Source organism: Vespa mandarinia, chromosome 6 (assembly GCF_050613455.1).
Source record: "Vespa mandarinia isolate Hongniang chromosome 6, ASM5061345v1, whole genome shotgun sequence".
Lineage (NCBI taxonomy): Eukaryota > Metazoa > Arthropoda > Insecta > Hymenoptera > Vespidae > Vespa > Vespa mandarinia.
The window spans coordinates 7,674,991-7,802,500 of NC_140815.1; the positions used below are offsets into that span (position 1 = coordinate 7,674,991).

At 29.7% G+C, this 127,510-nt stretch overlaps 16 protein-coding genes and 1 pseudogene across 38 annotated transcripts in view; 9 read left to right on the forward strand and 8 right to left on the reverse strand.

Annotated features, from left to right (window-relative positions):
* Positions 1-2,243, reverse strand: part of wapl (cohesin release factor wings apart-like) — a 6,200-nt gene extending 3,957 nt beyond the window's left edge. The window contains exons 1-3 of one of the 2 annotated variants that reach the window (XM_035864690.2): positions 2,149-2,243; positions 1,476-2,069; positions 1-904 (exon numbers count right to left, since the gene is read on the reverse strand). The exon at positions 1-904 is cut by the window's left edge and continues 742 nt beyond it. In XM_035864690.2, coding sequence (XP_035720583.1) covers positions 1-904; positions 1,476-1,659 — 1,088 coding nt within the window. In that variant the 5' untranslated portion in view covers positions 1,660-2,069; positions 2,149-2,243. The other variant, XM_035864691.2, reaches the window with a different exon arrangement.
* Positions 2,244-3,552: 1,309 nt separating this feature from the next.
* On the forward strand, positions 3,553-8,152 carry Rox8 (TIA1 cytotoxic granule associated RNA binding protein Rox8). Its single transcript, XM_035864698.2, has 4 exons — positions 3,553-4,566; positions 4,934-5,230; positions 5,698-5,949; positions 7,888-8,152. Exons 1-4 carry the CDS (start codon positions 3,979-3,981, stop codon positions 7,933-7,935), a joined length of 1,185 nt encoding a protein of 394 aa, XP_035720591.1. The 5' UTR covers positions 3,553-3,978; the 3' UTR covers positions 7,936-8,152.
* Positions 8,153-8,693: 541 nt separating this feature from the next.
* Positions 8,694-16,454, reverse strand: spas (spastin). Of its 4 annotated transcripts, none has more exons than XM_035864971.2 (8): positions 16,369-16,454; positions 15,203-15,476; positions 14,947-15,117; positions 14,087-14,353; positions 12,961-13,316; positions 12,548-12,879; positions 12,153-12,463; positions 8,694-11,978 (listed from the first exon to the last, which is right to left on the reverse strand). In XM_035864971.2, the coding sequence occupies exons 2-8, from the start codon at positions 15,330-15,332 to the stop codon at positions 11,815-11,817; spliced, it is 1,731 nt and encodes a 576-aa protein (XP_035720864.1). In that variant the 5' UTR covers positions 15,333-15,476; positions 16,369-16,454; the 3' UTR covers positions 8,694-11,814. The 4 variants fall into 4 exon arrangements, with proteins under 4 accessions (XP_035720864.1, XP_035720865.1, XP_035720863.1 ...); XM_035864972.2 differs by lacking the exon at positions 16,369-16,454 and adding an exon at positions 15,556-15,698; XM_035864968.2 differs by lacking the exon at positions 16,369-16,454 and having other exon boundaries at positions 8,696-11,978; positions 15,203-16,322.
* Positions 16,455-16,637: 183 nt separating this feature from the next.
* Prp39 (pre-mRNA processing factor 39) lies at positions 16,638-22,792 on the forward strand. Its single transcript, XM_035864966.2, has 13 exons — positions 16,638-16,775; positions 17,009-17,133; positions 17,227-17,508; positions 17,610-18,107; positions 18,199-18,376; positions 18,461-18,711; positions 18,870-18,995; positions 19,755-19,903; positions 20,006-20,411; positions 20,490-20,654; positions 20,765-21,151; positions 21,239-21,525; positions 21,690-22,792. The coding sequence occupies exons 1-13, from the start codon at positions 16,727-16,729 to the stop codon at positions 21,982-21,984; spliced, it is 3,198 nt and encodes a 1,065-aa protein (XP_035720859.2). The 5' UTR covers positions 16,638-16,726; the 3' UTR covers positions 21,985-22,792.
* An 826-nt stretch (positions 22,793-23,618) lies between these two features.
* LOC118441060 (uncharacterized) lies at positions 23,619-27,218 on the reverse strand. Its single transcript, XM_035864967.2, has 3 exons — positions 26,850-27,218; positions 24,235-26,608; positions 23,619-24,124 (listed from the first exon to the last, which is right to left on the reverse strand). Exons 1-3 carry the CDS (start codon positions 27,045-27,047, stop codon positions 23,976-23,978), a joined length of 2,721 nt encoding a protein of 906 aa, XP_035720860.2. The 5' UTR covers positions 27,048-27,218; the 3' UTR covers positions 23,619-23,975.
* A 714-nt stretch (positions 27,219-27,932) lies between these two features.
* On the forward strand, positions 27,933-29,501 carry Rpn8 (regulatory particle non-ATPase 8). Its single transcript, XM_035864973.2, has 5 exons — positions 27,933-28,207; positions 28,358-28,450; positions 28,532-28,710; positions 28,789-28,992; positions 29,067-29,501. The coding sequence occupies exons 1-5, from the start codon at positions 28,033-28,035 to the stop codon at positions 29,376-29,378; spliced, it is 963 nt and encodes a 320-aa protein (XP_035720866.1). The 5' UTR covers positions 27,933-28,032; the 3' UTR covers positions 29,379-29,501.
* A 28,887-nt stretch (positions 29,502-58,388) lies between these two features.
* atk (artichoke) lies at positions 58,389-70,805 on the reverse strand. 3 transcript variants are annotated; one of them, XM_085657877.1, is made up of 12 exons: positions 70,665-70,762; positions 66,152-66,209; positions 64,469-64,691; positions 63,195-64,365; positions 62,416-63,122; positions 61,470-61,794; positions 61,079-61,345; positions 60,663-60,816; positions 60,384-60,587; positions 59,555-60,299; positions 59,077-59,471; positions 58,389-58,971 (listed from the first exon to the last, which is right to left on the reverse strand). In XM_085657877.1, exons 1-12 carry the CDS (start codon positions 70,680-70,682, stop codon positions 58,412-58,414), a joined length of 4,827 nt encoding a protein of 1,608 aa, XP_085514003.1. In that variant the 5' UTR covers positions 70,683-70,762; the 3' UTR covers positions 58,389-58,411. The 3 variants fall into 3 exon arrangements, with proteins under 3 accessions (XP_085514003.1, XP_085514004.1, XP_085514005.1); XM_085657878.1 differs by lacking the exon at positions 66,152-66,209 and having other exon boundaries at positions 70,665-70,805; XM_085657879.1 differs by lacking the exon at positions 58,389-58,971 and having other exon boundaries at positions 59,217-59,373.
* Positions 69,289-71,859, forward strand: Tdh (L-threonine dehydrogenase). Its single transcript, XM_035865055.2, has 5 exons — positions 69,289-69,593; positions 69,797-70,060; positions 70,611-70,871; positions 71,316-71,582; positions 71,699-71,859. Exons 1-5 carry the CDS (start codon positions 69,461-69,463, stop codon positions 71,857-71,859), a joined length of 1,086 nt encoding a protein of 361 aa, XP_035720948.1. The 5' UTR covers positions 69,289-69,460.
* On the reverse strand, positions 71,770-74,539 carry LOC118441086 (DNA primase large subunit). Of its 3 annotated transcripts, XM_035865054.2 has the most exons (8): positions 74,099-74,536; positions 73,692-74,029; positions 73,323-73,550; positions 73,093-73,230; positions 72,626-73,004; positions 72,378-72,542; positions 72,039-72,290; positions 71,933-71,972 (listed from the first exon to the last, which is right to left on the reverse strand). In XM_035865054.2, exons 1-7 carry the CDS (start codon positions 74,247-74,249, stop codon positions 72,049-72,051), a joined length of 1,641 nt encoding a protein of 546 aa, XP_035720947.1. In that variant the 5' UTR covers positions 74,250-74,536; the 3' UTR covers positions 71,933-71,972; positions 72,039-72,048. The 3 variants fall into 3 exon arrangements, with proteins under 3 accessions (XP_085514007.1, XP_035720946.1, XP_035720947.1); XM_035865053.2 differs by having other exon boundaries at positions 71,931-72,290; XM_085657881.1 differs by lacking the exons at positions 71,933-71,972; positions 72,039-72,290; positions 72,378-72,542 and adding an exon at positions 71,770-71,898 and having other exon boundaries at positions 72,597-73,004; positions 74,099-74,539.
* Positions 74,540-74,635: 96 nt separating this feature from the next.
* LOC118441085 (acylamino-acid-releasing enzyme) lies at positions 74,636-78,591 on the forward strand. 2 transcript variants are annotated; one of them, XM_035865051.2, is made up of 14 exons: positions 74,636-74,915; positions 75,118-75,335; positions 75,432-75,595; positions 75,684-75,832; positions 75,915-76,179; positions 76,260-76,408; positions 76,483-76,651; positions 76,726-76,980; positions 77,092-77,229; positions 77,305-77,525; positions 77,651-77,730; positions 77,791-77,838; positions 77,985-78,212; positions 78,406-78,591. In XM_035865051.2, exons 1-14 carry the CDS (start codon positions 74,901-74,903, stop codon positions 78,539-78,541), a joined length of 2,235 nt encoding a protein of 744 aa, XP_035720944.1. In that variant the 5' UTR covers positions 74,636-74,900; the 3' UTR covers positions 78,542-78,591. The 2 variants fall into 2 exon arrangements, with proteins under 2 accessions (XP_035720944.1, XP_035720945.1); XM_035865052.2 differs by lacking the exon at positions 77,791-77,838 and having other exon boundaries at positions 74,638-74,915; positions 78,406-78,589.
* Positions 77,655-84,852, reverse strand: LOC118441088 (uncharacterized). Of its 3 annotated transcripts, none has more exons than XM_035865059.2 (5): positions 80,897-81,007; positions 80,605-80,819; positions 80,272-80,518; positions 79,744-80,200; positions 77,655-77,804 (listed from the first exon to the last, which is right to left on the reverse strand). In XM_035865059.2, the coding sequence occupies exons 1-5, from the start codon at positions 80,991-80,993 to the stop codon at positions 77,801-77,803; spliced, it is 1,020 nt and encodes a 339-aa protein (XP_035720952.1). In that variant the 5' UTR covers positions 80,994-81,007; the 3' UTR covers positions 77,655-77,800. The 3 variants fall into 3 exon arrangements, with proteins under 3 accessions (XP_035720952.1, XP_085514009.1, XP_035720951.1); XM_085657883.1 differs by lacking the exon at positions 77,655-77,804 and adding an exon at positions 78,696-79,683; XM_035865058.2 differs by lacking the exon at positions 77,655-77,804 and adding an exon at positions 84,727-84,852 and having other exon boundaries at positions 78,697-80,200; positions 80,897-81,013.
* Positions 80,945-83,872, forward strand: Ugalt (UDP-galactose transporter). 3 transcript variants are annotated; one of them, XM_085657884.1, is made up of 5 exons: positions 80,945-81,043; positions 81,861-81,948; positions 82,057-82,176; positions 82,266-82,480; positions 82,552-83,872. In XM_085657884.1, exons 2-5 carry the CDS (start codon positions 81,930-81,932, stop codon positions 83,203-83,205), a joined length of 1,008 nt encoding a protein of 335 aa, XP_085514010.1. In that variant the 5' UTR covers positions 80,945-81,043; positions 81,861-81,929; the 3' UTR covers positions 83,206-83,872. The 3 variants fall into 3 exon arrangements, with proteins under 3 accessions (XP_085514010.1, XP_035720953.2, XP_035720954.2); XM_035865060.2 differs by lacking the exon at positions 80,945-81,043 and adding an exon at positions 81,362-81,515 and having other exon boundaries at positions 82,552-83,871; XM_035865061.2 differs by lacking the exon at positions 80,945-81,043 and adding an exon at positions 81,370-81,502.
* On the forward strand, positions 82,077-90,303 carry Cul1 (cullin 1). Of its 7 annotated transcripts, none has more exons than XM_085657880.1 (14): positions 82,077-82,176; positions 86,053-86,274; positions 86,361-86,523; positions 86,663-86,881; positions 87,011-87,265; positions 87,361-87,654; positions 87,738-88,001; positions 88,133-88,312; positions 88,381-88,530; positions 88,677-88,795; positions 88,936-89,056; positions 89,120-89,223; positions 89,425-89,644; positions 90,012-90,303. In XM_085657880.1, exons 2-14 carry the CDS (start codon positions 86,111-86,113, stop codon positions 90,090-90,092), a joined length of 2,334 nt encoding a protein of 777 aa, XP_085514006.1. In that variant the 5' UTR covers positions 82,077-82,176; positions 86,053-86,110; the 3' UTR covers positions 90,093-90,303. The 7 variants fall into 7 exon arrangements, with proteins under 7 accessions (XP_085514006.1, XP_035720934.1, XP_035720935.1 ...); XM_035865041.2 differs by lacking the exon at positions 82,077-82,176 and adding an exon at positions 84,876-85,016; XM_035865042.2 differs by lacking the exon at positions 82,077-82,176 and adding an exon at positions 84,943-85,083.
* Positions 90,304-92,581: 2,278 nt separating this feature from the next.
* Ctr9 (RNA polymerase-associated protein Ctr9) lies at positions 92,582-99,706 on the reverse strand. 2 transcript variants are annotated; one of them, XM_035865007.2, is made up of 15 exons: positions 99,568-99,706; positions 98,704-98,807; positions 98,479-98,562; positions 97,798-97,896; positions 97,477-97,716; positions 96,785-97,357; positions 96,561-96,680; positions 96,167-96,477; positions 95,554-96,079; positions 95,260-95,454; positions 95,050-95,166; positions 94,675-94,985; positions 94,238-94,575; positions 93,970-94,141; positions 92,582-93,885 (listed from the first exon to the last, which is right to left on the reverse strand). In XM_035865007.2, exons 3-15 carry the CDS (start codon positions 98,518-98,520, stop codon positions 92,970-92,972), a joined length of 3,960 nt encoding a protein of 1,319 aa, XP_035720900.2. In that variant the 5' UTR covers positions 98,521-98,562; positions 98,704-98,807; positions 99,568-99,706; the 3' UTR covers positions 92,582-92,969. The 2 variants fall into 2 exon arrangements, with proteins under 2 accessions (XP_035720900.2, XP_035720899.2); XM_035865006.2 differs by having other exon boundaries at positions 98,479-98,566.
* LOC118441079 (histone-lysine N-methyltransferase SETMAR pseudogene) lies at positions 99,449-99,904 on the forward strand (annotated as a pseudogene).
* On the forward strand, positions 99,895-106,167 carry LOC118441076 (rho guanine nucleotide exchange factor 38). 3 transcript variants are annotated; one of them, XM_085657909.1, is made up of 10 exons: positions 99,895-100,018; positions 101,574-101,611; positions 101,713-101,890; positions 101,997-102,115; positions 102,222-103,646; positions 103,771-103,920; positions 103,989-104,609; positions 104,686-104,868; positions 104,968-105,573; positions 105,666-106,167. In XM_085657909.1, exons 1-10 carry the CDS (start codon positions 100,006-100,008, stop codon positions 105,858-105,860), a joined length of 3,528 nt encoding a protein of 1,175 aa, XP_085514035.1. In that variant the 5' UTR covers positions 99,895-100,005; the 3' UTR covers positions 105,861-106,167. The 3 variants fall into 3 exon arrangements, with proteins under 3 accessions (XP_085514035.1, XP_085514034.1, XP_035720902.2); XM_085657908.1 differs by having other exon boundaries at positions 99,958-100,049; XM_035865009.2 differs by lacking the exon at positions 99,895-100,018 and having other exon boundaries at positions 101,221-101,611; positions 105,666-106,166.
* On the reverse strand, positions 106,139-112,546 carry Drat (Death resistor Adh domain containing target). Its single transcript, XM_035865012.2, has 3 exons — positions 112,103-112,546; positions 110,719-111,444; positions 106,139-109,963 (listed from the first exon to the last, which is right to left on the reverse strand). Exons 1-3 carry the CDS (start codon positions 112,165-112,167, stop codon positions 109,546-109,548), a joined length of 1,209 nt encoding a protein of 402 aa, XP_035720905.1. The 5' UTR covers positions 112,168-112,546; the 3' UTR covers positions 106,139-109,545.
* Positions 112,547-127,510: the final 14,964 nt, after the last annotated feature.

The window sequence follows — 127,510 nt, forward strand, 5'->3', positions numbered from 1 at the left end:
AGAATATCAATAAGTTCTTGAGTTGTGGTAGGCAGTGGTTGGTCTCGTCCAATTAAAGGTTCTATCGTTGGTTTACATGGATACGTTGAACTACAATCAGTCTTAACAATATCATAATGAGATATAAGAGTGTTATTGGAATCCGTAACGGATTTTCTGAGAGTTAAGGAGAGTCCAGAACTATGCGTATTTGAAGTAGTTGACGCTGTAGTAACACCAGAAGAACCTGTTATGTCTAGATGTAAATTTTTTGCACGACTACGAGTTGTTCGTCGCATATCAGAATTTTCTAATGGTATTGATACTGTCGATACAATTGGTTGCTGAGAACGAGTTGTCTTAAGATCTGTTTTGATTGATGATTCTGTATTACTTTTACGTTCAATATCTATTTTAGAGGGACTAGTAAGAGGTGTAGAAATTCTGTAAGTTTCAGGTTCTTGATCTTGATTATTTTGCACATCTCCGCATACTAATCTTGCAGTACCCTTACATATTCTTAAAACAATTGGAGGTTTTCCTTCTTCTCTATTTGATGTTTCATTACCGGTATTATCTACACTTTCTGATACTTTCTTTGTAGGAGTATGAATTGCTTTTGGTAAGGGCTGTTTTGGCAGGGGTTGTTGAGGCTGCTTTGGAGCGCGTGCTCTACCATATTGTGAATCAGGTACTTGTCTGTATATTGCCACATCCTGGCGAGATTCTTCTACTACTGGTGGTACATTTCTACTCTTAAAAAATTTCTTCGGCTTTACAACGGCCGGTGTGGTGTCTGTCTTACTAGTTGGATCAATTTCAAATGAAAAAGGATCTTTTCCAGAATTCACACGTGTATTCTGGTTACTGTAATCAATTTTCATCCTTTTTGCACCAAATGAATTGTGAATATTATCTCTCCTTCCTATATATAATTAAAAAAAATAATATATATATACATATACATATATACATATACATATATACATATATATATACTCTTTGAAAAACTTAAAAGATAAATTATTCTTTGAATAATTTAAAAGTTACTCAAAATATATATGTTATATATATAAAATGAATAAATTTTTAAACTACATATATTATGCATATAAATGCTATACTTTTTGGATACAATAATATGTAATATGCAGTATTAATACCTTGCATATATGTGGACACAATTACGTCATATTAAATAACTTACTTATGTAGATGAAAAAGTACAATAAAGATAGACTTAAGAGGAAAAAGAAAAAAAAAAGAAGTAGAAGGAAGAAGAAAATAGAAAAGAAAACTATATTATGAATGAGTCATAACGAAAGAATGAGAGAAACTATGCAATTAATAATTTCATAACAAGCTTTACCGACATGAAAATGTATTGATGAGAATATTTTCAATATAATTCAATACGATTTTTTCTTGAAATATTTAATATTTCTATAATACAGAAAGATGTAAATAAAAATAATATGAAAGTAATAAATACATACCATTGATATTCGTGCTTCTGATAGATGTAAATGATGTTATACCCCATTTTCCAACAGTACCTGCTGACTTGGCAGCAGAAGGTCTATTACTATTTTCTCGAAAAAGCTTATCAAATTGAATGCTCCCAGGTGTCACACTATTGACCTTGCGACTGTAAGATTTAGTATAACTGCGAGACGTCATTTTGGATATTCCGATATTTCAAATACAGTCCGCATCCCATAAGACACAAATAACAATATATCTCTTCATTCTTTAAAATTTTCGTATGATCTATACTACATAATTATCGATTCGAATAATAATGACAATATTTCGGGATAACATTCGGAAATATAAAAAAATACGTCGTACTCCGTATAACAGTCGAAGTTACGAAAGTACTACGACCTTAAGAAATGTAATTTCGAAGCTCACTAAAGAAACAAACGCCATGTTTCGATTGCTATTTCCCTCGATGCACAAATATATTTCCTCCCAAAAATTTCAATTTCGAATTAATAATTTCGTAATTATAACCTTTGCATTAATACGGCATACGTTCTTACAACACTTCCTATTATTTCCTTTTCCATATATTTCAACGAATTTAACTGGAATTTATTAAATCATAACATGATCTTAAGCCATCTGTCGATATGTTTTTCGTTTAAGATTTAGATGCATACATACCACATGCAAAAAAACGAATAATATACTGTGCACCAGATAATAATACTTATCATCTTATCCAGTAGATAGAGCCAGATAGGACGAAACGTAACTATCTACATTATCGGTTGAATGGACGTATATAATATTGTCCAATTAAAATACGATTTATTACATAAAGCAATTACGTAATACAGTATAACTTTCGTTTGCAACAAAAATCAACGTATTGTTTATTAATAACAAATTGAAGTCGATCTATATATATACATATTATATATATATATATAATATGTATATATATATATATGTATATCGGATAAATATATTCATATATATATATGTATTTTTTTTTTTTTTTTTTTTTTTTTTTTTTTTTTTTTTTCTAATAAAAATCTTCAAGAATGAACAAATATGTACAGAGATTTTAGATATAGATAAGATATGTACATTATACATATGTTTTGTCAATAGACACACAATATTAAATACATCCCCTCTTTTGGCTATGAGCATGCACAAATTTTATTGTCAAATAACCAATCGCATTAAAAAAGTTAACTTTATTTTTCCTGCTTGTTTCTTTTTTTTTTTCTTTTCTTTTCTTTTTTTCCTTTTTTTTCATTTCCTTTACGTTAATAAATACATGAGAATTTGTAATAATTGAATAACCAATCGGCGTATTTAAATAACCAATCTACTAGCCTGACTTAGGGGTGCCACCTTTAAAAAGTATTTCTTCCCTAAGCGTCTTAAGGTAAAATAAATATAAGAAACTGTAGAGACTTATTTGTTCGTTAATATCTTTTATATACACTATCTTTGAAAAAAATGACTCATCGAAATCGTAATAATAAACTAAATAATATCATATAAATATAATTATTTATATATATGTATATATATATATATATATACATATATAAACATAATTCGCTTTAAAACGAAAAAAAATGATCTACTCGAATCAGCTAGCGGGAAATGTTTAAAGTTTGAAATTAGATCGTTTGATAAAAGCTTCCAATAGATTTTAATTTAGATTTCGTTTGAAATTTAATAATTAAAAAAGTATTAATTTGTCCAATTATGAACAATATACATGTATATTCGTTAAACTCTATCGTATATATATAGATATATATAATACATATCTTATAGGTGGATTTTTTAAATCGTTAGTAATTATTGTTTCGTGCGAATTGAAGAAAAAGAAAAGAAAAGAAAAGAAAATTAAAAGATAAAAAATAAATCAATAAATGTAGATAAATATGTAGAAAAATTTAATATACTCAATTAGATATAATTATAAAAAATGTTATTGGTATTAATCGTGCGAACGAATACCGATGCACAATGAAAAGCAAGCTTTTGTAAAGCGTTGCGCTAGTAATTTCTATATGCCAATGGATAATAAGCATTTTCGCGCTACCTGTTATGAAATCCGACGGGTGATACAAAAACACGTGTTCTTTACTACTTTGTCAAAAAAAGTTGCACATTAGAAGCAGTGATTTAATGTCATAAAGCTTTCCCGTGTTATATTTAAAAACGTAAAAATTCGTTATCGTATATTAAGAGAATTATTTGGAAAAATATGTACATTTATGCCGATGAATAAAGGGAAAGTGATTGTGCAGCAGAGCGGCCATTTTATGTTAGTATGACGTAGAGGCTGGGTGTAGCTTCGCGTTCAACCGTCCGTTCCTTGGAAAACGCGAGAAAACGAACATTCTGATGCTGGGGTCGAGATAGATGCACTTCGAGCCCACTGGAGGTGTAAATTGTATATTAAGTCGACACAACGTAAGAAAAGTAGTAATATAAGAAAGTAAGTTCCCCAATAGAGCGAGCATGAGCGAGGAAAGTAATCCACGAACGCTGTACGTGGGAAATCTAGACGCTTCGGTGTCGGAGGACCTTTTGTGTGCACTTTTTTCTCAAATTGGTGCGGTTAAGGGATGTAAAATAATACGGGAGCCAGGAAACGATCCTTATGCTTTTGTTGAATTCACGAACCATCAATGCGCGGCTACGGCACTAGCCGCCATGAACAAGCGATCATTTCTGGATAAGGAGATGAAGGTTAACTGGGCGACAAGCCCTGGAAATCAACCAAAGTTGGACACAAGTAATCATCACCACATATTCGTGGGTGATCTCTCTCCGGAAATCGAAACGGAAACATTAAAAGAAGCGTTCGCCCCGTTTGGTGAAATCAGCAACTGCAGGATCGTACGTGATCCGACTACAATGAAGAGTAAAGGATACGCATTTGTATCCTTCGTGAAAAAGTCTGAAGCAGAGGCAGCGATAGCAGCTATGAATGGCCAGTGGCTTGGCTCACGATGCATTAGGACAAATTGGTCTACTAGAAAGCCTCCACCTCCAAGATCAGAAAGGCCACGACACTCAAACAATAGTAAACCTAATTATGAAGAGGTATGTTAGATTTTCAATATTCTGTTTTTTAAATCATCTTCACACAATCAGAAGATTATACAAAGTATCAGCAGCAGCGTCTGGAATAGGATAGAGTAAACATTAGTATAACTAAATTAGACGGGTTTCGATAAACGCTATCTCCCATATAGTTTCGTTCAATTTTTGAGTTTAGATTTACTTTTGTTTAAGATGATTTGAAAGAAACGAATGTCAATCGAGAGTGTTCGATGCTTTTGTTAATGGAATCATAGGTAACATATATTACATGCATTTAATTGTTGTGTGATAAGATTATTATAGTAATGCTTTCTCCAAATTTCTAACAATTATTTTATTATTTACGTAATTATAATCTGATTGACAGGTATATAACCAAAGTAGTCCGACCAATTGTACGGTATATTGTGGAGGTTTTACAAATGGAGTTACAGACGAGCTAATAACAAAAACGTTTTCACCATTTGGTACCATTCAAGACATAAGAGTATTCAAGGATAAAGGTTATGCTTTTATCAAGTTTACAACTAAGGAAGCAGCAACACATGCCATAGAATCTACACATAATACAGAAATCAGTGGTAGCATTGTCAAATGCTTTTGGGGAAAAGAAAATGGTGATCCTAATAGTGTGGGTCCTAATGCGAATCATCAAGCTCAACAGGTTATTGTTATAAATTAATTGGAAAAGTTTAATTTCTCTCTCTCTCTCTCTCTCTCTCTCTCTCTCTCTCTCTCTCTCTCTCTCTCTCTCTCTCTCTCTCTCTCTCTCTCTCTCTCTCTCTCTCTCTCTCTCTCTTTCTCTTTCTTTTTCTCTCTCTCCCTTTCTCCCTCCTCTCTCTCTCTCACTCTTTATTTTATTATAAATTTTTACATAAACTTCGATATATTTTTTGATCAAAACTTATATATGCTGGTCACTAACAAACTGATGAAAAGGTCCTTTTTTCCTTTTTCATTTCAATTTCATTGACTTTGTACTTCTTTGTTAATTATAATTTATAAAAATATCTTTAATAGTCTTTAAATAGATAGGATCTAGGAAGTGTGTGTTTCTAAGGTATTATTAAACATTTAATAAGAAATAAAATATAAAAGCGTGCTTAAACATTTGGTATATTTATATTATAGGTTACTACTGGAGCTGGTCAATATGCATATGGATATGGACAACAAATGGGCTATTGGTACCCACAGGGTTATCCACAAATGCAAGGACAATTTCTCCAACCAGCTCAATATTATAGCCAATATTACGGACAACAGTATATGAACAGTATGAGAATGCCTGCCCCTGGTGCTGGTACATGGCAGCCTGCACAAGCAACTGCTGCACCACCGACTGCAACTGCCCCATTGCCACCTGGTCAACAACCGACAATGGTAACATATACCATGCCACAATATCCTACACAATGAAACTGATGATTGATATCAGTTAATTGTTACGTGCAAAATATTTGCCCTGGGGGCTTTTATGTATTTGTTCTAGCATATACCTGTTCTAACAATTATGTTGATATTTTGAATTATAATTATTGATTATAAAAATATAAACGAATGATTATACATATATTTTTGCAGAATATGTATCTATACTAAAAAGTCATGTATACTTATTTGTGTATACAAAAGAGAAGAACAATTTTATTTACTTTTTACATGATATTAATGATTTCTTAGAAAATTTCAAGATTAAATTGTGAAGATATTCAAAGATTAATATTATTTTGTTATTATTTTAGTAAACAAAGATAATTTATCATATCGAAAAGACTATTAATAATAAAATATGTTTTTTCTATAGAAATTGAATTTTCTTTGACAATATAGAAAAGACAAACTCAGTGAAGTATAATAATTTAATGATAATTTTAATATATCCAATATATAATTATGATTAATGGATATAATGTTGGACAAGGTATATTTTTGAACTCTTCTTTAAAGCCCCTGATTTGAGCCCTGCATTCGTTGTGCTGCATAAGGTGTTCGTATGTATGCGGTCATTATGTTGTTATATTTTTTAATATTTTTGCCACAATTACCAATCCTTAGTTTATCTCGAATCATTGATGAACGGTATGACAACATGTTCATTTATGATAAACACGGAGTATGACGTTAACGATAGATTAAGATAGAAAGAGTATAACTAAACACACGGCGCCTGTGATGTAGCTAGATTTTGTGCATGTTCCGACGTATGCAGGGCCCTTCAAATAAATAGTGCGCGTCAAAAAAACAAAAAACAAAAAAAAACAAAAAAAAAACAAAAAAAAGGAAAAAACGAGTTAAAAACTTTCCTCGTTATGTGATATTTACCGTCGGTGGTGTAATGTATATATAATTTTGCTACAGTAACAGAATAAATAACTTTGTCTTGAAAAAAATATCATCGGGCATATACAATTTAATCTAACTAAAAATTTAGCCAAGAGAGAGAGAAAGAGATTCTTGATAAGTTGTAAGTTATATTAGTGACTCTTCTCTATTTGTACAAAAAATAGTAAGCTGTGAGGTGTAATAAAGCCTATAATTTAAGTCTAATAATAATGAGAAACTGTAGTAAACATTCATATACTTCCATTATAAGGAGCTACTTTTGAGGAAGGCGTTGGTAATAATTACAAGCACACAGGGGTCGCTAATATAGCATTGAAATAACTCCACATATTAAAAATATCCAAAAGTGAAAGATATATATTAGATCTTTCGCTATTTTAATATATCAACAATATTCATGATTTACAATAAAAGAACAATTTGAAATCAATTGACAATCAGTCGAAATAATAACAAGATATTTTCTGTGCTTTTAGTACATGGCACGATATGTTAATCTCGTGTCTTCCAAGCAATACTTTTGAGCTAAATTACAAGAGCACTAGTAATCTAGTAATTTTTGATCGTTATCTTATATCAGACAATAAATTTTCATTTCCTTAACATATATTCTATTTGAAAATTGATTTAATACATAACATTCGTATACACCAAAGATAAAATAAAAATGATGTCATATTATTATGTGGTAATGACAATGATAAAGATTCAAAAAAACAAAAAAAAAAACAAAAAAAAAAGACAAAAAAAACAGAAAAAAGGGCAGTATACAGTGTAAAACTACTTTGGCATAGCAAAATGATTTTTTTTTTTTTTATCATTTTCTTGTTAATAATAAACAGAAATTCAATGAGCCTAGATGGTAATCAAGACATTGTGGAAAATTTACTATCCCTTTACTTCGCCACCGACGGTAAAAAGCCATACAACTTTGAAAACAAATTTGTATAAAGTCAGTACTGAATGTAATAACAGCAGAAACAGAAGAAGGACATAGTATGGCACCTTGACTGCGATAAGTGATATCGAACGAAAAGAAGCCAATTTCAAGAACTTCTCTATGAATAAAATAATAATAATCAGTGGAATCGAAGGAAGACGTAAAAAAAGTGTTATATAAAAAGTAATTTAGGTACAGCAGGGTGATTAACCCTCGGAGATGCTTAGGATAATGTTATCTTATAATAAAAACAAATTGTCCTTTGAATGAAAAAAAGGAATAAATATTTAAAATACACGACATTCTGTATTCTTTTGTAACCTACATTATTAAAACATATTTTAATCGTATTTTAATACTTCTTTTTCCATCCGTGTTACATACAAAAAGATAAGAGAGATGATGAACGATTTTATAATTTGTAACATATATAATTTTATTTTACACTCAGTACGCTTTTACAATACTTATTTATATATCAATTTAAAAAAAAAACTATTTTTTTCTATATCGGGTTATATTTAAATATTGGAAATATTTTCAAACGCATAATAAAATCTACAAAAAAAAAAAAAAACAAAAAAAAAACAAAAAAAAACAAAAAAACAAAAAAAAAGCAATCTCTTCTAATATATTTCGAAAATGGAATTTAATATTCTACGTAATAGAAAGAAAAAAAAAGAAAAAAATATGTTGGTAGCAAATAAATCATTTACAATCGGTAGTGTCGGAAACTTCATATTACTAGATATTGACATTTTTAACGCATTTATAATATATATATATATTCCTTTAATAATTTATATATATATATATATGCAAAATGCTATACAAAATATGTCGTGTGTATAATAAATAAAGCGTAAAGAACTCATCTACGAGAATAGTAAATAATTATATTTAAGTGGGAGTATTGCATTTTTCATGGATAAGTATAGATTATTTAAATTAGAAATTTATTTTGATATACACTACAAGAGAATTTAGAAAACCCTCCAAAAAATTGATTTTAGTAAGACTAACGTTATTAATATTCTTGATGGCTCTTCGGGGTATATGTATAAGAAGGATACACTTTGTACTATCCATTCCATCGTGATTTTACTGCATATATAGTTCGTACATTGTGGTAGCAATAAAGTAATAATCAAAGTATTACAATTTTGTACAGAGTATGGGCTATTAAAGTATGACTGCTAATTAAAAGTTATTTTATCTAATTAAATAACGGTAAGGAACATTAACATTAACTATTTGTCATTAACAATATTTGTTCTCAACGCGAACTTAAATATGTAACATCATATACGTAAAGGTCAACATATTCTACTCGTAATACAATATATAATACTGAGATGAAAACGTACACACGTGTTTTTACTGGAATATCTAGGCAACAAGACGAACTTATAAATATGCGATGCAAGGGCTATGTTTTTTTTTTTAATACAATATTATGCACATAGATCTGACGGAAATGTTCAACCGGTTGTTTTATTTTCTTTTTTTTTTTTTTTCTTTTTTATATATATATATTGTTTTTAATTTTTTTTTCTTCTTTTTCTGTTCAAAAACTGCTACTGATATTGCAAATTATAACTTTCAATGCCTAAGACCTAAGTTATTTATAGCATCCAAGAGAATATGAATTATCAAAGGTATTATCGTGTAAGACTTAGAATAATATATTTTTAAATACATAATTAAATACGCGATTGAATTATCATCACAGTGTGCACATTTGTTCAAAGATTTAAAAAATGCATGTGCATACATTTTTTTTAGCATTCCAATCATTAACTAGATACAGCTTAGATAGCGTTAATTACTATTATAACAAGTAGTCAAATGTTACTTTATAAATTTATCATTATATGATATAAAAGTAGCAAAATAACTTAATCAAGGCTGAGCATGTGTAGAATGGAAGGCCTGTTTTTTTTTTTTAACGTATTTTTATGTAATATCATTTTGTTACGTAAGGCTGACAATTTGGAGTTACATCGAAGAAGATCTTTATACATACAATGCATACAATGATGCACACGAAGTGAGCATAACTTAAACTTAGGCAGTGAAAAAGTACAAAATTTTATGATAAGCAAATATCACAATGCAATCGAAAACAGAGCAAGTTGGATTAATATAATTGCATTGGCACTTTTACTTTGTTAATGTGCTAAGAAAATTTATACAAAACATCATCTTATATTATTTCTAACACATTAATTATATTTTAGACCAGCGTAAGAATTTCCATCATGCCCTAGTTTAACGAATGCACATGTAATAATTTAAATATTTTAAAAAGCTATTAACATTTTCACAAATACAGATTACATCATAACACAATGGTGTTGTTCCATTTTACAGTTACATATAATTACAAAATGTTAAGATGAAAAAGCTATAATTTTTAAATGACAAATCATTAAGTTTTCAATGAGTTCTATATATTACTATTCCGTTATGATACATTTAATATGAAATATTTACGGTAACAAATGATCAGTTCTCTACTAAAATAATATGCATATTTAAGTGATTAATATAAATCTACTATTTAAATTTACTGATATTATAGAGTACAATAATTTATGATGACTATAAAAGACTTAATATATAAGCAAGGACACACAATTAAATGATAAAAGCTCGTAATAGAATTTGTATTGGAATTAGCTTATCAACTATATACATGCATTCAACGCACTTTTAAGTCACAGATTGTTTCGATCACATGAACAATGATTATTCTATATTTGAGCACTGGAAGCAATGGACGAATATTATATACCCATACGTATACATAGCAGGGTATTACTTTTTTTACATTTTTCGTAATGATATTGTTTTTCGATTATTTTCTTATTAACCATAAATCACTGTAATTTTTCATACCCATTACATTCATTTCGTTGTTTTGTGTAATATGTATTAAAGTAAAATACCATCACCTTTGGCAGATAGTATTAGTCAAACAAGTTATAATACATTGTTCTTAATAACGATCAAATAAATTTTTGAGCTGTACTTTAATATAACAATACTTATAATACCTGGATGTGTATAATAATTTGCTGCATGCGCGTGCGCGCGTTGTGTGAGTGTGTGTGTAGTGTGTGTATGTGTATTATCTTGCATTGCATTATATTGCATTGCAATATACACCTACTACTTGATTTTTAATTGTAATAATGTTATAACCATTATTAGTTATAACAATTAAACTTTATTCTTACTATTTAAGTAGATGCATGCTGCTTCTTTTTATAGATACAGCTGTTCCTGCAGTGCCATATCTCATCACTCATATCAATATATGTATATCAACAATAACTTATTTACAATATATCTGATACAAAGTACTTTTCTACAACTTTGCTGTAATACATAGCAATATTCATTAGAATATTCAAAATTATGCATTCTTCACGTAAGCAATAAAGTAAAACTTAATAAAAATATTATGAATTGGCTTGTTGTAAATAACAAAAATTTAAAGAAAAGAGAATCAAATTATTAGGACTCCATGGTATTAAATATAATAAAAACTATTACAATATTATAACAAAATAATGACTAAGATACAAATTCAGTTTTAGTCATATTCATATATATAATTCATACTAAATATAGTGAATGTTATATTTTATATGATATTATATTGCATTATCAAAAAAATATCATTGGTTATATGGCTACATTATTTATTCGTTTTCGTTAATATTTTCTGTTTCGTTAATTGTAAATTAATTTAAATATTAAAAAAAAAAAAAAAAAAAAAAAAAAAACATTACATATTTACATTTTACTCAATATGTCTCAATAAATCATTTTATGATGTTATAAGCATCCTCTTTCTTTCTTCAAAATTTCAAATATATATCATACCGCAAATATGAACTCATATCGAAAAATAATTAATTTGGAAGCCTCTTCCCAGAGACATTTAACTTAAATCAAAGACTTACGTCACCATACGCAAAGTTCCATTTTTCATATGCAGCCAAACTAGCAGGTGATACTGACCTACGAATTCTCTTTAGAGAATCACGAAAATCTTGCATTGTAATATTGCGTACAGAATTAAGATCAAGTTCTTTAACCTGATCTGGATTCAACTCTGTCAAATGATAATATAATTTATACCATCATTTCTAATTAAATTATTATTATGTTCTATTATTATTATACAGGTCGAATGGTCAAATCATCAATTTCCATTCGTTTCTTTTTATATAATGATACATTTATTATCACACACATGCTTATATAATAAAACAAAATTGTACATTACCTCTGATAGGACCAAGGGCTGCATCCTTAGCTAAACCAGTTAAATCACTTCCAGAATATCCTTCTGTTAAAAACGCCATTTCTTTAAGTTCTTCCTTTGTTAATGGATCATTATGTTTTGCTAAAAGTCTTTGAAGTAACATAATTCTTGTTGCAATATCTGGTAGCGTAACATATACTCGTTTCGTAAATCTTCTCAATGCTGCCTCATCTAATTCTTGTGGTCTATTCGTAGCAGCCATTACGAGCACTCTCTCCTCAGGGTTACATGGCAAACCATCAAATTCAACAAGAAATTCTGTTTTCAATCGTCTGTTAAGAAAAAATTCATACAGAATCGAACAAGTATTATTATAATAATCTAAATTTATAAAATTATATTTTTAAGTAGTATACCTTGAAGCTTCGTGTTCATTATCTCTACGTTCACTCAATAATGAATCTACTTCATCAATAAAAATAACAGATGGTTGTAATTCTCTTGCTATTGCAAAAAGTGCCCTTACTAACTTTTCACCTTCCCCTACATATTTGGAAGTTAGGCTAGCAGCAGATATTGAAAAAAATGTTGCATTGCATTGCGTAGCTACGGCACGTGCTAGAAGAGTTTTTCCGTTTCCAGGAGGACCAAACAATAACAATCCTCTTGCAGGAGTTCGTAATCCTGTGAACAATTCTGGTCGCAATGAGGGTAATATCACCATTTCTTGCAAAGCCTGTTTAGCAGTCTATAAATTTAAATATTATATATATAAAATCAATTCAATACATATATTTATTTTCATCTATTAAAATTGTCATTTACAAACCTCTTGACCAGCAATATCTTCCCATTGAATGGCTGTTCCACCTTCTAAGATTTCATCTAATATAACTTGAGCAAGCTTTGGATCTACACCTTTTAAAAGAGGTACTTTTCGTGTTGGTGTACTTCTGTTACTGTTTGATGTAGTTGGTGTCGCAGGTCTTCTTAAAGGTGAACCGTTACCAGGTACAGATAATTGTCTTTTTACAGAAGGCGGTGTTGATGATGGTTTCATGGGTGTCACTCTGTGAGTAGGTTGAATATTTGTTGTGCGACCCATACTGCGTGGCAATGTCTGACTCTTACTCATATTTGTACCCATTAATCGTTTCCCAGGAACAGATAGTTTTCTTCCAGATGCTGTAATAATAAACCATCACATTGATAATTCAAAATATGTTAAAGTATATATATATATATATATATATATGAAAAGATAAACATCACAATTAACAAGATAAGGTAGGAATATTTATAGGCACACATAGTATTATTGATATTAGTGAAAAAAAATTTTTTATGCTAAAATAAAATATTGCATATGTATTTACAAATATTGAAAGAAAATTTATATATCAAAGAAGGATATATTTATTTCCTGGTATTTAAACAAATTATTTCATCTAAAGTAAGAAAATTGCATGAACAAATTGTTAAATATCCATATACAGGTGAAATTAAGATTAATATTAATGGCATTAATTATTCATATTGCTAATAATGTTAATAATTGGTATCAATACTTTAAAATAAATTAAAGTTTATGAAAAAAAATATCATTTTGATATTACAAGTAATACACACATTTATCAGTAAAATTAAATACATTTGAGGAATTCACACAGAAGTCCATTTCCAATCTTATCATATGCAGAAAAGAATATATTTGCTGGGTATCTATTTATCTAATCTTATATCTATATAAGCAGGGATTATTAATAATAATATTTCTATTTGATTACATACTTATATTTATCTATTACATCCACACTATATGGCCATAATTTAAATGCATTTTATATAGAAACATGAAATGCATGGAATTAAAAAAAGCAAAACTACAAAATAGACATAATCTACCTACTTTCTAATTACAATTATTTAAGCCCAGAATATCAGACAAACAATACCTTCAGAAGGATGCACGCAACAGTTTTTTGGAGATCGTGGCCTTAATTTGGGAATCTGAGTGCATGTGTTCTGTCCTGTATTTACTGTTTGTGAATTATTCATATTTTTATTATGACTTATATTTAAAGAAGCTGTACGAGTAGTTTGTAATGTGTGTACACTGCGACGAGCCCTCAGAAGTTTTCCTGGATGTTCGTTGTCCAATTTATTTCCAGAAGTACGATATTCATTGGCGATATCCAGTTTTTTCAGCTCACACACACTCACTACAAAAAGGAAAAACACTCTCTGCCATGCTGCAGTAGGCTAAGTAGCTAAAGAGGAAATAAGACTAAACATAAACCCATTAAAAAAATAGGCTATGTTAGGATATTATTGAAACTGCGTCAATTTTTATCGCAATTAGATATGCTGCTATTTATAAGTTGGCCACTAATTTTCCAAATGCATTAAGTTGTCTTAATGACATAGTTCTGATGGTTGTGAAACAGAATTAATAATAGATAGTGCCAAAGGTAAATTTTGTAATAAAAAATTATGCGAACTGGTGTCACTCGTCATACACTCACGCACGCACGCACACGCACACAAACATTAAGAAATAATTAGCACATAAGCATGCTAAATACATCGATCTTTTTTGTGCTATTGCTATCACTTTACATGTGCCGTAAGATCCAATTTTTCCATATAAAGAACAATTGTGATCAATGATGTTTCATATAATACATAGAATTACATAAAAAAAAAAAAAAAAGAAAAAGAAAAAAAATTATACTTTATAATATTTGATTCTTGACAGAATAATGCAATAGCGCAAAAAGCATAGAACGATTAATAAATATAGAGATGTACAAACCTAAGAAGTCAAGTCTATCCTTAGCCATTGCTAAATTTGTACACATTTTATCATGCAATCTTTGTGCATGTTCCCATACTTCGCCACGTCCACCAGTGCACTCAACGGCTATTCCTTTTTCTAATTCGCCAATTCCTTTTTTATAAAGTTCTATGGCCATTTCTTTTTTTCCTAATAAGAAATAGAATCAACGAATATTTAAAATTGGAATAGTTTTCATAAGATATAATCAGGAATCATTTGTGTTTTATGTTACCTTCATTATCTTCATCAATTTTGAGTGCCTTACTAATAAACTCAAAGGCTCTACGATGGTGATGCTTTTGTTTAGCAAGCAATGGATCGCCAGGACCAGGCCCAATCGTTCTCTTAGGTACTTGAGACATCTCTTCACTTTCAATTTGTGCAGTATTAATCGAATCACGAGTCAAATTATTTTCAGACTTTTGACCAACAACTATTTCAAGCTGGCAACTATGTTTTGTAGCTTGTCTTCGTTGAATCAGTTGTGAGGTAGATGTATACAAGTACTTAAACACCACAAAAAGTTGATAAAGCAAAGTTCTCAAAACGTTAAACAATAATATAAGGGGAAAAGAAACAATATACAAATTGCGTTTGTGCACCGACGGTTGTGGATTATCGAGAAACCGATGGCTATGATGATGATGATGATGATTGTGATGATGATTGTTACAATTAATAGTTGTCGTAGTTTTATCACTGTTTTCACTCTTAGTCACGCAAAGCTTTTTAGGTGACTTTGTACCGAATTTTCGTGCCGGTCGCCCACCATCACTGTAAGACATTTCCTACTGCGATCTTCAGATTCAGATAAATTGAATTACACTTTTCGATGTCAAAAAAAGTGATTAGAATAAACCGTTCCGACATCCCCGATGTGAAACATCGAGGAGCAAATAATAAATAAGAAAATTATGTCGATATTATGATGTTTTTATAAGTACGATCAACGTGAAATGAGTGATCAGTACTGATATGCAGTACGTCAATAAAAATTGATTTAAGAGAATGAGAATTTTGAGTCGTTCGTATGATGAACTGAGAAATAACAAAAGAATTGAAATGTTTCAGAATCTTTTGTAGCATAGCTTATGATTCTCGTCGAATTTTAAATAAATATGCATTAATATGACAGCGAAATATTTTGTAGAAAAAGATAGAAAAACATGTCACAACATTGATTTGTTGTATGTGTTATCTTTCAGCTAATCACAGCCAACACTGTCGGGCGACCTTGACAATCTTATCACGCGGTTCAATATACGTTGCATGTATACTTCTGGATCGTTTTCATTGTTTCTTTACTATTGCATTAAAGTTTTATAAATTTTTTTAATATATTCTTCTCCTTAAATATAATTTCTATTTTATATTATTTTCATTACATATAATACGTACCTATTATTATAATATATTTGATATTATTTAAAAGCACGACACCTTATTGAAATGGAATGCTTCTAATCAGTATCAACCAATCAACGTCACCGTAAAATATTTTGGTAACTTTTCAATGTTGATTGGTTATTTTGTCCAATAAAATTTCGCTTAATGGATCACGTGATACGTGTTATTAGCAAGCGTCATTTCTATTTGCTGAATCTGAGCGAATATACAGACTTGAAAATCTATCTTTCGTCTTTCAATTTCTATGATCTGTATGTATTATATACTTCTTGTAAAAGTGATCTCATGTCGCCATTTTGTGTTTCAATTTTGCGCTTTACATTTTAGAGATTTGGTTAAAGTAAAAAAGATGTCCTCCGCGAGCGGTGATGAGAGCGAAGTTACTTTAGCTGAACCAGGTAAATATACGGAATATCCATTTATATAAATTTGATTAAGATAGCATTAATAATTTTACATATAAAATAGGTAATTCGTTTGTAGTATAATTTATTCAGATAACCAAACTGGATTGCACACCCGGTAGTAATCACCGTTTACGTACCGCCATTGAGCAAATGGCGTCACATATATAGAATGTTTTATTTTTCGTTTGCATTACTTATATTTAATTTTTTCTCCTTTTTTTTAGTACGCCGCACAAGGACTGGTCGTGCTCGTAAAACACCTGTAGTGGCAAAAAAATCACCGGTGAAAAAGCTTCTAGCGAGAGCTACTCGTTCCCCTAAAAAAATTCAAGAAATTGAGGGGATAGAGGTATGCAATAAAGTTTATTTTACAATGATAAATACATTGTTCATTCATCTATCCGATATAAAATTTATTTAGTACAATGGAAACTTATTTTAGGAGGAATCTCATATGTTAGAAGTGGTGGAAAGCCTATCTGAAAATGGTGTACAAAGATTGAATGACATTATAATTGAGCGACACAATGACAGTGCTCCTATGTTACATTTAGAATTAGAAGATTCAGGAGATACTAATGTTCATGAAGTAACAATAGATCAAAGTATACAGTCGGAGATAGGTGTACCAGAATTAGAAGCTCCTCCTCCACCAAATGTGAATAACATGCCTAATACACCTATTTTATCTTCGCTTAAAGTAAAAGAAGCTACACATTTAATGGTATGTAATAAATCATCTTGATATATATATATACATACATACATACATATATATATATCTCGATCATATAACATTTCAAATTAAATATGATTATTTTACAGCAAGAACATTCTGGTACAGAATGTGATACAATAATTATAGAAGAGAGTAGTATAGACAAGGAGGATATGCTTTGTGAAACTGCACAAATTGAAATGGAAGGACAAAGCATAAGTAATGATGAAATAAGTAATCAACGTGTGTTGATTGATTTCGAAGAAGTTGTAACAGAAGATGGTGATACCATAACACAAGTGACCAAAATTTTGGATACGGATGGAATTCATTCAGATAATGTAATCAGTCATGTCGATACAGGTATTGAAGTTATGGAGGTTGATGATTCACAACAAGAAATATCAGAAGTTGTAGAAAATATTGTGGATAAAGTGGAACCGGATGCAGAAGCAATGGAAACTGAAAACATAGAATTTTCGACTATTGAAATTACTGAAGGAAATAATGAGTCTAGCTTTCAAATTGATAACGGTATAAAAAAAACAGAACCAGATACAGAAGCAGTTTCTGAAGATGAATTACCTACTGAAGCAGCTACTAAGGTAAATCAGAAATTTGTAATGAATTTTTAACATTAAATTTAATATATAATTAATGTTAATTAAGTAATGTTTATTTTTTTTACATTATTAGGAACCAGAAACTGAAGCTGTTTCTGATGAAGAATTACCAGCAGCAGCTCCTGCTGATTTAGGTGAAACAGAATCTGTGTCGGAAGATGAATTACCACCGGATAGTGAAAAGAAAAGAAAAAGTGGTATTAAGTCTATAAATAAAACGCCAGAAAAAAAAGCTAAAACGGAAGGAGGAAGTCAGTAAATCGTATTAAAAAATAATTATTTAATTTATATTTATCGGCCATATGGATTTTAATTCATATTCTTTATTACCATAGATAAAAGAAAATTAAATGCTGAAGGAGAATACGATCCTAGTTCTCCAACTTCTGAAAATAATGATGAGACACCAGCGAAGAAAGTCGCTCTATCCAGTGAAACAGAGCTTGGAGATAATAAATTGGATATAAAGCCAGCGTCACCAAAAAAGAAAACTCTACCTGAATTAGAAAAGTATTGGAAAGCTGTCAATGAGGATCCATCAGATTTTACAGGGTGGACATATCTTCTGCAATATGTTGATCAAGAGGTATTGAGAATAATATTGAGAATATAAATTACATTATTCTAACCCTCGCCTCGGCTGCCTCTCCTTTTTTCTTTCAATTCTTCTTTAGTTTATTTGGTAATAAGTTTACAATATATACAAATGAATATCCACATAGTAGATACACGGAAATGTTTTAGAACGACGCAGAGGCAGCGCGTGAAGCATACACCAAATTTTTGGAGCGGTACCCTTACTGCTATGGTTACTGGCGGAAGTTCGCTGATTACGAGAAGAAGAAGGGCAACCCCGAAAATGTCCAAATGGTGAGTTAATTCGTTTTTTTCTTCATTAGGTTTATATTTCTTATTATGATATCATTTAATTAACGCAATCTAATGAAAATAGCTCGAGTTAGGAAGACGCGTGGGCAGTGTGCACGCACGTAAATATGGTTTTCCCTTCCAACAGCCTAGCACGTCTTGCGGCACCTATACGACTCTCTCCGTTTACCAAATAGCTACTTATTTAATTATTCTGTGATATCTATAATGCTATATTACGTATTATTGTTTTATCAATATCGATATAACGATACTCTACATATGATACGTAAGTCACATGAAGGCTAGTTATTTCCATTTGCGATATATTATCGTTCAAGAAATTGTGTGTAATATTTACTTGTAAGCATTTGTACACATAGCTTACTACAGAAAGTATTGTAACTTAAGCATAAGATGTGGTACCTTACTTAATGTAAGTAAGATTGGGTTGGGTGTTAAGTCAAAGTCAGAAACAAAGACTTAGGACGTGCACGTGCCAGAGAGGGAACAAGAATGAGTGATGGAAGACACTGAGGCACCCAGATTGGAACACTCCCTGACTTTAAGGTGAATGCACAATGCTCTGCAATCTCAGTGTTAATTATATCAATCTTTATTTACAGTACGCGTACGGTATGTGAGTATACGTTACTAAAAACCGTAATGCTTAACAAAAGCTAAAAATAGGTATAAGACTACCCGGCGTCAGTCCAATTATTTGTAAACTCTTCTAAGTGTGATTACGAATCGTTACTACAGGTATTCGACCAAGGTTCGAAAGCTATTTCGCTCAGCGTCGACCTCTGGCTGCATTACATCAACCACTGCAAAACTGTCTACGAAAAGGACGAAGAAAAACTTCGTGAACAATATGAAAGGGCTATTCAAGCATGTGGATTGGAATTTAGGTAAGTAAATTCCAATCCACGTAAAGATGAAAAGTAATGTTATATTACTGCTTTTTTTTTTCTTTTTTTTTTCTCTCTCTTTCTTTTTCATTCTTATCTTAGATCTGATCGTCTTTGGGAGAGTTATATTAAATGGGAATTGGAAGGGAAACGTTTGAGCAGAGTAACGGCATTGTACGATCGATTATTATGTACTCCTACCCTTGGATATATTTCTCATTTTGAAGCCTTTCAAGAGTTTGTTTCTTCAAATTTACCAAATCGAATTTTAAGCGTCGATGATTTTCTTGCTCTCCGAGCCGAAGTTAAAGCTCTCCTAAAAGCAGATGATGCTACGTCAGCATCAGCTGCGGACGATGCGCCACCAGGAGAAGAACCACCTCCTCACGAAATGCCACCTACGGACGAAGAGACACGTGCTATCAGAGAAAAGATAATCAGTAGTAGACGTAAAATGCATAAAGCAAATGTTAATGCAGTGGCTGCTAGATGGTCATACGAAGAAGGGGTAAGAAGTTCTGTTGTAACATTAAACATTTTAACACACAAAAGAGACGTAAATCGTAATGTTGTCTTTGAATAACAGATTAAGAGGCCATACTTTCACGTTAAACCTTTAGAACGATGTCAGTTAAAGAATTGGAAGGAATATTTGGACTTTGAAATTGAACAAAAGGATCAAAATAGAATCATCATTCTTTTTGAAAGATGTCTCATAGCGTGTGCACTTTATGATGAATTTTGGATGCGGGTACGTTAATTATAATGAATAAAAATAAATATTTTTTTCTTTTCTTTTTTTTTTTCTTTTTTTTTTTCTTTCTTTTTCTTTTTTTACACTTTGTGTTTTTTTCTTTACAGTTTGTACGTTATCTGGAATCATTGAAAGGTGATAATGTAGAAAAAATAAGAGATGTTTATTCGAGAGCATGCATGGTGCATCATCCAAAGAAACCTAATCTACATCTGCAGTGGGCGACCTTTGAGGAAGGTCAGGGTAATTTTGAAAAAGCTGCTGCTATATTGGAAAATATCGATAATGTATTACCCAATATGTTACAAATAGCCTATCGAAGAATAAATTTAGAACGCAGACGTAATGATTTAGAGAAAGCTTGTACATTGTACGAAAACTATATAAGCAACAGCAAAAATAGGACAATTGCTAATAACATTGCAGTAAAATACGCACGTTTTCTTTGCAAAGTTAAGAACGATGTGGATAAAGCTATTAAAGTATTATTGAAGGTATATATTTATACATCTTTTTCGACTATTAAATTTAATGTCTAAAATTTATGTCATTATATAAATTATTTCTTTTTTTTTTATCAGGCCACAGAGAAAGATAAGGATAATCCAAGATTGTACTTGCAATTAATAGATCTGGGGTTACAGAGAAATCCAGTTGATACGCAAGAAATTGTCGGATACATGGATATGTTTATAGAAAGAGAACATGCTGATTTGGAACAAAGAGTTTTATTTGCACAACGCAAAGTAGAATTCCTCGAAGACTTCAGTCCTGATATTCGGCAAGTTTTAAAAGCACACGAACAGTTCCAAAAGTGTATAAAACAAGCAAAAGAACGGAAAAAGACAAAGAGTGATGATAACAAAACGTACGAATTATCGTTTTTCATTGTTGTGTATACATATAAGTATTTAAAATAATATAGTTCTTAAACTTATCAAGTACAATTATATATTTGTTAATTTTTATATTTTCTTGATATTAAAAATTTGATACAAGATAGTATTTTTTTTTTGTTATCTTCTATTACAGTGATTCTTCTCCTCCGAAGAAAGTGAAAACTGGAGAACAGTCTAATATACCTCCACCACCATCTGTAGGTTCTCAATCTTATCAGTATAGCAGTGGACCAAGCGGACCTTATCAGTCACAACAACAGTTTCAAGGTGGCCAATATGGAGGTCAAGGTGGCTATCAACAAGGTTATCAACAATATCCACCTCCGTCAGATCCTAATTATGCAAATTATCAAAATTGGCAGTATGGACAAGGTGGTCCGCAAGCATATGGACCTTATAATCAATGGGGTTCTTACAATTATTATTAAAGGATTATTCTTAATTTCTTGTGTAAGCAGTTATTATGCGTTATCATATTTGTTGTATATTTTATGACCCTTTTTCATTCACTTTCAATTTATCAAAAACGAATAATTTTATCAATTTTACCGCTAAATTACGGAACAGGCTTTCCAAAAGTGCTATTTCCCTTTTAACATTTCTATAAATGCTTTTCGAAATGATAAATATGCACTTAAGCTTCTAAACGATATGTAATGAGAGTTAATGTATTGAAAAATACGTCTATTAATTGAGTTTGCTATTACGTCAAGTTGTAAAAAAGTTCTTTCAATGTCAATGTCATCTTTCATACAAATTCATATTAGATACAAATTACTTTACGTATATTTAACAAATTCACGTATGACACGGCAATAAGCTATGATCGTTTTCTATTCTTCTTGACATAAGTCGAATAGTTGAAAATCGAACAGCTTACCCAAATGACATGAAATAAAAACATAGGATAGTTTCTAATGCATTTTTTCCCCATTTTTGATACATAGCACAAAGATTGTGTTTGCTTATATGTTCAATATAAAAATCTCATTTTTAGTTATTAATAATGTAACATATTGTTGAGTGCATTTGCACAAATCAAATATGTTACATCAGTAAAATTGAAATGTATGAAAATTGTAACCGTACAAATTCATTATCATTTTTATTTTGACATACTTGAACGAAATTATATTCTACTTGAAAAATGAAACTTACAGACTTAGACTAACATATGCGAAATGCATTTATTATAAATCGTATATGTTATGAACAAATCCGATTTTAATTTAATCTTATTAATTTGCTTTCATTCAATTATTATATTACTTTAATTAATATCTCGTGTGTATATATATATATATATACATATATATATACATATATATATACATATATATATACATATATATATATATACATATATATATACATATATATATATACATATATATACATATACATATATATACATATATATATTATATGTGATATATTATAATTGGTAAATTAAAAATATTTTTATCAATATCTTTGTCATTAGCAAACTTTTATGATTACATTTAATTTCTATATATAAAATATTTTCATGTGCATATATCATGGTTCATAATAGATGAAATAAGATTTTGAAAAAGTTAATCCAAAATAATTAACTACAAGTTTAGTTACTTTTCTGGAATTTAAATTTAGATAAAACCAATAATATAAAACTTGTGTAGTGAATTTACCTTCGATTAAATACTTTTTAAAATTTTACTTTGGTTACTTATAATTTTTAAATATTGAACAAAGGTGCGAATTTCAGTATGTTTGCTGTTGACTCAATGTGACATAGTTATATATCTTTTGACATTACCTCTAATAATGCTGAAATGTTCACAAAATATCACTTATCCAATAACAGAATTAAGATTTAGAATATGTAATGTATGTGAAATTGTTCACAAACTAATGTAAATAAAGAGATGGATGTCATCTTGATTCAAATGCATTCATAAAAACTAATACAATAGTTTGTTGTTTTAATGTCACTATTTTGATGTAATTTAATCATTTCTATTAGAAACTATTGTTTTCAGTCTACATCTTGTTAGGAAGTATAATAAACATTTTAAATATAAAAATTTTAATATTTTTATTAAATCTGTTATAACAAGTGCGTAAATATTTGTTAAAAATATTTTTATTTTTATAACTTTAATCTCATATTTAAATTGAAAGTTAAACTTTCAATTTTATAATTTCATACTTAGATACTACTAAAACATAATAATTATAAATACTTATTTATAACAGCTGATGATAGAAATCTATAAATTTTAAGAAAAATAAGTTTTTGTAATAAAAGCATAGTAAAGTAAGTTTAGTTTCAAGTGGAATAATATTAAAATATGAAGAAGATTAGTAAGCAAGAACTTTTTTTTACTTATTAGAAGTAGTTAACTGTTTTTAAAGAAATTATTTAAATCGGTATGTATTATTCAACAATAGCACTTGTAGCCATTTGATTCAATCCACAAGTTCCATCTCCTCTGTAAACTCTATAATATCCTTGTTCACCCCATTGAGGACCCCAACTATTTTTTATTATCCAATATGGTAGTTCTTTCTTGAATAGTGGATATTCTGAAAAATGCCCATTGATTTAAGTACACATCAACTTTATTTGATGTTAAAGATAATTTAGTATTCTGAGTTCATTATAAAAAATTAAATAAATAATGAGTAATACTTACTACGTATTCCATAACCTACGATAAGAACACCATGATCCAAATTGAAAGGATTGCATAAGAATTTAAAAGGATGAGAAATTCCACCCATATAAAACTGCATCGCATTAGCATTGATACCAATAGATATAGGACCTTTTTCAATTAGCCACTGTGCCATTTTTGTTTCATTGGATGAAATATTAACAGCAGAAGCAATTTCTACTTTAATTTTATATTTATTAAAGTAGCATTTTTCATCTTTGGCTACATATGGATAATCCGATTCTAATTCAAATCCTCCTAAATTTTCTATTGCTCTATAAGCATTTTCTGGTAATCCACCATTGCAAGCGTCATCTAATTTATCACAATCTACTAATTCTTGTTCAGATAACGAGAGTAATTTTCCATGCTTTATAGCATATTGCCCCTCTACATTACCTGTTACAGAAAATGCCCAACATGACCCACATTGTCCTTGATCTTTCACAGGTGTCACAGCATTGTAATGACGCCAATCAAATTCAATGGGCAATTCAATATCAGGTATTTTTGCTTCTGGGATTGGTATTTGATTTTCTGTACGCAAATCAGGACGCAATCCTAAATGTTGCTTTTTAAATTCTTCAGATGTTAAATCCGCAAACATAGTCACTCCATATTCTCCAGTACCTTGTTCATGCGTTTGCAATCTTTCTATCGTTCTAAGATTTTTTTGAAATATCTTAAAGCGATATTTTTTTTCTTTATCAGATGAATAATTTTTATTAAAATTTACAATAAAATTTTGGAACATTCTTTCATTTCTCATACTATCTGCTTGAATTAACATATTTCGAATATAATTGGCACCTTTAAGAGATCGTTTCCTCTTCGTATTCTGTTCGCAATTTATTTTAATATCTGGAGAACCTTTATCTAACCAAGGTTGTGACCATATAGTGAATAAACATTCTTTAAGATCACTTCCCTCTTTCAATTGACAATTTTCTTTTGTTCCTTTAGGACAATTACTTACACCTAATTTCACTTTTATTTTATATAATAAACCTGAAACAACTTGAGTAGATGCTTCTATAATTTCTACTAAGATTGGTTCATTTGTACTTTCCAAATTTTGAGAAAATTTAGTTACACCAAGATTTGCAAATTTTACAATTTCCGGATCATTTATGTCTTTCCTAGAAGGTTCTCCAACTAATGATCTTTTTCTTCTTCTTATAGCGATATCATAAAGAGCAGGCGATCTTTTTTTTTTATTAAAGGATAGATTTGAATCAATAATATTGTTTTGAGAATTGAATTTTTCATCTTTGTTATGCACTGATGCTTCTTCCAATACAATTTCTCTTTCATTAACTAATGCTTGTTGACTATTGTCATTCTCATTAGTCTTAATTGGTAAATCAAAATCTTCTAAAAATTCTTCAAATTCTTTAATTTTATTTGTAAACCCTTGAGATTCTTCTTCATCGTTACTTTTATTTATAAGTAATTTTATAAATGGATGTTCTGTGACAAGCGGTTTTTCATTTTCTTGAGTATTAACATTTGAAGTACGTGTAAAATCGTTTATCAAAACACTCTTTAAGCCATCAAAAGCATTGTCTTTCTGTTGCTGATTGTTATCTTTAGCTATTATATATGACTCATTTATTAAATTTTGAGCTATATTAAATTCATTATTACTAATTGACACTGCTGTACAATTATTCTTTGTTATTTTACGAGTATCGTGTTGCCAAGGTTGCTCTTCAAATGTCACCAAACATGTTTTGATTGGAACATTAGATTGCAATGTACAATCTGAAGAACTTGTCAATACATTTTTTAAACAAGAGGATTCGCCTACTTCAACTAAAAGTTGATACTGTATTATGTTAGAAGAAGGTGGAACTGCACGAGTTACTTTAACAATATCAATTATTGTATGTTTAAAATTATTCGGTAGAACCTCATCCATTTGTTTTTCAATCTGTCTGTTGAAAGTAACAAATCCAGGTAGATGAGGATTCAAGTCATACGGGCATCCAGGACAATAATTAGAATCAGATGTTTTCACGGCTATGATTTGAGGATCATTTTCATCTCTTGTCGATTTAATTTCATGATCTGATGCAGTAGTTCCATTTTGTATAATCTGTTTGTTTAAATTTTCTATAAACTCATGATTTTCATAATTAATCTCTTTGTTTTGTTCTGGCACTCCATTACTTTGAGAAGACTGAGGATACAAATACGTACATTGAATAGAATCGCTTTGTACGTGTATATTGCTAAACTCATCTTGTTTAAGGTTAATTGTGCATGCTTCTGTAGGACAGGATATTAAAATTTCTTTACAAACAGGATTCAAATTAAACGTTAATCTATATATCACGTATGACAGTTCTTCCTGGAAAATAAAAAGTTAAAAGTGTTTTTATAATTATAAATACGTAGATTAATACATTTAAATTAAATACAAATAAATTCCAAATTAATTGATTTAAGCAAAAATAATAAAAGATAAATCTTGTTTTTAGTTAGAAATTTCTATTTTGTTAAATAGATAAAAATAATTATATTACTTTTAAATAATTTCGAATAATTATATATTTCCCAAAACATAATGTGAAATAATTGATATGACTTACTAATTTTTCAGCATTAATCAATTGTCCACCTGTATATGTGTGATGCGTTGGTGAATTTTCATTTAAGAAATGTAACGCAGTTTGTATCAACGAATCGTTTACACTTTGTAATGATATATTTGTAGGATTAGAGAGTGTTAGAAAAAACAAATTACAACAAAATATGAACTTCGTTATAGAAAAACGTAAGTTTGCCATTACTTTTAATAATTCTTAACTGCGTTGCAAAAATCTTCACATTAACTTCTAAGTGCTTTCAACTGTCTCTGATGAATGATGACTAGCATGTAGTGACAACTGATGTAGTTAATTTCATTATCATGTAGTGCTGCAAGTTACAAAGAAGAATAATGCATTTGTTTGAAAGAATCAATATATTAAGAAACGTTTGTATTATTTGCGTCATCATTATTATTGTTATTATTATTATTATTGTTGTTATTATCATTATTATTATTATTATTATTATTATTATTATTATTATTGTGTTTTATAATCACCTTCACCTCTAAGATTATAAGTGGCAGAAAACAAAAATGAAAAAATATCGTTTTACGTCGTTTGTTTATTCCTCTACCAATGAAATTAATATTTTTTTCAAAACAATTAATAAATTTTACAATCATTTGGTATACTGTGATATATATTACGATATATAATAGTATATACTGATGGAAAAAACTTTACTTTCCTCAGAATTTATCTACTTTCCTGAATATTTGAATAAACAAAATATTCTTTGACATATTTATTAACGATTGGTTTTAAATTATGCTACGATTGATCTTATAAATATTATTGGTTCATATGAAAACACCAATGGTGTAATCACCAATAAAAACAATACTATTTATTAGATACTGTATTTTTGATATTCTTTTGTTATTATATTTAAGTTATTGAAATGTATGATGAAGAAACAATAAGACAATAATCCGTATATAATAGAACGATTAATTTGAACTAATATTAAACAAATTTAATGTTAAATCATTTTGTACAGATTAAACCTTTGAATTTGCCGCCTAAAATACAGCGCCTCCTTCGAATTACTAGTGCGCCATTTAGGTACATTGTTAGTATGAGGTTGATAACAGTAGTAGCCAGTGATCGTCAGTAATTACAATTGGTCATCGTCGTTTAAATTAGAGAAGTTATTTGAACTGATCAGAACAGCTAAAAAATGCCGAGTCAAGAAGTTGTTACTACGAAAGTAGTAGTCCATCCTTTAGTTTTATTAAGTGTAGTGGATCATTTTAATCGTATGGGAAAAATTGGAAATCAAAAAAGAGTGGTTGGCGTTCTTCTTGGTTGTTGGAGAGCCAAAGGTGTCTTAGATGTGTCAAACAGTTTTGCAGGTTAGGATTTTAGATTTCTATAAATATACATTCAGATTTTCCTTGTCCTATATTTAATATAAAGCTTTCATTTTGACAAAGTATATTAAAAAAAACAAAAAAACAAAAAATAATAAATAAATAATCAATAACATTCCAACATTTTTTCAGTACCTTTCGATGAAGATGACAAAGATAAAAGTGTATGGTTCCTTGACCATGATTATCTTGAAAATATGTATGGAATGTTCAAAAAAGTAAATGGTAATAGGTGATATGATGTATTAATGTAATATAGTATTTAATTGTTTGTAAAAATATATTGTAAAAAATATATACTTATAGCTCGAGAGAAAGTAGTAGGTTGGTATCACACAGGACCTAAACTACATCAAAATGACGTCGCCATCAATGAACTAATTAGAAGATACTGCCCAAATTCTGTATTAGTTATTATAGATGCTAAGCCAAAGGATTTAGGTCTTCCTACTGAGGCATATCAAGCAATAGAAGAAGTACATGATGTAAGCTTATTTACATATGATATGATAAGATGAAATTTTGAACTATCATTATTGTAAAATCTTGTATTATTTTAATAGGATGGTTCCCCAACATCTAAAACATTTGAGCATATACCTAGTGAAATAGGCGCTGAAGAAGCCGAAGAAGTAGGAGTAGAGCATTTATTACGTGATATTAAGGATACAACAGTTGGTACACTTAGTCAACGTATCACAAATCAACTTCTTGGATTGAAGGGTCTTCATGAGCAGATAAGAGAAATTAGGGATTATTTATTACAAGTATATAATTTTTTTTTTTTGGTACACGTTAATCTCTTACCTTTCAAGTTGCAAAAAACATTTCTTATTTCCAGGTTGGTAATGGTAAATTACCAATAAATCATCAAATTGTATACCAATTACAAGATATATTTAATTTACTACCAGATATGACACAGAGCAGTTTTGTGGATTCATTGTATGTTAAAACAAACGATCAAATGCTGGTAGTATATTTAGCAGCACTCGTGAGATCTATAGTCGCTCTTCATAACTTGATAAACAATAAATTGACCAATCGTGATGCAGAAAAAAAAGAAATGGACAAGAAAGATGCTAAAAAAGATGAGAAAAAAGAAGAAGATAAGAAAGATGAAAAAGAGAAAGGAAAAACTAAAAGTCAATGAGTAAGAAATATTATATCTCCATAAAGAGCAAAATCCATTATTAAGACCATCAAAGTTAAGAATAATTATTAACTTCGCATATGTAAATAGCGATGCTTGTTTATAATCTATACATAATGAATTTGTATTTTGCAAAAAATTAACAGAAATGAACTATTAGATTATTACAGAATGACTTAGTTAACCATTTTCATGCTTTCAGAATTATCATAATTGCATATTAATTCTATCAAATAAAAATAATGTAAATCTTGTAAATGCCACATATACGTTGTTATTACAATTTCTAATGTACTACATGACGATATAAAATGTGGAAATGAAGACTAATTTTAGTTGATACATAATTCATTCATACATAATTATATGTTGTTTTCTTCTAGTTGGTAATTTTAGAAAATCAATCATTCGAATTATCTGATTATACAGAAACAGAATTTTTCTATGAAATAAATTGCAATGGATTTATCAAATGATTATAAATATTTTATAAATATCATAGAGACACTCTATTTTGTAGGAAATGCAGTTTTTTACCTAAAATATTGGAGTCTTAATAAAAAAAAAAAAAAAAAATATCTTACATATGCTATTATTGTTCCATATACTGTCATATATTTATTACCTTTTAATGCTCATTTATTAGCATTAAATGATCTTTGAAAATCTAAATTAAATTTATGTGAAATTTTTTTAGTTGAAAAATGAAATCATGGAATTTTATCTACATGGATTCCAGTCGAGATTCATGTGACGAACATAAGTGCGATAGGAAAGTTTCTTGTCCATTTCTTTAACAAATTATTTTAGAATTTTACTATGTCCAATCTATTTACCAGTAAAAATATTATTGGAAAGATACAGTGTTAATGCTTTAGTCTTAAATCAGAATTAGATTAAAGGGATTTTGAAAATACATTGAAATATGCAGCCATTTGCTCGATAGTACTTATGTTGCATGATTAATCATTAGATTTCCATACATCACAAGAACTATTGACCCAGGTCTCACCACGTGGAGGTTGCTGCATGTGGAGACCCACGGACTGACGGTGACTCTACTCTAAAATTCGCGTTCCGCGATACCGATCCGCTATACCTTTCCGCTTCAATGCACTGGCTTCTTAACTAACAGGGTATGCGTAGCTTTGCTACAACACACCTCTTACAGATAGCTCCACCATTTGCACCGTCCGCTTCAGACATAACGGATTATTAAGCACATTCGAATTCGTGCTTTCCGAATTTCGAACAATCAAAGCGCACTCCTTAGAAATACTAATCGCGTCGCGACACTCACGTGTGTGTTATAATTACGTAGATTCTACTATTAAGCCGAAATTCGCGAAGTACCCCCATCGGAATTTTGAAGAAATCAAACGAAGTCCACGGTAGGACCATTAATCGCGCCCGAACACCCACGCGAGTGTTAGAAAAACGATGACTCTACTCTACAATTCGCGTTTTCGATTCGAACAATCAAACGAAGATTAATCGCGCCCGAGAACACCCACGCCTGTGCCCGCCGACACGCGCGCCAGTGTTCTTCCTATCCTTCCCGTATTCGCGTAGAAATCGATGATGAATCTTGCCATTCGATGTACCATCCGGTCGCTGATGAACCTATCCCTCGATGATCTATCCTGGAAAAGAAGAAAGTAAGCAGAAAATAAGAGAAAGAAAGAAAATACATAAAATAAAACATAATATATATATATAATATAAATAGAAAATAAACATAATTAAAAACATAATTAAAAACATAATTAGAAAGAAACAACATAAATAAATATTAAGAATACATAATAAAAAGGAAATAACATAATAATAACATAATGGATAACATAATTCAAAAAGAAAAATATGAGATAGAAACGAGAGCCGGAGAAAGAAAAGAGAACCCCAGAAAGAGAAGAACAGAGAGCCCCAAAAAGATAAGATAAGAGAAATAGTTCTATATGATGCTAAGACAGCAACCCGCACAGAAGCCCTCCCCCACAGGCCCCTCCAATGGGTCCCACCCGAAATACATAAAGGATAATTAATGAGAGTGAATAAGAATAAATAGAAATGGCAATGGACGTAAAAGAGAGATAGAAAAATTTCCTTTTCATTTCTCTGAGAAATTATTGTACAATATATTTCTGTCAAATTTCTTCTTTTGAAGTATTATTAGCTATATAAAATGAAAATATGTTAATGTTTAGTTGGAATTAGTTTGAAAAGATATTGGAAAAGTAATACAATATGCAGCTATTCGTTCGGTAATACTTGCATTTAAAAATTTACAATTAAACTTTGCAAGTATTAACGATCCAGGTCTCACTACGTGGAAGTTGCTGCATGTGGAGACCCACGAGCTAACGGTGACTCTACTTTACTCTAAAATCCGCGTACCGCGATACCGATCCCTTATGCCTTCCGCTTCGGATATCTTGGGCATGGGACAAAGCTAACAGGAAGTATCTAGCCTTAGCTACAGGGACTCCACTTACAGAAAGCTTAACCGTTCGACACCCTCCGCCTCAGGCATAACGGATTATTAAGCACATCTGAATTCGTGCATCCGAATTTCGAACAATCAAAGCGCATTAATCGCGTTCGCGACACTCACGTGTGTTATAATTACGTAGATTCTATTGTTCTATCCAAATTCGCGAAGTAATCTAATCGATATGTCGAAGAAATCAAACGAAGTCCCCGGTAGGACTTTCAATCGCGCATGCGAACTCTTACGTGAGTGTTAGTATAACGGTGACACTAAGTTGAAATCCGAAGCGCACTCCAAATTTCAACACTAAAACGAAGTCCATAATAGGACTTTTAATCGCGCGCGGACACCCACGCAAGTGTTCGGAAAACGGTGACTCTACTCTAAATAAACTAATCGAATATTCGAGCAAACAAAACGAAGTCCCCGGTAGGACTTTTAATCGCGCACGCGAACACTCACGTGAGTGTTAGAATAACGGTGACTCTAAGTTGAAATCCAAAGTGACATATGCTAACCGGTATTTAGAATTTCCATGATATTTGTCGGGATTTCCGCCCCGCTACCAAATATGAGGATTATCATAACATCAGCCAGCTATGTACAGCACTACAAGGTAAACCGTTCGCGCACCCCGAATTTCAACACTAAACGAAGTCCATGGTAGGACTTTTAATCGCGCCCGGACACCCACGCAAGTGTTCGGAAAACGGTGACTCTACTCTAAAAAAACGCGTTCGCGAGGTAATCTAATCGAATATTCGAGCAAATATAAACGAAGTCCCCGGTAGGACTTTTAAGTCGCGCCCGCGTTCATTCACGTGAGTTTTAGAAAAACGGTGACTCTACTCTAAATCCGCGTTTTCGATACGAGCAATCAAACGAAGTATAATCGCGCCCGAGAACACCCACGCTTGTGCACGCCGACACGCGCGCCAGTGTTCTTCCTATCCTTCCCGTAACCGCGTGTAAAAATCCATGATGAATCCAGCCATACTACGATGACGCATCCGACCGTAGGTGAATCTATGCCTTGATGATCTATCCTGAAAAAAAAGAAGATAGGGAAAAAATAAGAAAAAGAAGAGAAAAGACATATTGAATATCGCTGCATGATTGTTTGATCATTCCTGAAAAAAAAAAGAATATGAATAAAAGAAAGATAAGAAAATAGAAGTAGCTCTGCATGCTGCTGGAACAACAATCCGCCTCATCTCATGGGTCCTACCTAATGCTTAAAAATTAAAATTAATTAGAATATATTAATAACAAACCTAAAAACATAAAAACATAATTAAAAAGAAATAACATAAATAAATATTAAAAAAACATAATTAAAAGGAAATAACATAATTAAATTCTGAAAAGACATAATAAAAAGAAATAACATATTATTAACATAATTAAAAACATAATTAAAGAAGAAAAATATGAGTAATAAAATAGAGCTGCTGAAAGATAAGAAAATAGAAGTAGCTCTGCATGCTGCTAAAACAACAGTCCTCTTCATCTAATGGTTCCTACCTAAAACCTGTAAATCATAATTAGTAAGAATATATTAAAAACATAATCAAAACCTAAAAACATAATTAAAAAGAAATAACAAATAGATATTAAAGAAACATAATTAAAAAGAAATAAAATAATAAAAATCTGAAAAGACATAATGAAAAGAAATAACATATTAATAATATAATTAAAAACATAATTATATAAGAAAAATATTAGATAGAAAAGAAAGCTGCAGAAAGATAAGAAAAAAGAAGCAGCTCTATAAGATGCTGAGAAAGCAACCCACACAGAGGCCCACACCCATGTCCCCATTCCATGGGTCCCACCCGAGACTTATAAAACATAATTAATAGGAGCAAATAACAATGAAAATTATGAAATAGAAAAGAGAGTACGAGAAAAAGAAAAAAAGAGAAACAGTTCTATATGATGCTGAGACAGCAACCCGCACAGAAGCCCTCGCCCACAGGCCCCTCCCATGGGTCCCACCCGAAATATGTAAAGAATAATTAATGAGAGTAAATAAGAATTAACAAAAATGACAGTGGACGTAAAAGAGAGATAGAAAAATTTCCTTTTCGTTTCTCTGAGAAATTATTGTACAATAGTATTCTGCCATATTCCTTCTTTTGAAGTATTATTAGCTATATAAAATGAAAATATGTTAATGTTTAGTTGGAATTAGTTTGAAAAGATATTGGAAAAGTAATACAATATGCAGCCATTCGTTCGGTAATACTTGCATTTAAAAATTTACTATTAAACTTTGCAAGTATTAACGATCCAGGTCTCACTACGTGGAAGTTGCTGCATGTGGAGACCCACGGACTGACGGTGACTCTACTCTAAAATTCGCGTTTCGCGATACCGATCCGCTATACCTTTCCGCTTCAATGCACTGGCTTCTTAACTAACAGGGTATGCGTAGCTTTGCTACTACACACCTCTTACAGATAGCTCCACCATTTGCACCGTCCGCTTCAGACATAACGGATTATTAAGCACATTCGAATTCGTGCTTTCCGAATTTCGAACAATCAAAGCGCACTCCTTAGAAATACTAATCGCGTCGCGACACTCACGTGTGTGTTATAATTACGTAGATTCTACTATTAAGCCGAAATTCGCGAAGTACCCCCATCGGAATTTTGAAGAAATCAAACGAAGTCCACGGTAGGACCTTTAATCGCGCCCGAACACCCACGCGAGTGTTAGAAAGACGATGACTCTATTCTACAATTCGCGTTTTCGATTCGAACAATCAAACGAAGTTTAATCGCGCCCGAGAACACCCACGCCTGTGCCCGCCGACACGCGCGCCAGTGTTCTTCCTATCCTTCCCGTATGCGCGTAGAAATCGATGATGAATCTTGCCATTCGATGTACCATCCGGTCGCTGATGAACCTATCCCTCGATGACCTATCCTGTAAAAGAAAGAGATAAAGTGGAAATAAAAGAACAAAAAAATATATAAAACAGAAAATAATACATATATACATATATAAAATACAAATAGAAAATATATATAAATAGATAAGAGACGTAGAAAAAGAAACGAAAAGAGAAGCAGCATGCATCATCCCATGGTTCCTAAAGCAAATAAATCATAATTAATAGAAATATATTAAAAACATATTTAAGAACTTAATCAAAAACACAATTAAACAAATAATTAAAAACATAATTATAAGGAAATAATATATTAATAACACAATTGAAAACATAATTTAAAAGGAAAAATATCAAATAGAAACAAGAGCCCGAGAAAGAAAAGAGAGCCCCAGAAAGAGAAGAACAGAGAGCCCCAAAAAGATAAGATAAGAGAAACAGTTCTATATGATGCTAAGACAGCAACCCGCACAGAAGCCCTCGCCCACAGGCCCCTCCCATGGGTCCCACCCGAAATATATAAAAAATAATTAATGAGAGTAAATAAGAATTAACAAAAATGACAGTGGACATAAAAGAGAGATAGAAAAATTTCCTTTTCGTTTCTCTGAGAAATTATTGTACAATAGTATTCTGCCATATTCCTTCTTTTGAAGTATTATTAGCGATGTAAAGTCGAAAAATATTAATGTTCAGTTGGAATTAGATTAAAAAGATATTGGAAAAGTAATACAATATGCAGCCATTCGTTCGGTAATACTTGCATTTAAAAATTTACAATTAAACTTTGCAAGTATTAACGATCCAGGTCTCACTACGTGGAAGTTGCTGCATGTGGAGACCCACGGACTGACGGTGACTCTACTCTAAAATTCGCGTTCCGCGATACCGATCCGCTATACCTTTCCGCTTCAATGCACTGGCTTCTTAACTAACAGGGTATGCGTAGCTTTGCTACAACACACCTCTTACAGATAGCTCCACCATTTGCACCGTCCGCTTCAGACATAACGGATTATTAAGCACATTCGAATTCGTGCTTTCCGAATTTCGAACAATCAAAGCGCACTCCTTAGAAATACTAATCGCGTCGCGACACTCACGTGTGTGTTATAATTACGTAGATTCTACTATTAAGCCGAAATTCGCGAAGTACCCCCATCGGAATTTTGAAGAAATCAAACGAAGTCCACGGTAGGACCTTTAATCGCGCCCGAACACCCACGCGAGTGTTAGAAAAACGATGACTCTACTCTACAATTCGCGTTTTCGATTCGAACAATCAAACGAAGTTTAATCGCGCCCGAGAACACCCACGCCTGTGCCCGCCGACACGCGCGCCAGTGTTCTTCCTATCCTTCCCGTATTCGCGTAGAAATCGATGATGAATCTTGCCATTCGATGTACCATCCGGTCGCTGATGAACCTATCCCTCGATGATCTATCCTGGAAAAGAAGAAAGTAAGCAGAAAATAAGAGAAAGAAAGAAAATACATAAAATAAAACATAATATATATATATAATATAAATAGAAAATAAACATAATTAAAAACATAATTAAAAACATAATTAGAAAGAAACAACATAAATAAATATTAAGAATACATAATAAAAAGGAAATAACATAATAATAACATAATGGATAACATAATTCAAAAAGAAAAATATGAGATAGAAACGAGAGCCGGAGAAAGAAAATAGAACCCCAGAAAGAGAAGAACAGAGAGCCCCAAAAAGATAAGATAAGAGAAATAGTTCTATATGATGCTAAGACAGCAACCCGCACAGAAGCCCTCGCCCACAGGCCCCTCCCATGGGTCCCACCCGAAATATATAAAAAATAATTAATGAGAGTAAATAAGAATTAATAGAAATGACAGTGGACATAAAAGAGAGATAGAAAAATTTCCTTTTCGTTTCTCTGAGAAATTATTGTACAATAGTATTCTGCCATATTCCTTCTTTTGAAGTATTATTAGCTATATAAAATGAAAATATGTTAATGTTTAGTTGGAATTAGTTTGAAAAGATATTGGAAAAGTAATACAATATGCAGCCATTCGTTCGGTAATACTTGCATTTAAAAATTTACAATTAAACTTTGCAAGTATTAACGATCCAGGTCTCACTACGTGGAAGTTGCTGCATGTGGAGACCCACGAGCTAACGGTGACTCTACTTTACTCTAAAATCCGCGTACCGCGATACCGATCCCTTATGCCTTCCGCTTCGGATATCTTGGGCATGGGACAAAGCTAACAGGAAGTATCTAGCCTTAGCTACAGGGACTCCACTTACAGAAAGCTTAACCGTTCGACACCCTCCGCCTCAGGCATAACGGATTATTAAGCACATCTGAATTCGTGCATCCGAATTTCGAACAATCAAAGCGCATTAATCGCGTTCGCGACACTCACGTGTGTTATAATTACGTAGATTCTATTGTTCTATCCAAATTCGCGAAGTAATCTAATCGATATGTCGAAGAAATCAAACGAAGTCCCCGGTAGGACTTTCAATCGCGCATGCGAACTCTTACGTGAGTGTTAGTATAACGGTGACTCTAAGTTGAAATCCGAAGCGCACTCCAAATTTCAACACTAAAACGAAGTCCATAATAGGACTTTTAATCGCGCGCGGACACCCACGCAAGTGTTCGGAAAACGGTGACTCTACTCTAAATAAACTAATCGAATATTCGAGCAAACAAAACGAAGTCCCCGGTAGGACTTTTAATCGCGCACGCGAACACTCACATGAGTGTTAGAATAACGGTGACTCTAAGTTGAAATCCAAAGTGACATATGCTAACCGGTATTTAGAATTTCCATGATATTTGTCGGGATTTCCGCCCCGCTACCAAATATGAGGATTATCATAACATCAGCCAGCTATGTACAGCACTACAAGGTAAACCGTTCGCGCACCCCGAATTTCAACACTAAACGAAGTCCATGGTAGGACTTTTAATCGCGCCCGGACACCCACGCAAGTGTTCGGAAAACGGTGACTCTACTTTAAAAAAACGCGTTCGCGAGGTAATCTAATCGAATATTCGAGCAAATATAAACGAAGTCCCCGGTAGGACTTTTAAGTCGCGCCCGCGTTCATTCACGTGAGTTTTAGAAAAACGGTGACTCTACTCTAAATCCGCGTTTTCGATACGAGCAATCAAACGAAGTATAATCGCGCCCGAGAACACCCACGCTTGTGCACGCCGACACGCGCGCCAGTGTTCTTCCTATCCTTCCCGTAACCGCGTGTAAAAATCCATGATGAATCCAGCCATACTACGATGACGCATCCGACCGTAGGTGAATCTATGCCTTGATGATCTATCCTGAAAAAAAAGAAGATAAGGAAAAAATAAGAAAAAGAAGAGAAAAGACATATTGAATATCGCTGCATGATTGTTCGATCATTCCTGAAAAAAAAAAGAAGATGAATAAAAGAAAGATAAGAAAATAGAAGTAGCTCTGCATGCTGCTGGAACAACAATCCGCCTCATCTCATGGGTCCTACCTAATGCTAAAGAATTAAAATTAATTAGAATATATTAATAACAAACCTAAAAACATAAAAACATAATTAAAAAGAAATAACATAAATAAATATTAAAAAAACATAATTAAAAGGAAATAACATAATTAAATTCTGAAAAGACATAATAAAAAGAAATAACATATTATTAACATAATTAAAAACATAATTAAAGAAGAAAAATATGAGTAATAAAATAGAGCTGCTGAAAGATAAGAAAATAGAAGTAGCTCTGCATGCTGCTAAAACAACAGTCCTCTTCATCTAATGGTTCCTACCTAAAACCTGTAAATCACAATTAATAAGAATATATTAAAAACATAATTAAAAATAAATAACAAATAAATATTAAACAAACATAATTAAAAAGAAATAACATAATAAAAATCTGAAAAGACATAATGAAAAAAAATAACATATTAATAACATAATTAAAAACATAATTAAATAAGAAAAATATTAGATAGAAAAGAAAGCTGCAGAAAGATAAGAAAAAAGAAGCAGCTCTATAAGATGCTGAGAAAGCAACCCACACAGAGGCCCACACCCATGTCCCCATTCCATGGGTCCCACCCGAGACTTATAAAGCATAATTAATAGGAGCAAATAACAATGAAAATTATGAAATAGAAAAGAGAGTACGAGAAAAAGAAAAAAAGAGAAACAGTTCTATATGATGCTGAGACAGCAACCCGCACAGAAGCCCTCGCCCACAGGCCCCTCCCATGGGTCCCACCCGAAATATGTAAAGAATAATTAATGAGAGTAAATAAGAATTAACAAAAATGACAGTGGACATAAAAGAGAGATAGAAAAATTTCCTTTTCGTTTCCCTGAGAAATTATTGTACAATAGAATTCTGCCATATTTCTTCTTTTGAAGTATTATTAGCGATATAAAGTAGAAAAATATTAATGTTCAATTGGAATTATATTAAAAAGATATTGGTAAAGTAATACAATATGCAGCCATTCGTTCGGTAATACTTGCATTTAAAAATTTACAATTAAACTTTGCAAGTATTAACGATCCAGGTCTCACTACGTGGAAGTTGCTGCATGTGGAGACCCACGGACTGACGGTGACTCTACTCTAAAATTCGCGTTCCGCGATACCGATCCGCTATACCTTTCCGCTTCAATGCACTGGCTTCTTAACTAACAGGGTATGCGTAGCTTTGCTACAACACACCTCTTACAGATAGCTCCACCATTTGCACCGTCCGCTTCAGACATAACGGATTATTAAGCACATTCGAATTCGTGCTTTCCGAATTTCGAACAATCAAAGCGCACTCCTTAGAAATACTAATCGCGTCGCGACACTCACGTGTGTGTTATAATTACGTAGATTCTACTATTAAGCCGAAATTCGCGAAGTACCCCCATCGGAATTTTGAAGAAATCAAACGAAGTCCACGGTAGGACCTTTAATCGCGCCCGAACACCCACGCGAGTGTTAGAAAAACGATGACTCTACTCTACAATTCGCGTTTTCGATTCGAACAATCAAACGAAGTTTAATCGCGCCCGAGAACACCCACGCCTGTGCCCGCCGACACGCGCGTCAGTGTTCTTCCTATCCTTCCCGTATTCGCGTAGAAATCGATGATGAATCTTGCCATTCGATGTACCATCCGGTCGCTGATGAACCTATCCCTCGATGACCTATCCTGTAAAAGAAAGAGATAAAGTGGAAATAAAAGAACAAAAAAATATATAAAACAGAAAATAATACATATATACATATATAAAATACAAATAGAAAATATATATAAATAGATAAGAGACGTAGAAAAAGAAACGAAAAGAGAAGCAGCATGCATCATCCCATGGTTCCTAAAGCAAATAAATCATAATTAATAGAAATATATTAAAAACATATTTAAGAACTTAATCAAAAACACAATTAAACAAATAATTAAAAACATAATTATAAGGAAATAATATATTAATAACACAATTGAAAACATAATTTAAAAGGAAAAATATCAAATAGAAACAAGAGCCCGAGAAAGAAAAGAGAGCCCCAGAAAGAGAAGAACAGAGAGCCCCAAAAAGATAAGATAAGAGAAACGGTTCTATATGATGCTAAGACAGCAACCCGCACAGAAGCCCTCGCCCACAGGCCCCTCCCATGGGTCCCACCCGAAATATGTAAAGAATAATTAATGAGAGTAAATAAGAATTAACAAAAATGACAGTGGACATAAAAGAGAGATAGAAAAATTTCCTTTTCGTTTCTCTGAGAAATTATTGTACAATAGTATTCTGCCATATTCCTTCTTTTGAAGTATTATTAGCGATGTAAAGTCGAAAAATATTAATGTTCAGTTGGAATTAGATTAAAAAGATATTGGAAAAGTAATACAATATGCAGCCATTCGTTCGGTAATACTTGCATTTAAAAATTTACTATTAAACTTTGCAAGTATTAACGATCCAGGTCTCACTACGTGGAAGTTGCTGCATGTGGAGACCCACGGACTGACGGTGACTCTACTCTAAAATTCGCGTTCCGCGATACCGATCCGCTATACCTTTCCGCTTCAATGCACTGGCTTCTTAACTAACAGGGTATGCGTAGCTTTGCTACAACACACCTCTTACAGATAGCTCCACCATTTGCACCGTCCGCTTCAGACATAACGGATTATTAAGCACATTCGAATTCGTGCTTTCCGAATTTCGAACAATCAAAGCGCACTCCTTAGAAATACTAATCGCGTCGCGACACTCACGTGTGTGTTATAATTACGTAGATTCTACTATTAAGCCGAAATTCGCGAAGTACCCCCATCGGAATTTTGAAGAAATCAAACGAAGTCCACGGTAGGACCTTTAATCGCGCCCGAACACCCACGCGAGTGTTAGAAAAACGATGACTCTACTCTACAATTCGCGTTTTCGATTCGAACAATCAAACGAAGTTTAATCGCGCCCGAGAACACCCACGCCTGTGCCCGCCGACACGCGCGCCCGTGTTCTTCCTATCCTTCCCGTATGCGCGTAGAAATCGATGATGAATCTTGCCATTCGATGTACCATCCGGTCGCTGATGAACCCTCGATGATCTATCCTGGAAAAGAAGAAAGTAAGCAGAAAATAAGAGAAAGAAAGAAAATACATAAAATAAAACATAATATATATATAATATAAATAGAAAATAAACATAATTAAAAACATAATTAGAAAGAAACAACATAAATAAATATTAAGAATACATAATAAAAAGGAAATAACATAATAATAACATAATGGAAAACATAATTCAAAAAGAAAAATTTGAGATAGAAACGAGAACCGAAGAAAGAAAAGAGAGCCCCAGAAAGAGAAGAATAGAGAGCCCCAAAAGGATAAGATAAGAGAAACAGTTCTATATGATGCTAAGATAGCAACCCGCACAGAAGCCCTCCCCCACAGGCCCCTCCAATGGGTCCCACCCGAAATACACAAAGGATAATTAATGAGAGTGAATAAGAATAAATAGAAATGGCAATGGACGTAAAAGAGAGATAGAAAAATTTCCTTTTCATTTCTCTGAGAAATTATTGTACAATATATTTCTGTCAAATTTCTTCTTTTGAAGTATTATTAGCTATATAAAATGAAAATATGTTAATGTTTAGTTGAAATTAGTTTGAAAAGATATTGGAAAAGTAATACAATATGCAGCTATTCGTTCGGTAATACTTGCATTTAAAAATTTACAATTAAACTTTGCAAGTATTAACGATCCAGGTCTCACTACGTGGAAGTTGCTGCATGTGGAGACCCACGAGCTAACGGTGACTCTACTTTACTCTAAAATCCGCGTACCGCGATACCGATCCCTTATGCCTTCCGCTTCGGATATCTTGGGCATGGGACAAAGCTAACAGGAAGTATCTAGCCTTAGCTACAGGGACTCCACTTACAGAAAGCTTAACCGTTCGACACCCTCCGCCTCAGGCATAACGGATTATTAAGCACATCTGAATTCGTGCATCCGAATTTCGAACAATCAAAGCGCATTAATCGCGTTCGCGACACTCACGTGTGTTATAATTACGTAGATTCTATTGTTCTGTCCAAATTCGCGAAGTAATCTAATCGATATGTCGAAGAAATCAAACGAAGTCCCCGGTAGGACTTTCAATCGCGCATGCGAACTCTTACGTGAGTGTTAGTATAACGGTGACTCTAAGTTGAAATCCGAAGCGCACTCCAAATTTCAACACTAAAACGAAGTCCATAATAGGACTTTTAATCGCGCGCGGACACCCACGCAAGTGTTCGGAAAACGGTGACTCTACTCTAAATAAACTAATCGAATATTCGAGCAAACAAAACGAAGTCCCCGGTAGGACTTTTAATCGCGCACGCGAACACTCACATGAGTGTTAGAATAACGGTGACTCTAAGTTGAAATCCAAAGTGACATATGCTAACCGGTATTTAGAATTTCCATGATATTTGTCGGGATTTCCGCCCCGCTACCAAATATGAGGATTATCATAACATCAGCCAGCTATGTACAGCACTACAAGGTAAACCGTTCGCGCACCCCGAATTTCAACACTAAACGAAGTCCATGGTAGGACTTTTAATCGCGCCCGGACACCCACGCAAGTGTTCGGAAAACGGTGACTCTACTCTAAAAAAACGCGTTCGCGAGGTAATCTAATCGAATATTCGAGCAAATATAAACGAAGTCCCCGGTAGGACTTTTAAGTCGCGCCCGCGTTCATTCACGTGAGTTTTAGAAAAACGGTGACTCTACTCTAAATCCGCGTTTTCGATACGAGCAATCAAACGAAGTATAATCGCGCCCGAGAACACCCACGCTTGTGCACGCCGACACGCGCGCCAGTGTTCTTCCTATCCTTCCCGTAACCGCGTGTAAAAATCCATGATGAATCCAGCCATACTACGATGACGCATCCGACCGTAGGTGAATCTATGCCTTGATGATCTATCCTGAAAAAAAAGAAGATAAGGAAAAAATAAGAAAAAGAAGAGAAAAGACATATTGAATATCGCTGCATGATTGTTCGATCATTCCTGAAAAAAAAAAGAAGATGAATAAAAGAAAGATAAGAAAATAGAAGTAGCTCTGCATGCTGCTGGAACAACAATCCGCCTCATCTCATGGGTCCTACCTAATGCTAAAAAATTAAAATTAATTAGAATATATTAATAACAAACCTAAAAACATAACATAATTAAAAAGAAATAACATAAATAAATATTAAGAAAACATAATTGAAAAGAAACAATCTAAATAAATATTAAGAAAATATAACTGAAAAGAAATAACTTATTAATAACATAACTGAAAACATAATTAAAAAAAGAAAAATATGAGATAGAAAAGAGAAAAAAAGAAATGCAGTTCTATACGATCCTGAGACAGCAGTCCGCACCTTCTCATGTGTCCTACCTAAAATTTATAAATCATAATTAATAAGAATATATTAATAACATATTTAAAAACATTATTAAACACATAATTAAACACATAAACAAACACAAATAAACACATAATTAAACACATAATTAAACACATAATTAAACATATAATTAAAAACATAATTAAAGACATAATTAAAAAGGAACAACATAAATAAATATTAAGAAAACATAACTGAAAAGAAATAATTTATTAATAACATAACTGAAAACATAATTAAAAAAGAAAAATATGAGATAGAAAAGAGAAAAAAAGAAATGCAGTTCTATACGATGCTGAGAGAGCTACCCGCACAGAGGCACACCCCCATGGCCCATCCCATGGGTCCCACCCGAGACTATAAATCATAATTCATAAGAGTATATTAATAACATAGAAAATAAAAACAAGAAAAATATAACTTAGAAAAGAGAGCCGCAGAAAGATAAGAGAATAGAAGCAGCTCTATAAAATGCTGAGACAGCAACCCGCACAGAGGCCCTCACCCATGGGCCCCTCCCATGGGTCCCACCCGAAACTATAAATCATAATTAATAAGAGTGTATTAATGACATTGAAATAAAAAACAAGAAAGATATGACTTAAAAAAAGAGCCGCAGATAGATAAGAGAATAGAAGCTGCTCTACATGATGCTAAAACAGCAACCCGCACAGAGGCTCTCTCCCATGGGCCCATCCCATGGGTCCCAACCGAGATATATAATGGATAATTAATGAGAATAAATTAGAATAAATAGTAATGACAGTGAAGAAAATTTTCTTTGCGTTTCAATTTTAAATCGAGATTCTATCTATTAATCAATAATATACAGTAGTACATGTATATGATCTTTATTACGTTGTTAAGAATATCCCGTTGTTTAAATATTAATTAATTATAATTTATGTAGATCGTACATTATTTAAATGTTAAGATAATCTTCTTTATTAATTATTCCTTTCCGTCTTCGTGATCCCACGTCCTGGAACTAGCTGAAAAGAAATAAGGAAAGAAAAAAGAATATATTAATTATACGAACAATAAAATTCTGAAATTAATATAATTAGCTTAAGAAAAATAAAAGATTAATTAAAAAAAAAAATGAAATATGTAGAACACTGAAATAAAGAAATATTATTTTGTCTGAAAGAAATATTATATTACTTTTACATTTCATAAATATATGATTTTAAAATAGAACTTATTAGAATAAAATTAAATTTTATTAAAATAAAATTATGAATTTAACTGTACTTTAGAAAAGAGAAAATGTGCAAAATTTATCAATCGACTTTAACGTAAAATTTGATTTTATTAAACTAGAATCATAAATTCAATTAAATTTTAGAAAAGAGAAAATGTGTAAAATTTATGTCTTAAGTTTAATATTAAAAATATATAAAATATGAAAAAATCCTATTCGCGTAAGCGTGGCAATCTGGAAATGTTATTTAAGAAATGTTACTTCGTCTCTGTTTTTTAAATTTACACCCTTACACCCATCACCATAAAGAGCATTTTGAGTGACAACATGGTAAAATTAAAATACGACTAAGAGCCATTCTCGAAAATTTCCAGTGAATTTTCGAAAATAACTCAATAACTTGATAATCGTCCTCTTAAGCCACAGTTTGTGATCAAATCGAATATCCTTCAGAAACTGTAACGACAAAATTTTATTCGAAATTATAAGATATAAAAGAAAATCTTTACACAATTATTGGTAGCCTAAAAAAAATTTTAATTAATATATTAATTGCTGAAAATCCTAAGCTAAAAATTAATTAATTTATTATCTAGGTTTACGGACTACGTCTCTTTATTTTTTAGCAATCATTCTACACGATTTATCTCTTTCAAAACCAATGACTCTATCGAGACATTTATTGTATCAATTTAAATCGATTAAATATTTAATTAATAATTATTTAAAAATATAAAGCAAACCCTTGGACGTTCCTTCTTACAAGCGAATATTTTTTAATTATTGTTAAAAAATTATCCACAGTTTCGTTTGTAATCCAGAGACTATCCATCGCGAATGTCTTCTTGCTCATTCTTTATTAGAACTCATTAATATCGATTTTTTACTATTTCCAGTAAAATATTTAAAAGTATATTAAAATATTCAAAATCTCAAATAATTATAAATACGTTTGAGCAAGAAGACCCCATCCTGATCTAATAAATAAATCAAAAAATAAAAAACCATTCACGAGTAAATCTCCGAAGAAATTTACTCGTGGTCACTCAATGCTCTTCTACTAATTAATTACAACCAATCACCCGTGCCGATTCGGACCTTTCGTCCTCGACATGATTGAGTGATTGGAGGGACTTAAAAATTCACTCACTACTTAAGAAGTTCTGCGATGGCTCCAAAACACTCGTTCAGATCGAAATTGAGAGTGGATGATTTCCTATGTGGTTGACAATTAATTCGATCGAAGTTGATCAAGAATCTCTTCAATGATGCACTGACTCTATTACGCGATAATTATTTTTTAACGGACGGTCACTGAATTTACTTCGCGAAACTCTATTATCTTTTTATAAATACAGTCTGTGTGACTGTTAAAAAACCAAAAAGCATTGCGAACAAACACTGACTCTAACGATTGCATTGCACGCAATCGATGCAAATAAATATCTTTAAATCGCGAAACACGAACGAACAAGCACTGCTTCGAGATATTCATATTTCAATGATAAAAATATTCGATTACACCAAGGCTTCACGCACGATTGCAATGTCCTGAAACAAAAAAATAAAAAAAAAATAATTATTATCACTGTTATAATAAGAAACTATATAAATTATTGAAGAAACATGAAATATAAAAATAAATTTACCATAAATATTCGTTGACACTTGCAGCAAAGATATCCTGAGAGACTTCCGATAATTACTCGTCGAAGGACAAACGTGAACTGATCTGTTAGCCGTCTAAATCAACAAAAAGACAATATATGTTAATAAAAAAAAAACCGAATATCCCAAGATAAAATTTAAAGTATAGGAATTTTAAATTAGAATTATTTTAAGTCGAACGAGTTTTTCCGTCTTTTTAATGTTTAAACGAATCTACTTTTGTTTAAATATTTATTTATTGTGCTCCGCGTATATCAAAGACTGTTTATATTAATTGGAAATTATCGAAAATATTAATTTATAAGTTTCCGCGATTAGAAATTGATAGTATCGATGTTCACTGGTCGGAGTGCAAAATAATACTAACTCGCGAACCGTCAAAGTTAATAGAAGGGCTGTTTATGTTGATATTGCACAAGGCCAACAATACCGAGATAAAATTTTTAAGTATAGGAATTTTAAATTAGAATTATTTTAAGTCGAACGAGTTTTCCCGTCTTTTTAATGTTTAAACGAATCTACTATTGTTTAAATATTTATTTATTGTGCTCCGCGTATATCAAAGACTGTTTATATTAATTGGAAATTATCGAAAATATTAATTTTTAAGTTTTCGCGATTAGAAATTGAGAGTATCGATGTTCACTGGTCGGAGTGCAAAAGAATACTAACTCGCGAACCGTCAAAGTTAATAGAAGGGCTGTTTATGTTGATATTGCACAAGGCCAACAATACCGAGATAAAATTTTAAAGTATAGGAATTTTAAATTAGAATTATTTTAAGTCGAACGAGTTTTTCCGTCTTTTTAATGTTTAAACGAATCTACTATTGTTTAAATATTTATTTATTGTGCTCCGCGTATATCAAAGACTGTTTATATTAATTGGAAATTATCGAAAATATTAATTTTTAAGTTTTCGCGATTAGAAATTGAGAGTATAGTTGTTCACTGGTCGGAGTGCAAAATAATACTAACTCGCGAACCGTCAAAGTTAATAGAAGGGCTGTTTATGTTGATATTGCACAAGGCCAACAATACCGAGATAAAATTTTAAAGTATAGGAATTTTAAATTAGAATTATTTTAAGTCGAACGAGTTTTTCCGTCTTTTTAATGTTTAAACGAATCTACTTTTGTTTAAATATTTATTTATTGTGCTCCGCGCATATTATAGGCTGTTTATATTAATTGGAAATTATCGAAAATATTAATTTATAAGTTTTCGCGATTAGAAATTGAGAGTATAGTTGTTCACTGGTCGGAGTGCAAAATAATACTAACTCGCGAACCGTCAAAGTTAATAGAAGGGCTGTTTATGTTGATATTGCACAAGGCCAACAATACCGAGATAAAATTTTTAAGTATAGGAATTTTAAATTAGAATTATTTTAAGTCGAACGAGTTTTTCCGTCTTTTTAATGTTTAAACGAATCTACTATTGTTTAAATATTTATTTATTGTGCTCCGCGTATATCAAAGACTGTTTATATTAATTGAAAATTATCGAAAATATTAATTTTTAAGTTTTCGCGATTAGAAATTGATAGTATCGATGTTCACTGGTCGGAGTGCAAAATAATACTAACTCGCGAACCGTCAAAGTTAATAGAAGGGCTGTTTATGTTGATATTGCACAAGGCCAACAATACCGAGATAAAATTTTAAAGTATAGGAATTTTAAATTAGAATTATTTTAAGTCGAACGAGTTTTCCCGTCTTTTTAATGTTTAAACGAATCTACTATTGTTTAAATATTTATTTATTGTGCTCCGCGTATATCAAAGACTGTTTATATTAATTGGAAATTATCGAAAATATTAATTTATAAGTTTCCGCGATTAGAAATTGATAGTATCGATGTTCACTGGTCGGAGTGCAAAATAATACTAACTCGCGAACCGTCAAAGTTAATAGAAGGGCTGTTTATGTTGATATTGCACAAGGCCAACAATACCGAGATAAAATTTTAAAGTATAGGAATTTTAAATTAGAATTATTTTAAGTCGAACGAGTTTTTCCGTCTTTTTAATGTTTAAACGAATCTACTTTTGTTTAAATATTTATTTATTGTGCTCCGCGTATATTATAGGCTGTTTATATTAATTGGAAATTATCGAAAATATTAATTTTTAAGTTTCCGCGATTAGAAATTGAGAGTATCGATGTTCACTGGTCGGAGTGCAAAAAAATACTAACTCGCGAACCGTCAAAGTTAATAGAAGGGCTGTTTATGTTGTTATTGCACAAGGCCAACAATACCGAGATAAAATTTTAAAGTATAGGAATTTTAAATTAGAATTATTTTAAGTCCAACGAGTTTTCCCGTCTTTTTAATGATTAAACGAATCTACTATTGTTTAAATATTTATTTATTGTGCTCCGCGTATATCAAAGACTGTTTATATTAATTGAAAATTATCGAAAATATTAATTTTTAAGTTTTCGCGATTAGAAATTGATAGTATCGATGTTCACTGGTCGGAGTGCAAAATAATACTAACTCGCGAACCGTCAAAGTTAATAGAAGGGCTGTTTATGTTGATATTGCACAAGGCCAACAATACCGAGATAAAATTTTAAAGTATAGGAATTTTAAATTAGAATTATTTTAAGTCGAACGAGTTTTTCCGTCTTTTTAATGTTTAAACGAATCTACTTTTGTTTAAATATTTATTTATTGTGCTCCGCGCATATTATAGGCTGTTTATATTAATTGGAAATTATCGAAAATATTAATTTTTAAGTTTTCGCGATTAGAAATTGAGAGTATCGATGTTCACTGGTCGGAGTGCAAAAGAATACTAACTCGCGAACCGTCAAAGTTAATAGAAGGGCTGTTTATGTTGATATTGCACAAGGCCAACAATACCGAGATAAAATTTTTAAGTATAGGAATTTTAAATTAGAATTATTTTAAGTCGAACGAGTTTTCCCGTCTTTTTAATGTTTAAACGAATCTACTATTGTTTAAATATTTATTTATTGTGCTCCGCGTATATCAAAGACTGTTTATATTAATTGGAAATTATCGAAAATATTAATTTATAAGTTTCCGCGATTAGAAATTGATAGTATCGATGTTCACTGGTCGGAGTGCAAAATAATACTAACTCGCGAACCGTCAAAGTTAATAGAAGGGCTGTTTATGTTGATATTGCACAAGGCCAACAATACCGAGATAAAATTTTAAAGTATAGGAATTTTAAATTAGAATTATTTTAAGTCGAACGAGTTTTTCCGTCTTTTTAATGTTTAAACGAATCTACTTTTGTTTAAATATTTATTTATTGTGCTCCGCGTATATTATAGGCTGTTTATATTAATTGGAAATTATCGAAAATATTAATTTTTAAGTTTCCGCGATTAGAAATTGAGAGTATCGATGTTCACTGGTCGGAGTGCAAAAAAATACTAACTCGCGAACCGTCAAAGTTAATAGAAGGGCTGTTTATGTTGTTATTGCACAAGGCCAACAATACCGAGATAAAATTTTAAAGTATAGGAATTTTAAATTAGAATTATTTTAAGTCCAACGAGTTTTCCCGTCTTTTTAATGATTAAACGAATCTACTATTGTTTAAATATTTATTTATTGTGCTCCGCGTATATCAAAGACTGTTTATATTAATTGAAAATTATCGAAAATATTAATTTTTAAGTTTTCGCGATTAGAAATTGATAGTATCGATGTTCACTGGTCGGAGTGCAAAATAATACTAACTCGCGAACCGTCAAAGTTAATAGAAGGGCTGTTTATGTTGATATTGCACAAGGCCAACAATACCGAGATAAAATTTTAAAGTATAGGAATTTTAAATTAGAATTATTTTAAGTCGAACGAGTTTTTCCGTCTTTTTAATGTTTAAACGAATCTACTTTTGTTTAAATATTTATTTATTGTGCTCCGCGCATATTATAGGCTGTTTATATTAATTGGAAATTATCGAAAATATTAATTTTTAAGTTTTCGCGATTAGAAATTGAGAGTATCGATGTTCACTGGTCGGAGTGCAAAAGAATACTAACTCGCGAACCGTCAAAGTTAATAGAAGGGCTGTTTATGTTGATATTGCACAAGGCCAACAATACCGAGATAAAATTTTTAAGTATAGGAATTTTAAATTAGAATTATTTTAAGTCGAACGAGTTTTTCCGTCTTTTTAATGTTTAAACGAATCTACTATTGTTTAAATATTTATTTATTGTGCTCCGCGTATATCAAAGACTGTTTATATTAATTGAAAATTATCGAAAATATTAATTTTTAAGTTTTCGCGATTAGAAATTGATAGTATCGATGTTCACTGGTCGGAATGCAAAAGAATACTAACTCGCGAACCATCAAAGTTAATAGAAGGGCTGTTTATGTCGATATTGCACAAGGCTAACAATACCGAGATAAAATTTTAAAGTATAGGAATTTTAAATTAGAATTATTTTAAGTCGAACGAGTTTTCCCGTCTTTTTAATGTTTAAACGAATCTACTATTGTTTAAATATTTATTTATTGTGCTCCGCGTATATCAAAGACTGTTTATATTAATTGGAAATTATCGAAAATATTAATTTTTAAGTTTTCGCGATTAGAAATTGAGAGTATAGTTGTTCACTGGTCGGAGTGCAAAATAATACTAACTCGCGAACCGTCAAAGTTAATAGAAGGGCTGTTTATGTTGATATTGCACAAGGCCAACAATACCGAGATAAAATTTTAAAGTATAGGAATTTTAAATTAGAATTATTTTAAGACGAACGAGTTTTTCCGTCTTTTTAATGTTTAAACGAATCTACTTTTGTTTAAATATTTATTTATTGTGCTCCGCGCATATTATAGGCTGTTTATATTAATTGGAAATTATCGAAAATATTAATTTATAAGTTTTCGCGATTAGAAATTGAGAGTATAGTTGTTCACTGGTCGGAGTGCAAAATAATACTAACTCGCGAACCGTCAAAGTTAATAGAAGGGCTGTTTATGTTGATATTGCACAAGGCCAACAATACCGAGATAAAATTTTAAAGTATAGGAATTTTAAATTAGAATTATTTTAAGTCGAACGAGTTTTCCCGTCTTTTTAATGTTTAAACGAATCTACTATTGTTTAAATATTTATTTATTGTGCTCCGCGTATATCAAAGACTGTTTATATTAATTGGAAATTATCGAAAATATTAATTTATAAGTTTCCGCGATTAGAAATTGATAGTATCGATGTTCACTGGTCGGAGTGCAAAATAATACTAACTCGCGAACCGTCAAAGTTAATAGAAGGGCTGTTTATGTTGATATTGCACAAGGCCAACAATACCGAGATAAAATTTTAAAGTATAGGAATTTTAAATTAGAATTATTTTAAGTCGAACGAGTTTTTCCGTCTTTTTAATGTTTAAACGAATCTACTTTTGTTTAAATATTTATTTATTGTGCTCCGCGCATATTATAGGCTGTTTATATTAATTGGAAATTATCGAAAATATTAATTTTTAAGTTTTCGCGATTAGAAATTGAGAGTATCGATGTTCACTGGTCGGAGTGCAAAAGAATACTAACTCGCGAACCGTCAAAGTTAATAGAAGGGCTGTTTATGTTGATATTGCACAAGGCCAACAATACCGAGATAAAATTTTTAAGTATAGGAATTTTAAATTAGAATTATTTTAAGTCGAACGAGTTTTTCCGTCTTTTTAATGTTTAAACGAATCTACTATTGTTTAAATATTTATTTATTGTGCTCCGCGTATATCAAAGACTGTTTATATTAATTGAAAATTATCGAAAATATTAATTTTTAAGTTTTCGCGATTAGAAATTGATAGTATCGATGTTCACTGGTCGGAGTGCAAAATAATACTAACTCGCGAACCGTCAAAGTTAATAGAAGGGCTGTTTATGTTGATATTGCACAAGGCCAACAATACCGAGATAAAATTTTAAAGTATAGGAATTTTAAATTAGAATTATTTTAAGTCGAACGAGTTTTTCCGTCTTTTTAATGTTTAAACGAATCTACTTTTGTTTAAATATTTATTTATTGTGCTCCGCGCATATTATAGGCTGTTTATATTAATTGGAAATTATCGAAAATATTAATTTTTAAGTTTTCGCGATTAGAAATTGAGAGTATAGTTGTTCACTGGTCGGAGTGCAAAATAATACTAACTCGCGAACCGTCAAAGTTAATAGAAGGGCTGTTTATGTTGATATTGCACAAGGCCAACAATACCGAGATAAAATTTTAAAGTATAGGAATTTTAAATTAGAATTATTTTAAGACGAACGAGTTTTTCCGTCATTTTAATGTTTAAACGAATCTACTTTTGTTTAAATATTTATTTATTGTGCTCCGCGCATATTATAGGCTGTTTATATTAATTGGAAATTATCGAAAATATTAATTTTTAAGTTTTCGCGATTAGAAATTGAGAGTATCGATGTTCACTGGTCGGAGTGCAAAAGAATACTAACTCGCGAACCGTCAAAGTTAATAGAAGGGCTGTTTATGTTGATATTGCACAAGGCCAACAATACCGAGATAAAATTTTTAAGTATAGGAATTTTAAATTAGAATTATTTTAAGTCGAACGAGTTTTTCCGTCTTTTTAATGTTTAAACGAATCTACTATTGTTTAAATATTTATTTATTGTGCTCCGCGTATATCAAAGACTGTTTATATTAATTGAAAATTATCGAAAATATTAATTTTTAAGTTTTCGCGATTAGAAATTGATAGTATCGATGTTCACTGGTCGGAGTGCAAAATAATACTAACTCGCGAACCGTCAAAGTTAATAGAAGGGCTGTTTATGTTGATATTGCACAAGGCCAACAATACCGAGATAAAATTTTAAAGTATAGGAATTTTAAATTAGAATTATTTTAAGTCGAACGAGTTTTTCCGTCTTTTTAATGTTTAAACGAATCTACTTTTGTTTAAATATTTATTTATTGTGCTCCGCGCATATTATAGGCTGTTTATATTAATTGGAAATTATCGAAAATATTAATTTTTAAGTTTTCGCGATTAGAAATTGAGAGTATAGTTGTTCACTGGTCGGAGTGCAAAATAATACTAACTCGCGAACCGTCAAAGTTAATAGAAGGGCTGTTTATGTTGATATTGCACAAGGCCAACAATACCGAGATAAAATTTTAAAGTATAGGAATTTTAAATTAGAATTATTTTAAGACGAACGAGTTTTTCCGTCATTTTAATGTTTAAACGAATCTACTTTTGTTTAAATATTTATTTATTGTGCTCCGCGCATATTATAGGCTGTTTATATTAATTGGAAATTATCGAAAATATTAATTTTTAAGTTTTCGCGATTAGAAATTGAGAGTATCGATGTTCACTGGTCGGAGTGCAAAAGAATACTAACTCGCGAACCGTCAAAGTTAATAGAAGGGCTGTTTATGTTGATATTGCACAAGGCCAACAATACCGAGATAAAATTTTTAAGTATAGGAATTTTAAATTAGAATTATTTTAAGTCGAACGAGTTTTTCCGTCTTTTTAATGTTTAAACGAATCTACTATTGTTTAAATATTTATTTATTGTGCTCCGCGTATATCAAAGACTGTTTATATTAATTGAAAATTATCGAAAATATTAATTTTTAAGTTTTCGCGATTAGAAATTGATAGTATCGATGTTCACTGGTCGGAGTGCAAAATAATACTAACTCGCGAACCGTCAAAGTTAATAGAAGGGCTGTTTATGTTGATATTGCACAAGGCCAACAATACCGAGATAAAATTTTAAAGTATAGGAATTTTAAATTAGAATTATTTTAAGTCGAACGAGTTTTTCCGTCTTTTTAATGTTTAAACGAATCTACTTTTGTTTAAATATTTATTTATTGTGCTCCGCGCATATTATAGGCTGTTTATATTAATTGGAAATTATCGAAAATATTAATTTTTAAGTTTTCGCGATTAGAAATTGAGAGTATAGTTGTTCACTGGTCGGAGTGCAAAATAATACTAACTCGCGAACCGTCAAAGTTAATAGAAGGGCTGTTTATGTTGATATTGCACAAGGCCAACAATACCGAGATAAAATTTTAAAGTATAGGAATTTTAAATTAGAATTATTTTAAGACGAACGAGTTTTTCCGTCATTTTAATGTTTAAACGAATCTACTTTTGTTTAAATATTTATTTATTGTGCTCCGCGCATATTATAGGCTGTTTATATTAATTGGAAATTATCGAAAATATTAATTTTTAAGTTTTCGCGATTAGAAATTGAGAGTATCGATGTTCACTGGTCGGAGTGCAAAAGAATACTAACTCGCGAACCGTCAAAGTTAATAGAAGGGCTGTTTATGTTGATATTGCACAAGGCCAACAATACCGAGATAAAATTTTTAAGTATAGGAATTTTAAATTAGAATTATTTTAAGTCGAACGAGTTTTTCCGTCTTTTTAATGTTTAAACGAATCTACTATTGTTTAAATATTTATTTATTGTGCTCCGCGTATATCAAAGACTGTTTATATTAATTGAAAATTATCGAAAATATTAATTTTTAAGTTTTCGCGATTAGAAATTGATAGTATCGATGTTCACTGGTCGGAATGCAAAAGAATACTAACTCGCGAACCATCAAAGTTAATAGAAGGGCTGTTTATGTTGATATTGCACAAGGCCAACAATACCGAGATAAAATTTTAAAGTATAGGAATTTTAAATTAGAATTATTTTAAGTCGAACGAGTTTTCCCGTCTTTTTAATGTTTAAACGAATCTACTATTGTTTAAATATTTATTTATTGTGCTCCGCGTATATCAAAGACTGTTTATATTAATTGGAAATTATCGAAAATATTAATTTTTAAGTTTTCGCGATTAGAAATTGAGAGTATAGTTGTTCACTGGTCGGAGTGCAAAATAATACTAACTCGCGAACCGTCAAAGTTAATAGAAGGGCTGTTTATGTTGATATTGCACAAGGCCAACAATACCGAGATAAAATTTTAAAGTATAGGAATTTTAAATTAGAATTATTTTAAGTCGAACGAGTTTTTCCGTCTTTTTAATGTTTAAACGAATCTACTTTTGTTTAAATATTTATTTATTGTGCTCCGCGCATATTATAGGCTGTTTATATTAATTGGAAATTATCGAAAATATTAATTTTTAAGTTTTCGCGATTAGAAATTGAGAGTATCGATGTTCACTGGTCGGAGTGCAAAAGAATACTAACTCGCGAACCGTCAAAGTTAATAGAAGGGCTGTTTATGTTGATATTGCACAAGGCCAACAATACCGAGATAAAATTTTAAAGTATAGGAATTTTAAATTAGAATTATTTTAAGTCGAACGAGTTTTTCCGTCTTTTTAATGTTTAAACGAATCTACTATTGTTTAAATATTTATTTATTGTGCTCCGCGTATATCAAAGACTGTTTATATTAATTGAAAATTATCGAAAATATTAATTTTTAAGTTTTCGCGATTAGAAATTGATAGTATCGATGTTCACTGGTCGGAATGCAAAAGAATACTAACTCGCGAACCATCAAAGTTAATAGAAGGGCTGTTTATGTTGATATTGCACAAGGCCAACAATACCGAGATAAAATTTTAAAGTATAGGAATTTTAAATTAGAATTATTTTAAGTCGAACGAGTTTTCCCGTCTTTTTAATGTTTAAACGAATCTACTATTGTTTAAATATTTATTTATTGTGCTCCGCGTATATCAAAGACTGTTTATATTAATTGGAAATTATCGAAAATATTAATTTTTAAGTTTTCGCGATTAGAAATTGAGAGTATAGTTGTTCACTGGTCGGAGTGCAAAATAATACTAACTCGCGAACCGTCAAAGTTAATAGAAGGGCTGTTTATGTTGATATTGCACAAGGCCAACAATACCGAGATAAAATTTTAAAGTATAGGAATTTTAAATTAGAATTATTTTAAGTCGAACGAGTTTTTCCGTCTTTTTAATGTTTAAACGAATCTACTTTTGTTTAAATATTTATTTATTGTGCTCCGCGCATATTATAGGCTGTTTATATTAATTGGAAATTATCGAAAATATTAATTTATAAGTTTTCGCGATTAGAAATTGAGAGTATAGTTGTTCACTGGTCGGAGTGCAAAATAATACTAACTCGCGAACCGTCAAAGTTAATAGAAGGGCTGTTTATGTTGATATTGCACAAGGCCAACAATACCGAGATAAAATTTTAAAGTATAGGAATTTTAAATTAGAATTATTTTAAGTCGAACGAGTTTTCCCGTCTTTTTAATGTTTAAACGAATCTACTATTGTTTAAATATTTATTTATTGTGCTCCGCGTATATCAAAGACTGTTTATATTAATTGGAAATTATCGAAAATATTAATTTATAAGTTTCCGCGATTAGAAATTGATAGTATCGATGTTCACTGGTCGGAGTGCAAAATAATACTAACTCGCGAACCGTCAAAGTTAATAGAAGGGCTGTTTATGTTGATATTGCACAAGGCCAACAATACCGAGATAAAATTTTAAAGTATAGGAATTTTAAATTAGAATTATTTTAAGTCGAACGAGTTTTTCCGTCTTTTTAATGTTTAAACGAATCTACTTTTGTTTAAATATTTATTTATTGTGCTCCGCGTATATTATAGGCTGTTTATATTAATTGGAAATTATCGAAAATATTAATTTTTAAGTTTCCGCGATTAGAAATTGAGAGTATCGATGTTCACTGGTCGGAGTGCAAAAGAATACTAACTCGCGAACCGTCAAAGTTAATAGAAGGGCTGTTTATGTTGTTATTGCACAAGGCCAACAATACCGAGATAAAATTTTAAAGTATAGGAATTTTAAATTAGAATTATTTTAAGTCCAACGAGTTTTCCCGTCTTTTTAATGATTAAACGAATCTACTATTGTTTAAATATTTATTTATTGTGCTCCGCGTATATTATAGGCTGTTTATATTAATTGGAAATTATCGAAAATATTAATTTTTAAGTTTCCGCGATTAGAAATTGAGAGTATCGATGTTCACTGGTCGGAGTGCAAAAGAATACTAACTCGCGATCTGTCAAAGTTAATAGAAGATCTGTTTATGTTGATATTGCACAAGGCCAATAATTCCGAGGTAAAATTTAAAGTGTAGGAATTTTAAGTTAGAATTATTTTAATTACCTCGCGCGTTTTAGTATTTTTAGTGTTTAAACGAATATGCTGTTGTTTAAATATTAGTTAGTTGTGCCTCGTGTACATTGTAGATTGTTTAAATATTTAGTTAATTATCGAAATTAATTATGTTTAATATTTATATGCATTGAAAGTCATTTTTATGTTTCTTTATCGGAAACCATCAATGTTTTTATTGATGTTAGTAAAAATGGTGAATACAATTTTTATGTCTATAATGAGCCCAGTTGTAGTACTTGGTGCGATTTTTATAAATTATTTCATTTTAAAGATGAAGATTTAGGGAAGGATATGACCTTTTAAAAATTTTTGTTAAAACTTTCTTTTTATAGAGAAAGTATTCTTGTTGATATATCATTTTTTCAAGTAATATAAAGCTGCTTCGAGAATTCGAAGCTTCTTTATCTTTGAAAGGTAACTTTATTTATCTAATTCGGTCAAGAATTGCACCTATACTTATTGTTGACGTAAAGCTTTATAAAAGAAAGAATGATAAACTGCCCTAAGTACAATTTCATGCAATAATATTTATTTATATTTTTACAATCTTTTACATTTTCTATATTTTTTTTTTCACATCTTTAACAGATATCAAGAGAAAAAGAGAGAAAGGAAATAATATTTTCAAATTAGATTATATATATAACGAAACAAAATTGAAGTAATAACAAAGATTGACAAATACTTATTTTAACACTATCGCTATAAACTGTTCCAATAAAAGGTTCTAAATTGGTGTCATTGTAATGTTGAAAGTACCAATTAAAACGATTGTCTTCAATTATTTTAACATTATCATGTGGAGTAGTTGTTATTTCTTTGTTGTTCAAGAATGTATATTCCAAATTTTCAATGTTCCTTTGAACAGCACCAGCCACAGGATTTTCCTTTTCCTGACTTCGATTATGATCCGTTGTTTCAGCTAAATATGGAGATGGTACCTTTGTTATCGTTGGCCTACCTAAAGTACGTATACCAGTTGTTGATACGGAGGAAGGAATTTGACCACCTGGTGCCAGAAAAGCTGACAAAGCTGATGCTTCTGTCTTTCGATTAGTTTGTAAAGTTCCAATAGTTTTATCTTTTAATTTATTAATTGTCGTTGCCTTCGTTGTCATGGTTGTCGTCATTGTTGTTGTAGAAGAAGTAGAAGTAGACGGATAATACGTTGTAACTATATGAATGTTATCTATAATAATGAACAATATTTTCCACATATTATTAAATTAATTATAAGATAAAGATATTTATAATAAACAATTAGAAGCATTTACGTAGTACAGAAAAATCTTACCAGTAGGTTCATTTTGTTCATTAATCATTGTCATGGTTGTTTCAATTTTTTGAGCTTCCATCGTCTCAGAATTCCAAAAGTAATTTTTATCTTTCATTATCTTTTCATCAAAATCATTTGAATTATCGTGATTATTACTAATTGTGGTCACAATTGCTTTATTAGATGGAAATGTCATTCTGACAAAATCGTTTTTTGGCGTCGTCCAAACAATTTTACTTGCAATTTCCATACGCGAATCATTAATTACTTTACGTTCTTTCATATTCATTAGTAATTTATCGTCTTGATTGAATTCTATTGGAAGAGATGTTTCGTTTATTTTTAATAACGTTTCATTAGAAGCTAACGACGATGATTTAATACTTTTTGTCAAATTTAATAAAGAGTATGGCCTATAAAACAAAACAAAAATAACAACAAATATTAAAACTATATACTTCAATAGAAATGACATAATATTGTTATCAGAAGATACCTATTTTCGGTTAAATTGTTTGAAAATCTTGAAGTACCAATAATACTCGTAGTAAAAACTTCATCCTTATTTTTCGAACCTGATCGGGACTTGTTCGTCCTCGAAACATTTTTTTCCAATTGAGACATAGTATTATTCGAATGTTTCGAATTACGTTGTTCTTGTACGCGAATATAATTAGTATCCTGATCTAGATTATCTTTTGGGGGATCATTCTTTATTTGTCTTTGATCATAAACAAAATGAGAAGAGTCGGTTATCGGAATAAAACCACCTTGTCCTCGTGGTAAGGGTATAAAACCACCCCTATGAATTTCTGGCTCAGTTGGTGGAAATACTCTGTAACGTCCCCTACCAGGTCTACCTCCTGAAATTTCTTTCCTTTCTGCCTTTCTTCCAGTATTACCCCAGAAATTAAAATTCAAATTTGGCAGAGGTACACCGAAGAAAGTAAATCCTGAACTACTTGGTGAGGGTGGTATGATAGAGGAATTCTTTTTTATCTGACTCGTGATATTCTTCGGGTTTAAATATTTAATAGTATCCGAATTTTGAATAGTTTTAACTGGTTGAAGAATCGTTGTTTCGGTAGATACAATTGGAAGCGAAGTAGAGACATTCGAATGATCGCTTTTGTTATTCGAATGATGATTTAAATATTCGTAATAATCATTTTCATAAGATCTCTTGGTCGAGCTTTCTAAATTCATCCACAATGATACCGTTTCTGTGGCTCCACTTAATCCTAAAAAAGATTTTTATTTCATTAAAATATTTCATGTTTCTATAGATAAAATGTTTATAATAATATTTGATGTTATTCGCTCACCCGAAGCGGGTGTAACGCTATTGATCATTTCAGATTCACAACCAGGATGCACAGGATCGGCTAATCTTTCATGTTGACAATCTTGACGGGACAATCTTATTTCTTTAAAGAGAGAACCATCAGCACATCTTGGACCTTCCGAGGATGCTTGTTGTAACCATCCTCTTAGCCATAACATACCGCAAGAACATGATAAAGGATTCCCTAAAATATATTGTTCTATATGATTCGATTCTAAACTCGAATTCTTATTTCTTTTAATAATAAAATATTTATTACCATCGATATCCAAAATAGCGATATTGGATCTTAATCTTTTAAATGCATTTTCCGAAACGGATGCCATCCGATTGCTTCTCAAACTGAGTACACGTAATCTTGGCATTTCATCGAATGGTGAACCTTGTATTGTGCAAATCCTATTATTATCCATCTAAGAAGGAAGGTAAAAAGAAAAGAAATTAAAAAAAGAAAAATAAAATAAAAAGAACACATATGCTTGTATAAAAAAAAAAAGACGATGTATAAATAATTAGTTTCATCAGACGCAACGGAGCAGTCGTAGAGTAATTCCACGCTTCACGGAGAGATTTCACTCTTCTCGAGAAAGTACTCCCCGCTTAATGGTATTAACAAAATAGTTTTGCCTTTCTCGAAAAGATTCGTTAAGAATAGATATTAACTTTTATTCTCACTTTTAATTCGACCAGCCATTCCATCGCAGCCAAACTGTCACTGGATACACGAGCCAAACGATTATTACTCAGATCTAGAACTTCCAATGATTGAAGACTTTCTAAACCAGCATATTCCAAACTTGGCAAATGATTATTACTTAAATTTAGAAAGAGAAGGTGAGGTACGTTGATGAACGCTTTACTGTCGATTTCTAAAATCCGATTTTCTTGGAGCTCTGCACTTTGAAGTAAAGGTAATTCGGAGAAAGCACCTCTTGGAATTGTCTAACAACATATTTATGAATATATATTTAATTATAATATACACGTACATTTTTGTGTATTATATATATATATATATATATATAAATTATAAATATTATATATATACATATAATTCTTGATATACCTGTATACGATTTTTGCCAAGTCTTATAGCCTGTAATTCGGACAATCTTCTAATTGCATTCCTCTCGATCACTCTAAGATCATTATTTTCAAGATCGATTATGGACAACCGTGGTAAACCATCAAAAGCACCCTCTCGTAACTCTCTTATTCGATTTCTAACCAGTCTTAATTCAAGCAAAGACGACAGACTGCTCAGTGTTTCCGGTGACAGGATGTTCAGCTTGTTGAAGCTCAAGTCGAGGATTTCGAGAGCCATTAAACCGTGCAACGATCCGGGTAACTCGGTCAAAGTGTTGTGCGACGCGTACAATTCCCGAAGGTCCCTGTAATTATCAAGACGGTTACGTATTCTTCTTTATATCGAATGCTTCCAGAAACTTTCGTTATAATTATTTAATTTAGAATGTACTTTGAGACAAAAAGAAAAAAAGAATATGTATATTGATACAATTTATTTAATATCAGGATAATACTATCGCCAATAATTTGTACAGTTTTACTTTGTACAGATTAAGTATCTGTATAATATATAATATTATTTTATGGGGTACATATAAAATAGAAAATATGCGAGGCATGTTGAATGATGAACGATAAAAAAAAAAGGATATTATAAAGGAAAATATGCGAAGAGCTTTCTACAGAGCAATTTACTAATGACATAACGAAGTAAATACGAGTGAAACCGCTTTCTCACCGAACTGTCACCATTAGAAGGTACTCTAATCTACTAGACTAATTTGTCGTCTGTCATGATGTTTTTCTTTTTTTTTTTTTTTTTTTTTTTTTGCTAACGACATAAAAGATGAATAGATGAATAACATAAAAGCGACCGATGATAATAAATGAACGATATAAAAAATAAATATTTATATAAAAATGAATTGATGAAGTATTATATTATATAAACAACTTCTTTTTTTTTTTCTCTCTCTTTTCTTTACCTTGTATTTAAGAACGTGGCGTGAGGAATTTGTGCAAGATTATTTCTACTAAGATCAAGCCTTTGCAATCTGCTGTTCTCTTGAAATATATCAGGTCTAAGAACTTCCAAACGATTTCCACGAATATTTAAATCCATTAAAGATCTTAACTGTTTGAAACTTCTGCCATGTAACGTAACCAATCGATTATATCTCAAATCCAATTGTTCCAATTTTGATAAGCCATCAAAGGTACCGTCTTCTATGACTCTAAGTGCATTGTATCCCAAGATTAACTTACGAAGATCAGTCAATTCACTGAGAGCACCAGGTGGTATTATTTCGATTCCATTAGCACTAAGATCTAATTTTCTTAAAACTGGAAGTGCAAGATCCTGGGATGCGATCGATGGCAAAGCAACGATTCGATTCATAGGCATATGAAGGTGTTCGATATTCCTTGGCAAACCAGGGACAATTTCTAACATTCGATTCCATCCAACATCGAGTTCATATAAATTAGTTAAATGTCTGAAAGTTAACGGATGCAAAATGGACAAGGCATTTCCAGAAATGTTCACGTGTTCCAGAGCAGGTGTATTTCGAAAAGATTCTGTTTCTATCAATCCTATAGAATTACCGCTTAGATCCAAACGTCTTAAATTAGGTAAATTCGCTAAAAGACGCGGTTCTATGTGTCTGAAATAATTTTCGGAAAGATCCAATCCCTGAAAATTGTGTACATCATACGGATCATAATAGAATGTTAAACAAATATAATATTTTTAAAGGAATCTTACCTTAAGTGCCGGTAAATTCCAAAATGGAGCTTCCAATAAATTCGATAAGGAATTATTTCGAAGCCGAAGTTCCCGAAGTGCTGGCATCGAAGTAAACGTTTCTCTTTGTAAGAATCCTAATCGATTGTGATCCAAATGAAATCTTTCCAAAGTAGGATGACCTCTCAATGTACCGTACGGGATTTCCTCCAATTGATTATAACTTACGTCGAGAAATTTCAATCTCGGCAAAGCTTCCAAAACCGATCGTATTTCCGCAACGTGACTGAGATCGTTGTTGATAAGCCACATTTCTTCCAATCCATTTGGAGATCTTCGAGGAAAGAATTCCGGATGTATACGATGTATCAAATTGTGATTAAGATCTACAATCTTCAATATTGGTAAGCGACGAAATGCTCCAGCAAATATTTCAGTGATAATATTACGTGATAAATAAAGACGATTCAGTACAGGAAGATCAATAAATGAACCTTCCGCGAGTCTGTTAATTCGATTTCGATCGAGTCGAATCACCGAAAGCAATGGAAGATCCATGCAAGCACGACCAACCATTCCAGCGTCGATTATATTGTTACCAACGAAAGATATTTCTTTTAATTCTGGAAGATTGATCATAGTACGAGGATGAATCCAATGGATAGCACAATCCGTGATGTTGATCAATTCTAAACGTGGTAAATCACGAAATAAGCCAGCTTCTAAACGAACGAGACGAGGACTGCCAAAAACATGTAATTGTTCGAGATTAGGTAGATCTTGAAAGTTTCTTGGCGCTAATTCCAATAAAGCAGGCGAATTTATTTGAAGATATCGCAATTTTTGAAGGCCAGAGAATTTTGGTAATCTCTTCATAACACGACTTTGTAGAGTTATCGCTTCGAGACCTTGAAGATTTTCAAGGCTGTCGATGGGCAACGAACGTAAATCAGATTCAACGACGAATAGTTCCAATAACGAATCGTGTAAACCTTCCAACCAACCGGAGGATACTCTTTCTAAACGATTATTTCGGAGCATTAAACGTAAAACTTTTAAAGTGGCAAATGCTTTTCCTGGAAGACTAGGTAAATTATTATTCTCAAGAATCAGCTCGTCAATCGGACGATCCACATAATGGCTCACTGATTTTAATCCTTCCAATACTTTTGGTAATTCACTATGACTGCACCTATAAAGAATAAAAAAAAAAGAATAACAATTATTATTATTATTATTATTGTCCAAGTAAACCTATGGCACGCGATACGTTATTTCTTATGTTATTGTCATACCATATTTGGACCTCCGTATCGCGAGTTGAACATCTGCACGGAAGAATTCTTTCCTGTGGTGGACATCCGTATTCCGATGCAAGCTGACCATTGATATCAACAACAGAGTATAATATCAGATACCAGCCAACTATGAAGGCACTTTTAAGAATTTTTAATGGTCTAATCATTGCTGGTTTATACACCGCAGTGTCTACGAGATTAAATATCGGTCCTGCATTTTCTGTAATGAGAATAAAAAAAATGATTCTTTAAAATATTTAATAGTAATAAATACCATTTATGATATCATCTTCTCATGATCATCATCGATCATGATAAATGTATAAATAGACATATTATATTTGATAAATATGCACAATATAGATACACAATATACATAGAATATATATATATATATATACATGTATATATACACACATATATATGTATAGGGAGATTGAGAGATCGTATATACGTTACGGTTACAAACAACAAAATTGATGCTCCGTACCGTAAGCGCAAAGCCTAAAAGACCGCTAGAACAATCGTTATCCGTAATAATTGCTGTCGCACGCGAGAGTTCTCTCGTGTAAACTGCTTCGCACGAGTCACAAAATTGAACAAATCTAAAATCATTATATCATGAACAAGAAATGTTTATTCTTAATATATTTATTATTTTCTTCTTTTAATAAACTCGTGACAAGAAAATGCAATCTAGATACGTAATAGATCTTTTTCATCCTTTTGTTTATTATAATGTAATTTTTCGAATATTGATCTTTGAAGAATTCAATGCGATATCATACAAAAGCTTTGAAAATCCTGGCACGTGTGTGTCTTATGTATACATATATACATATATGTGTATACATATATATATATATATATATATATATATATATATATATATATATATATATATATACATACATATGTACATAGATTTCATAACAAAACAATCGGTCGGCCTGAAAAATCGGTCAAACGTGAATACTGCAGATAGGAATGGCGTTCAATACGTCATTTGAAAAAATTTACATTCAATTTCGTTAAATTTCATTTCATTTCATTTCATTTCATTTCGTTTCGTTTCTCAGTCTCAAAAAATATTATTATATTATAGTAAATAGTTTTACAAAAAAATATAAAGATGGCACTCATATTTTTTTTTTATATCGCATATGGAAACAAAGTATGACAATTTATTACGTTACTTAATTTTTTATCAAATTAAAAAAATTGAAATAGTATTCCAATAAACGTTATTGATTATTATCTGCAACGAACAAAAAATTTTGCTCCATTAATTATCATCATTGTAATAGCATATAATCTCGATCGAACGAACATGATTACAAGGGAAAGTGATTTCTTCTACTTCCTGCGTTATTCTTTTTCTCCTTCTTTTCTTCCTCAGGAATTCATGGCACTTCTCTTTCTCTCTCTTACTCTCACTCTCCCTTGTGTATATATCCTTTGTCAGTATTTTTTTTATTTTGATCTATCGTGATTGTGATTAAAAAAATATTGTACATTTTGGTAAAATGATAGCAAAATGTTGTTGATAAAATTAACGATTATATTCTTACAATGTCCTTATTTTTTTATTTTTTTTGTTTCAATTTGAACTTTTCACTTCTTTTTACTACATTATTATCTTGTTTTATTTTTCTATAGAATTAAAACTAATTTCTATACCTTTTGTTTCGGCAAATCTTGCCGAAACAGTTCTATCTTGCGTATCCTTCTTGTAAATCTTAAAAGATCAATAATAATACACTTGTTATTGCGTTCTCGTCAAAATGTACACTTGATATTCCTTAAAAAAAAAAAGTTAACAAAAGTGTCAATTAATATTAAACGTTTAATTAGCTGCTAAATTATCAGTCTGGATCGATGAATTTTTATTTTTTTTTTTATATATATATATATATGTAATTTTTTATAAGACGAAAAAAAATAGACCGATCCGGTAAAAGCGAGTCCGAGGGAAGAACGATGACTGAGGCGTGTGGGTGAAGGTAGTCGAGATACAAGAGTATTGCGAAGTACGTGTCCAGACACCGTGAAGGAACGCTTCCAGGAAATTCTCCCCTTTTTTCACGGATCTCTCCGTCAATGCGTTGATCCGTTTTCTCAAAACGAAATATTTGATATCATCTACTATTGATCTCATTAGACTCATTTCTAAATGTTTAATATTATTTAATATACAATCTGGAACGTAGTTTAGATATAACGCACAAAAAATACATAAATATAATTATAATATCTTTCTGAATATAATATTATATTATTTCAAATATAATCACAATTCTATAAACGCAAGCTTTAATTCAATGTAGATATAATGCAAAAAAATATATTACTCTAATCATATTAATTTTCTTAAACTAATGTTGTACTATTTTTTATAATATACGTATATTTACAATCTCAAGGAAACAACCTGATATGCAATTTAAATATAATACATATATATATATATTAATTTTTTTTTAATAATACTGTACCATTAAAAATTTTCAGTAATAGTCACTTACAACTATCGATGTATGATTACTGACAACATAGCACAAATACTTATTGATACATATAAATGAACGAGTATGTTAATGGTAAGCTTTTTTTTTTAAATGTAAAGTAACACTATCAAAAAAGTTACACGTAACTTTTTTATTTTTGCAATTCGGTCATATACATTATTATCGCAAAAAGACGAACTCAAAAAAATGCACATTTTATGCAAAATCGTGTCAAATAATCAATCAAGCTTTCATTACGTATGTAATATATTATATATTAAATTAATTCTTTAACATAATTGTTTGTATAAAAATTGTATCTATTACTAATACGTTTGATTTAATTAACACATTGCGAATGGCGCTCTGCGCGCTCAATGCGCTACCAAGACCCACACATTTTTGAACGCTCCAGAAACATGTTTGGGAAGCAATAGAATACGTATATGCATATTTTTAATTTATATTTAATATTATATTTACATAAATTATTCTTAATTATAACTATATATTTTATACTTCTATTTATTATATAAGATTTTGTACATTTTAACTATTATTTATTTCACACACTTGAATAAATGCTTTAGAGTCTGATATCTTTATATCTCATCTTTATATTTCATTTTTTCATTATTACACGAATTATAGATGTTGAATGCATTGAACAGGCCGCAGTTGATGAGATATAATACTACCATTTTTGGCCATTTAATTGTTTTTCTCAATATTGAGTAATATAATAAATAATGATCAGCAAGGTTATGACCATTCATATTTAAATTATAGTCTGCAATGTATTTCGGTTTCTGCATGATTTTATATTTTCCAATACATTCAACCATTTCAAATTTATGAATTGTCGAAATCATTCGCACCTCTCTTTTATCTTTCCAAATTTGCAATAAAATATCACGTATCCATTTGAAAATATTCTCCCCTTTTTTTAGATTTAACAATTTTATTTTCAAACATCTTGGTAATCTATTGGCGCTTATTGTGCCACATATTCGTATTTTATTTTGTAATAAGAATTCAGCAATATTCAAAGTATTATAATTACTGTACTGTTACAAGTAATATTCAAAGTATTATAATAGTTATCCATATAAAGATGGTGCCAATATTCGAAATACGGGTGTAAGAATTGTTATTACTGCAGTGTCCTGCAGTTTTTTACCTTGACCACAATAAATTTCTATATTACATATATATCCAGTTTGACTCTACGATAATACTCGTACAAGTATTAAATTTTAATTTTCCACGTCAAAGAATCATCAAGCTTTATCTAAAGATAGGTTTTGAATTTTAAACGACAGTTTAACATTTTTTTATCAAATAATAGCAGACAGGTTCTATTTTCTAAAGTCTATCACTATTTTCATTCATTTTCATGTTATCGTTAACATTGAAATATTTTATAACCTGTTCAAACCTGTTCCTACTCATTAATTTTGAAAAGATAGGTATATATTGACTATACCGATTATTTTTGCATTTTTGAAATGTCAACATTTACGTCGACATTTCGCTAATCATTTCTCATAAGAACGTGCAAGGCTTCATTACCTTGGTAACGTAACAAAAACATTTATCTCTGATTACTTAAATTATCAATTCAATCGAAAAGTCATGAAAACGAGATATTTCGTGATCCGTACGCAATGTGTTAATTATATTTTTTCAATTAAAACTCAATAAATATTCATTTGCATTCAATAGTTTCTATTAGCATGGAAGATATTTTACAAACGGTTTCTGATTATACAATTGATAAGATCTCGTTTAATTAAGCTTAAATCAATTATACGTAAGCCAAATTGAAGAAAAAACGCATGATCTATGTATATTTATCTTAATTATATAACAAATCACTTCTTGTAAGTATACTAATCATATAAAACGTCATAATCATTAAATCATTAAAAAAATATACTAATATTACAAAACAATCTTTCTATTGCTATTATTTATAAATTTATGCAATATTTAAATGTCTGTAAAATCGTAGAATATCAATAATCTCAATATAATTATTTGTAAATAGATATATAATGTTCATAATAACATTTATGAAATAAAAATTTTTCAAAAATATACTTGAATGATGACATTTTCAATGAGATTGAGAAGAGAGAAAAACTATAAGCGGGAGTATGCGAAAACGTGCAGAAAAAGAAAGAGAAAAAGATACATATATGGGTTGGGTAATGGGAGAAAAACAAGAAATTCTAGTGTATGTGTTCCAACAGGTTTTTGATATACCAAAGAAAAAGATATATAATTATACGAGCATTCCTCGCTTGTTTATCAACTGCGAATGGAAATCAGAAAAACGGGAGAGTCCTCTCGTAACGCGAAGTTGCAAAGAACTTGTTTCCTCCGTGAGATTGACGTATCAATACGTATCGAACTACAAAATCGCGAAGATTTTCTCTAAACAGAAAGAAAGGAAAAAAGTATATCAAGTGATAGAAGAATGTTCACTAGAAATTTGAGAGGATTATCTTGTCTTTTCAAATGCGTAAAGAGAAATAATTTTGTCATCTCGCCTAATAATCATTATCGTAACATTTGCAACAATAAACGTACACCAAGGATACTTATAACAGGTAAGATTTATCGATCATGTATAACCTATATATGGCTTATGAATTTATAGAGAGGACTTTTAGTTTTTTTCAATCTAGACAATGAATTTAATACGATTGATAAAAGAATATTTCGATTGATAAAAGAATATTTCGATAGATATCAGAATTATTATGTGCTTATTTATATTAGCATTTATATTAGCAACACGATCTAATAACAGGTGGCCTTGGACAATTAGGTACAGAATGTGCCAAGTTACTACGCAAGAATTACGGAAGTGATAATGTAATTCTTTCGGATATCATCAAACCAACGGAGGAAAATTTGGCTAATGGACCATTCATATTCGCAGACATTCTTGATTTTAAAAATCTTCAAAAGATCGTCGTTGATTATAGAATAGATTGGCTAATTCATTTCAGTGCTCTTCTTAGCGCCGTGGGAGAGCAGAATGTTCCTTTGGCTGTGAGAGTTAACATTGAAGGTTTTTAAGAACACTTTATTATCTTTTACTAATTTCCTTCTTCTAATTTAACTCTCTTTTTCTCCTGAAGTATTATAATGATAATTATGCGAGTAATACATATCGCATAATAGGACATATGTACATGACTGACTAGCTTGGTCAGATATGTTGTACATTCAAGAAGAGAACAAAAATGGATCTTCATCGTCTACTAACGACTACAATTCAGTGAAATCGAATGCCGTGGTAACGAGCGAATCTGTCGTTACGTTCACGATCGTATCGTTCTGGTTACGAAAGAGAGACTACAAGAGAAAGTAAATTGGCCACGCTCGGAGTTTAATCATCTTTTTCTTTTTTAACATATCGTCTATTTAATAATTCTATATTAAAATAAAATATATTAGAGTTCATTTCTTTCGAGTATATACCAACGATATACACCAAAGAGATATCATGCGTATTACTACTTCAATTCCTTTTGATTTTCCTTTGCTCACTTTGTCCGAGATTTGATGAGAGTGAACAAAATAGACAATTTATATTTCCTTGTACATTTTTTTTTCAGGTATGCATAATGTTATTGAATTGGCCAAACAATATAAATTAAGAATTTTCATACCTTCAACGATTGGTGCATTCGGACCGGATTCACCAAGAAATCCAACGCCAAATGTTACGATTCAACGACCCCGTACCATTTATGGCGTTAGCAAAGTTCATGCTGAACTTTTGGGAGAATATTATTATCACAGATTTAATTTAGATTTTCGATGTCTTAGATTTCCAGGAGTAATCAGTTGCGATCCACCTGGAGGTGGTGTTACAGGTATAAAATAATGAAAATACTTTAATCGGGATATAAAGAATACACTATAAAAAAGAGATGTATATATATATATACATATATAAAATTACACAAAACTAGTATTCGTTCCGAGAACGATTTCTTCCGTGCGACACATATAAAATAAAGAGATCTTTAATGGATGCCATTAGAGGCCGCAATAAGTACGTTTTTTGTGAAGAAGTAGAGCGTGATCTTTAGCATGATTATAAATGCGCGATGGTGCAACCAATCCTTCGATGGTTGCAGTGGTACCAACGATCTCTCTATCTCTACTAATGTATCCTCATCTTTTTCTTCTCTTTTCTTTTGCTTTCCGTAAATTAGAATAGAAAAAAAAAAGATATTAAAAGTAATAATAAGCTTATAATTTCTATTAAATGCCTTCCTCCTTTTTCATTTTCATCTTACAATACATATTTACAGATTATGCAGTAGCTGTTTTTCACGAAGGCCTGTTAAATGAAAAATATGAGTGTTACCTGGAACCTTGCACTCGATTACCAATGATGTACATCGAGGATTGTCTTTCGGCAATTTTTCAATTTTTAAATGCACCAAGTGAAAAACTAAAAAGACGTGTATATAACGTTACTGCTATGAGTTTCACACCAGAGGAACTCTTTGATGAGATCATAAAATATGTTCCAAATTTGCAAATTACTTATAACCCGGACAGTCGACAACACATTGGTTAGTAAAACTAAGAATATCATGTTGTTAGAATTATATATAAATACCTTTTAAACAAATTTGCTATATATCGTTTTGTTTTTTTTATCATATACATATAAATGTTTTATTTTTAGCGGAAAATTGGCCACAAGTTTTTGACGATAGTGAGGCACGAAAAGATTGGGGATGGGAAAATAAATACGATCTAGACAAACTCGTAAACGCAATGATACGAGATGTTACTACACACTTTTTGCCAAAATATCGTCTAAAGGAAGTCAACAGCTACGTATAATATATCATATATTAGGCAATAATTCATATATAAATAAAGGTATATAATAAAAATAATTATTTATTTTGCACACGAACGAAATGTAGAAAAAATATTATAAGAATAATCATAATCTAAAAAAAAAAAAAAAAATAACCATATTATTATAGATTCCACTGCACACAGAGATTGCTTTTTACCTTAATGAATTTAATCATCCATTAATTCTGCAATTTCATCATCATTTAATAACTTTTCAATATTTATCGGTTTAGTTTTGTGAATGGTCCTTAATGGAGTTGTATGTATTTTTTCTGTTCTTCTAGACGGTGTAGAAAATTGTTCGTTAATTCTGGAAGGTGTAAGATTACCTATTTCGTTTCTTCTTGGAGTAATCGTCAATCTTTCTGGCTTTATATTTGCTACTTGCAATGAACTGTCCATATCAGCATCTAATACAATAAAAAAAAATTAACTTCTATTATTCCAATGATTTCTATCGCTTTTTTTTTTTTTGAAATAATTAACTCTTCATTTACCTGCAATATCATTAGCTTTATTCATTATTTTGCGACTTTCAGCAAAATATCCATTTGGGTGAACAATTGGTTGTTCTGGTAATTGCTTATGTAATGTCTGAAAATATCTTGTACATGCCAATGAATAATGTCCTTCTTTTGCTAATTCGATTATTTCTTTTGTATCTATAATAATGATTTTTCCTCAATTTTATATGTCTAAATAGATTTCTCTTTCAGGATTTTATAAATAAATAAATAAATAATACCTAAATCGAAGATGCCATAAGCAGATAGCTTTTGTTTTAAAGAATTCTGATCCATATGCCTATATGGACAACCATGATATTCTCCAGGACCAATGGAATTACTTATTATTTTATTACAACCGAGTGGTGTATAATTTGTTTGCTTTCCCTCTTTTCCATATATATGTCTGATACTGTACGCATATTGCTTTTCAAATTTATCTGAATCTATTTTTTGGGAAAATGCTTCCCTCCAAAACTGCAATGCGTCCTCTAAAGAAACACCTATTCCTTTAAGAAATAGACCATACTGAATACGTCCAGAATTCTTTAAATGATGATTGACATGTAATGCTTCATGAAGAGATCTCATGCATAATGGATAAGATGTTTTTGATAACTATAAGCAAACAAATATTAAATAAAGAAATAAAATAAAGATATTTTTAAAAACACACTTATTGTAAATATATCTATAAATTACTTACTTTCTCTATTTTTTCAATTGGAGTATTTGTAGTTGACCAAACTACTCTAGCCATTCCAGAAAAGGTACCAGGTAGGGCATTAATATAGTTTATCACTCGTTCATCATCAGAGGCATTTAAAAGACATTCTTTTGCGTCCTATTCAATATCAAAACAAGTAAAGATAATTAATACCATTAATATTAAAATTTATATAATTAAGAGAAGAGATAAAAAATAACAAGTCAAACCTCTATTCCTAAAATTAGTTTTTGTCTGAAGTATGAAACACACAATGAAATCAGATCGTTTCGTGGAACATATGCCATTCCATCTTCAAGATATACTTTACGTGCTCTAACAAGATCAATTACTTTCTGAAATGGTACTTTATAGAAATCAATTGTGTCTATATTTGTAACTTTGAAAGTAGATGTTTGAAGGTCTTCTCGAATTCTTTCTTTTTCTTCATAAGATATCTATGAAAAAACCTTAATATATTGTTCATTTATAAGTAAATAAATACATATATGTGTGTGTGTGTGTGTGTGTGTAAACTCACATAAACAATGAAATTTATATCACAAAATTACAGATAAGTATTTTCAAAATAAACATACATGTTTGCAATCGAGCTTATGCATAGTTAGAAACTGGTCAACACCTTCTTTGTCCAAAGAAGAGAATCTTATTTTGAATAATTCTATTTCTTGATTCATAAACCATTTTGCCTGATCTTTGTCCTTGCAATATGCCAGTCTCAAAATATAATGTGATATATTATCTTTTCTTCTGGCTTGAAGATCAGTTTCTATATCAGACTTGCAACCATTTCCATAAATCAAATTTACATAATATTTAAGACCATCCCTTTTCAAACTATCCCTTAAATTTTCTTTACGTACTTCTACCGTTTTAAGGTCATTTCTTAAAGAAATATTTTCAACCAAACGAAGGACTAAAATAATTCATATGTTTGAATATTGATTTGTTAAATGAATAGCTTTATAAAATTAATAAAATTTACCTTTTAACCTATCGAGGCTTAACTCTTGAAATTCAATTAAAGATATTTCACCTAAAGGTGGAACATCATATACTTGCAAATCATGTGGATAAAATGTCTTTAAAGTTTTTATTTCGTTTTTAATCGTACAATGTTTCAAAGCAAAATCCATTATGTGTGTGATTTAAAATTAACTAATTCTAATAATTAATTATTATTTAAACGACTTCTTTCAATGTTCTTATTTAAAAGTATTATTAAGCATATGTATCACATTCATTATACGTATTAATATAAAACAAATACTTCAAAAAAAAAAAATATGTACATTATTTAAAAATATTTACAACTTTAGAACGTATTAAACAATATATACATTTTTTGACTTTTTTCTACAAAAACTAATACCCGCACAGATAATTTTCCACCATCTTGCAAATGTTCCCGCTACATTTTCCCGCTAGAATTTTAAAAGGCTGTTTTCCAATTAAATCGTCGCAAATATCAGAGGACAAAACCTTTATATCAACCTTTATTTAATACGAACATAATAAATATCCAAAAAAAAAAAAAAAAAATTCATTCGCCATATAATTACTGTCGATTTAAGTGATAGATCATACGACGAACATTTGATCATAGATTTTTTATCAAAAAAATAGAGATCTCTCTCTTTAAATACATGCCATAAATTGTTACAGTGACTTTATCTATTTGTTATCGTGAATATTTGCTCTTATATATTGCTCATGTTTACTAATCAGTTTAAAAGAACGTTCTTTACGTATTCTTAACAGTTCTTAGTAAATTCACAAAGGACATAATGGCATCAACTCGAGTAAGTATTGGTTAACGTGTAATACATATTTTTTGTTTTCTTTTTCCTTTTACAATATATTTTTTGATTTTAAAATATATATATATATATATATATATATATATATATATATATATATATATATCTCCATACTAATTTATCTTACTAGTTACTAATTCTCTTTTACTTCCTTTGTTTAACAAAATGTATTTTATTTTTATAGTTAGAGAAGATTATAAATAACTACAAATTATTAGCGAAAAATTCTGTACTGAATTCAGCCAAAATTATTGGTATTACAAATGATAATATCTTTATACAAAGTACATGGACTCAAAGAAATCTAGAAAGACGAACAAATCAACGTTTTATACAAAATCATATCCTAAATGAAAAACTTCAACCTATATCGCAAAGTTTTCCTATTGATATTACAGGAGAGTATGTATCATATCTCATATAATATTTATTTTTTAATTACTATTTATTTTTCATTATAAAAAAAAAAATATACATAATTTTTTTCTTTATATAAAGACTTGCATCAGCCACTACAAAAGATGAACAATTTAAAGCTGTATTAAGAACTAGTACCATTGATAATACTCCAAAGCAGTTCATTGAAATTTGGACCAAAGAACGACTTATTAAAAATTATGATTTAACGGCTTTAGATGTACATGGTGAAGTTTATACAGATTGTAAGAGAAAACATTTTTAATTTTCTTAAATTGTGTTATTTATTATATATAAAATTTCAGTTTATAATTTGTTCAATAATTTTTACAGCTGAATTTGGTACTTTCGAATGGTCTCCAGATAAAACCAAAGTGCTATATATCGCAGAGAAAAAGATACCAAAATCTGAAGCATTCTATAAACAAAAGTCTCTGGATAAGAAAGATAAAGAAAAAAAAGAAGAAGATGGAATAGTACCTGTAAGATGTCTTGATATATTTTGAATTATTACAAATTTGGATATTAACAATTGTTATTATTAAAAAGAAATCTTATTAACAGGGTAATGAGTATATTTATAAGCCTCATTGGGGTGAGCAATTAGTAGGTAAACATCGTCCTACTGCTGTAATACTTGACATAACGACAGATGAAATTACTACATTATCAGAAATACCAGAGAAATTGTCTCCTGGACAATTGCATTGGATGAAGGATTCAAAATCTATAATCGGTGTAGTTTGGAAACATGAACCAAGACGTTTAGGGCTTGTTGCATGCACAAATAGACGTTCTTGGATTTTTATTATATATAATGGAAATTTTCGTAAGAAATATTTATATTTTTACTATCTGCAGAGCAATAATAATTATATAATAGATATTCAAGTATATTAAATTTTTTAGATCTACTATCTAGAGATGGGTGTGCAGTGCGATCACCTAGAATTAGCCCGGATGGGAAACATCTTGTTTGGTTAGAAAGAAATGCTGGTGGACCACATCACAATGTTCATAAGCTTATGTATCTTGATCTTGAATTTACTGAAAGAAAAGTACGTCATATCTTTTATTTATTTATAAAACAAAAACGTGACTCTTTTTTATGAAATATTTTTTCTCTTTCTAGTCTGATATACTTGTTAATAATGTTGATACCAGTATAATTATTAATAATGGAAAAGTATTTTATGGTATATATGGTCGATTACCACAACGTTGTTGGAGTGAAGACTGTCAATATTTGTTCTTGAGTACACCTCAGCAAACTAACATACGCTCTTATATAATTGATATCAGTAAGAGATACTATATTTATTGTAGGAGTATATATAGTTTCGATAATACTAATTGATAAATACGTTTTGTACAGAAAATAAAACTATGACTGAGATACAAAATGATGAAAGTTCTCTCAGCATCTTAGATGTAAAAAATGATATAATTGCATTTTCACAAACGTCTCTTTTAACACCACCAAGTCTTTGTGTAGGATATTTGAATCCTATAACGATAAATGATGGAATTATTGTTAGAGTCAATGTCACTACAATGCTAAAAATTGATGGTTTTGAATCACTTATGTACGAACATGTATTTTATGAATATGATAATAATGAAGATGTCAGTAAGTATTATAATCATATATACGAAAAAATAAATGATTTACATAATTATCTTTAAATGTTTATAAATTTGTTTTTCTTAAATTATAGTAACTCTAAATATATTATTTCAGAATCATTTAATTTTACATATTTTGGACCAAAAGGTGGAATTGATGAATCAACACCGTTAGTAGTAGCACCACATGGAGGTCCACATTCTAATTTTACTAATTCTTTCTCCTTCGATTATTCTTTGTTTGCACTGATAGGTAAATAACACACTTTTCTTTTTATATCTCTATTTTTCTCTATTATTTTTTACTAATATTAAATAAACAATTAAGGTCTGGCAGTGTTACAAGTTAATTATCGTGGTTCTACTGGAATGGGTTCCAAAAATGTAGAATATCTTCAAGGAAAAGTTGGCAATGTAGATGCAAAAGATTGTGTGACTGCTACTAAAGAAGCTTTACGTAAATACCCATGGCTTAGTTCTTCACATGTAGGACTTTGTGGAGGTTCTCATGGTGGATTTTTAGTAGCACATTTAAGTGCTCAGTATGCAGTAAGAAATAAAACTATTAAACCTGCAAAACTATTAAAGAAACAAAATATGCAATATAATAATAATAATGAAGATATAATTATCATATTAAATATAATATAATCATTATTGTCAAAATATTTCAGGACCTATATAAAGTTGTTGTCGCAAGAAATCCGGTAATTGATATTGCTGCTATGTTCACCATTTCGGATATTCCAGATTGGTAAATAACTTATTGTATTATCAATTTTGCTTATTTTTAATCGTCCAATTTGTATTTCAGTCGCAATACTTTATCTGTGGAAGAGAAACTTGCATATCACCATAATGTGTAAGCTTAATTGTTAACTAAAATACTATAAAGTCCATAATATTATAATTAAAAGTAGACTGAAATGCAGTATTATTGAACGCAAAATTTAAAATGGTGTTAAATATATATTTTATTATGTCTATACTATGAGAATCTTTATTTAGGTGCGCAGCTGTAATAAATGTGCCTTATGATGCAACTGAATCATACAGCGCAACAAAGTTAGGATGCATTGAAATGTTTATAAAAATGTTTAGTTGTTCACCTATTGTTCATGTCGATAAAGTTAAAGCTCCTACTCTCATATGTATTGGCACAAATGATCTGCGAGTTCCACCGTCGCAAGGAAAGCTCTGGTATCACCGTCTTAAAGCTAATAACGTCAAGACTAAGTAAGTAAACATAATTAATAAGTTAAATGATATTTGATATATATGAAGATTTAGCTATAATAATGAGTACATAAATAGATACTCGCGGAAAGAGTTTTGGTATAAAGATTTTAAAGTCTAAATTTTTCCACGATGTAATTAGAAAGACTAAATTTTTTGGATGTAATTTAACTGTATGTTTTTAAATTATCAGAATGCTTGTATATGAAGACAATCATCAGTTGGGATCAGGTAATGCCGAAATGGATTCTCTTATCAATGTTTGCTTATGGATGATCGAACACAACAGTATCGAAAAGGATGATGATGACGACCCTAAGAAATTATAAAAAAAAAAAAAGAAAAAATAAAAAAAATATATATATATATATAACAACAAAAATATATAATAAAAAAATATATAATAAAAAAATATTTGTACAAGATGAATTTTTATTCATTATTTTTGTGATAATAAACAAAATACGTAAAACGTAACACATGTATTATGAATTTTTACTTTAAGTGTTCAATACTTGTGTCACTATCTTATATATATTATATATATAAGGATATATATTTACAAAAATTTCATTATACAAATTCATTACAAATGGTTTATACGCACACGCATATACGCGCTCGCGTTAAGGCCTATATTATCGACATAGATTATATTTTTGTAGTGCTTATTCTATCAATACTTTTATTAATCATTGATCGCAAAATAAATAAGAGTAAATTAAAAGTATAATATTGAAATAAACTATATTTGTTCATTATAAATATTAGTGGCAATGCTTATATTAATTGTTTATATAAAAACTAATATAACATTGAGAAAAATGTCATGGCTCAAAAGTAAAAAAAGTTATAATTTCTTACATTACAATTCTTAATAGAAATACACTTTCTAGAAAATATAAATTTTGAGTAATTTTATCAGATCTTTCAAGATTTTCATACAAAATTGTTTTAAAGAAATAATCCTCTATTTTTAGATGGAAAATAAGATGTATCAAAATATTAAATGTAAAATTGATTTCCTTATGATTATGTTACTAATCATTCTAATTGATACATTTTAGAAAATATATGATGCACCTCCTTAATAATAATGAAAATATTGTTAATATTGCCACATCGCAGCATTAAATACATTAGTTCTTGAAAAGGCTTACTTTTTACTTAATACATATATATATTTTTAATTTCTTAATAAAAAAAAAAAAAAAAAAAAAAAAACAAGGAAGCTATGGATATGTATAAACCATATCAGAAATATGTCGCAAAAACTAAACGAAGTGTAGTATAAAGTTATAAACATTACTATTCATATTAAAAACATGAAAAATGAATTAGGCAGAAATTTGTACTCCATTTTCCTTGCTCATGTTAATTCTAAGATTTAACCTTAGATTTTTTAAGACGTATTTCTGATTTTAACTTCTTATATGCTTGTACACATACATTGTTTAAGAAGCAGCATCACCTAATTAAAACATTAAGCAATATACTGCAAAAAATTAAAGGTTATCCATTGATAACTTACATCTGCTGCACAGTAGAATTATTCTGTTCTGGAAATAAGGAATCATAACTAGGTGGAAGATCTTTATCTAACACAGGAGGTGGTACAGCTACTTCTAACATTGGAGCTGTTGGAAGTTGAGGATTATTAATGCTTCCAGATTCTTGTCCACCTGATCTAGATAATGATGAGTGTGCACTTGGACCGGCACAATCGGAAGACCAAAAGAGTAAATCTTTTTTTTTACATGCCCATATGCATACACCAAAAAGAATTGTACACAAAATTATTGTTGTCACAGCACCCACTGTTACTTTTGTTCCAGTATTGCTAATGATATCAGTGGCATTTGGACAGTTTTCCTCATCCCGACAGATTTTTAGTACACAATTTTGATATCCGTCGCAAAAGTAATCTTGTAAAATACATGAATCAAAAAGTATTGATGTATAATTTATCGGAGTGCTGCCCTTACATTCTATAAATGAAATTGATAAAATTTATTCTTATACTCCAATAATATTAATGTGACAAATGTTTTAAACCTACTTTTATATGGTGTATAAACAATACTGAGAGTAGGAACTTTTTCTGCAAATAAGTATCCCTTTTTGGCAATAAATATTGTAGTTTCTAATTTGCCATTAATATCAAATTCTGAATATGGATTTTCAGAAAAAAATGATCCAAGCTCATAGGTGCTATTTTCTGGTTCAGGGACTGGATAATATTTAGTTGTGTTACGATCGAAATTTCCACAAAATTTTTGTGTTTTTTGACTGTCGCTCCTTTTGAACTAAAAATATACACATTTTAATATACACAATTTAATTGGCAAGTCAATCAGTGACCGAATAACTTTTTCTTAAAAAATGTATTTACCTGTACATAATCTACACACTCTGTTTTATTACGTCTAAATGTCATTTTTTGTATTACACCAAACAAGCCATCTCCTTCATTAGCTTTAATAGTAAATTTACAATATGTATCAGTATTGATTCCACGATCAAGTGTAATTTTAACTATAACCGCTAAATCTTTGTTCTGTTTATTTGATCCAATTGTATGACAATCCTTCCCATGTTCTATATTATCTAAGAGTATCAAAGAGGTTATATAAAAAATATATATAATTTTAATAGCTAAATTTATCATACAATATATAACTTACATTCGATATATTTTAAATAATGTGTAGATGATCCTAAATCGATTAAAAGCGTTGTCAAAAATATAAAGTATATGAATCTTGTAACATCTTGGTCCATTTTGTACCAACGGCCATAAACTACAATTCAGCAAAATCGAATTGTGAAAAGTAAGATATGAAAACTGCTAAATTTTATACTATAAAGTTAAATTAAAGGGTTTCGCCAGTGACATTGGTTACCAACTGAGATTATTTTCACCAATATATTTTATTTTATTTTATTTTATTTTATAAAAATAACACCATTATTAATAGATATATATAATAGCTTCGTTTCATTATTAGTTATATAAATTCAATTCTAAAGAAAACAAATAATTCACAATTTTTATGCATCGGAATAACACGAAATAACATAAATCAATCAAACACGAGACAGTAATGTTAACACAATATAACCCTTGTCATAGATTAGATAGTTTACTTTAGGTTGAATACTCGACAACTAAAATAGAATGTAAACGTGGCTAGCTTCTCTTTTAACGTATGTGTTCGAATTTTTATGTTATTAGTTGTCAGATATAATTCAATTCTCACCGCGCTTAGTATTAAAACATGTTAAATAAGGTAAATAATTCAGGTAAATAATTTCTGTATATATTACTGACTTATAAAATGTTACTATTAAAAAATTAATAATACATAAAGATTTTTTAAGTGATATATGTATATATATATATATATATATATATATATATATATATATATATGTATATATATATATTTTATAATAACATTAGTCTATTCAAAAAATATTCCAGACATTTATTAGTAGTTATAATTTATTTTTTTTGTTGGATCTATATAATAAAATAATGTTGCTAGATACTCTCACAATGAAATTCATATACTTTATATGAAACGAATTTATTATTAATATCGAAATATAATCATTATTTTTTTCTTTTTTTTTTTTTTGTTCCAGATAAAATATGAAAAAACAAGGAAAAATCAATGATTTACGAAGATTACATTTATATTAATAATAATAATAATGAATAAGTTGCAGCAATGTAAGTATCATAATGTATAATTTACAATATGTTTCTATTACAATATGTATTATAAGAAATCATATAAATCTATAATTAATATCTATTCATTCCCAATATTGTTCTCAGTTAATGGACAAACACTAAAATATGTCAGCTTAGTTACATTGACTCTTCAAAATGCATTGGTTGGACTTAGTATGCGTTATGCGCGGACTAGATCTGGGGATCTCTTCATATCATCTACAGGTAAATAATATAAACACACATTGACATATTTATGACATAAAAATCATTTTGCTGTATTTATATACTTTTATGATATATAATTTTCATAGCCGTTGTTATGTCAGAGTTTTTAAAACTATTGACATGCTTGGTTTTGGTCTATATCGAAGAAGGTGAACTATTAAAATTTTATAATGCCTTAAAACAAACCATTATAAAAGAACCAGTAGATACTTTAAAAGTATGCGTACCATCAATTTTATATATCATACAAAATAATTTACTTTATGTGTCAGCATCAAATTTAGATGCAGCAACATATCAGGTAAAAATATTTTATTATGAATTTCTCATATTCATTTATTATCAATTTATTTATAGTTTATTGCGTTTTAGGTGACTTATCAACTCAAGATTTTAACAACAGCTTTTTTCGCTGTAGTAATTCTTCGAAGATCATTAAGAAATACTCAATGGAGCGCGTTAATACTTTTAGTTATAGGAGTAGTATTAGTACAATTAGCACAAAGCGGAACAACAGTTACATTACCATCGGGTATACAACAAAATCATTTACTTGGCTTCACAGCGGCCTTAAGTGCATGCTTTTTATCAGGTTTCGCAGGCATATATTTTGAAAAAATTCTTAAAGGATCTGATATATCTGTCTGGATGAGAAATGTTCAATTGAGTTTATTATCTTTACCCTTTGGATTAATTACTTGTTTTTTAAATGATGGTGACGTTATTAAAAAACAAGGCTTCTTTTTTGGCTATGATTCATTCATTTACTACTTGGTAGTACTTCAAGCAGGCGGTGGACTTATTGTTGCTATGGTAGTAAAGTATGCGGATAATATACTCAAAGGATTTGCCACCTCTTTGGCAATCATAATTTCGTGCATAGCTTCCATTTATTTATTCGATTTTCATTTAACATTTCAATTTTCTTTTGGTGCATTTTTAGTAATTTGTTCAATATTTTTATATAGTTATCAGCCCAAAAAAACTATTGATAAACATTCTTCTATAGACAAATCTGATGTATGATATAATTGTCATTTTTTTTATTAAAAAAGAAAATTCATATTTACGTGAATACTTAGAATAATCATTGTTGTAAACATGGATTATGTAAACATATTCAAATTATTTCTTTGCAATATAAATAATCAAATCAGATATATCAAAGATTTTATGACCTTAGCAAAGATTAATGAATTATGACATTTTAATGAAATTAGTTAACTTTCATAACTGGTATATTTTTATAGGAGAATATAATAAATATATAATCACGTAAAAAAGTAAAATTCGACATAAATACTTTCTTTATACTACACAGTATATTGTTATAAATGTCATATATATGCATAAGTGTAAAAAAAAAAAAAATAGATTTGATTAGATTGTAAAGATGATAAATCCTTATGAATTAAGATCATGGCCTTGAGTTTTTAAAATTATTAATCATTGCTCGAAATAGAAAGATATTTTTCTGCATTAAGAATTGAGCGAATTGCAATTTGAAAAATCTTTGTAATGCAGAATACAAATTCATCTATAAAAATCATGTTTATTTTTGAGATAATTAAATTAAAAAATCAAATTTTTTATACTTATACTTTTTATATATAATCTCATTTTATGTACTCCGAAAAGAAATGTCATATTTTATAGAAATTATTTTATATCGATAAGTAAGAAATTCTTATTTAATAGTAACACATTTTAAACCAATAAAAAAAAAAAGAAAGAAGAGTTAGAAGATTGATAATTGTATTTCTATTAAATTTTTTGTGTTAATAGTAACGAAAAATAAAAAATTTTTACAATGTACACAGAATTTTCCTTTAGATATTTACTCCACAAATGATGCCATTTTATTATCACTTAATGACCTTTGATATCAAGGATCAAAAAATATATACATAGATGATTTTAACATTCAGTAATTACTGAACGTTCTAAAATGAATTTTATTATAATTTAAAGTTACTCGTTTAATTATAAAAGTGCTTCGTTTAAATTACGTGCACTCATTTGAAAATCAGTGAGGCCACAACACACATCACAAATCTGCCTATCTCTTTTTAACCTTTCTAACATATCCATTCGGTGTCATCTAGACTATGACATATATACATATAAACAATCACTGTAATTGTACGTAATATAACTGCAAATGAAATTAAATATTCCAAAACGAAAAAGAAGAAAAAATATCTCGTTAATCATACACATTCGAAGGTTATAAAAATTTACAAAGGAGTTTAATGTTAAAAAGATGCATTATAACATCAAGGCAAATCGTATCGAAGATAACAAGTTTCAAAATGCAGTAGAATTTATAATCCACTATTTAAAATTTATATTATAGATTTGATACCGATCGATCGTTATCATCGTTTTAACCAACGAGTATCATTTCTTTTGCTTATTTTCTCTCTTTTCTTTTCCCCGTAATAAAATTAAAGCACCGAATTATTTTTAATAAAAAAAAACGCGCCACGCTCGAACTCGTTGAGTGAAGGTTATAAGTTCGTTATATTGGTAGCAGTGAGACCTAACCTTTCAGAAGCGTAGCAGCAGGATCGCGAGTGTACGCGATTTTTGAGAAAGCACAAAAGAAGTTTTTCTATTTCACGATCGCACGCTTCTTCACACGGTTTCGTAGGTCACGCGATACACAGAAATCGAAGAGGTTTAAAAAGAAAGGGAAAAAAATATCAAAGTGGAGACGAGGAAGGTGTCCACCACGTTTTTATAATATCCTGACGACACTTCCTACCCTGGCTACTGCATTTTCAAGAAAGCTTCCTCGTCGTTCCTGACTGTTATGCGGTGGTGAACATTGACTGGTGAGAGATAGAGAGAATCTTGAAGAGAGAGAAGAAAAAAGAAAAATTGTGTAAAGAAAAAGAGACGGTGAGAGAGAGAAAGGGAGGGAGAAAGAGAGAAAGGGCGAGAGAGAGAGGGGGGGAGAGAGAGAGATAACATATAGGCAGATAGAATTGTAGAAAGAGAAACAAGGATAAGAGAGGTGAAGGGGATTTGGATAGAATGAGTGAGAAAGAAAGAGAGAGAAACGAGTGAATGAGACAGAATCAGAGGGGGGAAGAGGGAGAAAAGAAAAAGAATTTTTTTTTTTTTTCTTCAATGATCCCTTGATATTATCCTTTAATTTAATTTATTTTCAACTTATTATCAGTGGCTTGCATTTCGAAAGTAGAACGAGATACCTCATGGTATGTGTTATTCTTCTTAACATTATCGTGTAATTGTGACCAATAACATCGTTAACCAATTCTATATCCATATATCTTAACGAATGATTTCAATCTCGATTTAACGGAATTCATTATGACCTTCGAATATCGATAGCGACCTTCTGTTCCGTACAAGAATTATAAGACATATTTCGTCGCACATTTTGATCGAGAATCGAAATCTCTTTAATAATATTTTTCAAGCCCGTTACGTCGTATTTACAGTAGACAGGTCCATTTGTTTGTTGTTTTCCTACATGAATATTTCCATATAATTTGTATTTTGATCGATCGTACATTTCTAATTGGTTATTTCTCTCTCTCTCTCTCTCTCTCTCTCCCTTCTCCTCCCTCTCTCTCTCTCTCTATGTAATTGTATATTATTATACATATAGTAAACTTATATCTTCTATCTTCAAACAAAATGAATAAGTATTTCTTTTTATTCTTATTTTTATAATATAATCATTACAATAAAGTGTCATTTTGTTAGAGAGTTTAAGTGTAATTTGTTATATATTCGTGTATGAATATATTATTCTGTAACTATCAAAGTACTTTTAAATAACTGTTACTATAATCCTATTGAATTTTATTAAATTTTTCTCTCATTTTTTTCCCTTTGCAGAAATTGTAAGTAGTAAGTAGTAACACTGACGCTCACCAGGCAAGCGTATAAGAATAGGATGTCGGGGCATAGAGGCGTTGGAGGGGCAGGGAGTCATCAAGGAGGCCCCCCAGGCCTCAAACAAATAGATTTGGATCAAATTTGGGGGGATCTTCGTGAGGGTATAGAACAAGTATATAATAGACAATGTATGTCAAAACCAAGATATATAGAACTTTATACGTATCCTTTTAAAATGATAATATCATCAAGAAACAATAATAGATATTTTTATATCTATAATATCCTTACTATATTGCTGAACATAGACATGTATATAATTATTGTACGAGTGTTCATCAACAACATACTAGAATGTCTACTAAAAGTAAAAAGGGCCAAATATCACAAGGAGGTGCACAGTTAGTGGGCCTGGAATTATATAAACGTTTGCGTGACTTTCTTAGGAATTATCTCATTAGTTTGCTCAAGGTATGTATATTAATTTATATTTTGAAAATTAGAAGGTTTGATTTTATATTATTTAAATATTAATTTATACATATTACAGACTTTTTGCATATAGTTTTCTTATTTTCTTATAAAGAATATTGATGTTTGTGGTATATAGCATGGGATTGACTTAATGGATGAAGATGTATTACAATTCTATACAAGACAATGGGAAGAATATCAATTCAGTAGTAAGGTGTTAAATGGAGTATGTGCATATTTAAACCGTCATTGGGTGCGTCGTGAATGTGAAGAAGGACGTAAAGGAATATATGAAATATATCAATTGGCCTTGGTTACGTGGCGTGATAATTTATTTAAACATTTAAATAGACAAGTATGTCATTATATCTTAAATAAGCATATATATATATATATATATATATATATATATATATATATATGTTTGATAAATTAAAAAAAAAATTATGAGAATCTGTTTTTTTTTTTTTTTTTTTTTTAATAGGTTACCAATGCGGTGCTGAAGTTAATAGAACGAGAACGTAATGGAGAAACGATAAACACACGTTTAGTCAGTGGTGTAATTAATTGTTACGTAGAATTGGGCCTGAACGAGGAGGATCCTGGTGCTAAGGGACAAAATCTTATTGTTTATAAAGAATCCTTTGAAAATCTCTTCCTTGAGGATACAGAACGATTTTATACTCGTGAAAGTTCAGAATTCCTCAGACAAAACCCTGTTACAGAATATATGAAAAAGGTATTTAATTATGCAATATATATTTCTATAAAAGGAACTTTCGTTTATTTTAAAAAATATTCCAATTTTTCTTTACATTAATATTTTTATTATAGGCAGAACAAAGGTTATTAGAAGAACAAAAACGAGTTCAAGTTTATTTACATCAAACAACACATGAACGATTAGCAAAAACTTGTGAAAGAGTACTCATTGAAAAACACTTGGATATATTTCATTCTGAATTTCAAAATCTTTTGGATGCTGATAAAAATACAGATTTAGGGCGAATGTATCAATTAATGGCAAGAATACCAAATGGACTTGGCGAACTACGAAACCTTTTAGAAAGTCATATAGCTAATCAAGGGCTTGCTGCTATAGATAAGTGTGGAGATTCAGCAGCTAATGTAATAACTTTTTCAAATATTAAATGGTAAATATGATATATATACATAGAATAATATCTGATATGAAATGATTTGTTATACAGGATCCTAAAGTATACGTCAACACCATCTTGGAAGTTCATAAAAAATATAATGCTTTAGTATTAGTTGCATTTAACAATGATAGTGGCTTTGTAGCAGCATTGGATAAAGCATGCGGTCGCTTTATCAACAGTAATTCTGTAACTAGAGCTGCAAATAGTAGTAGTAAGTCACCTGAATTGTTGGCAAAATACTGTGATTTATTGCTTAAAAAGAGTAGTAAAAATCCTGAGGAAGCAGAACTTGAAGATACATTAAATCAAGTTGTAAGTAATTTAATAGAATATTATATTACTTATATTTCTTTTATCATACATATATATATTTCTTTTTCTTTTTTTTATTCTCATATATATATATATATATATATATATATATATATATGTATATGTAACAGATGGTAGTATTTAAATATATTGAAGACAAGGATGTATTCCAAAAGTTCTATAGTAAAATGCTGGCAAAACGTTTAGTGCAGCATATGTCTGCCAGTGATGACGCAGAGGCTTCTATGATCTCCAAGTTAAAACAAGCTTGTGGCTTTGAATATACTTCAAAATTACAGCGCATGTTCCAGGTAATGAATCTTATTACATATTAAGTAAATATATGACCGTTCATATATTTTTTTTTATTATTCTACAGGATATTGGAGTATCCAAAGATTTAAACGAACAATTCAGACGACATTTAACAAATTCTGTAGAACCACTAGACATTGATTTCAGTATACAGGTTTTGTCTTCTGGTTCATGGCCATTCCAACAGTCCTTTACTTTTTCTTTACCAACAGAGGTATAATTTATTATTAACCTATAAGATTTTAATTGAAAGTTATTTTAATTTTAATTGTACATATTTATATTAACATATTGTCAAAAAATAAATTTTATATAATAATAATAATATTAATTAATAATGTATGTTTTTTATATTTTCAGTTAGAGAGATCTGTACATAGGTTTACAACCTTTTATAGTTCACAACACAGTGGAAGAAAGTTGAATTGGTTATACAATATGTCTAAAGGAGAATTGCATACAAATTGTTTTAAAAATAGGTAATTATCATATAAAGAAGATCATTTAAAGTATAAATATTAATTATATTTTTTATTATATATTAATAATTATGATGAGATAATTAACGAAGTTAATATGTTATATTATTATTCGTTTGATTTGATTTTATATTTCATAGGTATACATTACAAGCATCAACTTTTCAAATGGCTGTTTTACTGCAATACAATGGATCAACCATATGGACAATACAACAATTACATGATGCTACTCAAATAAAAATGGATTTTTTACTTCAGGTAATATAGAAAAGTTTAGAAAGATAAGATAACAGATTATCTCTTTATTTTAATATTTTACAGGTTGTACAAATACTTTTAAAGGCTAAGCTATTAACAGCAGTTAATGATGACGAAACAGAGTTAACACCTATGTCAGTGGTAGAACTTTTCTCAGGCTATAAAAAGTATGTAGTCTTTCTTTCATTTTTTTCTTTTCTTCTTTTTTGTCTTTTCTTTTCTTTTTTTGCTTTTTTTTTCTTTTTCTTGTTTTTGCTTTTTTTCTTTTTTTTTTTTTTCTTTTTTTTTTCTTTCTTTTATTACATATAATCACTTGTTTTTACATTGCTTATATTTTTTATGATATTTGGAATGCATCTTTATTTCAGTAAAAAATTAAGGGTAAATATTAATATACCAATGAAAACGGAATTAAAAGTCGAACAAGAAACAACACACAAACACATAGAAGAAGATAGAAAACTTTTAATACAAGCAGCAATTGTTAGAATTATGAAAATGAGAAAAGTACTGAAACATCAACAACTAGTGGCAGAAGTTTTAAATCAATTGAGTTCCAGGTTTAAACCAAGAGTACACGTTATTAAAGTGAGTATTTATTTATTTTTTTTTTAATTTTTTTTTATTTTTTTTTTTTTTATTTTTTTTTTATAGTTAATTCTTCTATTTCTAACAATTACTGTGATTGTTTAATGTTAAATGTCTACTCTTTTCTATAAGATAAATAAAAGAACATTACATACATTGTTGAAAAAAAAGATGAATGAATTTTGACATATATGTACAATGTATTTTTTCATGCTAATATGATGTTTCGTTGAACTGAAAGCATTAAAATATTAAAAATTGCTCCTGCAAATTATTGATGATCTTTTTAGTTTTTGCTATATCGCAGGAAGCAAATATGTAAATAATGAATAATTGAAACCAAGAAAAATTATTAATGTTCTTTCAGAAATGTATAGATATTTTAATTGAAAAAGAATATCTGGAGCGCACAGAGGGTCAAAAGGACACATATAGCTATCTGGCATGATCTGTCGATCTAGGACATCAATATAGCAACAACTATGCACGCAAAAAAAAAGATGACTTCACACTGTCATTGCTACATACGTGTCTCGATATTTATTTAAGACTCTCACTAGTATTTTCTCTGTACACAGTTCTTGTACCGTAATGTCCCTCTGGTCGCATTTAGAACCTGGTTTTTATAATATGTTAATAAAATTATTTCATATAGTCAAGTTGCTACGTGTGTTACTGTCTGTGCCGTTTCTCACACATAAATTAAATTTTCTTTGTATCATGTTGTACTATAAAAGATTTGGAACATGTATGTCCCATTTTTTAAATTGTATATAAAATGTTGCACAATGGAAAAATACAAAAACATATAATTAAGTAAGTTAAACAACAAGTTATAAGAAAAAAACTATAATGTAAATTACTAAGTTAAACGCGAGTGATAAATGTACATTACAAATAATAGCACTCTCTTGAAATGTTGAACCTATTGGAAAGTTCTACATTTTATTTCCGCCAATTTTAAGAAGTAAAATTATTTTTAACACTGAATAATACATAATAGTATTTAATTATTTTCTTAAAACCTTGATTAAGAAAACCATATAAGTGATTCTTTAATTATGAAATATTAATTATAAAGAAGATAAATAAAGACATGGATAGTAATGCAGTTTAGCAATTAATTAAGTTAAAAGTTACATGTATCAATAATTATCAGTTTTTATACTTTTACGTGTGCAAGACCTTTTTGTTTAACAATATAAATTCTTTTTCTCCACATAAAATGTCATTGATAGTAAATATTTTTTTAGGCAGCTGAAAACAGATGTGTATAGAAATATCGTTTATAATATTCCACGAATGTAGCAACGATTTGCAATACCGATATAATTAACATTTATAATATTAATAACGATTGTTTTAATTGTACATGATATCATTTTGTGAGGCAGCTTTTTATAAGATATTGCAAATATAAATTTAATATGTTATGTTTTAACTTTATCATGACTTAATTTGAAACAAAATTTATAAAGGATAAAATTTGCATTTGTTATTGATAAATCTAATGTTGAAATTATTATTTTAATATTGAATATGTTTTTAAATTTGTATTAATATGATTATAAGTGCAATACATAAAATTTAAGAAAGATATATCTGTGACTTAATAAAAAAATTTAAAACATAACAGAGACACAAGCAGTGATAAATAACGAATTTTAAATTATAAATGTATAAGCCACTAAGCAATGGTAGTAATTAAATGCCTTTAACATTAAGAGTGATATAGAAAATTGATATAAATGTAACTTTGATGCTTACAAGTGTAATAATCATTTTGGAAAGCTCGATTCTGCAATTTGAACTATAAAAATGAATAAGAGATTAAATTATTTTAATTATCTACTGATATGTCAAAGTAGATAATAAAATAATAAAACGTTTTATGTGACATATTGTCAATAATAAAAAGGCTGAAGAGTGAGAGATATGAACTGAGAATTGTAATTAAAACTATATTTAAAAAACTGTCTGCAAGAGAGCAACAGTATCTCAATATTTAGCTACAAAACTTTAACTTAATGTATTTTATTAACAAAAAAGTACTGATAATTTGAACTAAGAAATTTTCGATACACAGAATCTGAGTTAGATTGTGCTAATATGAATAGATACACAAGCAGAAAGAATACACTGATTAACTTTATATCTGTCTTTTTGTGATATACTCATTGTTATTAGGTTGTTTTATTATTTCTACATATGTAAGAAAATAATCCCAACAATTTTTTAAATATAGTACATAGATAGAATTATATATTACAAGAGTCAAGTTTTTTAAAAATTCACTATTTACAACTTGCACGATTTATATATACATAATATATATATATATATTTTAAAATATATATATATATATTAATTTAAACGATTAGTATGAAGTTTGAAAGTGTTATGTTAAATTTGTGCATTTTTTTCTATGTGTCATAGATAGTAATAATATTCTTTACACATACATTGTAATATTCACTAATTTTTTGGGGTTTTTGTATAGTCATAAATTGCTATTATTAGTTTGTATCTTTTCTGCAAGATGGAACTTATGTAAATAAATTAAATAAGTCAGTAAATACATATTAAACTTAATAGCATGAAATTACATTATAACTAACATTAAAAGTAACATTTTAATTATATAATATATATATATATTATATATATATTATATATGCATATATATATATATATTATATATATATATATACATATTGGTGGTGTACAAGTACTTGCAATTTAAATTATTTTCAGATACTCATATACCCCCAATATTTATTAGTAATATTTCTGAATTATTTATTTTTTTATTACATATATCCATTTTATATTCATCTTTAAATACATATATATAAATGTATATATATATATATATATATATATATATATATATATATATATATATATACATATTTAATATATATATATTTGATATGACAAAATATTAAGATCATATTCTATATGGTTAATTAAATGCATAGTTTATGGTAATGTGGTGTGTTGTTACTTTGTAGTTTAAAATGTCACATTGTATTGATATGAATCAAAATAATATTTCCATCTGTCGTATTAAAAATATGTCATCAAACGAATGCATCTCATTCTAACAAATGAATCTAACAAGAAGTATAAAAAATTAATTACATACAAACAACTAATAGCTTTCTATTACTATACAAATAAAATTTTTTTTGGCACGATCACGTTTTCGGTCACGTTCGTTTTAATACTTATGAAATGTGGGACGATGAAATATTAATATTCAATAAAAAACAACATTATTATAAATTTTCTTAATTGATTTCTATGTGAAAAATATATACATTTATTTATCAGGACTTCCTGATTGCGAAATACTTCTTGATCTTGATCTTGATCTTGATCGGGATGGAGATCGAGAGGCAGAGCGTGAATGCGTCGGTGATCGAGAGACTGAACGTGAATGAGACCGTGATCGTGATCGTGATCGTGATCGTGATGCTGCGCGTGATGATGCACGAGAACCTTCTGAACCAGATACAATTCTTTGGCTTTCTTGATTTTCTTTTTCACTTTCACTTTGGGATCCAGATTTAGATTTTGAACGAGACCGAGACCGAGATCGAGATCGAGATCGAGATACAGAATGTGATCGCGAACGTGATTTAGATCTAGAAGCAGATCGTGATTTTGATCGTGATTTAGATCGTGATTTAGATCGTGACTTAGATCTAGAAGGGGATCGTGATTTAGATCTGGAAGGTGATCGTGATTTCGATCGTGATTTAGATCGTGATTTCGATCGTGATTTCGATCGTGATTTCGATCGTGATTTCGATCGCGATTTCGATCGCGATTTTGATCGTGATTTTGATCGTGATTTTGATCGCGATTTAGATCTAGAAGCCGATCGTGATTTAGATTGTGATTTAGATCTAGAAGCCGATCGTGATTTAGATCGTGAAGGTGAACGTGAAGCCGAGTGTGAAGGAGATCGTGATCGTGATCGTGATCGAGATCGAGATCGAGATCGAGAATGAGAACGTGAACGAGATCGAGATCGAGATCGAGAATGAGAACGTGAACGTGAACGAGATCGCGAACTTCTTGCACGACTTCCTGACTTTGATCTGGAACGTGATCTAGAACGTGATCTAGAACGTGATCTAGAACGTGATCTAGAACGTGAAGCTCGTGAACCCTCCGAATCAGATACAATTCTTCTGCTTCCTGATGGCCGTTTATCGTTATCGCTTTCACCGCTGTAAAAATAATATATTAAGTTTAACATACAATTAAATTTAATCTGTAATAAATTTTATAAATGTATATATATATATATTTACCCGCTGGCAATTTTAAGACCTCCACTATCACTATCGGATTCACTGGTTGATATTGTTTCTTTTGATAAAGGCATCTTTCCTTTCGGAGTATCAGATATGGATTTACGAAACTTATCTTTTTTCATACCAATTTTCCTATTACGCTTAGGTTTTGGACGATCACTATCTGAACCTAGAAATAGATATATTATGTAACACGATAAAAGAAAAAAAAAAAAAATTGTGTATTTTTCAATTATAAATAATTATATATATTATTCTCTCTTACCACTATCTCCACTTCCCAAATCTCTCTTTCGTTTGCCTTTACCTCTTCCTTTCTTCTCTTTACTCTCACCGCTAGCTTTCCTTTTACGTTTCTTTTCTCTAGGAACTTCTTCTCTACCCTCATCATTTCCAGATCCTCCGCTATCACTAATATATTGATCAGTTCTTGTTTTTTTACCTTTCCTTCCAGGTTTCTCTGATGGCATTTCACCAAATACCAATGCATTTTTCGTTTTCTCCACATATTCTTGTCTTTTTTGTAACATTTCTTCTTCTTTTTGACGACGTATCTCTTCTAACTTTCGTTGTTCTTCCGTTTGACGCATCTTGAAGGCTTGTCTATAAATTAAAAAAAGAAATAAAAAAAAAAAAAATAAAAAAATAAAGAATTATAAGTTAATTTTCTATTTGTATTATTTTTAATAATTTAGATCTTACCTTTCTTCTTCTTGTTTTCTTCTAAGTGTTTTTTCTTCTTCATCAAGTCTTCTTGCTCTAGCAACATGGTATTGTGCTTGGGATAATAAATCTTGACACTTTCGTGCTTCTGTTTCTGCTAGTTGCTCCATTCTGTCGCCATGGGCAGATAAATATTGGAAGTATTTATGAGAAAGTCCCAATTCATGTACTGCTTGTAATACGGTAGTAAGCGTTGATTTTTCATCTTTTAATATTTGTGTTGCCAAACGTTGTAATACTAATGCAATATTATATAGCAAAACAGTATCTTGGGGAGCAACTCTGCGAGCCTGTAATAAAAATATTATTATTATGATCTTATTATATTATTTAATATTTTTAAAAATATTATACCTTTAAAAGGGTCAATTTTGCTTCCTTTAATTTTCCAGCTTTGAGATACGCTCTACCAAGATACTGTAGAACCTCCACGTGATGATATTTATAAAATTTACGTAAGCAATTTTCATACTGTTAACAAAATATTAAAAGAGAGCCATATTATATTAATAGAACTTTTATATACTCAACTAATCTATGTTATAAACATATGATTAAAATTACCATTTGAATAGCGCTAACGTATTGCTTTTGTTCTACGTAAATATGAGCAATGTTTAACCATACATCACAAAACTCTGCCGTTGCTTCTCTCACTTGAGCAAAAATATCTCTAGCTTCATTGACACAACCCTTATGTGCTAATACCGCACCAATTCCATTTGCTGCCCAAATATTTTTTGGATCATTTCTTAACACCTACAAAAAGAGTTAAGCATCAAATTACAGTATGTATATACATGTATATATATATAAGAACAATAAAATATAATAATAATAATCAATAATTTTTATTACCTGTTTGTACATAGCTAATGCTCTGTCTTGATGTCTTTTTTCTCTTTCTTTGTCTTTTCCACTTTGATGGAGTGTTTGTAACCAAATATTTCCTAAAGCTATCAAAGAATAGGCATCCGTACTGGTTGTAGGATTTTTAAGAATCCTTTCGAATTTTTTCTGACCTGGACCCCATTCCATTTTGGCCAAATGTAAATTACCCAAAAGGGACCACGCATCCGGATGTTCATTATTAATTCTCAAAGCATCTTTAAACCAATCAGATGCTTCGTATATTTGCCCTTTATCTCTTGCCATACATCCAAGTCTTAAATAACAATCTACATAATTTGGATGCTCCTTTAAAATATCTTTATACAATTTTTCAGCACGATCAAAAATGCAAAGCGCTTCGTTAAGACGTGCCAAATTGTATGTAGTTGTAACTGCTATTGAATTATAATACACAGAATCATGTAAAGCATCGGCTTTTGAACGCGCTAAAGATTCTTCTAAATTCTTTTTAGCTTCTTCCAAATTGCCAAGCCTTAAAAATATAATATATACATTTTCATAGAATTATCTTATCATTGATATTATCTTAAAATAATTTTAAATATGAACGTATACATACCTGTAATGTAAAGCACCTACATTATTTAATATCTCAGGAGGAATATCAGCCTGAACTTTTTCCTTTAAAATCCTTGTAGCCGTTCCATATGCATTTAATGCTGCATTAAGATCACTTTGTTCTAAAATTTGTGCTAATTCAATCCAAGCTTCTACATCATCTGGAAATTGTTCTGTAACTTTCCTAAGATGATTTTTAGCAATATCACGTTTCGATTGGGAGCTAGAATTGGCATATAGTGAACCAAGAATCTTCATTGTTTCATAATTTCCTGGTTGAGCTTTCAAAACTTTTTCAAAACATTGTGCTGCCTTTGGAATAAAAGTTAATTGATTTTTGCTTTGACATAATTTAGATTTAAATTAAAAACAAAACAAAAAAATAATTCTCTTACATTTTCTGCGTCACCTCGATAAACGTACATTTGACCCAAACCAAAATGAGGTAATACAAAAACAGATGGAGCAAATTGTGTTGCCTGATAATAATACTGAAAAGCTTGGTCATAATCCCCCTAAAAAAAAAAAAAGGAAAAAAAAAAAAAAATGTTATCGGATTTATATTATAAACGTATAGTATATAATTATAATTCATTTCTATAAAATTAATTATACTTACTTGTACATGGAACGCCCTAGCCAATTGATAACAACTTTCCGCTCGCATGGCTTCATTTTCGGTATTGTGAAATGCATGTAATGCCAAATGTTGTACTTTATTATAATCCTTTTTAAAAAAGAAATGATTTGCCAAATGATTTAGCACCATGGGATTTGTCGAATCAATCGTATATGCTTTAGATAACATTTGCACACCAGCACGGATACTATCAGGTTGTTGTTGATTCAATTTCAAAACTGAAAGTCCAACTAATGCTCCAACACACTGTCCATCCAATTGTAATGCTCTCTCAAATGCTAATCGTGCTTTTTCTTGATTATTTAATTTCATAAAACAATGTCCCATTCCTAATCTCACAGCAGCTGGACAATTAGGATTGGTTCTCAGAGCTTTTTTATAAAATGCAAGCGCACCCCTATAATCTTTTTTATTGAATGCGATACAAGCTTTACCAAGTAGAGAGGGAATGTTATTAGGCGATTGATTCAAAACAAAGTTAAATTGTGCATCTGCTTGTTCCATTTTATCGCCTTCAAGAAGGCAGAAATATGCTCTACCAAGGAGATGATTCTATATAAAAGGACAAAAAAAAAAAAATAAAGAAAGAAATTTGTAAATAATTAATATCGATAATGATATTAATTATCGATATGACATATTGTAAATAATAATTAATAAATTACACGTACCTGATCATACATGATAATTTTATCAGCAGTCGTATACAATAATGTTGCTTTAGTAAAAAGATCCCTTTTTTTATCCTTGTTCTTCTCTTTATTAGCTTCCTGTACATAATATGCCGCCAACATATCCAATGCTCGCATTTGATCTTTCTCATAATCACGATAATCAATATTTGCATCAATTCGCGAAGACTCAAGTATTTTAATAAAGTCTTCGATTTTATGTTGTTTGTAATATTCAAGCTATAATAAAGAATTAATATAATATATTATTGCTATAATTTATTTTATTCGATCAAAATTTTATCATCAAAAGATACTTACGGCCAAATTGACCCAGATGTTGAGTTGGGCATGTTCTTGGCGTAATATACCAAGAACTTCATCACCTTCAGGTAATTGATCTAAATAAAGTTCTATAACCTACAAAAATGTATAAATATATATATATATATAGATATCGACATTATATGTATAAGGTAAGCATTAATATGAAACAAATATATCAAGTTTGATTTATTCGATTAAGTTCTAGAATAAGATTAGAAAATGTTTGTATATAGATCTCAAAATAATAAAAGAAAGATAAAGAGAAAGAGAGAGAGAGAGAGAGAGAAAGAGAGAAAATGTTTATTTAATTAAACGTATAGCAAGATTAGTTTATTTATCTTTTCATACAAGTTAAAAATGAATATACTTTTCAAAACGCTATACTTATATTTATGATATTATCAAATGGATTTTATGAAACATATAAAGAAACATAAGAAACATGAATTAAAGTCGTGGTTCAACTTTTCCAAATGAGTTTTCATCGAGCTTCGATGAAATAAAGATTAAGCATTTAATCAGATTATTTTAGATTTCTGATGTATTGGGACTTTTTTTTTCCCCAACGAGTTTGAAATTTCACATCACCGATTAAATCATAAAAAGGGAGAGAAAAATTAAAGAGAAACATGTTTACGAGTATTTAAAAATTATATTAATTATATTATTGTTTACCTCATCTGTATCACGAAGTGGAATCTCTATGGATCCTGCCATTATAAAGCACGTCGCTTGATCTTCTTATCTCAATCAATTGTTCTATCTTTCCAAAACAATATACAAATATATTAACTTGATTAATTCAATTAAATCAAAAGTTAAATGAATTAATATAGAAACTATCTCTCACAAAGTTTCATTTCCACGTTCCTTGTGTTTTTGGTTATAAGTACTACTTACCATATATGCGATATGTGCAACCACGAATTTATTAAACCAACACCTTATAATGAACGATCAAAGCGAACTAAAGCAACGGATGTTCCTATTTATATCATATACACCTGTGAAGTAAAGTAACAATATTATAGCGACGCCTATAAACGGATTTCCGTTTAGTGGAAAAAGTTAATATTTTTCCTTTTAATCCAAACGATCCTAATCGGATAAATATTTATATAGAATAAAAACGATTGTATATTAAAAAGGGAAAAAAATAAAGTTTTTATTTTTAATTCGAATAAATATAAAATAATATTTTTCCCTCCCATCCATTTTGAATTCCTAGAGACATTATTGTCTATAATACCGACGTTACTTGATGTTTTTACTTTAGATAGTACGTATGGCGCTAGATGGTGCTTAATGATGAATCCGAGTAGATAGGACGAAAACAAAAAATATTTTAAAAGTTATAAAATAAAATTTAATTATTAAAAATAATTAACAGTAATTGCGGATTAAAGCAACAAATACTTTTACTTATGTTATTTATTATTCTTACTTTTATATTGTTAAGAAATTAATAATGTCGATTTTCGAATTTGCAAATTTTTTGAAGTTTAGATATTTGAACTAACAAATCAGATATTTTTCTGTCTATTATATATTACCATTTTGTAATTAAGATGTCACTCTATATCCTAGTAGATGTGATTTTGTTTTTGTTATTAATTTGTGCTCACTTCAAACTATTTAATTCAAGATGGACAGAAAGAAAATTCGAATAATTTTCTTATATGAGTATAAACTTGGTCATAAAGCTTCCGAAGCTACTCGTAATATTAATAACGCATTTGGAGAGAATACAGTAAATGAACGTACAGTGCATCGGTGGTTTAAAAAATTTCGAAATGGAGATGAAAGCCTCGAAGATGAAGAAGGTCGTGGACGACATTCTGTCGTTGATAACGACCAATTAAAGACACTGGTTGAAGCCGATCCACACACAACGACTCGACAACTTGCACAGGTGGTAGGTGTAAGTCACTCTACTGTCATTCATCATCTAAGAAAACTAGGGAAGTCGAAGAAGCTCGATAAATGGGTGGCACGTGAATTAAACGAGGATCAAAAAAGTCATCGTAATGATGTTAATTCTATACTTCTTGTACAAAATAAAAAGCATGTTACAAGGCGACGAAAAATGGATTATTTATGACAATCGTTAACTGTCTGCACAGCGATTGAATCACGACAAACAACTAAAACATTTTCCGAAATCGAAGTTGCACCAAAAGAAAATAATGGTGACGAGATTTGATGATCAAAAATGGTAATTTACCATTATAATTTCTTAAATTCAGGTGAGACAGTTACAACGGAAAAATATTGTCAAAAAAAGAAATTGACAATATCCATACAAAATCGAAATAATTAAAAATCTGCTTTTGATCAATCGAAAGGACCCAATTCTTTTTTTTTTTTTACACTACAACGGAAGAATACGTCCACAAAAAGTAAACGAATCGAACTATGAAACTCCACCTTATCCATTATATTCCTCGAAACTTTCACCAACTGACTACCACTTTTTCAAATATTTCGACCATTACTTGGAAGGGAAAATCTTCACCAATCAGATTGCTACAAAAATGGATTTAAAGTATTCATTGGTTCTAAAATATAGAATTTTACGCCGTTGGGATTGGAAAAAAAAGAAACTTGCAAAAATCTGTAGATTCTGATGGATATTATTTTGATTAAAATCGTATATTTTTTTTAATCTGTCAGTCGACATTAATTTCATACTAACCTATAAATATACATATTCCTGTGAAACAAAATAATTCTACCGTAACGACGCCCGATAAATTTATTTCCGTTTAGCAGAAAAATTTCATTTCTTCTAATTTTAAAGATCATTGATAAAATATCTATCTCGGGAGAACAAAAACAAAATATTAAAAAAAAAAAGGAAATAGAGTAATATTTTCCCGCTCTTTTTTCGAATTCCTAGAGACATTCTCAATGATACCTAACGGTATTTAATGTATTTTAGTTCAAACGGTATATAATGCGCTGAGAGAAGTATCGCATTATATTTAGATATATTAACTGTCATTTATTGACCAAACAAATATGGCTAACAACGACGACGATATATTTTTGTAACATAAAAATTATAAATTAATACTTTTTTTTTTTAATTTTAAATTAACGAAAGTAATTAATATTCAAACAAACTCTAATACTATGACATAATGTGTCGATCTTAATGAGATGATAAATTCTAATAAGATGATAAATTCGATTAGAAAATTATATGTTTTCAAAGTACGAACGATAATTGGCAAAATACAATAATAAATATTCCGTCATAATTTTTATATTCATTTTCGTATTCATTTTTAATTATTAAAATATATGAGCAGCCGATATATTTGTGAATAATGTTTCTCTCTCTCTTTCTTTCTCTCTCTCTCTCTCTCTCTTCGTTCGTTAATTAATCCATTTGCTTAATTACTATTTCATAGAATTTTACTTATCGACCGAGACGTATGTACATATTACGTATGAATGCAATCTCTTTTGATACGAATTATAAATAGTTGTTTTATATAAAATTCTCGAATTTTCAAATTTATTGATTTTATTAGAATTTTACTCGTTGTATCGTTAATCATAATAATCTTATACAAATATATATTTCGAAATAAAATAAAAGTTGATAAGATTGATTATCAAATGTATTAGAACTGTCAATGTTACGTTTCTACATGCAATTTATTTTATCAAAAATACGAAACTTACGGAGAAAATATATCGATAGAAAAATATGGAAAGTGGCTCATTGACAAAGGTTTTACATGATTTTTTTACAACTATAGATGGAGAATTAAGTCTTTACAAGGGAGAACACTTTTTGGTACGCATGTAACAAAATTATTTGACTAACCTTTTTTTTTTTTTTTAATGTATTTTAAGAAAGCAGATTATTTTTATTTATTATGTTTTTTGCTTAAATAGATACATAAAGTAATTGACAAGCATTGGTGTTACGGACAATCAAATAATAAAATAGGAAACTTTCCTTTGAATCATTTACATAAAGTTGAGATTCCATTCTTATCAGATACCCAAAGTTTATTTGTATCAATAGCTGCCTTTGCAGGGGAACAATCTGGAGATTTATCATTTGGAGCAGGTAATGTGTTATAATTGAAAAAAATAAAACTAAAGAAAAAAAAATACAAAATTAATATGAAATTATTAATATATTACATACGAATTAAATATTTACATTTTATTAGGGGATCTTATTATTGGAATACATGAAGTTGGATCAGGATGGTACTACGGCCAAATAGATTCCAGAGTTGGAATTTTTCCTACTACCCATACGTGGCAGTTAGATACAAATTTAATAAAGGTACACTTTATATAACGATATAATTGAATATATAATTTATTTGAAATATTAATTGAAATTTTCTAAAAGAAAAATAAGATGTGCAGTTGTTAGGTTTTATTTTTAGAGAACGGGTAATAAGAAATTAATAAGAAAAAAAGGAAGAGTGAAAGTAACATTGAAGGCACAATTGGAAGAAGAATTAGATTTAAATGAAGGTGAAGTAGTAACTGTGACAGAAGTTTTGGATGATGGTTGGTGTCGTGGAATTACGGAAGATGGTAGAAATGGGATCTTTCCAGAAGGATTTATCTCTTATATGAATGATGAGACAAATGATCAAACCGATACATGTGTCTCAAGAGAAAACGTTTTACCTTCGTCTCTATACAATATTAATTCAGTAGAGAATAATGTTTCCAATAGTTATTCGGTACAGTCATATAAAGAGGAGGATCCTGCACCAAGTTATTACGACTTATTTCCACAATTTTCTACGTCCAAAGAAGAAGTTTCAGAAGATAATGATCGCGACGATAATGCAAATTCATTCGACGTTAAACCATATGCCATAACTTTATATCCATTTAATGCTCAATTTCCAAATGAATTAAATTTTGGAGTAGGGGAAATAGTACATCTCATAAAACACGTTGATTCGGAATGGATGGAAGGTTCTATCGATGATAATAAAGGAATTTTTCCAATATCTTATGTCAATATTGTAGTAGATTGTCCAGAAATGAAAGCTAAAGAAGAAACACTTAATAAAGAAGACAATAGCACAGAATATACTCTATTAGAACCAGGTACAATGGCCAAAGTGGAATATACATTTAAAGCACAAATGGATGGAGATTTGAATATAACAGAAGGCGATATTGTAACTATTATCAGTATGGCTAATGAAAATTGGATTAATGTAAAAAATGTTAATGGCGAAATTGGTTTGTGTCCAAGAGGATATTTAAGTTCAAGCCCAATATCAGAACCCAATACAGATTCCACAATAGATCTGTTAGAAGATTTTGTTGTATTAAGAGATGACAAGCCTAGTTCATTAACAGATGAAGAATATAAACCAAAAAGACTTTCAGAACCTCATAGACCAGCACCACCAGCACCTGCTCCTGGTCGTATGCCATTGCAGAACAGTAACAAAGATTTGACAATCGATAATGCATGTGCATCTGAAGTATCAATAGATATTAGTGAAAAAAAGGCGGATCAAAGACAAAACGTTATATCGGAATTAGTGCTTACAGAAAAAGAGTATGTTCGTGATCTGACATTAACTTATGAAACTTTTAATCTATCTAATCCTGATTTTCTTAAAGCAAAAGGTATAGATGTTGATGTTCTATTTGGAAACATATTAGAAATTATCCAAGTTGCAGAAGAATTATTACATGAGATATTAAGAGCTATGAAGGGATGTGACGAGCAATTACAGCAAATTGGTACGTGCTTTACAAAAATGGCAAATAAATTACGTGTTGTATATGTGAAGTACTGTGGAAATCACGAAGCAGCGCTTGCTTTATTAAAAAAGGTTAATACGTAACGTAATTTATCTTATAACTTTTTCAATATCATACCATGTAGATTATACATATATACATATATATATATTTTTTTTTTTTTATTATTTAGAGTTATAATTATATATTTTTTAGTATGAAAATAATGAAGAAATAATGAGTGTATTTAACAAGGGTACTGAGACATTACGTTATCAAATAGCTTGCTTTGACATGAGCTCCATTCTTATAAAACCCGTACAAAGAATATTAAAATATCCTCTTATTTTGTTTGAATTAATAAAGGTGAGATTTATTATAATTATATAAATATTATTAATTCAGTTTATAAATTTTGTATGAAATATTCTTAGTGTACCGAGGATGATCATCCAGATAAACTATCTGTAAAAGAAGCATGGAAGGCGATGACTGATGTGGCTTGTTACATTAACGAGTATAAACGTCGAAAAGATTTAGTGTTGAAATATTTAGACAACGATAATACGTTAATTAGAAAAATGGCTAAATTAAATATGCATTCCGTTGCGAAGATGTCAACACGTTTAAGTACGAAACTATCTGCTAGTTTAGGTTTGACAAATATTGCAGTGGATCCTGTATTTGAAGAACTCGAAAGACAATTTAGATCTATAGAAAAATGTACGTGGCAATTGGCAAAGGACGTCGAAATGTGTGTTATTTATTTAAGCGATGAGGCTATTTCCGGTGAAGTTATGTCAGATTATTTAAATCAATATTATCAGGGAACACCAAATCTTGAAATTAAACGAATAAGAGATATCCGTTCGTTAATTTGGTCACAATTTATGCAAGATTTAAAATCTTGTTTGGAAATACGTTTAAATGTGCCATTGAATTTATTGACAACATTTTTAGAAGGTCCTGCAATATTAATAACAAAGAGACACGATAAATTGTTAGATTATGACGCTGCCATTTCTAAAAGCGAAAAGTATAAAGATTCCAAAATTGTAATCATATTTTATTACGCGTATTTATATCGTTTAAAGAATGTCTTTTTTTAATGACGAGTCATTGATCGATTAGGTACAGGATGAATTAGCAACGGCAAAGAGTAATTTCGAAGCCTTGAATCAACAATTGTTGGAGGAATTACCGATATTAATCGATGCAGCTATGAAAGTCTTAGTTAAATGCATTAACGCTTTTGCGAATGCTCGTAAACTTTTAAGCGGAAGAATTACGAAAAGATATTTAAAACTTTGCGAGGTAAGCGTGCTATCTTAAATTTATATATTAAACATAATTAAAATTAATTCGATCTAACGAAAAAAAAAAAAAAAAAACGAAATATATTTCTTCTCACAGATTACGACTCAAGTGTCGCTAAAAGATATTCTAGAATCTTTCCTGGTAAATCATAATTTACTTTGGAATCAAATCGCACGTTTCTCATTCGGTGGTACGAATCAAAGAACAGAAGAGGAAAAAGAAGAATGTTGTTCGCAAGACGAAGAGGAACGGATATTATTGACAAAAAAATATACGAGGGATAAGTTGTACGTTTTAAAAGAAAACGTAACGAAAACTACATCACTCGATTTGGGAGCTACAAAAGGATCTTTGGTAGCTGTTATAAAGAATCAAGATCCTATGGGTGATATTACGAGATGGCTTGTTGACAATGGTACTGTCAAAGGTTTTTTACCAGCTAATAAATTGACACCTTTACAACAAATTCAACAACCTATCAAAGAAGCAACTAGCTTGGAATCTAATGTCAATAGGAATACCGATTCAATGTCAGATCTTATATCGATGATTTCACCTGAAAAGGAAGTAAAACCATTGTCGGAATCTAATTTGCAATCGTTACTTTATTTAAATATAGACGAAGAACTTAATACCAATCAAATTTATAGCAACATTGAAGAAATTTCGAAAACTCAAACGTATCAAAATCTTACTTATGAAGTAAGTGTAATTTATAATCTTATATAATCGATGGACATTAAATTAAAGGTGATATTATTTTTATCGAAATAATTTTATATACAAATTTTCAGTTTTATTACACCATGTACGATTTTGCTGGTGGTATACCTGGTACATTACCGGCGAAGAAAGGTAAAGCTCTTAGGCTCATTAGGCCACACGATGAGAAAGGAAATGATGAATGGTGGCTTGTAGAAGATCGTTACGGGCAGAGCGGTTACGTTCCTAAAAATTATTTGACTCCAGCACCACAGACGAAACCATAATTCAAAAACTATTATATGCGAAATATTAATTTACTTTATAACCGTACAAATTTTCTTAAATATTTTCTCGTGCCTTAATTTATACAATGATTCGCTTATAACATTTACATATAGAAATTTATATACAAGTATATATTTAATCAAGTTATTATGTAGTTATATACGCAGCTGATTTTCTTCATCTTTTTTTTTTTTTTACATTGAAGAGATTAGTACTAAACAAGAAAACGAATGTGTGTATATATATATATATATATACATATCTTTCGTTCGAAAACTTATTTCAACTCAGTATATTTTCACTGTCTATGTCACTATCATCGTTATCTAATATGTGTATTCATAAAAAAAAAAAAAAAAAAAAAGAATAAAAATAAAAAAAAAAGTAAAAAAAAACAACAGAAAAGAAAACAAAAAAAAAATACTTTTAGTGACGTTGATAAATTTACTTTTCTGTGATATGGTAATATTGTATATCATATTCTTACATAGCACGTTACTCTCTTAAAAACAAACTTATAATCTCGTAATATATTTCTTTATGGTATTTCTATATCAATTTTAAACCGTCTGTTTACTTTATGTGTATATTTTATTGTATATTGAAAATGTAAAATTGTTTATCATCTACACACATATATATATATCGTTTAAACAATATAGTAACATTCGAAAAAAAAAGAACACCTTTCATTTTGTTCGTTGTGATAGCTAGACTTTATAAAAAAAAAAAAACAGTATAGAAAACATAGTAATTATGTCGATTATACATAATTCTCAATGATATTTTTTATTTTATATAAAATTTCTTATACTTACGTTTATCAAGCTGAAAAATCATTGAAATATACTTCTTATGTTGATATAAATTAATCGTCTTTACTATCATACCACAATGGCTTTACTTTTAATAAAAGAAGCTGTTTTCTTATGATACTTTATCTAATAACAAAAATTTCTAAAGTGTATCGTGTGTGTGTGTGTGTCTGTGTGTCACGTTAAATATCAAAATATAAGAATAATTGAAATGTTTATTAGAAGTGGGCATCACGAGAAATGACAATATTCGAAAGTGGATCATTTTGGATCATAAAAAATTTTGAGTATTCTCATCTGTTATCATATTGTTTTTTATTTTTTTTTTTTTATTTTTTTTTATTAATTTTAATACGTAAATTAAAAATATTTTCAAGTCTCACGGATATTAATGTCGTATACGTGATAATATTTATCTCACAGAATCAATTAATTATGATTATGGATTTCAAGCGATCCTATGTCATAATTAAAGGACAACGATTATACGATTTTTTATTTTTTTTTATTTTTATTTATTTATTTATTTTTTTTTTTTTTTTAATAGAAACGTATTATATTTTACTATATATTATCGTCATGTAATATAATACATTTATACTGTCACGATCAACAGTCGGTACAATGACGTTTCGTGTACCTACAAATCTAATGCTTATTATAAGATTATGATATAAAAGAAGTTATTATGTGTATGTGTATATATATATGTATATATATATATATACACACACATATATACGTATATGTATATATATATATCTATATATATATATATATATATATATATCGTTTAAATAAACGAAACAGTCTTTTCAGATAGAGCAACTTTTAACTGCGATACGATTCCGATCATCGTTATTAATACATATAGTATTATTATTTTTTATCGACAAAACTTATAATTAAACTTATATATAAATATATATATATATATATATATATATATATATATATATATATATATCTATAGACGCAAAAAATACTGATCTAAGAATAAACAATGAACTTTCACACATCAAACGCCATAGATTAGAAGAGGAGGTGGGGCCGTTTATCGAAATCGACGATGAAAACGAGTTAAACGATTTTACACATTTCGAACCCATTCATTCATTTTCCCTTATTAATTTAACATCCGATTTTCTTGATTTATCACTTTTGTTTTATATATCTCTCTCTTGTCTTTCTCTTTCTTCCTCTCTCTCTCTCTCTCTCTCTCTCTCCTGTCTTTCTCTTCCTCTCTCTCTCTCTCTCTCTCTCTCTCTCTCTCTCGTGTATCTTCGCCGCGAGCTAACGCTGTTATATTATAAATATATATCATAATTATAATTGTAGTATAAATTTTAAACTATGCTCATTTTTACTTTTTTTTTCTCCTTTTTTTTGCATTATACCTGATAACGATAAGCTTAAAAAACTTACATTTACTTTTCAAATAATATCTTCCTTATCATTGTTTTTTCTTTCCTTTCATTAATGAAGTATATATATATATATACAGAGAGAGAGAGAGAGTGGTCCAAAAGTTTCTGGATAAATTAAAAAATTAATTACCCTTTTACCAGACTTTTTAGGCTAATTTTTCTTTCATCTTTTTACCTTTCCTTTTTTTTGTGACAGATTGTAAAACTACAAGTCTGACATAGAAATTTTTAAAAATCTCGAAAAAGAATAATTAATTTGTAAAATTATCTACGAACTTTTTGACCACCCTATATATATATATATATATTGTGTGTATATGTGAGTGTTAAGTACGTGTAAGTTTCAAAAGGTAAATCTTTCGAATAGTTTGATTAAACACACGCACGATCGTACAAATAAATTCTAAAAAAAAAAAAAAAAAAAAAAAAAGAAAAAAGAAAAAAAAAAAAAGAAAAATATATATATACATATATATTTTATCACCGAACGAATATTTAACATTCTTGAATTCGTTCGAGGCCATAAAAAAAAAAAAGTGAAATTTTTTCTACGATGTTTAAATGACGCGTTGATAGAAAATAGATTCAAGATATATGTAACCGTGAGAGATCGTCGGTAGGAGTAAACACGTAAATACAAGTATGTTAGGTGAACACGCATGCACGCAAGCACACACACACACACGCACACACTTTGTCTCCCTCTCATACATTTACTCACAAAACAGAAATCATTCACACATCACATTGAACAAATCAAATCATTAATCTAGAAATTTTCTCTCTCTCTCTCTCTCTCTCTCTCTCTCTATCTTTTTCTTTCTCTCTATCTTTCTCTGTCTGTCTCTCTCTTTTCCTCTCTCTCTCTCACTCTCTCTCTCTCTCTCTCTCTCTCTCTCTCTCTCTCTCTCTCTCTCTCTCTCTCTCTCTCTCTCTCTCTTTCTATCATTTTCTTTCTCTCTATCTTTCTCTGTTTCTCTCTCTCTTTCTCTCTCTAGAATCTTTGAAAAAGAATTCTAATCCAATCCTAACAAGATAGAAAAATAAATATCATTTAAATTCATTGAAATTTCTCTCTTTCCCGATAATTGTACTCCCTTGTCATAACATTTCTCATGATACATTTTTAAGTTATATATTTGAACGAAATTATAGAGAAAGAAAGATAAAAAGAAAGATATATATATATATATATATATATATATATATATGTAGAGAGAGAGAGAGAGAGAGAGAGAGACTCGATAGGTATTTTCGAGTTCTAGTTGGATCCATGAAAGGAGAGTCACTTGGACACGTCTAATCGAGGGCAAGAGAGAGAGAGAGAAAGAGAGAGAGACAAATTAGTCAGATCAAGACAAACTGACAGATAAAGTTTTTCTTCTTCTTTCTTCTTCTTTCTTCTTTTCGTTTCTCTCCCTCTCTCTCTCTTCATTTCTCTTTTAATCAGCTGGATAGAAACGAAGAATCGCACGACCTTGAATCATGGAATGGCAAAGTTTGTGAACGACGTCGAGTGCTTCCTCGGCAGGATATACTGTATGTGGTGGTGGTTCGATTTCGTTCGATGCAACCAATTGTACCAGTTCATGGAGTTGTTCCAATGTACCTGGTTCAACTGACTTTATACTTTGTTGTCTTTCTTCGGCACGTCTACTAAACTTTGGTAAAAGACGATCGGCCACTTCCTTTATTACAAATACAACTCCGCCTTTGCTCAAACATTGAATACTACGATGCAAACTACGGGATGTAGTTCCAAAGTCAATTACAACGTCCACCTGACCTTGACAAGCGTCCATTGTCCGTTCGATCAATTGTTTTTCATATAGATCCTCGTTCCATTGTACAACGTTGACCCTGTAAGCAAAGTTCAAACTATTTGTTAATAATTCGAATGAACCATGTTCATTTTCGTTTATCAACTGATTTAATTAACAAAATTTATTATTATTATTCTTCAAACTTTGTCGTTTGATATTTTATTATAAATCCGGATCATTGAATACATATACATATATATATATATGTATCTATAAAATATAGATATTATATCAACATGAATTTATCATTTATAAATCATTTCTCACGTATCTTGACGTCTTATTATCAGTCACTATCGTTATTATCTAAACAAAACCAAAACCCTTGCATATGTTTTTTTTTGAATGTTTCTAACGAATCATAAAAGATACGATTATATACGTGAGTGCTTACGATTGCATATATATGATTCCAATCGAAATCTGATATACAATCGCGTTAAAATCCGAACGAACGAATCTTATCTTTCACAAAAATGATACGTTAAGAAAACTAAGTATGTCCGAGCAAAGAAAAAAAAAAAAAAAAAAAAAAAAAACAAGATAGACAATTTCGATGATATAGAGGATTAAAAATTCGATTTGACATGACCGATGATAAATTACAATATAAATACTGACTGGATGGACTTCGATCGAATCAAATAATTACTGACGATATCAAAAGAAAAATATCAACAAGTAAAAATCGATCGTTATAAATAATTGAATTATATTTCCTGGATTGAAATGATCCAATAAAATTGACAAAAGATCGAAAAAAAAAAAAATAAAGATCTATGAGATTCCTACCGTTGAAATTCCTGTGCCATTATTAGTCCATCATCTTTAAGCGTTGCGATTGTTATGGTCACTCTATCCTTTATATCACTGAAGTGATAAGCCGCAATTCTCAATGCCCAAAGTGCTAATCCACCTGTGCCAACGATCAAAATCTTACATATGGTCTTCTCGTCTCTTTCCTTCAAAAGATTCTGTACGTGATCATGTGCAGAAAATACGGTATTCATAGCAAGTAATGCACCAGCCGGTAACATAGCTGCTACGCTCAGTGACATGTTGTCGGGTATCTTTATAAGATATTTAAGATCATGTACAACTAAATATTCGACATATCCATTTGGTATTCCTTCGTATGGATAAAGGATAACGCGATCACCAAGAGCGTATTCGCAATCCTCGTTAACGTCAGAACCAAGTGACTCAATGACACCAGCCACCTCGTATCCAGGAAATAATGCAGCATCTCTTACACCATGATGTGGAATATTAACTGGGAAATCACCCTCTAAGGATGCCTCAGTAGCTAAACTACTGCTACTTGATACTGATGTCAAAGACGATAGACTCGGTGAACGTTTTGGATGATAGCAAGCTCCGGCACAAACTACACGAATTCGTGCACCTTGTGCGGGTACATCGGGAACCGGTACATCGAAACTGAATACACAATCTCGTCCTGTTATGCTTGGACTTTCGATCGATAGTTGTCTACACAGCTTATTCATTTTTTCTTCTCTGAAAAAACAAGAAAAAAAACAAGATATATATACATATATAATAATAATTTCGAATATTAATATGATATTACGAATATTTGATTATTCTTGTTGTTTTTTTTTCATTTTTCAATTTTTTTTCTTTCTTATTAACTACCCTTTAGTCGTTGTTTGGATGCATTTATATTACATATAATTACGTATAGACTTTTAAGTATTTAGAAATTAGAAAGCGAAACTCGCTTTCTAGATTCGTCTTATTTTACGTTTCATTTTACGCTTCAATCGACTTCTCTCTCTCTCTCTCTCTCTCTTTCTTTCTCTCTCTTTTCAAGCACTCCACGAGAATAATTTCTTATGATAGCTTAAATAAATCATTGGAACACATTGCAGCGTTATTCATGTCGCGTGTAATTATATATCACGTATGTATGTATGTATATACATACATACCTACATACATAATAATAAATAAATAAAAAAAAAACAAACAAAAAATTCTCAAATTTAAATTAGTATCGAATTTTTGTGTATTTGTTGTATTTTTCGTTGTTTTGTGTAAGGGAAAAAAAAGGAAAAAGAAAAAAACAAAACGAAAAAGAAATAGACAACGATATACAACGACATACAATAATAATAATAATAATAATAATAATAATAATAATAATTACGCGTACCCATTACAATGAGTGGGACAGGCTTTATGAGGGATCGATGGCACTGACTCCAATTCGACAGGCATCTTGATATCGATGAATGATTAATTTTGAAAAGAAGAAAATTTACAGACAAAAAAAAAGGGAGAAAACGTTAAATAATAATTGTCGATCCTCAATAAAACTTCTTTATAACGATATCTCGATAATAAAATAAAAACAAAACAATAATAAAATGAACAATCGTATTATCGAAAAATTTCGCTGTAATCGACGACTTCGATGTAAAAGTATTACAAAATTTTGACGAAGAGAAAAAGAAGAATGGAAAACAAAAAACAGTGATGGAATAAAATCCAATCGAGGAAGAAGAAAAAAGGAGAACAAACAAAAGAAAATATCGAACTCTCGTTGTCACACGTGTTAATCGTTTGAACGCGCGAAACGGACTAACTCGAAGCGTCGAGAAGTGTTCGCCTTTATACCGTTGCTCGAACGTGTATACACACTACAGTTGATAATGGTAGAATAGTGGAGGGGGAAGGCAAAACGAAGGAAGCGGTTCGAGGTGGGGAGTAGGGGCGGCTGGTGCACGGTAAGGAGAGAGAGAGAGAGAGAGAAAAAGAGAGAGAAAGAGAGAGAAAGAGAGAGAAAGAGAGAGAGAGACGTAGTACGTACAAGGGTTCATAGGGAATACATATATACGCGCGAACAAACAACGAATGAAAATAAGACATGAGAGAATCACTCACGAAACGAACGCATGCACGTTTGTTTTTTCATGCGTGTCTCTTTCGCTCTCTCTTTCTCTCTCCTCTTATTAACCTCCCATCGTCTTCGTGTTGTTGTCTTTAATCAATTCGATCCTTAATGAGAAATGAGAGAGAAACAAAAGAGAGAGAGAGAGAGAGAGAGAGAGAGAGAGAGAGAGAGAGACGCAATTCATGCAGGTGTCATTTAAATTTTATATATATATATATATATATATATAATAAACTGTTGTATGTGTGTGTGTATGTGTATATGTGTGTATATGTATTTAAGTACTGTGGTATATTTTTATCATTTTCTTTCTTTATTATTTTGTTTTCAATATTTTTCCACTTCTCATTCTCTCTTTTTTTTCCGATTTTGCAATCCATAAGTTGGGAATTATAAATCTCAAGAGCAAAGTTGTACTTTTTCTCTGTGACGTAACCGATCGATAATACATCCAAAAAAAGTTTCCACTTGTAACTGGATTTATTTTCTTGTTTTTCTTTTTACACTGTCATAGCTTTCACGAAAGATTTTCATAATAATTTTAAAGACCCGACGAATCTTTTGCCGATGGACTTCGTCGACGATGTTTTGATCTAGGTCAGTTTGATACGTGAGAATACACGATGATGTCTCAATGACCGTGTCCGAATTGTTCTGCGAACGATCGATTTGTGGAAGGATTGAAGACTTGATTTTGTACGGGATATTCGTATAAAAAAAGAGGTGTAAAAAAAAAAAAAGAAAAGAAAAAGATGCAAATAATATTTCATTTTACTAGCTCGTACGTTGCGATATATATTATTATCGTGCTCTTCACGAAGAACGTCCTTCGTTAGAATTACGAATGATTAAATCTGATTCGTTAAATATACCAGTTCTCGTCATTTAATTAAATTCAATATTCAATGATGCGTATACGCACGCGGGTGTATGTATGTATGCGCATGTGCGAAGAAAAAAAAAAAAGGAAAAAAAAAGGAAAAAAGGAAGAAAAAGAAGAAAAAAAAGAAAAAACTGAAAAATCATCTCAATTCACAAATCAGTCGTCCATCAACAAACAGCTGTTGCTTTTTCTTTCGTTATCGAACACGCTTTATGGCTTTAATGATATTACGTAATTTCGAGCTAAATTTAAATGACACACTTTCCTTCCATTTGTAACTACTACTACTACTCTCTCTCTCTCTCTCTCTCTCTCTCTCTCTCTCTCTCTCTCTCTCTCTCTCTTTTTCTTCTCCGGTTTGAAAATGGAAGATGAACGCGGAATTTTCTTTTATATTCTTTTCTTTTTTTTTTTTTTTTTTTGTAATAGAAAAAAAAAGAAGAATTTCTGCCAACGGCAGTGGAAAAAAGAAAAGAAATTAATGACACGATTTTCGTACGGACAATAACGATATTTAAATATTAAATAGTTTGATTTATGTATCATCGTTCTATTTATAACAGAAAACATTCATAGAAACTTTCGATCGCTTTCCAACGAATCCGTTGAATAATCAAACGACAATATGTTAATTTCAATGGGTTTTAATTAGCTTACAAATTGTTATTTTAGACTATTATGAATTCTTCCTAAATTTTGTTCGATTCGTTTTAAAAACAAAAAATTTTGCATTATAAAGAGAATGAAGGAAAAAAAAAGAAAAAAAAAAAAGAAAAAAAGAAAAAAGAAAAACGTGACGGCTTTCTTCGGCACTTTATTTATTTGTCTATATTATTTTTATTAGCAGCAAGAACAACAACGATAATTTCTTAATGATAAAACAATTAAGATCACGGATCGTAAATATGTAATATATGATTAAAAAAGATTCCTTATCTATAGAATGATGCAGTAAGTTATTTAATACAATAGTTTGTTTTTCTAAGGAAAACGTAGAACTTGTTTATGGATATGATATGTATATATATATATATGTATGTATAATAGGTAACTCCATTAATGTTATCATTTTAATATCAATTTATCTCTATCTTCTTAAATGTCATCCTTCAAAACATTAATATAGATGGAGGATGTCAATGATATCTCGTTTAGATTGATCGTTTGTTTTGAATACACACCGAAGCCACTTCCTTCTTATTATGGGCATCACGCTTATCGGTTATAATTATTTATTAATTTTGAGAAATTGCAAGGAAAGTAAAAAAAGAAAAGAAAATGAAAAAAGAAAAAAAGAAAAAATATATGAATGCATCTAATCGAGTAATATCTTAATGACAATTTAAGCGATTTAACGCTGTATTTAAAAAAGAAAAAAAATTTATATATATATATATATATATATATATATATATATATATATATATTCCCAATATCTTTTTTCTAATCGATCGTATTAATCTTTATTTCATTTGCCATCGTTTTATCTAATTCTCCATCGTCGTATATCTATCAAAATTTTCATTATAAATTTATTATAAATGAATATATATAAGAATACATATAAGTATATAGATACAAAGTAGATATGTCATATAAATCGAAACAAAAGCAAAAAAAAAAAAGTTGCTAGATGAATTTAAAAAGAGAATTACTCCGTTTTTTTCTTTTTTTTTTTTTTTTAAACGGTTCGTAATTCCTTTTACGATTTGTGAAAAAAAAAAAAAAAAAAAAAAAAGATTAGTCTGTAAAAAAAGATAACACATGTAAGTGGGTAGTTTAGTGCCAACTCCATCTTCCCCGTCCCCCACTCCCACGCTCCTTTCCTGTTACTTATATGAACGTGAATACGCGCACATATGAATCGTATTACGTCTATATATACACATACGCATAATAAATTTCACGACGAAATTTCAAAGAACGAATTATGAATCAGTATATAAAGAAACACACGTGTGTACTAGGGAGTCGATCACGACTTGTACACGCGTCGTCCATTAGCAGTCTCGCTTCGACTCCTTTTGCAACCTTCGTACGATTAAAGAAAATAAAAGAAAAGAAAAGAAGAAAAAAAAAGAAAAAAGCTCAACCTATCGCGGCAATGAAGAAAACATCACGTTTAACTCGTACATCGTGTTACTCGCGTCCTTGTTACCTGTATAGGAAAAAGAAAGAATAAAAAGAGAAAGATAAAGAGAGAGAGAGAGAGAGAGAGAGAGAGAGAGAGACGGTTGAGGAGGTTGTTCTTAATTAGTTACATACGTTCACTAGTTTCTCAAAGCAATGAAGTTTCAATGATAATCGAGAGTCCGAACGCTATGAAAACAATGTTGTACACATTACGTAAGTTAAGAATAGAGAGAGCTTTGTTGGATGTGCCTATTCGATCATCGTTTAATCGTTGTTTGACCTCGTTAAAAACTGAACATAACAGGTGCGCTGTTGTTGACTGCTCATTCTTTTGTGCCATCCGAGTTATATACTCTTCTTACTACGTGTTATTATTCCATGTAAAAGAGTTTAACATTATAAAGAGAGAGAAAAACAAAGAGAGAGAGAGAGAGAGTGAGAAAGAGAAAGAGAAAGAGAGAGAGAGAGAGAGAGAAAGGGAGGAAGGGATTCAACAATCAAGATTATCTTTCATATTCGCAGAATCTTTGATAATATCATATGTATTCGATAAGAGATTTAATAAAAATATTATATCACCAATGATAATAATCATCGAGTAGTTTCAAAGGATCGATAGATCATTACTTGTAAGTTACATTATACAAGGACGTTGGGTATCGAACGGTGATACAATGATCTCTGAATTATCTTTCTTCTATTTTTTTCTTCTTCCATTTGCAATTTTATTATTATTATTATTATCATTATTATTATTATTGAAAATGATACACCTTTGAATGGAATCTATTTGACGATAAATTTGGTTCAATCACGTGATTGAACGAAATGGGCTCTCTTTTATATTTATTTTTTTAAGCTATGATAGACGGTTGTTTTTAAGCGATTACTCGACTTTGAATCATTTATATATATATATATATATCGTAAGGTGTTACTGATAATCACGATTCGAATTGGAAACTTCACGTATCTAATGCATGATAAACTATTCCTTCACTCTCTAAAATGATTCAGAATCAATACACACATACACACACGCGCACGTACGCACATACATACATATATCTACGAATGCGGCAGTCTTAAAAATAAATCAACGATGAAATTTGTATGATCAATACCTTATCTTTGAAAATATCGAAGTGTTATCATTTTAATTCGTTTCGAATCACTTTTAATGGCCTCATTTATTTTTAATTTTATTTATTTATCGTCAATCAATGTAATTCGTTTCAAATAATTTTTCTAATTCTATCAATGCATACCATTGCATATTTTTTAATTTTTGCAAATTTTTCATTTTCTTTTTCTTTCTTTTTTTTTTTTTGTTTTTGTTTTTTCTATTTTTTTCATCGACACTTATTAATTTTAAGGATATACAAATTAACGTTTAATATTTATCCTATATACCGTCATAAATCCGTTTCAAATAATATTCCAATGTGCAATATGCATTTACGTCACGTCTTTTTCAATTTTGGAAATTTCTTTTTATGTCATTGATTGTTATTGAACTTAAGGATATAGGATATTAAAGTTCTTCGAAAAAATTATGATACTTCGATCAATTTTGTAATTATTATAAAACACGATGAGAAATACGTACGCGTGTTATTACAGTAGATTGCAAATCCATTTGCAACGTGGGAATACCTAGATAATGTGTTTCATTCGAATGACACACGAAATGTATGTGCGCATGCGTGTATATGTGTGCGTGTTGCGGGTGATTTTTTTCATACAAGCAGATATTATTGAAATTTATTGACGTTTACAAATGCTTTTAAAAATTGTCTTCGTCTTAATTATCTCACGTTATCAAAGTATTTTCCGATACGTCATGAAGGCCAAATAATGACGTACATATACGAAAATGATAAACGATCGGTTGAAATTTCAAGCCAATTATTATTAATACATAGAAATGGGGAAGGGGGGGGGGGAGGGAACAAAGAGAAAAATTAAGAAAAGAAAAGAAAACAAAACGTAACATTTAAATTTCAATCGACAATCACGTTGGAATAACGTCTATATCATCGATGGCATTAAGTTGACCTAATTTTTTCTGTTTCTTTTCTTTTTTTTTTTTTTTTATTTCGTTCGAGAACAAAAAATATCTAAAATGTAATCTAAATTCGAAAGAAAAATCTTTAGCCCATAGCCTTTTCGTGTTTCCATTGAATTCCAGTGAATCAAGGGAAATATACGCATATGATAAAAATAGCTTACGTTTAGTATGCAGAAAAAAAGAAAAAAAGAAAAAAAGAAGTAGAAGAAGAAGATGAAGATGAAGAAGAAAGAGAAAGAGCAATCTTCGCATCGAGAGACTTTTTCTCTAATCATTTTTTATTTCCCTTTTTAATTCCCGTTTTATTTCAACTTCTAATCGAAAAAGAACAATTTGTTAATCGATAAATTGTTATAATAATATAATAACCGTATAAATGTTAATCATCATTGTACGTTTATACGTTTAAATATTCATCGAGGTATTATATTTATCGTCGTTTGAAAAATATTCTCGGATATTAATTCAAACGAAATAAATGGAGAGAAAAATAATTTTGTCCTTTTACATTACCTAACGAAAAAAAAAACGAAATCTAATTGGTAATTTCGACTTGATGGATGAAAGGATGTCGATATAAAAAAGAAAAAAAAAAAAGAAAGAAAAGAAAAGAATATAAAAATGCAGGAATTTTATTCCGAAATCAAGAAATAGATATGTGAATACATTTGTCAAAGTAAAAGAAAGAAAGAAAGAAAGAAAGAAAAAAACAACAGAATTCATTTTATTTTCCCCAAATAATAATGATAATAATAATAATAATAAAAAAATCGAAACCTATATCCGTAATATGGATTCAATGAATTAATAATTCATTTTGTTCTTTCTACTCACTCGGAAAAAAAAAGAAAGTAACAAAGAAAAATAAATCAAGCAAAGATTTAAATAAACAATATAGACGTATCATAGTAACGTGGGATTAACGATGATTAAATAGAGAAAAAAAGAAAAGAAAAGAAAAGAGAGAAAGAGAGAGAGAGAGAGAGAGAGAGAGAGAGAGAGAGAGAGAAGAAAGAAAAGAAAGAAAAAGAAACTTGAGCAAAGAATAGAAAAACCAATAGTCATTAATATTGCGATCGTATTATATAGTGACAAAAGTAAAAATAATTATTTGAACGAATCAAGAGGACATAATTTTTTGGACTTTGAAAAAAAACGAGATATATATATATATATATATATACATATATGAAGATAAAGAAAAGAACAAAATAAAAATAAAAACGAAAAGAAAAAGGACATGAGAAAAAGATAAAAAGAAAGAAAGAGAGAAAAGGAAGGAAGTATGTAAACTCCGTTTGTTGGAAATCTTGCGAGAAGGTTTCTTTGTTATATGCGCGTTTGGTTCGATACGGTGTACGCGCGCGCGCGCGCGTGCGCGCGTTCGTTCGCTCGCGCACACAAATGCAGATTGCCCAGGGTAAAGAGATGGGGGAAGGCGGTCGATACCATAGCACGCTTGAATCACGTGTACATCAGCAGGCATCCGCGTGTTCGTCCGACTAGATCTTACGTTAGAGCGCACCGTTCTCGCCTATTTCGAGTATAATGCCTCGTGTGTGTGTGTGAGAAAGAGAGAAAGAGAGAGTGAGAGAGTGAGAGGCTATACAACACATTACTACACCCTTTTACAAAATCTGATTTTATATTTTAAATTACATTTATACATCTTCTTTTTTTATTTTATTTTATTTTATCTTATTCCTTCCTTTTTCCATTTCTTTCGATCTATCGTCCAATATGGAATAATTCATTAATTAATTCCTCCTGACACGAGTACAGGAAATAAAAGAATTTCTTTTTTTTCTTGCAGTTCAAAAATTCCATTACGATATATATATATATATATATATATATATATATATATATATGAGATTTCTTTGTTCTTTTTTTTTCATTTTTTTGTTCAGCTCAAGAAAAATTTTGTGACTTAAAAAACACACAGAAGTTTTGTGATTAAAAAGAAGAAAAAAAAAATGACTTCTTTTCTTTTCCTTTCTTTTTTTTTTTTTTTTTTTTTTTTTGTAGCTCTTTCTAAGTCCTACGTGAGTTTAGAAATTTGTTCGAGTAACTACTATTGGACATGCGTAAGAAATGATGCATCTTTATTTTTTCTTTTCTGTTTTTTCTTTTTTTTTTTTTTTTTTTTTCTTTTTCTACGAGTTCATAGAAGTTCTTCTTATGTGATATCATTTATCTAAACAATTTAATGACAAAACAAATATATATCCAAGAAACGTTGATAAAAATTGATAGATTATCAATGTATTTATAAATAATGATTCGTTCTTTGTTTATTTCTTTCATGTCTTTTGTTCTCTTTTAACCGAATTCGGCAAAAGCGAATTCGGCAAAGTTCAATGTTTCGTTTTAGCTACTTCTGGAACAGCTGTTGTTCACAGAACGGAGAAATTTTAACTCTATTCTACATGTGTTCTGTCTAAATCTGTGTGTGTGTGTGTGTGTGTGTGTGTGTGTATGTATACACATAGACTTACAAAATTTTTTCGATATTCTTTTCCTTTTCTTTTTCCTTTTTTTTTTTTATTTTTTTTTGTTTTTTTGGAAAATTCTTCAAACAACCAACCCATCCAAATAGTAATTATTACAATTATTATTTATTTTCTAATTATCATTAATCATTATAACTTTGTGAAAAACAAACTAATCGGTATATTATTTGATTATGATTCTATATAATAATTTCTATTCCTGATAATCAAATTCTTTACCTGTTTCCATATTGTTTCCCTATTTTCTTAGAACATAAAAAAAAAAAAAAAAATATGTGAATTTTTTCAAATAGATCGATAATTCGATAAATATATATAATTAAAAACTTTTCTTAGCGAATATTAAAATTATGCCTTTCTCTTCGAAAATGAGAATATTCGGAATATCAAATATCATTGTCGTTCGTTGTAACAATAAATGATAAAATTGTGATAACCACTAAGGGAAGTATTTCCTTCCTTTGGAGTTTTTAAATTTTTAAAAATTTTTAATTCTAAATAGAATTGTGTATGAGTATACATTTTAATAGATACAAAACAAATATTATTATAATAAATCGAATATATTAATAATAATAATAATAATAATAATAATAATAAATAGAAAGTAAAATCGATATAATTGTTACGAAGGGCGAATATGATTAATAATCATTTTTTTTATATATATGTATATATATACATAAAAAATTTCGGTCACATTAATCAATAATAATAATAATTATTATTATTATTGCAGTGATCAGGTGAAAATATTTCCATCGAAGAATTTCAAAATTGCATATACGAAAAAAAAAAAATTTTTTTTCATTGTCTCTTTGTCGTCCGACGGATATGTATTTATAGGGTGTACTAAAAGTTCCCGAATGATATTCAAAAATCAATTATTCTTTCGCATGACTCTGGATTAATTTCATTATTTATTCATTCATCATTTATTAAAACCTACATCTAGGAACTTTGTAAAATAAATATGAATGAATTTTTAATGATTTTCTTCTTCTCCCAAAAAAAATAAAAACAATGAAAAAATAAAAAAAGAGCACAATTAATAATCACTTCGTTATTGTAATATATATATATATATTACATATATATAGCTAATTTGTTATCCTTATCGATTTTAACTACATACCGTTATCTCTATGAGAATTTCTAGAAAGGCCAAGTTAGTAAATAAGTAAATCTCTTGTTGATATGAGAATATTAAAGTCTTGTTATATTAATCGTTATTATACTCGAGAAAACAAATCTAATATATAAATAGTTCATATATATATATATATATATATATATATATATATATATATAAATATATATATATACGAGTGTATCGATTGAATATTTTAAAGATAATTCTTACGTTGGATAAAAAGAAGATGACGAAAGAAATAAATCTTGAATATGATAATGAAATTCATTTCGAGACGAGTCAAAATTATCATTATATTGATCAGTATGAATTATATACGATTATATTTGCTTGTGGAAGACTATTAAACAACGGATATGTTTCTATAAATACTTAGATACTATAGGAACAAATGAAAAATAATACCAAGAGATGTCAACGACATTTGGTTATATATATATATATATACATATATGTACAGAGTGTTCTAAAAGTTTCGGGATGCTTTAAAAAAATAGATCTGCTTCTTCACGAAACAAAACAAAACAAAAAAAAAAGTAACAATAATAAAAACACCTTAAAAAATATATTTCTCAACGTTTATAAATATAATCGTAAGAAATACGTTGGAATGAAAAATAATCGATCAATAATATTTCATTATCATTGGAATTAATCTTTAAATACGATATATCGTAAACATTGTAAACGTATAATTATTAATAATACATTTTTTCTCAATTTTACCTATCATCTTCATATTACTTCTTTTTTCACCCGTCACACCTCAATATCCTCTCTTCCCAGACCCCAATTGAAGAGAAATAATTATTCGTACACGAATAAGAAACGTGTGTTTGCGTTTTTTTTTTATTTTTTAAGCTCCGTAATGTAAATTTCATAAAGGACCTAAGGTAATTTGTTTTTATTTTTTTTAAATCATTTTTGGACTCACCAAGGAAATTATAGCTCACCCTATATATATATATATATATATATATATATATATATACATATATATATATATATATATATATAAATGTTTATATATATACATACATATAAAAAATAATATGAATCGATTCCCGTTAGGGACAAAACCAGAGAAGAAGTCGTTCTCAAAAGGTGACATTCACTTTTCACGATGCCAACTCGTGAACTGTTTCACAATTGCACGTGTTTATACGGAGTATCTCTTATTTATGTATGTACATATATATGTATGTATATACGTATATCATATGTATATGTACACACACACACACACACACACACACACACACATATGTATACAGGTGATTATATGCGTTTACGCACAAATATACGTATAAGAAGTTTTGTATCCAAGGATAAAAAAATCGTTTTATTTCGAAGCACGTGTTATGTGGTGTTGAATTTTATATATATACACATATATATATATATATATATATATATATATATGTATATATATATATATACACGCACACACCGTAGACATAACTACCGGGGGATTAATTCACAAACTCCAGACTGTTAACAAATTTAAGCACGAAAAAACAATGAGACTTTCTTTTCTTTTTCCTTTGTTTTTCTTATTCTTTTTTATTTTTTTCCTTCTAATTTGTTTACTCACGTTTTTTCCGGCTTTTTTTTCCTTCATTTCATTTGCGCGTTAATGTATAGTTGATATGAAAAAAAATATTCAATGTAAAGACGATTAGTATTTATTATATATGCGCTAAGAAAACAATTACAATTACAATGACAATAACAACAACAATAATAATGATAATAATAATAATAATTAAATCGAATGATAATGATAATACGTATCATTACGTTCATCGTAGTAGTGAAAGATCTCTGTCAAGTGTTTCATAACAAGTAGTGGAAAAAAAAGAAAAAAAAAAAAAAAAAAAAAAAAAAAAAAAAAGAAAAAATAAAAAGAAAGAAAAAAAGAAAACAAAGAACAGAAAGAAAATAAATAAATATCATGGAACATTACCATGATACTAGAATAACAAAATAACATAAGGTAACGCACTATGTTCATCAATTTATCTATTGGATCTATCGTATAAACGATAACAAGAAGTGATCGATGATAACACATTATCGATTATTCATTTTCGATATTTCATTTAAACTTGCCTAGTACGATTATATTCAGCGATTGGAAATATTGAATATATATATATATATATATATTATAATTATTAATTAATTCATTCATTTATCTTTTGTCTTTGAATAATAATTTACTTCCTATGGTTTCTCTTTATTTTTTTCTTCGACGATAGATAAATGATTATTTATGTCAGAGTAAGAAAAAAAAAACATTTTATTTCTTTCTTCTTTTTTTTTTTTTTTTTTTTTTTTTTTTTTTTTTTTTTTTTATCTATAATGTTAATTCATACTGACGAATTTGATTTGTCAAAAATCAAACATATAATTTTTCATTCGAAAAATGTTTTCAATCAAAGATAAGAATGTTTTCGTTTAACATTTGTCACACTATCTATCTCACTCTCTCCCTTTTCTCTTCCTATTAATTTTGATATACAATCATTTCATTGCATTCATATGCTACTACGTACAATTATACATTGCATTTATTTATTTATGTATTTGTTTCAAAGTTAAAAAAAAAATAAAAAAGAAAAAAATAAATAAAAAAAAAGAAAAAGAAAATATAATACATCGTATTTTCGAAATTTCTATTGAAATTTTCGTATAAATGAACGATTCTCTACGAGTGTACCGTTGTCACTGGTTCAATGACACATTCGTAGCGATCAGCTGATCGCTCGACCACGTTAAAAGGAAAAGGCATGTTAAACGTAGTCTTGTCCTTCAACTTTGATTTTGCCTCTGAGTCATAATTCTATTCTATAGGGTGAACGGATTTCTTTTAGACTTGCAATTCGAAGTCTGATAAGAAAAATCATTTAATCTAAATGATCATGAAAAAATAGTTATTAATTTTTAATACCATCTAAAAAGAAGCAATTTTTTGTCTCATACTTTATCCATATTCATTCATGATTCGTACATAATTTAATGTTATAAAAAATTGTATAAATATATATATATGTGTGTGTGTGTGTGTGCACGTGTATTTTCTTTTTCGAATTTGACGTTCGAAAAAAAAAAAAAAAAAAAAAAAAAAAAGAAAAGAAACGTGTTTTAATTCATCGATTAAAAAATACTTCATTTAATTATCATTTAAGAACTGTGAATTTTTACATTTGTGAATAAAATTAAAATATAAAAGTTGAAATATAAAAACGATATTAAATAATATTCTATAAAAAGACTTATTATATGATAAACAATATTCCTTTTATGATAAGAAAGTAAAAAATGACATTACGATATATAAAAGTCACCTGATTTATTATTAACATACGATTATAATGCTTTTTTAATCCGTTTTATTAATTATCTCGAATACGCAACGCACTCATTTCATTTTTCACCGATGAATATGATCATCGATGATCGATGATAGAGCCAAACAATGATGAATATAATATAAAGAATTGTCAATTGACGTATATACATCTTGAAAATAATTTTCTAGTTTTCTACGTATTACGTGATAATTATATATTAAACGTGGGAAAAACATTGAATGTATACTATTTTAAATTCGTGTAAATAATCAAAAGTATTCGTAGAAAAATAAAAAATAAAAAATAAAATAAAAAAAAAAAAAAAGAAAAAAAAAGGAAAAGGAAAGAAAAAAGAAAAAAAAAAAGAAAGAAAGAAGAAGAAAAGATTTGATGATTTAATACTTAATTGTCGAGATTTGTTATTCGTTTATAATTTAATGATATTAAATTTATACATCTATGTATTCATATGTATTCATGTATATTTATGTATCCTTGCAATATGGCAATAGTAAGCGAAGAAAATATTGTACATTGTGTGTAGATACTAAAGCGAGAAGATGTAAATATTTACGGACGAACCGTGCGACGTACAATTTAGTTCGATGACGACATTTACGCGACAAATTCTAAATTAATTCTTTTTTATTTCTCTGTTAAACGAACGTGAAAAATAAACACACGTGTACCTATTACACAGTAATAATGATGATAATAATGATAATATTAATAACAATAACAATAACAATAACAATAATAATAATAATAATAATAATAACAATATACTTTAAAGAATAATATTTTCAAATAAATGGATAAACAGAAGCTAAAACAAAAAAAAAAGAAAAAAGAAAAAAGAAAAAAAAAAAAAGAAAAAAGAAAAATATCGTACCTTCTGTAAATCCAAAAATTTAATGAATTTAAAATTATAATAAGCTTATAATAAAATTTTTCGATTACTTTCTTTTTTTTTCTTTCTTTTTTTCTTCTTTTTTTTTTTCTTTTTCCTTGAAATTCATCGTATAAATCTTCTAATAGCATGAACAAACTCGTGTATACACATACATACATACATACATACATACATACATACATACATACATAAACAAACAAGGACACGGATAAGCGGATAAAGGTATAATAAATGTTTCATAAATGTAAACGAATATACCGCAGTTTCGCCGCATTGCAACAAAATCTCGAAGTAGCTCGCAAAGTATCATACGTGACTACCACAGCACGGTTCGTTTTATACGAGTGTAATGACCTTTGACACCAAAGAAAGAGAAGGGTGGGGTGGAGAAAGAGAGAGAGACAGTAATTCAAGCTCTTACCGTAAGTGCTGAACATTTAAAATACTGTATATATTTACATGTACAGTGGTCGATGATATAAGTATAATGCTTTTGTAGAACTATATCATTGTATTTCTCAATGTTATATTTTTTTTCCTTCATTGATCATAATCATCGATAATCTTTAACCTTTAATTTCAAATAAATCCTATGGAGAACAATGCGTAAATACAAAATGCAAAATATATATTAAATTATTTCATAAAACTCCGTATATCAATAATCTTTCTTATTTTGTTTTATTTTATTTTATTTTTTTTTTTAATAATCCTCCACTTTTATCTATTTATTTATTTATTTTCTAACACGCAATAAAATTATCACATAAGAACGATAACGTAATTACATTTTACGCGTTATTATATACGTAAATTACGAGATAATGCAAAATTTGCGAAGAAATGAAAGTTACGATTGTATACGCCGATCGTTTATCTACTTTCCTTTCTTTCTTTTTTTTTTTTTTTTTTTCCTTTTAACCCACCATTTGCAGTACCAATTACATGAATTGTAATTATTATTTTTGTCAAGTGGAAATGCGATAAATCTTAATATGAATTTATCGCAGAAACATAAATGAATCTATTAATGAAGAATGAATCATTGGATTAAAATGATTGTTTATCGTTTTTTTTTCTTTTTACTTTTATATATAGAACACAAAAAATTACTATTATCTTTATCTCCTTCCCCTTCCGCTCTCTCTCTCTCTCTCTCTCTCTCTCTCTCTCTCTCTCACTCTCTCTCTCTTATAAGTTTATATATATATAAAATGAATTAATAAAGTTATCATCGTTTGGAACGATAGAAATCATAATAATATGATATGACGAATTAATTGATTTAATAACAATGAACGATGAAAGGATTAATTAACAATTGGTCTAATAAATATATTCGAAGATATTCCTAGGATTGCACGTTATGCAATTTCTCAACTTGTAAATATAATTGTAAACATTTGTCAACGTGATAAATAGATCTCTCTCATTGCTCGTTTTATTATCATACTTATATTTACTCCGACCCCCTACATAGACGATTCACTCATGACGTTCACGTAACATTCAACGTACAATGTCAATTATTGAGATTAACTGAGATTTCTCTTTGGTTGAATATTTAACAACTTAAAAGAATCCTTATATTATCAAATGAACAATCACGTTGATCATAAACGTCACAGATGTTACATCGTATACA

Coding starts and splice junctions, on each gene's coding strand:
- Ctr9 (XM_035865007.2), bottom strand. CDS start 98,520: ATGGCAGGATCCATAGAGATTCCACTTCGTGATACAGATGAG. Junction 96,478..96,560: donor ATCGAGGTGACGCAGAAAAT/GTAAGAGAATTA, acceptor TTTATTCCAAAG/GCAGCACAATGTTTTGAAAA. Junction 95,455..95,553: donor CATTAGCTATGTACAAACAG/GTAATAAAAATT, acceptor CTCTTTTTGTAG/GTGTTAAGAAATGATCCAAA.
- LOC118441076 (XM_035865009.2), top strand. CDS start 101,522: ATGGAAAGTGGCTCATTGACAAAGGTTTTACATGATTTTTTTACAACT. Junction 103,647..103,770: donor CGCTTGCTTTATTAAAAAAG/GTTAATACGTAA, acceptor TATATTTTTTAG/TATGAAAATAATGAAGAAAT. Junction 103,921..103,988: donor TTTTGTTTGAATTAATAAAG/GTGAGATTTATT, acceptor AAATATTCTTAG/TGTACCGAGGATGATCATCC.
- Rox8 (XM_035864698.2), top strand. CDS start 3,979: ATGAGCGAGGAAAGTAATCCACGAACGCTGTACGTGGGAAATCTAGAC. Junction 4,567..4,933: donor GTAAACCTAATTATGAAGAG/GTATGTTAGATT, acceptor TCTGATTGACAG/GTATATAACCAAAGTAGTCC. Junction 5,950..7,887: donor CTGGTCAACAACCGACAATG/GTAACATATACC, acceptor ATGTAATAACAG/CAGAAACAGAAGAAGGACAT.
- LOC118441088 (XM_035865059.2), bottom strand. CDS start 80,993: ATGGACCAAGATGTTACAAGATTCATATACTTTATATTTTTGACAACG. Junction 80,820..80,896: donor TTATTTAAAATATATCGAAT/GTAAGTTATATA, acceptor TGATACTCTTAG/ATAATATAGAACATGGGAAG. Junction 80,519..80,604: donor AGTGTGTAGATTATGTACAG/GTAAATACATTT, acceptor GTATATTTTTAG/TTCAAAAGGAGCGACAGTCA.
- atk (XM_085657877.1), bottom strand. Junction 63,123..63,194: donor GGAATTTACCGGCACTTAAG/GTAAGATTCCTT, acceptor CACAATTTTCAG/GGATTGGATCTTTCCGAAAA. Junction 58,972..59,076: donor TGAACAAAATGAACCTACTG/GTAAGATTTTTC, acceptor TCATTATTATAG/ATAACATTCATATAGTTACA.
- Ugalt (XM_085657884.1), top strand. Junction 82,177..82,265: donor TCTCTTCATATCATCTACAG/GTAAATAATATA, acceptor TAATTTTCATAG/CCGTTGTTATGTCAGAGTTT. Junction 82,481..82,551: donor TAGATGCAGCAACATATCAG/GTAAAAATATTT, acceptor ATTGCGTTTTAG/GTGACTTATCAACTCAAGAT.
- Tdh (XM_035865055.2), top strand. CDS start 69,461: ATGTTCACTAGAAATTTGAGAGGATTATCTTGTCTTTTCAAATGCGTA. Junction 70,872..71,315: donor ACCTGGAGGTGGTGTTACAG/GTATAAAATAAT, acceptor ACATATTTACAG/ATTATGCAGTAGCTGTTTTT. Junction 71,583..71,698: donor GGACAGTCGACAACACATTG/GTTAGTAAAACT, acceptor TTTTATTTTTAG/CGGAAAATTGGCCACAAGTT.
- LOC118441085 (XM_035865051.2), top strand. Junction 76,652..76,725: donor CTCTTATATAATTGATATCA/GTAAGAGATACT, acceptor CGTTTTGTACAG/AAAATAAAACTATGACTGAG. Junction 77,839..77,984: donor CTTGCATATCACCATAATGT/GTAAGCTTAATT, acceptor ATCTTTATTTAG/GTGCGCAGCTGTAATAAATG.
- Rpn8 (XM_035864973.2), top strand. CDS start 28,033: ATGCCGAGTCAAGAAGTTGTTACTACGAAAGTAGTAGTCCATCCTTTA. Junction 28,451..28,531: donor AATGTTCAAAAAAGTAAATG/GTAATAGGTGAT, acceptor ATATACTTATAG/CTCGAGAGAAAGTAGTAGGT. Junction 28,711..28,788: donor CAATAGAAGAAGTACATGAT/GTAAGCTTATTT, acceptor TTATTTTAATAG/GATGGTTCCCCAACATCTAA.
- Prp39 (XM_035864966.2), top strand. CDS start 16,727: ATGTCCTCCGCGAGCGGTGATGAGAGCGAAGTTACTTTAGCTGAACCA. Junction 18,377..18,460: donor AGCTAAAACGGAAGGAGGAA/GTCAGTAAATCG, acceptor TTATTACCATAG/ATAAAAGAAAATTAAATGCT. Junction 19,904..20,005: donor GCATGTGGATTGGAATTTAG/GTAAGTAAATTC, acceptor TTCTTATCTTAG/ATCTGATCGTCTTTGGGAGA.
- Cul1 (XM_085657880.1), top strand. CDS start 86,111: ATGTCGGGGCATAGAGGCGTTGGAGGGGCAGGGAGTCATCAAGGAGGC. Junction 86,882..87,010: donor TTAAACATTTAAATAGACAA/GTATGTCATTAT, acceptor TTTTTTTAATAG/GTTACCAATGCGGTGCTGAA. Junction 88,002..88,132: donor AAGATACATTAAATCAAGTT/GTAAGTAATTTA, acceptor TATATGTAACAG/ATGGTAGTATTTAAATATAT.
- spas (XM_035864968.2), bottom strand. CDS start 15,755: ATGTCTTACAGTGATGGTGGGCGACCGGCACGAAAATTCGGTACAAAG. Junction 14,354..14,946: donor GGATAGACTTGACTTCTTAG/GTTTGTACATCT, acceptor TCCTTTTTGTAG/TGAGTGTGTGTGAGCTGAAA. Junction 11,979..12,152: donor AGCCCTTGGTCCTATCAGAG/GTAATGTACAAT, acceptor ATCATTTGACAG/AGTTGAATCCAGATCAGGTT.
- LOC118441060 (XM_035864967.2), bottom strand. CDS start 27,047: ATGGCAAACTTACGTTTTTCTATAACGAAGTTCATATTTTGTTGTAAT. Junction 26,609..26,849: donor TGATTAATGCTGAAAAATTA/GTAAGTCATATC, acceptor TTTATTTTCCAG/GAAGAACTGTCATACGTGAT. Junction 24,125..24,234: donor CGTAGGTTATGGAATACGTA/GTAAGTATTACT, acceptor GGCATTTTTCAG/AATATCCACTATTCAAGAAA.
- Drat (XM_035865012.2), bottom strand. CDS start 112,167: ATGCCTGTCGAATTGGAGTCAGTGCCATCGATCCCTCATAAAGCCTGT. Junction 111,445..112,102: donor TGTCCCACTCATTGTAATGG/GTACGCGTAATT, acceptor TTGTTTTTTCAG/AGAAGAAAAAATGAATAAGC. Junction 109,964..110,718: donor ATGGCACAGGAATTTCAACG/GTAGGAATCTCA, acceptor CTTTGCTTACAG/GGTCAACGTTGTACAATGGA.
- LOC118441086 (XM_035865053.2), bottom strand. CDS start 74,249: ATGGATTTTGCTTTGAAACATTGTACGATTAAAAACGAAATAAAAACT. Junction 74,030..74,098: donor AAGCCTCGATAGGTTAAAAG/GTAAATTTTATT, acceptor GAATTATTTTAG/TCCTTCGTTTGGTTGAAAAT. Junction 73,231..73,322: donor AACTAATTTTAGGAATAGAG/GTTTGACTTGTT, acceptor GATATTGAATAG/GACGCAAAAGAATGTCTTTT.